Below are 143,192 nucleotides of genomic sequence, written 5' to 3' on the forward strand. Positions count from 1 at the left end.
TGATTTTCTAGGGCAGCACAAACACACATACTGTATATGATGGATTGCTTTGGGTTTTTTCACATTTTTTGCTAATAATTATCTATTATTCATCTGATCTTTTGTCCAAGGCTACGTACAATGTGGGGATTGTATACTAAGTGACTTACACTGATTTATCCGTTTATACAGTGGAGTAATTTTTACTGTATTAATTGAAGGTATGCACCTGATCAAGGTACTACAGCAGGAGCAGGATTTAAACCCAGATCATTTGACTGCAAAGCGATTGCTTTAACCACTACTCCACCTGCTGATATAACGTATGAGCTCATTTGTTTATTGCTGTTTTTGGCTACCATTAGAGCAGACAGGTTGAGTGTATACATATTTTTATTCCTGTGAAATAAACGTCCTCGATTTCCCAAGCTTCGGCTGTTGTGTCTTTTTAGTTTTTTTCCTCCCATCGTGCCTAACAAAGCATAGCATGATGTGGATTTTATCTTCGTTATTTCCTTGCAGGGCTCCTCCACCGTCCTCCGTCTCCTGACAGATTGTCACCGATGCTGCGGACACATCTGTTCCCGCAAAGATGCGACACTTTGGGTACTTCCTTCCTACGATACGCCTCCATGTGGATCCCCTGTCAGGATCCGCGAGGCCTTCGTCCCATCGGGCGTCTTTATCTCCTGCCACAGGTGTGACAAACATGGACACGTATTGCCATGGCAACAGCATACTTTCTCAGCGCCGGCTGTGACTGCTGTCCGATTCCATGTTTTTTGCAGAAAATATGACATTTAGGTTCTCAGCAGCTGCATGTGTTCTCAGTGCTGGTTTGGGTGTCGATGAAAATTTAATTTGTGGATACGGATCGTTCTGCAGCTCCAGAAAAAAAGGAAGGAAAAGGTTAATTCTATTTCCTGCCCCCCATCATCATGTGGATTTGGACTAAGATGTCAAAGAATTAGATTCGCGATCTCAGCACCCATCCATCCGTCATTATTCAATAACTGCTCATCCAGTTAGCGGCGCAGTGATTTGGAGCTAATCACAAGGAGGAGATATAAGGCAGGACGCACCCTGTACGAAACGCCAGTCCGTCTTAATGTACTCTCTCTCTCACACACACTCATACATAAATGCATACGGTTTGATTGAATAGATTGTTTTTATGAGGCGGGCCCAAATGCGAACACATAAAGTAAACTCAGATGAACACGGGGAGGACATGGGAGGCCATGGAGAGATCTACACATGTGCTAATCCTGTAGCCTGTGAAACACCCCACTGTCCCTCCTTCGTCATAACTCATATTCCAAAGGATGTAAAAAGCAACTATTACTGATTCAGTAAATAATTCATGTAATTTTAAACAGTCTTTTATTTAAAAATAAATATTTGGATAAAGTTTTATTCAGCTACTTGTATGATGTGCATTGGTTCATATGGCGGAAAGTAACTAACTGCACTTAAGAATCACGCATCTGCATCTATGTCTCTCTTTCTCCTAATGTAATGCACAAATTGTATTTTCTACGAGATTTACGTCGCTTTGGAGAAAAGCGTCTGCTAAATGAATACATGTCGACGTCACGTAAAAAATAAATAACCCACGTGTTTGCTTAAAATTTCAGTATGGCATGAAAGAGTGACAGGAAGGTTGTGTGATCATATCCCGCTGGAAGCTGATCTGCTGGGTTTGCAACAGAGCATCAGTTGCATCAGTCAGAGACGCCCTGTTTAAATTGTCTTTTCCATTATATGTAACACTATTAATTATGTATTTTTTTACATGCAACTTTTACATGGAGACCACTGCCTTGACACATAACTTTTTAATAACACTTATGAATACGTTCGCTGCTCTGTACTTCAAAGAGACTAGTAATGCGCTGTGATTTAAAGAGCAATTTCCAGTTCCTGTGTCAATCTCTAACCGATGAAAGGCTCCGATGTCAAGCAGGAGACTCGTACTGCGCGTGTCTTGTTCCATTGTGAAAAATAAATTGAATTTCCGTCTTCCTGGTGACAGAAAATCTGTCATCTGGCCTTTGAGTTAAAATAACCCAAAAACCGGGTCAGAGGAAGATAATAAGCAAATGCCTTTACCTGCATGTGTCATAAGGCTGCCTTTCAGTAAGCAGCCCTAATGCTTCAACAGCCATTTTTGTGGTTTTTTTTTATTTTTAAAAATAAACCTCCCGGAGCCCACAGATAGCTCAGGAATACATGGAAATAGTCTACAGCTGGACCTCTCGTGTCGATCCAAAGAGCCGCTTCCACTGGCATGAGCAAATATTTAATGCAGAGCAGACAGCTGTGTCCGCACAGTCAGATGATTCCAGAAGTGTGTTTTTTAACAGTTATGACTGTGGTCGTCACACCCCGACTTCAGGGAGCGGTTCAGCTTGTTTGCGGTTTTCACTTAACATTTTAACATATCATTTCATAGTTCAGTTTTTGCATCTTCTGAACTGATGGTAAGTTCAAACAGCGGGGCCATAATGAAATAGTGATGCATTCTTGGTGGATTGAGAAGAATTCTAGGAAACCAGGGACATGTGTTGTCCAGATTAGGATCCTATTGCTTGAATAAAGGACCTGCATTGCCATTCTTGAACCTTTCAAGAAGGTTCCTTCTTAAATGCTTTTACCTCCAAATCCTGAGGCTTATTCATTCAGCAGATGCTTTTCTCCAAAGCAACTTACAATTATTTACCCATTTATACTGCTGGGTGAACACCTTACTCACATATACTACAGCTAGAGGTGAGATTCAAACCTGCAACCCCTGGGTCCTTTAGGCAGTTGCTCTATCAACTATGCTACCAGCTGTCCCTTGGCTTGCTTGTTTACTTAACAATGTGAGCAGCTGTCTGGCAGATGCTTCCCACTGCTGGGTATGATCCCCAAAATGATCAACAGCCATGAGCCAAAGGACAGTCTGGGGGGTTTGGGAGATGGAGGCTCTATGACCCCGACCATGAGTGACAGCTGTGTTAATTCTCTTCTCCATCCTCTGACATCTCCAAATGACTGTGCCCTTTAAAACCATGGTCATATTACCACTCTTCACACGAAGGGTCATCTTTCATTTATTTATTTATTTAGCAGGTGTTTTGCTCCAAAGCGACTTCCAATGAACTCTATGTAGTGTTATCAGCCCACACACCTTATTCACCGCGGTGACTTACACTGCTAGATACACGACTTACAATGGGTCTCTCATCCATTCATCGGTGGAACACACTTTCTCTGTCACTCACACACACTATGGGTGAACCTGAACGACATGTCTTTAGAGTGTGGGAGGAAACAAGAGCACCCAAAGTAAACCCACACAGGAACAGGGAGAACATGCAAACTCCACACAGACTGAGCAGGGATCAAATCCACATCCTCTTGCACTATCCAGGTGCTGTGAGACAGCAGCGCTACTCACTGTACCACCGTTCCACCATTATTGTCTTAAGACAATGACCAAGGGGGCTCTTCCAGTGTGGTCTCGCCATAACAAATCTTATGGTACCATGCTGACACTTATTTAAACTTGGGAAATGAGTCATTTTGTATCTGCAGTCATGGTTGATTGATAACTTGTTGACATACAGTATATCAGTTTTGTACTCCAAACCATGGACTCCATTATCTTCCTGTCAAACATGATCCATCTCCATTCTATAAGCTCATGACGGTCAGGTTTTGTTTCAGCTTCCATTACTGGGCCAACTGTGAACACAGGAAATGACAGCTATTTATTTAGCTGCCACTTTTCCCCAAAGAAACCTGCAGAGTGAGGTTTGCACACTAAGCAATTCGCAGTGATTTACTCATTAATTCATCTGGTAAAGAACTTGACCAAGGGTGCTGCTATGGGAGAAGAGAGTCGAACCTGGGTTTTTTGCGCCCGAGGAAATGCCTCTAAGGTCCGTGCTACCTGCCGCCCCATGCGATGGGAGGAACCGTGACGGTAGTAATGGTAAAGTGTCCGACTCACTATGTCATCCAGCCGCATCACTCTGGAGTCCCAGCATCTGTATTTCATCCGACGGGGCAGTGACACCTCCACCGGTCGGAAGAGTAAGCGATGTGCCAAGGAAAGCAAGTCGTGTCCCTGCGGGGTGTCACAGTGAGCACCGTCCAACTGAGTTACTACATACTCGATCGCCCAAACTGACGCTGGGATTTTTTTAATGTTTAATTTTTATGCTGTTTTCACAAAAGGGCGGAGGGCCATTCGGAGCCGCGGCGGAGCCCGAGGTCTCGTTTTACCGTAATTCAATGTAACCCAGGGGAACAGCCAGGCCCCGTCATGAATCCGAAGCGCGAGCGAGTCAGGCGTGTGATGTGTTATTTCAGTCGGCAGCGCGAAGTCTTCCCGTCTGCCCCATTGTCCATCTGCTTGCCACAATGGCCCTTTCTCTGCGAAGGATTTAATATGGAGATTAATTCAATCAATGTCTGCGTAAAAGAGGTCAGACGCGAGTCAGGAGATTCCTCAGCCCACATGATGCCCCGTGGACATCACAAACGCACTTTTTTCTCCTCGTGCCTTTGGCCGTCCGGGGCACGTGTTGCGTGTTGAGCACCGTCCCTCGCCCGGCCTTTAGCCCCCGCATCCCGGCTCGGGGGTTTCTGGATCTGGAGCCTGGATGCGGGGGTTAAATCTGGAGTCTGCTAATTTCATCGCCCCTAGCAACAGCAGGGCATGATCATAGAAGTCATCATCAGATTATTCCTTAGTGAATACAGTTCACAGGAATGGAAATTCTCTGCTCATTTGCATATCGCCTTATTCATCCTTAAAAGGCTTTCGAAATAAATATTTGACATCCAGTCTAAAATGAAATCTCCTTTTTGGGTGGGGGGGGCTGTGTGGGGATGCTCACCCTCCTCACTGCCTTCTAGCCAGCAAACTGCACAGCTTGCAGGAGCTCGCATTAAAACCAGTGGGGGGTGGCAGCTGAATAATGAAGCGTTTTTCACAACTTTGGGCCGATCGCGATGCGCCTCCTTAAATTTCGAGCTAATCTCTCTGTGTCCCCGGCGTGTGGACGCCCGTTCTGACACTGCTCTGGTGCCTTTGTCTCACTCAGCCCTGGATCTCGTGGTCACAGGAGAGCTCAATGCTGGGGGTGAAAGGGGTGGGTGTGGGACGGGGCAGTGGGGGGCTGTTTCTGAATTCCATTCCAGGCCACTCACCGCTCCGTTCCTAGCCGGCTTCCCCACCCCAGGATCCATCGCCTTTTTCTTCTTTTGCCCGGGAGTGGAGCGCGACCCTAAACACCCCAAAGGGCGCAAAACACACAGAGCAGCGCAACCAAGTACAGGGTGAAACATGATCGCCTCAACACCGCTGGATGAACCGATTCCTTATTTTTCTGTTTAGCTGATGCTTTTCTGCAGAGCGACATATAATGTGTGCTTGTATGCAGCAAGAAAGGTGCAGTGGGTTTGACCGGATCCTGCTCGCTGGTGGGTCTGGGGTTCAAGTCCTGCTCTGGGTGCCTTGTGATGGACTGGCGTCCTGTCCTGGGTGTGTTGCCGTGTTAGGCTCCGGCTCCATAGGATGAACAGTTTCAAACCGTGTGTATATACTTAGAACTTACAATGATTTACTTATTTTTACAGCTGGGCAGTTTTTACGGTATCAGTTCAGGGGGAGTGCTTTGATCGGGGTACTACATCTGGAGGGGATATTCAAACCCGTGTCCGTCCGCGCGCCCAGCAGCAGGACCACAGCTCTAACCACTTTGCCATCTGTTGCCCCCGTGGTGTCCCGATCGGACGACATATACAGAAACCACGTAACCTGAGACTGGTTCGTTGGAGCAGAGTAGGACTGTTAGCACCCTGCGCCCTCTCAAAGGGGAGTCTTGAGCCGATACGCAAGCGGCCCCAGAGGAGGCCTGGGAGACCTGTCACCGTGAATGGATTGGGTGAGGAATCCACTCAGGCTGGACGCTACGCTGGTCCCCGAATCGATTCGCGCTTGTTTCGGCACGTTGCTGTTGCCAAGCGCTGCGCTGGAATGATTTGCGGTGCTTCTCCCGTCCCTTCCCATCCCCTCCCATCTCCTCCGCCCCCTCCCTCGACTTTGACGCTCGCTCAGCGAGCTGCTTCCTTGGCGCAGGTGCTATCCAGCAACCCAAAGACAGCGGCGAGTCCACAATGAGGGTTGCGCTAAAACTAACCGGGCCACGATTTTACCGTGTTAAACCTCGGCTCCTCCCTCGGTGGCCTGAACTTGAAAGCAGCGGTTCAGCCAATGACATACCCAGCATGCACCAGGGCTGGTGAACCATCTCACCATCTTTACCAACTCCTCATTGACTCATTCTTCTTCCACATCCTTCCAGGAGCCTCAGGACACCTGAGCGATCATCCAAAGTCTTCGGATGTAACAGATGCTATGAGAGACGCTTTTGGATGCACATCAGAGGGACGACGCTATTAAACTGCTAGCAAAACATGGCTTGTCTGTGTAAATAACTCATGTAGATAAAAGGCTTCTGCATGACTTTAATTCCCGCATTTTGATTGTTCTAACAGGTATAAAAACATACATACAGTACATCTTGTGAAAATATCGAAACGGTTTCAATCTGTAGGCCACGTGACTTTTTCTACTCCAGATACAATCGCAATTTTACTGGGAAAAAATGTTCACCTTTTTTTTCCCTGCTGCATTTTTAATGCTTCACATTTCAGTATATAAATTTTCAGTAACTATGGGGCATTATAGTGGCACAGCAAGTAGCGCTGCTGTCTCGCAGCACGTGGGTGGTGCAAGAGAATGTGGGTTCGATCCCTGTTAGTCTGTGTGGAGTTTGCATGTTCTCCCCATGTCTGTGTGGGTTTCCTACAGGTGCTCTGGTTTCCTCCCACAATCCAAAGACATGCTGTTCAGGTTCCCCCATAGTGTGTGAGACAGTGTGTGTTCCACTGACGTATGGATGAGTGACTCAGTGTAAGTAGTGTATCCAGCAGTGTAAGTTACCCTGGTGAATAAGGTATGTGGGCTGATAACACTACACAGAGTTTGTTGGAAGTTGCTTTGGAGAAAAATGTCTGCTAAATAAATAAATGTAAATATCAGCATATAAATTTCCACAGTTAAAAGTCAAGTTAAAGCACTTTGACCCAACTTCAGCTATGGTGACTACGAGTTTTCGAGGCACGGGTGCCAGATCAGATAGAACAACAACGGGCCGCCTGTATAGCCGTAGGCTATTTTTGGCCTGTAAAACACCGTGTGAGCTCTGCGTGGTCACTCCTGCGTGGAGGACGTCCAGCCTCGTCTTAAACACGTTTCCTGGAGGAGCCTGGGCCGGGAGGAGCGTGTCTCTGTGCCATAGCAGGGCAGATAATGCAGGATTCTCCTCTTTCGGTCTGAGTCCATCATCACTCTGTCCCTGTTAGGTGGCAGGTTCCTCTGGAACGTGGGGGGTTTGTTCCGGAAACTGCGAGTGATGATGTCGTGACGGGACGGCGGGATCCGAGACATGAGGTGACAGCTCGCAGAGTGGAAAAGGAAGGGGATGTTTCCCCAGGCGACGGTGGTAGGTGTTCACCCAGTCGCGTGGTCCTCAAATGTGGCGTTAAGCATCGCTGGTGGAGACCGATGTCACCAACCCAGGGGCCTGGAGAGGATTTCATCTCGGTGCGAGTGATCACGTCGAAGAAGATTTCATTTGTTAAGGGGCAGCTCAAAGTATAGTCGTTACAACTGCTGCTTTTTGCTCAAGAGGTCACCGGTTTGAACCAGGCCTACTGCTGTAGTACCTGTGATCGAGGTACTTACCCTGAATTGCTCCAGTAAAATTTCCCAGCTGTATAAATGGCTAAAGCATTGTAGGTTGCCTTGGAGATAAGCAGCTGCTAAACGGAGAGTTGGCAGTATAGCGGTTCGCGCTACTGCCTTTGGACCCAAAGATTGCAGGTTTCATTCCCACCTCCAGCTGTAGTACCTTTGAGCAAGGTACTTACCCTAAACTGCTCCAGATGGGTAAATAATTGGAAGTTGCTTTGGAGAAAAGCAACTGCTTAATTAACTAAACGTGTTTATTTCTCAAACTCACACTGTGTGAGTCAGACAACAGTGACACAAGGCGTAAGGCACATCGTTGGGGGCAAGCAACTCAAGAGTCCTGCTCTCATTAAAGGAGATGTGACACTGTGCCAGTGTTTACTCCAATCCATCCCCCTTTTCTTCATCCCTTCCTCTGCTGGATTCCTCTCGGCGTCTCACTCCCACTTTTGCCGGCGAATCAGGGTGGGGTTTTCAAACAGTGAGCTGCATTGACGGAGTTCGTGCAGCAGCTCGGAGGGCAGGCGAGAGGGAGGGAGGGATGTTGCCATGGAGACAACAACACAGTAGACCTGCCCCCCGAACGGTATATTGGAGCCTTGATTGGCCAGTGCTGTTACGACATATATACCTCATTCCACGGCTGCAGGGACCCTTTGGGATGCTGTCAGGGGCTTTTCACTCCCTCCCCAGCTCGGCTGGCTGGATAATTCATGGGAACATGTCGTTGTAAATATTTCATAGTGGTTATGTAAGAGCCCAGAGCCTGCAGTCTCTGACGAGTGCATCTAAAACCCATTGAGCCCATTCAGAAATAACCTCAGCTTCTATAAATAAAGAAGACAAAAAGCTGGAGAGGATTAATGAAGTGTACTTGTCTGGCAGTTTAATTGTTTGTAAAAACTTGTAATTTTTCGGTTGTTTTTCTGCTAAAACACTCTCAAAGCAACGGCTGAGTTTAGATCATGGGTTGTGTTTCGCTCCACTGACTTTGAAAGACTTGACTATCATTTCTAACCTGTACATTTGCCTCACGCAATCACAGTGCGATGTAAATGGAATTCCACATCATGGGCACTTGCTTTTACCCTTTTGTCAGAATTGTCGCGTTGCACACTTTTAGCCTTGGGGCCCTTTCTAGTGTGTGTCATTGCTGAGCAGTCACAAGAGGCCCACGATCAGTGATTTTTATAGACTCTTCAACTTCAGTTTACATGTGTCACTTGGGAGCTCATGAATGATGTGAGAATATACAAAAAGTAGATGAGATTATGTCCATGCTCCAGAGATGACTCTGGCCAAAACCTTACATTTACTCTAATCCTAATCCTAACATTACCCCTTTACCCTAACCCCAACCCTACCCCTACCTCTACCCCTACCATTAACCCTAATGAGACCCCAGTGATGGGCTTCTTACAGATCAGGGCTCTGATGAGTTCTTCACTGTGTCTGTAGTTCAGATTTCTTTCCTTCATCACTTGGGAATCATCACCCCGTCCATTTCCATTGAGACTCTGCTGAATCACCCATCGCCCCGACAGACACAGCTCTTTTTCCTGCTCAGCCTGCACTCATGTCTGGGGTCTAAGTGGCATCTCAGCTGCTGAGAGCTGTTTGCAGACAGTCCCCGGGGGGCAATCTGATAATGTTTCATTATATATTTGCATACTGGGCATCTTTTTCCAGATTGTTTCGCATGCGTTATGAATTTATGAGTTTATGACTTTGCTGGTAGGAAGTTTCTGGAAGCATTTCCGGTGAAGGGACCCCTTACTTACTCACTTAAATTTCCGCCAGTCATATTTTTGACAGGGCAGCATGGAGGCTGGTGTCCTGCCTAGGGTGTACCTTGCCTCACACCATATGTTTCCAGGACAGCTCTGGATCACTGCAATCCTGCATTGAACACGTGGCTATTAATAATGAGATCCAAAGATCTTCAAACATGATGGTATTTTCACTGGTTGGTTGCATACTTTATCTTTTTCAGTAGACTGTTACCTAGGGAAGAAGACGATTTTCAGCTGGCCTTGGTCAGTCCAATGTACGTACCAACTGACCAGGACCCCCAGAGGTTTATTTTTCCCAGTTAAAGTCATTCTGGACTCTTTGTTTTCCTCTCCTCCTTTGCCAGCTGACCACATCACTAATACTTAATCATTCTGTCACCTTGAAGAACATCTGTCTTAACTGTATTTCATATATTTGTTAAAAAATCTATTCTTTTTACCTCTTAAAAATGTGTGTTCATCAGTCTGTTGCCATTTGTTTTATCTGTAACCTGTGAAGGCACTCCGAGTCAGCCTTTGGGATAGAGCGCTACAGAAGAATAAATTATATTGTACAGTAAGATGGGAGGATGGATGTTCTTGATGTCTGGATCCAGTCTGTTAGGACAAGCCTTCACTGGATACAGTATGAAGCCATTAAGAGGGAGTGCGGACCCACAGTGGCGCAGCGGGTTTGGCCGTGCCCTGCTCTGGGGTGTTCGAATCCTGCTTAGAGTGCCTTGCGGCAGAGTGGTGTCCTGTCTGGGATGTGTTCCCTGTGCTGCTGGGGTAGGCTCCAGCTGGTGGCAACCCCACTTGGAACAAGTGGTTGCAGACATTATGTGTGTGCAGTGAGGTTCTGCAACACAGTTCTAACCCTGTTGAGATGTACAGTGCTGACATTACACTACTGGTGTGATTGTCATGGAAATTGACTTACTGATTGTAACCTGCAATACTGCTATTCTTCTGTTGTACAAAACTCTGAAGGGATGAGCTGTAAGCTGTTGTGTCAGTGACCACTTCAGAAGGCACAATGCCTTGGGCTTGAGCAGATTGCTTTTACCAGGGTTGGGTTTAACCCTGGAAGCCTTGTGGTTTCCTACAGACACTCTGATCCAGTGTCATTTCCTGCTTCCTATGGGGAAAGCAGCTGTTTTGCTTTCCGTTGACCCAACTCCCTGCAGACCACATGTCCACCACCCTTTTACAGGACAGGTCAAACAAGCCACAGCAGATCTACCGCCCTCACAACCGTGACCATCTGACTGGCACAGCCTCATCCCAGGCCAGGAAGATGAATCAATCTGAGGAAGGTGAATCGCTGTGTGAGCATCTCACATGTCTGCCCAAGGCTGTGGGGGGGGGGAGTGAACATTTTTCTTCCACTGATAAGCAAAGTAAATGAGAAAGATTATACTTGCACTACCAGGGGTTATATAAAGAAAGTAAGATAAGCGTTCAGCTCTTTAAACATTATGTCATTGTAAAGTACCGAAAAGAAAGAGCCCGTGGGGATTTCATTCGCAATCTCTCCAAGCAGCTGAGATCTTAACATGATAAGGTTGTAATTGTTGACAAAACGCAGACATAGATATTGCAGAACGTGTGAGGAACTTTTTCATTTCTGTGATGCACAGATTTTTAATATACAGTACATATTAACACTAGGTCAGCTGTGGTATTATGTGGACATATGAGACAGCAGGGAGGCTGCATGTTAAACAGAAAAAGAGAGGGCGATCCTTCACATTTTCGGGGCACACAACCATCAGGCACTTCGAGCTGTGGTTCCAAACCACTGGTTCATGAAGTGTACAGTCAGAGAACTGGTGGCACAAATAATGGAGCCCAAGAAATTGAAACAAAGGAGTCTGGTGCCCTCTGTTGTCTGTGGGACCACACGTTTCGGTGAAGATGATGCCGCCTTACAAGAGCCAAGAGCCTGGAACCACAGCCTCTATGTTTTACCTAAAAATCTCTGCTTCAACACTAACACGACCTCTTGGGATGTTATCCTTAAGCATATTGTTGTTAATCATATTCATATAGACAGTAATGAAGTTTCATGGCTTCTGGACTTGTTATTGCTCCCATCAAGAAGTCCTAAATGTGGATTCTACCTGCTAATAACCAAATTAAATTATGTTTGTATATATACCAAACTGTCATGATTTTCTGAGTCATAACATTTAATTCCACATTTTATGCTAAAGTTAACACATTTAGAATTTAACTCACGGTCGTGAGAACATTGCCCTGGGAAAAACCTCTATATAAGCTCATTAAGCCAGTTTATCTCTAAGGAATTATTTACAGTAAGCTTGAAAACACTGAAACACTGACGTTGAAGCAACAAGCACTGTGAATTTATATCCATGTAAAGATGCAGGGGGCTCATCCTTCCCTTCAATTATCTTTGCTGTCAGTCCAGATATGAACTAGAATTTGAACTGGTGTGGAAATAAGTGCCAAAAGCTCAGTAAAAACACAGCTGGGGAACTCTTATCATGGATCAGTCTGCTCATCCTTAGGCCAAGGACCTAGATTGGTTTCTCTAATGAGGTTTTATTGCTTTTTCATAACAGTATGACACGTAAATCGAATTTTATCCAGCAGGGGCCACTAACGCACCTTTTCTGGCTTTGTTGGGCACTTAAACCACAAGCTGATCATTTACAGGAGCGTTTAGCTTTTTTCCACGTTGTTCCCGCTTCCTCACTACTGTGCACTTATTATTTGAATGCCCAATTATTGTGAATTAGTGTCACAAGCCTAAAGTAGGGGCAATTGCTTGTACTCCTTTGCTCCTACTTGAAAATTCATTAACTAGGACAAATACACTTGGTCAACACTTATTGATTTTTTTTTTATTCCCAGGAGCAGCCATTAAATTGATTGATAGTTTCTAGGTACGAAATCTGACTCCCAATTGTTGCATTACAGCGTTTTATTAGATCACTTTGCGTCTGACACGCTAACTCAAACATGTTGCCAGCTACGCAGATGTTTCAGACTAAATGTTTCAATTTTATTAGTGATTTTCATTGCATGTCTAAACCAAAAAACTAAAGTACCGAGCAAATGGAAATAACAGTGTAAACTTTAGGTTCACCAACTTTGGACACCGCAGCATTTTAATGGGAGACATATGAGATACGTGAACCTAAGGAATATCGAGCGCGCTGTATAGATCTGCAAAAGTCTGACATATATTCACATTTTAAAAGCAATATAGCCCAACCACATATGAAATCTCATTCAATTTAGGTTCGCAAATCCCTGATTGTCGCAAGACTTCTCATATGGCAATAATGGGTGACGTCAGGCTGCCGCAAATTTGATTGGCTCAAGGACAACCAATGGCTTTTGAACAGTGTCTCATCGGCGTTGTCGCGGACTGATGATGTAATTATAATAGGCGGAGTTTCCGCTCTCGACTTCTCTTTATATTTACATAAGGGCCAGGCTTATTTTAATTTCAGTGCCAATTCTTGTACTTATCGGTTGCCAGCTTTTAATTGACTGTATCCTACAGTTCATACTTACACAATTATAAAACTATATTGAAAGTCGATAGGCTTAAAAACAGATAAAGTGTAATATAATACCAATAACAATAATTACATTTATTCAGACGCTTTTCTTCAAAGCGACGTACATCCCATAGAAAACATAACAACAACAATAATAATAATAATATATAAAAAGAGGACGTAATAGCTGCAACCAGTGCACCAGCGGTGCTGAGTTTGACAACACCAAATTACATTATTAGCACGACCAATACACGTACGTTCTCTTAATTTGCGCGACTCACTCTGTATAAACCATTACAAAAACCAAGCTGGCACAGTTTTTTTCTAGCGCTCTGATGGCCAGTTAATCCATATACACAACAAATTCCCCTGAACGTAAAACAGAAAATTTTGCTGTAAACAAACAAAGTTATTAAAAGAAATCACCCTGCTCTTCCACTAATATTCCACGTCCTCGTTTTATACGTTAGAATTGTATCGCGTTCCTCAAGGGGTAGGTCTAGAGAAGTCAAGTCGTATTTCAATTCGCTCTCACCAGTTTCAATCAACGTGCGCGGAAAGAATGCTTCTTATCTGATTGGCTGCTTCCAGCCGTCACTATGAAAATGGGCGGAGTGAGTGCGTGGTCCCGCCCACGTGGGCGTTGACGCTGTGAGGGGTGTGCGTCCTTCCGCGGCGCTGTGGCTCCGGCTCCACTGACAGCTCTAAACGGCGTCGGTCCTCGGTCCTCAAGCTGGAGGCTGAACCGGGGCTCTACCGTCTCGCACCCAGCGGAGAGCTGGTATATTCCAGGCAGCCCCCTCTGAAATCATGGCCACTGAAACGGCTTCTTCTTGCACTGGATCCAGTTTGCTGCAGCCGATCAGTGAGATAATTAATCTCCCCCTAGACCAGGTAAATGTGTGACTTTTAATATTAGAAACTATTTTCAATTTGTAGTATATTTTAAGCGATGCGTTTTACGTGAAATCGTATTGCAAATAGGGAGGTACCGTGTCTTGGCTTTAAATAGACAGATGTCACTTTCCCCAATTCTATAATATTTGCCTAGAATTTTATTGCTTGTTACAGCGCTGTAATTGCCGTACACAAAGAATATATTAATTACTTGTAAATATCCTGAGGACCTTAGTAGTGTAACATCTTTTGCGGTGATGCGGTGCGTCCGGCAAACAGAATGCAGTTCTTGCTCATTTGAATACGTCCAAAATTCAGTTGTTTTTTTTTTTTGGTAGTGAATCTGCTTGGCTTCTGCACATACATGTATTTTTCATTAAAGCACAGACTGTCGTGTCGGTCACGTGCTGTGGAGATGACGGGTCACTGGGGACAGTGAGGGTTCGAGGAGGTCCAAGCTGGTCCCCTCCCTGCAGATCCTCCTTGGATTTATTTGGGTCACTTTGGTTCCCTTCCATATTATATCTCCTTCTTATACCCCTTTCCCGTTCCTCTTCTCATTCCCCATCTATCCTTTTATTATCCCTGCTTCTGTCCTCCTTCCTTCCCCTTTCCACTCCTACTATCCCTTTTCTTACCCCGCACCTCCACCCCCCACGCCCACTCCCATCCCCGCTAAACCCTCCCTGTTCCCTTCCGTTATTCCCATTTTTTACACCTTATTCTATTCGCCTCCTTTTCAGCTCACTTGTTTGTTATTCCCCTTCCAGTGCCTATACATTCCAAGGACGGACACACACACACACACACACACACACACACACAGAGAAACTGGTGGAAGTCCAGTGTGTCTGTACTGTTTTTACCCAAGTTGTTTTTGGACACATTTTAATGGGTGCGGTGCGCACGGATCCTACAGTGTGGTCCTGTTCTGAACTTTGTTTGTGCCCATTACTCATTTACTTATTCCTATTCTTGCGCGGAACAGTATACGCTCTAGGCACGTGTGTCTATTAGTATTTATACGTGACTCATGTATAGACAGTAACTTATACATCACGCTTTTGCTTGTAGTAAAACTCAGATGCTTCTGTTCTGTGGATATTTCGCGGTTCAGCTGCTGCACTGCGAGTGATACAATCGTATTTGGAAAAGGGTGACAGACAGGCGATCTAAGTTGGGTGGCTGAAGGTGGTAAATAAGCGCGAGAGTCGCGCGAACCTCGGCGGCGTCCTTTGCTGCGTGATTAATGAGCTGTCACGCAGCCAAAAGTCACGCATTTTGCCCCGTTACGCGGCCCGTGTCATCCTTTTTGGAATCCATTAACCGATGCCCCCCCCCCGTGGCCCCCACGTCACGCTGTTTTGTTTTTGAGCGAACGGCTCGCGCGCGCACGAGCCGCGGAATGCGACCGCCGAGGGTTCTGCGTGGCGCGTAGGCGCGCGCCGGGAGTCTCGTGCGTCGCGTGCCAGATCAGATAGATGCCGGGCCTTCCCCCCCCATCGTTTAAAAGAGCAACAAACAAGGAGAGCGACCGCGAGTGTTTGTTATTGAGTCATGTTACGTGCGCGCGCGTGTGTGTGTTGTAACCCTGCCGCACTGTCGTGTCGGTTCCACTGATGTGCGTTAACCTTTTTTCTGTCAGTGTTGCTCTACGTCCCTACGAGCAGCACGTGACGACAGTGCGACATCTGCAAACCCGCGTCAACCGCGCCGACTGGAAATTATTTGTAAATTAGTTTGTTAAACTGCTTTCGCTGAATGTTAAGAGGAGCGAACATTTCCCAGTCCAGGGTCTTAGAAATAAGTTTTAGCCACTTTTTCCCCCCCTTGATGTGGCCGCCAAGTTTATTTCTGCACAGAAAATCAAGCGCGGTGGCGCAGTGGGTTGGCTCGGGTCCTCTTCTTCAGTGGGTCTGGGGTTCGAGTCCCGCTTGGGGTGCCTTGCGACGGACTGGCGTCCCGTCCTGGTTGTGTCCCCTTCTCCTCTGGTCTTATGCCCTGTGTTCCCGTGACCCTGTATGGGACAAGTGGTTCAGAAAGTGTGTGTGTGTGTGGTATGAACCAAATAAAGCTCCATCATTAGTAGTGACTCCCTAAGTTACCAGTGTTTGGTTAAGTATGGGTTCAGCCAGTAGTGTAGTGGTTAGGGTTACTGCCTTTAAGACCTAGTGGCAGTACTTACTCTAAACTGGCACACACACTGGCTGAAGCAGCTTGTCCCATGCGGGGTCATGGGGAGCCAGAGCCTAACCTGGCAACACAGGGCGTAAGGCTGGAGCGGGAGGGGACACATCCAGGACAGGATGCCAGTCCATTGCAAGGCATCCCAAACGGGGCTCAAACCCCAGACCCACCAGAGAGCAGGACTCATCCAAACCCACTGTGCCCCCTTACCCTAAGCTGCTTCAGTTAAAAAAAAATTACCCAGTTCTATAAATGGATTGTAAATACATAATGTATGCATTTTAAACACCTTAACATTGTAAGTCGCTTTGGAGAAGTGTCAGCTAAATGAATAAATGTAAACTGTAAGTACGACAGTAAAGGTGGAGGATCCTGAACGCAAAATTGGGCCGATTTTCGTCATGCGAATCAAGGTTTATGCTTCTGAGAAGCTCTCGGGTTGTAGCGTGTCGCAATGACGGCCCAACTAACTGTCGGAATCGTTCGCGCTCATCGGATCGAGCGCTCCGGAACCTGTCGCTCTGGAGAACCAAGGCTGTCTTTCGGTTCCCTTTCTTAGAGCCTGTCTGTCCAGTTTTCCCAGGGGGTGCTTTGGCTCTTTGTGGAGCAACCCCACCCCCAGAAGTCTCCTGATCTATACAAGCGATAATAACTTCATTGATATAAAACCTTTAATACAACATTTGCAGCTCTAAGCACTCAATGCTTTATCAATGAATCATAATAGTCTATATTATGATCTATAATATTCTTCATAGCATTTTTCTGAGGGTTGCCATATGGATTTTCATAAAAATGAAAGACATTAAAAACGAGATGAATAAGAAATGACTAATAAATAACATTAAATTATCAAAATTCATGTATTTGAACTCCATATGTTTAAAATTTTTCACCCTTTTATGCTAAATGTTTACTTCTGTATTTGTGTGGAAGAGTAGTAAATGTGGCGGATGATGAATTTTACCCCTGGATTGACTTACAAGTAACCATTTTCAGCCCCTGAAGCAAAGAACATTTCTGAAAATGTTGCTTTCGAAAGAACCAGCACATCTGATGTTCTCGCTCTCTCTCTGTTCCACGCCTTTCATCTTCCACTCCAGTTCCTACCAGTAAGGATATTTACTGCATTTTTCACTGTACTTTCTTGCAGAGTTGGATTTTGATCTCACCACCCAATTGTTTATGAAAAAGCTTCAGGTATTCAGGTCCAAGCAACTTATCGATCTGGATTTTTTTTTTTTTAGTTATTGTTTGCCCTTTGACAGCCATAAAATCTCTTCCAACTTCCTCAGGGTAATTTTTTCTAATTCTAAGAGTGAATTGATAATCTTCATGTGAGCACTCCATTCCAATTTGTGTTTATATCTGCAGAAAGTAATGTTGTATAAATCTCATTTTAGGATTGTTCCTACATAGATTATCTGTTTTTTTTAATGCAATAGAGCAAAGTAGTGAAGTGAACTCCTAATTTTTGAGATTGCAGGGCACAAACTGCCTTTTAGAGACTGTAGCTACCATGCCTGCCTTTTTGGCCCAGTATTTGCATTGTTCTGGCAAGAGCTTCTGTTATTTAATCAAAAGTAAGACAAACGTGTGTGAAATTGCAGGTTTTCCAGATGTTCTTCCCACTTCCCACATGCCCCCATCGCTGCGTTCCATATCTTACATCCCAGCACAGTGTTAGCACCTTTCCATTATAGCGTTGACCTTTGCTTTGTCTCTGTATTGCACATGGACTTTGAATGGGTGTCCTGCCTGTGGCCACACTCTTGCCAATGGGGTACAGAGCCAAGGATGTTATTAACTCGACTGAAATCGATAAACTCTCTCAGTAGCATCATGTTGCTGAGTGTCGGCTGCTACCTGGGAATAGAGATCAGTGCCGGGGTGCCTCCAGAACAAGGAAAGTGAGAGGAATAGCTGTTAGACTGCATTGTCTCTCCGAGCAGACATAAGAAGCTGCTGTTGGACAATGATAATGTGTCTGTTGTTTCCACGGCGATGTAGGAAGCTCCTTTTTGGACAATCGGAGCGTTTGTTCTTTTTGTCACATAGCTGTTGTTTGACGACCATACTATGTTTGTTGTTTCCATGGGAACCTAGGAAGCTGCTTTTGGACAATGAATATGTGTCTTGTTATTTCCACGGGGACAGGGGAAGCTGCTGTTGGACTATAAAAGTCTCTCTTTTGTTTCCATGGGGAAATAAGTCCTACTCTTACTAAAACAGGCCATCTGCAATCCAAGCAAACCCAGCCCGATCCCCATACCCCCACCTTTGGGGATGCCATAATGAGTGCAGAACCCATATCCTGTGTGTTCACTTTGTGCCTTGGGATCATCTATTTGTCAGTGACCCTTGGCCTTGAAAACCTGTTGAGACACAGTCCTGTATTTTCTGTTTTCTGGGGACAGTGTCTTGTTTTGTTTCATCTTCAGAGTTCTGTGATACCAAAAAAGCCTGCAGGTCAGGCCTACTGGTGAGGGGACCACCCTGTCTCTGACCACGCCACTCCCCCTCTCCATGCCCTCAAGCTGCTGGTTTGGGCTGTGATCCTCACCTGAGCTCACACTCACTGCCCTGAGGCAAGGAAGTCAGTCCTCTGAGATCCACAGTTCCATAAGCTACACAACTAGATTGTAGAATTTTAAATATATTTTTTTAAACCATGCAGCGAGTCTTCAAAGTCTGGATTTGTAGATAATAATTATAGATAATAATGGACAAATTGTATTTTCTATGAGATGTATGTTGCTTGCGGGGGCGCGGTGGCGCAGTGGGTTGGACCGCAGTCCTGCTCTCCGGTGGGTCTGGGGTTCGAGTCCCGCTTGGGGTGCCTTGCGACGGACTGGCGTCCCGTCCTGGGTGTGTCCCCTCCCCCTCCGGCCTTACGCTCTGTGTTGCCGGGTAGGCTCCGGTTCCCCGTGACCCCGTAAGGGACAAGCGGTTCTGAAAATGTGTGTGTGTGTGTGTGTGTGTGTGTGTGTGTGTGTGTGTGTGTGTTGCTTTGGAGAAAAGTGTCTGCTAAGTGAATAATTGTAAAAATCTGTACGTTTTCTGAACCGCTTGTCCCATACGGGGTTGCGGGGAACCGGAGCCTACCCGGCAACTCAGGGCGTAAGGCCGGAGGGGGAGGGGACACACCCAGGACGGGACGCCAGTCCATCGCAAGGCACCCCAAGCGGGACTCGAACCCCAGACCCACTGGAGAGCAGGACCTGGTCCAACCCACTGCGCCCCCACGTAAAAATCTATATTGAATTTAAATTAAAAAAAAATAAAAATTTCAGTACCTTCAAGTGTAAGCATCCACAACATTTACATGTACAAATTGAACATAGTACTATACGAGAGCAATAATAAAAACTCTGCAGACAGTTTATTCTAAATGTATTTACTTAATTTACTTTACTTAAGTTTACTGTTTGTGGATGATGATTAATGTCATTACCGGAAACAGGTGGATGTCTGGGCTGTAAGTACCTGGGGTGTTTTAAATTAGCTATAATTAAACGAGTCACAATTTACCTATTTATGCAGTTGGGAGTTCTACTGCAGCAGTTCCACTAAGGTCCCTTTCTCAAGGGTACTAGAGCAGAGTCACCGAAGACTTGAACCAACACCCCGCAATCTTGTTAACATCTGCACTGTATCTGCTGCCCTTTATTTTTAATTGTTGCTGATCTTCAGTATCTTATTTGATGCTGGCATTCGGCCTCCCCGTCGTATATTTTACACAAGTGTTGATGAGCAAAGTAACATTTGATCAGCACTTAAATTTTTCACGTTAGAGTTTGTTAGTAGATGCTGATGTGTAATACAGCCATGTGCTCGAAACTATAGACAGCTACTTACTCATGCTCCAAAATATTGTGTTGGCTGAGAGGAACACATTGTCTTTTGGATTAAGCTCCAGTGAGGGATTTGGAGAGCTGGCCCGGTTGCCAGGGAGAAGCTGACTAGGCCAAAGGCTGGTTTCACGCTGTGTTCCTCTGGACATGAAATACTTTGCACCCCAGCTTGGCACTCAGGAGGTCAGCTGCTGGCCTGGAGACTTCTCTGCCTTGGGGGGATGGTTAGCTGTTCTCTGCACATGGGTTAACGCTGATAGCCCAACAGTGTCATTAAGTGATTGTTGCAGATGCTCTTCTTACCACGGAATTGTTGGTCAAGCTCCTGAACGGGGCTTTAGAATACATGGTTTTACTGCCGTGACATGTTGATCTTTTCTCTGATGGAGGCTCTCATTTGAGCTGTAATGGACTTCTGTGGTTTTTCCTGGAGGAACAGGTATAATTGTAATGGGCAGCGTGGCTTCGGGAGTGTTGGGATTGAACGGTCTGTTTATATTGTTCTCCGTAAAGTAATGCCTATCACATTTAGGTCTTAAAGTCCCTTTATCCCAATTAATCTGGCCAAATAATTTGCTGGGGTTGGTTTTAAGTGAGGATAAAATGTAGTGTGAAAGTAAATGGCTCGGTCAGGATCCACACAGCCTCTCGTGACACGGCCGCTGCGGAGGTAAACCCTGAGTGAAATTTTTGGTGCTCCTTGCTAATAGCTTGAGCACAAATGCGAGATGGAGCGCATAAGCAAACACAGAGGTGGGAACTCGCATTGAAGTAGAGCAGTAGTGCTTGTTATGTGAGCCCCAAAACAAGCCACAGAAGTGTAACCCTCTAAACCACTGTTAGTTAATTCCCTACGATTCTTAACTTCTATTCCTGTGGTTCAGAAATTTAAATAGGTTTCTTTAAAAGGAAACACTTTGTCAAAAGGCTTATATTTTGTTTATAAAGATGAAGACACCCCACTGGGCATGTTAAATGATTTTGTTTCTTCATTTCAAAAGACTATTTTGTTCTCCCTACTGTTGGCTATAATATCTCATTTTGCACTATAAAAGGCTCAAAAGATGGTTGCAAAGCTGCCTCTCAGGAAGATGTTGATCTTCATTAACTTTTTCAACTTGGAACCGTAAAACTTCAGGGGCTATGAAGCACTCAGCCGAGTTCACGTCCAGATTCGAACGGCCGAAAGGGCTTCCCAGGTGTGAACCAATGAGATTTCTGCATTTTGACTCCACCCTTCACAGGGGGCGGAACTAAAAAGTGAGTAGCTATTGGAAATTTTTCCTTTCCAGCCCAGGCAAAATTTTCAAATAAAATCTTTAAACAAACAATTTTACAAGCGCAACCACGTCAAAAGGATTGTTCTGAATTTCAATAACACGTAACCGGGTCGATGAATTCTAACCGCTCCATTCCAAAGTTGTTGCACGACACTTGCAGAACAGATGGTAGTAATTGACGCGGGTGATCAATACACATCCCGTCTCTTTCTAAAAGATGTGACCTTGTTCCCTGAAGGCTGGATTTTGTAAAACAGCTGCCAGATTTGGATGCAGAGAGCATTAGGTAGTGGCGTGTGCCAAGACGCACGTGACCAATAACGGGCTGCAATAACGCGCTGAGTAGGCACCACTAAAACAAAAACCCTCAAAAATCCCACAGGGTTCAATAAAAGACATGCCACTTAATATCCAGAATGCAATTTGGGATGTCTGAGTGAGGAGTGAAGCCTGGGGTTTAGGAGGGTAAAAACAAAAAATTTAAGGCCAAATGCAGTAACACACGAGACTGTCAACGGGAAAAGAAGAAAGTTTGTCCTACCTCGGGCTCACATGCCCCACCCACCAGCCGACAAACCGTTGTAAACGCGCAATGTTTTGATGCGTTTCGCAAAGTAGCGCCTGTTTGTTATTACGAACCATTGTATATACAGTAACTTGAATTTTTAATATAATAGGCTTAATTATGAAGTTTTCATTTGTTACTTAATGGTGACAAAAAAAGTCAACGGTCAGTAAGGGGGTGGTTCGTAAGTATGGGTTGTACGTTAGTCGGATGTTCGTAACTCGGCGACTGCCTGTATTCATAAAGGGTATAGAAGCAGAACACGTTACATTGTTGTCGGCTTGTAAATAAATATAAATGTCCATAAATGTCCATGTAATCACAATTCCATTTATGGACAGGTTTTGGTTTTTCAACAGTATATTTGCGCTTGTTTTTGGACACATTTTGTTCATTTGGACAACGTGTGAAAGTCTTGTTTTGGACATAAGTATATGGAACTTCATGCTGGAGTTATAAAATGTATTATGCAATCAGAAGCATTCTTAAATTGTCTACATTTAATCCGTGTCACCTCTTTTTTTCCCTTCTTTCACGGAAATGTTATGCATTGTTTTTGGCTTAATGCTTAAAATGTTTTTAATACTCTTCCTGGCTATGTTGTGCAAAGCAGCCGCTTTAGTTGGACATCTGTAGTTTATGGTTCATTGTCCCAGGTGCTTTCCAGATTTGCATTACTGCTGACCTTATCATAATGTATACACTGTACACATGGTTGGAACATGCTTTTGGAGTGCGGTTGCTAGGATACAGTGCCGGAGGGTGGAGAATACTATGGCAGTAGTACTGCAAGATTATACTCTTACTTTAAGCTGACCCTTTTCAAGTATTTATATGCTTATTTCCTCACCTAGCCATCAGCTGGGCTTTGATTTCAGTTGATCTCTTTGGCTCTTGGCCGACATACACACGACTGTTTTGTGTAAGGGGCGGCTTGTTGAGGCTGTGAATGGTGTCCCTAACACTCGTAACGCTGCTAGCTCACTGCTTGTGATAATTCCACAGCTACTCATATTTCATATTGAAATACAGCCTTTTAAAGTGATCATCCCATCTTGTGGGCAGCTGCCACTCTAGGTTTTTCAGCTATACATCCACTTAATTTAATCTGGGCTCAGGTGTATATCAGGGAGCTCAGATCCTTGCAAATACTACAAAATCAGTCAGAGGCACTTTGACTCGGGACATTCCTACGATTCCTTCGAGTTTAGAATTTACAGACTTGGATTACGATCAACTGCAAAGGGAGCTTGTTGTTATACACCTTGGTCCTGGAGGATTAACATTTCAAGCAATATTATTCCAAGGGTGCAGTAATTCGAGATACTCAAAGTGGCAAGCTCTTGGGACTGCAGGACATAATTATACATTTACACACAAACAATCTTAAGTCTCAAATGTCAGTTACTTGACAGGCTTATTGAAGCATCTGTGGATGGTCGTGGATAACATAGTGCTTTGGGGATATTGGCTTTATTCAGAGATGTAGTCGTATTTTGTATTTTGAGCTATATATTCCTTTTAAAACCACGTTCAGGCTGCCGAGTGCTCCATGGCCTTTGATTTATATTGGACGTATTGCATCAGCTGCTTTGCTTTTACTGATGCTTGGATAAGACATTTGCGCTCTTCCATTAATCTACCTTGCCATAGCTTCCATAGTGTCTCACAAAAGTTATTTTGTTCTTTAGCGTTATTTCCAAAGCAGTTCTTCACATTTTTTGTCTTGGGATATTTTAATGAAAGAAAAATACAGGTTTAGAAGTTTTTTCAAAATAAAATTTTTGCTTTTGCCGGGGTTATGAGATTCTCACCATGGATCCACAGAAGCGTTGCTTGTATCTTCATATGGCTGAGACACTTATTATCTCCACCGTCCAGAGACATATTTACTGCAGGAGATGTCTCTCTCTCTCTCTGGCGCCTGCTCATCAAGTGGTCGATTTCCCATCTGTCACCTCATAGTCAACAAAAAGTCTCATTTTCCTCATGGACAAAAATGTCCATCAGCAGTTCCAGATTAGTCCCTGTCTACTCTCTAAGCGTTTCCAACGTCACAGTTCCTGCGGCAGATGTAAATCACAGGGCTTGCAAACAGGGTCTGACTTCAGATGCAAAAAACAAGTTGGATTTCATTTTTGTTAAGCAGGAGACGTGTAGGAAGATGGAGAAGGATGTTAGTCTTTTTGTGGGGGTTGTGACACGGATCCGAAGTTTATGTTGCGCACAGAGATTGTAAATTGTGCTCTCAGATCTATATTGTGGAGAATGATGTTGAAACTCTGGACCATGTACTTGTTCCATTACTCCTGCCATGCAGGATGTAAGGTTATTACTTCCTTCTCTGCTTCTTGGGAGTGTTTGTGGTGTTGTATGGGCATTCATCAGAAAGAACCACCTTGCTAAAAGCTTTGTTTTCATGGTTTTCACAGTTTTGTTGTCTAAATGTAAGAGGTCTGAGAGCCACTACAGCAGTAGCTGCCATTGTACCTTTTATCAGTTTCAACTTGTGTGACTGAACTTTTCTGCACACACAAAGATGACACTGCCATACCTGCATAGTCCATTTTTCCTAGAAGATTTCAAATTCGTCAATATGTTGTAAAGTAGTCTTTACAGTTTATATAGCAGAATAGATTCCATTGGATCCTTGCTGCATTTGCACGTTTTTTTCTAGGCCTGAGGTGAGAGACAAAAATGTGTTCCATAATCTCACCATAATTGTGTCATGTTTCTCGTGAGGTATCTTGTCAGAACGCAAGCGTGGAGATCGTGTGAGCAGCTGTGTTGACGGGCGCCGAGAACTGAAGCCGTTGGCAAGAGTACTGAGATGAGGCCTTGGAGAATTAACCGGGGAATGACGCTCGGTTGGCTAAGTTCGCGATCGTGGTCCGAAGAATGAAGGTTGTGAGCCGGAGATCCGTGGTTGAATTGCGAAAGTCGTAGTCCGAAGAGCGAGGGTCGTGATCCAAAAGCAACGAGCAAGGATTAAGGTGCAAAGCTGAGCACAGAGAAAGGTGAGGTTTCTCAACAAGATTCTCTGAGTACTGCCAGTAAGTCTGCTTCCTTTAAAGACCGTTTTAATGAGGCGCAGGTGTTCGTCAGGTATGTGGTATTAGCTTTGATGATCTTACTCTGTGGTCTTCTGGAGTGATCTTCCCGAGGTCGTGTCAAATTTTTAAGCAAAGCCAAGGTGATCTGGTTCTAAGAGATGGGTCTCAAAGGATGTCAAGAATGGCTCTCTGTTCTGTTTCATTTATTGTGGGGGATCTCTTGCTGCTCTGATCACTTGAGGTTAGCTATAACAGGGATTAACTGTTCTTCAAAATAAGGTCAAACTATGATTCTCTACTTCACTGATAGTCTAAGGCTGTATATGTTTTATTAGCCCCAGAGTTGCATTATTATTTTTCCCCCAAAGGCTTGACAAATCTGATATGTCATAGATTTACCGCTTCGACAAAACAGGGTACAAGAAACTGTTTTGTCCTGATGGTGCTGCATCCATCACACTCCTGAACCTTAGAAGCCTGTTAAAGCCTGACGTGAATGTCCCAGCAGATGTCATATGACCGGTAAAATCAGTTGGGAGATGACTTCGGCTGCATTTTGTCACAGCAATGCAAAACCTCTTCATTGGTTTGGGCTGAATTTACTGCAGGAGTGTCCTCTCCCGTTTTCTTATGTTGTGTTGATATGGCAGAATCTCGCAATGCGTTCAAGCTCGGCTCTTCAAAAATACAAGCTAACAAAGTAGTTTTTACTTGTGTAAATAAGTAACCGAGCGGTATACGCCTAACCCTTGGGTCTGACAGCAGGCTGCTCAGTAAAAAGAGGAAATTTATAGAAGATAGCAAGCACGGCAATGTACAAAGGAGCTGTAGAGCACACGGAGATGGTGTCTTACACAGCACATTTGTTATGTGTGTAAACACAACAGCCATTGTTTGCCACTGCTTGGGAGGAACATTGGGGTGGGAGTAAATATTACCCTCTGGGGTTGAATCTGCTGATGAGAGGCTTTTTCCCCCTCTTTTTCATTCTTCCTTTGGGTCTTCTGTGTTTCTCCATAGTGATGGAAGCACAGTTTACTCTCCACAGCCAGAAATTGGAACACAACCCAAAACAAGTGTATCTGAAGGCCGGTAATGGAATTTTTTTTTTTTTTTTTTTCTTAAGCTGAGTACCATTCTGCCCACTTCAGTGTTTTGTCATTATCAAGTGAGATTTGGTGTTTCACAGTCCACCGCTGAGTCTCTTCCAGCGTTGCTGTGTCTGAAGCTGAAGGGAAGGGTGCCAAGTAGTGATAGTATTATCCCGTATTCACTGGTGTCTTGTCTAAAAGTTTATGAACGTGTAAAAGGAGGTATGTGAGCAAGGTCAAGGCCAGGCCGCCTCCTGTGATATGAAGCATAATAAAGTTTCTCTGTAGTTACAGTGGCTCTTCTTACAAATGGCTGGCAGCATACAGAAACAGAAAGATTTGGCTTCTTCTGAAGCAAGGGATCATACAGTTTCAGGATACACAGATTTTCCTAGGATATTGTTAATACTCTGCTTAAGGGTACAACAGGAGAACCTCATATAGCACTTAAACCTGCGGCCACTTGGTAGCAAGGCCACTTGTGCAACTGTCTGCATCCAACATTTACACATAATTCATTTCGTTGTTGTATGATTGGAGAACATCATTTGTAGCAGTTTATTGCAGCTCATGGTGTCATATTCAGGATTATATTGTCGTATGAGTAAGGCGAGGATTAAGTTTTCAAAGCGAGAGCCTCTCTGGCTTGGCGGATGCCTTCTCGGAACCCAGTGAACCGTGACTTTCTTGGGAAGGTCACTGAGCTCAAAGGTAGTTTCCCTTATGGGCAGAACTGATTTGTTTGCTGGTTGTGGTGGGGGTGGGGGGGGAGGTTGTAGAGGCCTGTCTGTTTTTATTAACCAGCACTGACCCAGCCCTGAGCCGTCACTACCCTGCGCAACGTTGTTCTCCAGCTGAGAAGAAAGGGTCTAATTGGATAGGACATCAGCCTTCGGCGATGGGGGGGGGGGGGGTCGTCTGTCACACAAGGACTTTTGTTTCCAAGGAGGACAATTCGATTTCTGCTCTGTTGCTGAAATGCAGACACAATGCTCCTTTTGAAGTTATTGAAACTTAAGTAGGATCAAGTCTTGTGTGCCTTTTGGGCGTTTATATGGTGTTAGTTGTGCTAAATCTGACACAGAACAACAAAAGAGGTATTTCAGGAGTTCTTAAAGGTCATAATTAACAGTTATCTTGAAAACATATTTAGAGGCTCGTTAAGCCAGTCTTTTGTATACGATGGATAACCATCGACATCCAACAGGATTCTGCGTTTCCACGGCTTTTTTTCTGTTAGCCGTTTAGCCCTCGATGGGATTGAGTGTAAGTACGTAAAGGCCCACTTCAGAGAACTGAAATATGCACAGATGGAGCCTCTGCTGAGTTAATCTTCCAAGGGTGAGTTCCACTGACCCGAAAGTGCAGCACGCTGATGACTGGCCTGTTATTTCCCAGCATTCCCTCCTTTCTATATTATGCTTGAATGGCTAGAACCCGAAGCAAAATGCTAAAACAGAGGCAGCGCCTTACTGGCATTTTTGACACATTTCCTGAAGGACTGGCATAGCACCCTTGTGTCCCCTTCTTCAGAAATTTCATTCTTTGCCTTTTAAAACATTTTTATCACCCTTTTCCCTCCATTGTTGTGACGGTGCGACATTAGCGGTTAGCAGCATCCTTAGCGTGACAGACATTGCTACTCCCATAATGCACTGTCCGCTTTAGTGACTCCTAGCACCGGTGTTATTTATTCATCTCAGTGCGGCACAGCTAAGCTTTCTTCCCTGTTTTCCTCACTATCTCACTGAAACCCTGTGCTGGCCGCGCACCAACACCCCACACCGGCCTTCATTTAGTTGCATAGAGCTTCGCTAGCTGTTGTCTTCCTCCGTTAAGGTCTTGCTTGATATTTCCTGATTCGCCTGTCAAGTTTTCAGAGCGATTCAGCTCGCATCAGTTTTTCCAAATAATTTCTGAGTCGTGCGTCTTCATCAGTGCTGGTTGTTGTGGGAAAAATTAGTTATGAGAAGGTTCTGAAATATTAAAGACAATAGATGGGTGCTTGATGGTTCTTAAAAAACAGTATCCTAACTTATCTTCCCCTTTGAATTCTTTTCCTGGATTGATTAAAAATGCAGTAGGGTGTACTTTCTCTAACATAAGGAGAATATTGAGATGAGAGTTCTAAAAAGGTGGCATCGTTCTGCTGGACCCTGGAGTGTGCTGCATTCATCCTTCCTCATCTTCTTTGTTGATTTGTCATGCTACCGTAGGGCTTCAACTGTGCTGCCAGACCAGGGGCCCGGGGGTTCGCTGCTGACACAACGTCAGCAAAGCATCCCCGTAATGAAATTGAGTACGGTGGTTATGCCCAATTTCTTCAATCCACCTTTTTGTGTTTTTCTCTGTCCCTACACGTGAAAAGTCTCTGCCATCAGTCTGGGCCATTACCTGTGCCGCTGGGCAAATTGCCCCACAGCACCTTTCAAAGAAAGAAAAATCTCTTAAATGTTTTCGTTGGAACCTTTTGCTTAGCAGTATGACCGTTTGACCATGATGTTCTAGCCGTAATGCGGATATCAGCAGTGTTTATGTTAGGTACACACAATCAGACATCAGGGCCCGTTCTGTTCATCTCTGCTTTTTCCGCCTTCTGCATCCATGTGATGAAAGCGTGGCCTCTTCTCTTGGGCCGTGGTCATGACAGTGTCTCTGCTGCCTGCGATTCGACCTTGAGTCCGTCTGTTTGCACAACAACCGCTCATGGACATAATGGCTACATCGGAAGTTGTGGAAACTTCTGCAGTGTGGGTCTGAAGTTAAGCCAGTTGCTGTAATGAGATCAGCAGGGGAGGAATGAAAGTCGTCTGACTGTATGGTTTATTTGATTGTATTTTACCTTTTTTTTCTCAGTGTGACTTCAGACAACAATCTTCAAATGAATCCAAGAAAGAGCAAGAGGTGCTTTAGCTTGTTCATTTATTAAGCTAGTCTGAACTCTTTTCGTTGGTTTAAATTTCTTATTTTTTCCAGAGATGTCTTTGCCCCTTGGAATCCATTAGTCAAGCAGTTTCTTTTGATTGAGAACCGTTTCATTTGTTTCTCATCTCCGTAAATATTTCAGTAAGAGAGTCACGAGGGAAAGAGAAAATTCACACAAAAATGTCATATGACTAAAATAATAACAGGCAATTCCTTATGCAGTTACTGGTAATTAGAAATGATATTTTGAACATGCAAGTGTGGAAAAAATGACAAACAAGATACGACACGCAGTCACAGAAGAATTATAATCTTCCACTAGATTTTGGGCTGTGGTTAGTTGTGTAATTTTGAATCTGGCATATGACCATATGAGCTATACTTGTATGAGGTTTCCTGGTTCAGGTTCCCATTGACACCATGTTTATGGTAACAGCCTGAATCCCAAGTACACAACTTGTCCTCAGCTTGATATCAAGAGATCATCATGGAAACAGTGACAAGAGTACATTGTGGCAGCTGCCATTTGCTGGTCCAGTTCTGCAAATTGCCCTGCATTCCCAGTCCTACCTTCATGCTCAAAACCACCCATAAGCTTTCCCACCACATATCAGCTGTCACACCTTTGTGTTCTCAGCCTGCCTCACCTGTCATCTTCCAACAAACGAACACCTTTCAGCAGGTGCTTATTCCGAGCCCCTCCCCCAAGTGCAAGTGTCCACATGATGCACTGAGAACAGAGCTGACAATACATTCAGTTAGGAGCAGTAGGACAAAACCCAATGTGCCGCATGCCCCATGTTCTCATGTTTTTCTGGGAAAAGACTGAGAAGTTGTGATTCAGGGTATATTGTTGCTGTCATATTGTGGTATGATCTCCTTGACGACCCTTTTTCAGATTATCATAGCTTGCTGTAGAAGGACATCTGTGTGACATCTGGCATGTGGTTGTGGTTTAGGTTTGGACCACCAGGTTAGATTGATGGTAGTATTATGGTCTCTCACTGTGGTTCCTCTATAATGACTGAACCCAAGAAGCCTCTGTGTTTGTAAAACTGCAGCTCTGTTCACTGTCACATACTGAGAAAGTAGCAGTTTGCTTGAGGTGTCAGGTGAATGCGCCTGGGGTTATCTGTGGACATGAGCAGGAGTACAGAATGCAGAGTGGAGATGCCAGCGTTGATCCTGAGCTCTGCAAATGGCCAGAAAAATGAAAGTTCACCTTGTTTCGTAAACACGAGCGTGTTTGTTCGCCAGAGAGATGTAGTTTTCAGGCCGTTTCCTTGTGATCGTTCTTTTTCCCAGCCTGGGGGTCAAGTTGTGCCCTTGAAATGCTTGTGCTGAGTGTTCACTATGTGCATAATTGTCTCTATGGTGTGCTTGGTTACACTCTTAAATGTTCAGAGACCTTTGCAAGGATTACCATAACATGTTTTGCACAACTTCACTATGCATGAGTAATGTATGGTCCTGTTATTGCAATGCATAATTTATTTGTCTGGAACATGGGGTTTTGGCTCACAGTTTTTACAGTCACATGCAAGCCATTTATTCAGCTGCGGTTTTGTTTGCTGGAGCTAATTTGATTTGCCATCATCAAGTGTACAAGAGCACTTCCCATCACCACAACATGCTCTACCCTTGTGTGGAGAGGTGGGCTATGATGCTGGTGATGTTTTGCCAGTCCTACTCTCTGGAGGACACCTGCTTTTGAACTGTTCAGCTGATGGGCCAGAGTAGTTGCAAATGTCCAGGTGATCCAGGTATAGAAACTCTCCAAATGGAAAGTGTGTCATTTGCTTTTGGTTAGTCTGCCTACTCAACAATCAGCTCTCATGCAAATCTCAAGTAAATTTTCTCAAGTCAGTGTTTGGTAATGGGGTAGGTCCACTGAGCCTTGGAGCCAAGATGATGGTTTAATGCTGTTTATGTGCTTTATTAGCATGTCTGGACTGGACTGCCTGGGTGACCTGAGCACTGGTCCATGTATCTGGGAGATGATCTTATCATTGCTTTGCTGGAAGTGTAAGGTCAACCCAAGATCCTGGAGCACAACCCTGAGCATTTTGAAGTTAGAAACTGGGTTGGGTTTTAACTCCTTCCAAAATGCCCAGGCATCTTGGATTTTTTCCTACCACCACCCCAACCTCCTTGCTGCCCCCACCCACTTTGCTGCCATTCACCAGCAGCTTCATGCGAGCTCGTGCCACGGGAATGCGAACACAGGAGGAGTCTAATGTTTGAGAAGTTCATTCCAGAAATCCCCACAAAGACCCTCCTGTTCTAGCCTGCCCTTCACACAGAAGCTATACTGTTGAGGCCCATCGATAGGATGTCTAGCTGCTGTGCTATCTTCTCTTAGGTGTTGGGTAAGTAGGGGCTTTCATTTCAGCCACTCTGCTCACCCTTGAGGGGGCACGGTGGCGCAGTGGGTTGGACCAGGTCCTCCTCTCTGGTGGGTCTGGGGTTCGAGTCCCGCTTGGGGTGCCTTGCGGCGGACTGGCGTCCCATCCTGGGTGTGTCCCCCCCCCCTCCGGCTTTACGCCCTGTGTTACTGGGTAGGCTCCGGTTCCCTGTGACCCCGTATGGGACAAGCGGTTCTGGAAGTGTGTGTGTGTGTGTGTGTGTGTGCGCGCGCTCACCCTTGTTGACCCCAAGCTCTACGCCCTCTTAATATCTCCTTGCACCATATTGCTAATGGGAGAAAATACTGGGCTGTGCTTTTCACACCATGCTGCATGTGGTAGAGGAGAATGAATAAGCCCATAATTTTTGAAGCTCTGGAGTGGACCCTCCAAGTGAATGTATGGAAACTTCCAGGTGTGATTGGGTTTAGTGGACTGTCTAACCAATCACCTGACACCTTCTGATAAGAACTAGTTGTTTCCTCTGAACCAATGGCCGATCTCCACCGTCTTAAGAAAGGGTATAGGGCATAAGTGTCCTGTGTTCTTTTTCTACTTGGTGCTGTTGATGATGATGGACACTGAACTTCTAAAGGGTGACATAGTCATCTTCTCTGAATTTCTTCTTCTCCCACCCTTTATGTGTTTCCCATGATCCACCAGGCACAAAGTTCTGTCTTTGCTTCATCATAAGAGGCCTCAACTTGAAATGCTGTGTAACTAATTAGTCTGAAAGCCCACAGTGTGATAGCTACAAATATTTAACATCCACAGAGAACTCTTGGCATTTTATTTTTTTAATATAGTCCTTTCTTTTGTTATGAAGCACTCTACGTTCCCCTGGACCTACCTTTGTGATTCTTCTCACCCGTAATGCCGGGATGATTTTGTAATAAACTCGCACTTGTTTTCTTGGTCATTAAATGGCAGCATTAATTCAGCTAGAATAACAGGAGAGACCAGAACAACGGCAGCCAAAATGTGACACGAGAGCTGTAGCATTTCAAACTCTTGTTAGCAGCTGGTTCTGGATGATGACTCTGCCCTTAGTGGCTGGGTTGTAAGCGGTCATTCGCCATGTGAGCGGTTCGAGGTTTGCGGCAGGAGTAGTGCGACGAGCTCCAGGGGCTGTGCTACTCTTAATTAGAGGTTTCAAAAAGAGCAGTCTGACTGCGCGGCCTCCCGTGTCCTACCATCCCCCTGCCGTAGTCCTCGGCTAGGCGTACTCATCTGTGCCTGTCATCTCCGACATGAGTGATGTGAACTTGTGGTGTCAAATTTGGACCAGGCTCCTGGCAATCCCTCTGAATGGTCGCCAGCATGCAGTTACTGCTTGAGCAGCTCTGATGTGCAGTTAGTGAAGGGAATCTGGTGCGAGGCCAGCCCGTGAGACACAACCCCTCCCCCAAATTGCTCACCGAGCATGCTCGGGATAGTCGTCCTGGGCCCGTGATCAGCATGGCGTCACGTTTGATCACGTGGCCCGCAGGCCGGACCATGCCAGAACGAGCATCCAGACTTGGCTCCTCTCTAAATAGGATTAATTGGACTCAATGGCTGTTGGACTCAAATGTTCCTCACGTTTCCTGGCTGGGACGGGTGACACATCTGGGTGTCAGGGCTTAGTTGGTCCGCTGAAAGGTCTGAGCTTGTTAGCGCTGGCATCATCCAGCGACTGTAAACGCTCTGGTTTCACCTTCCAGTAAACTGATTGTTCTCAATAGCAGTCAATATTGCGGCTTCGCTGGTTTCCGGGGGATGTTTTCATACAGTTTAACAGCTGTCTTTGCTGTCTCCACTCTTTTCAGAGATGGATAGCACTCGATGAAAAGGTGTTTGACGTGAAAGCTGAGCAGAGGATATTAAAGGCTTTCTAATATAATACAGGTCCATATGGTCCTTAAGCCTATCAGCCACGGACACTTGCAGAGGTGCCAGCTGCTCTGAATCTTCTGTCAGGGGCTGATGGGGAATCCTCACTTTCTAGGATTGAGTAACCTGGTTCGCTGTGCCATCCCTTATAGTTGACCCACCTGTAGGGTTGTAAACCCCTTCAAGAGCCAGGTGTACTGTATGTCTCCATGGAGACTGTTACATGACTTAGGTGGTGAAATGTAGATGGGCACACGTATGGTGGTCTCTTTTCATGTTCTGTAAAAGTGGAGCTTTCTGGACTTTGTTGTTGTTTTTTTTTGACTGGTTTGTGCTCGAACGGACTTTTTTTTTTTTCTTGTTCTTGTTTCCTTATGCGTCCTTTGGGTCCAGTTTCTGACATTGCGTAACGATCAGTAGAAGTGGAACACGTGTGCTCCAGCTCCCTGGATCAGAGCCTCACCCTACTACCCAAGCCAGACACACCTTCTCTGTTTGTCACTGCGGAGATTTACGTGAGCTCATAAACAAGCAGTTCCCTCCTTAATGTGCGCCAGAGAAGGCCAAAGGCAGCGGGGCAGCATGCAGATGGAGGCTGACTAGAGCTCCACCATGGCTGGGGCGGCCAGCCAGAGGCGACGTGCCAGCCTGGTGGTGTGGTGGCCCAGAATAGTAACGATCCGCCGGGCTTCGTTCCCCCAAGGCACAGGGATCAGGCTTTTAAACTGCAGGAGCCAGAGGAAAGCGTCCTCAATTAGGGGTGCGCTGCACATTAGGCGATAAAAGGGGCGTAGGATCCCACAGTCTGCTCAAAACACCCGTGCGTCGGCACACGGTGATGTCAGTGATGGGAAATCGCCAGCTGTGGATGGCCTCGCAGCCTGCCCCTGGTGTTCGTAGTGTCATGTGGCCAGATCCACCCCACTCCCCTGGACAGTTGATTGCTGATCATATGTGGACAGCTACTATGGGCAGATGAAATAGAGCTCAAACCCCTTCATCAAGCCAAGCCTGTCAGGACTGCAACATGAAATTTTTTTGACTGGTCCAAGACATTTCAGGCATTCAAATCATTCAGGTTAAATGATCTTGAAGCATGTCCAAGGTGATGAATGACAGCAGTCAGCAGGCACGAGCAGAATGTTCTAGATGCTGTCTATGGATGGTGGCCAGGTGCCCTCGGCACAAGTGTCAAGGCTTTTCACCGGGGTTCTTGCGTCTTCTTCTCGGCTCCCAACAATGCCCCATTAACAAAGTGAAAATTGGCTTCATGGGTGGGGAAGCGGAGGCAAGATTTTCACTTGCTTGGACACAAACATGACTTGAGCATTAGCTGGCAGACTCAATAATCTCACCTTAGGATCAAGGTAATGACCTGGAATGTTATTTTCCAGCATCTTGTCGCCATTTATTCTGGTGTTTCCTCCCAGATCTCTTCTCATCACACCCTGTTGCTCAGTCGCGGGCTCCTGCTATAGAAAAGGAAGGCGTGGTCAATGCTGTCAGATGTATTGCTATAAATTATGAATTTACAGTGAGTACATACAGTAGGTACGTATTGCTGTCCATTACCGCTTTTCTCATTTGCAGCTGTTGTTCACTTTGTTTACACTGTTGGCCTTGAGCTCGGTGGGTTGCGCACCCCAAAAGTAAACGTATTGATTTCGAAACCCTATTAATTGATTTCGAAAGTGTGGTTGTACCCCTATAAAATGTTCGTTGCTGGGATCCATGGCACCATACTGCTTCCTCGCGGTTTGGCCGATGTCGGCGAGGAGCTTCCCCGAGCGCACAGACCTACCAGGGCAAGAACGTGAATCTAAATCTCAGCTGCTGAAACGGAGTGAGCGAGTTCTGCGTGTGATGAGTCACACCAGAGTGGGGGGAAAAAAAACGAGTTATTCTCACTGTCTGAAGAAATCAACAGTAGTAGAAAGTTATTTACATTTCTCTTTGTGGGTAAACGGGTAAAATTGTAAGTTGCTTTGATGTCGGATAAATCTGTGTATGAGTGTGAGAATATATAAAAAAACAAACTGGTTCTTTCTCTTTCTTTCCCCCACTCAGGTGAACTTTGTGGTCTGCCAGCTGTTCGCTCTGCTTACAGCCCTCTGGTTCCGGCTGTATCTCCACCCCAGTAAAACCAGTACCTTCGTCCGTCATGTGGTGGCGACCCTCCTGGGCTTCTATCTGGCATTGTTCTGCTTTGGCTGGTGAGCATCATTCCGTCCTCTGGTTCAAAGGTTTGGCACAAGAGGTTCCCTTCAATTTATCCTTTGCCTCTGTCAGTACTCTGTAGATATGAGTGGAGTTATGCTTCAAAATATAGTATCTTTTTAGCAGACTTTTCCTTTCATATGGGCACAGTTTTACGGACATTTGGGAATATTGGACATCCCTCCTCTCAGTTCTCCCTTTAAATCACATCTGGGGGCACAGCTGGTAGTGTTGTGGTGAGAGCGGCTTTAGATCAAAAGGTCACACGTTTAAGTCCCACCTCTACCTGTAGTAACTTTTCATTTATTTATTCAGCGGGTGCTTTTCTGCAAAGCGACTTCCAATGAACTCTACGTAGTGTTTTCAGCCCACACACCTTACTCACAAACCAAGGTGACTTACGCTGCTAGATACACTACTTACAATGGGTCACTCATCCATACATCAGTGGAACACACACACTCTCTCTGTCACTCACATACTATGGGTGAACCTGAACAGCATGTCTTTGGACTGTGGGAGGAAACCAGAGCACCTGGAGGAAACCCATGCAGACACGGGAAGACTATGCAAACTCCACACGGACTGAGTGGGGATCGAACCCACCTCCTCTCGCACCGCCCAGGCGCTGTGAGACAGCAGTGCTACTTTCTGTGCCCCCGTGCCAAAACTTGAGCCGGGTGCTAACTCTAAATTGCTCCAGTAAAATTACCCAGCTGTATTAATGGGTAAATAATTGTAAGTAGCTTACATTGCCGCTTCGGAGAAAAGTGTCAGCTAAATGAATAAATTTAGAATAAGGGTGTATTGTATTAACACTGTCAAGAGAGCTCACATCAATGTTCATGCATTTATCTCCGCAAACGTGAACATTGTGTTCAAATATGAAGCCCCTGTACTGGGTTGTCACATTAAGTGCTGCCGCTCTACCTAGTCTGCTGGGTTCTTTACTGGTTTTCTCTGGCCTGAATTAGTGTTTAATAACCCAGAAAATATAAGACAGAAGAATGGATCTCATTTAGTATGGCAAACGAATCAATGAATTACATTGTTCCGAGGGACGCTGCCAGCACTCTAGATTGCTGCAGTAATATCTCTGACTAATTAGATGATGCCTCCTCTGTCTATATGTGTGTGGTTTCACGTGATCTCGGAGGTCAGATTGCCGTGAATGTTCTGGTAAAGGCGGATCATCTGGCTGGAGAAGGTGTCCACCTGTCTCTCAAGTACTGAGTCAGTCGTTTTGTGTGTTCCCATGGGAGCGACAAGGCCTTACACAATACATGCCAGGACACAGGCTTGGACATGTTGACTAAGAATATTTTCTCAGTGATGGAGGCAAAAAAGCCGTGTGATGGTCAGCATTGCCCTCTATTTGTTGCTTGTTGAGTTTGGACTCTGTTGGAAGCGCTTGCCCAGGCAGCTCTGCTTTGCCCAGCATACTGTTAGTTTTTCCCAGCGGCGCTACCTGACCCCCATGAGGCTGTCGCACCAACGTGGTGGCTTAGAAGCTCAGGACGACTGGTGTACGTTTTTGGAAGAACTGCCCTTGTTGGTCAGCTGTGGCCATTGTGGTTCCAGGCGTTGAGTCGTATGTCTCGAGGAGGCTCCTTGGTGTGGTTGGCATGACAGGGCTCCGATTTTACATGGCCTTTGGACACAACTGAGGAGTCACGGGACCGGCCCTCTTTAGCGAGACCTTGGCTGCTTTCCCACTGGCAGAAGGAGAGAAGATTTTACTTGCTTCAGCAGTTAGCCCTGCTTTGACTTCTGTTTGACTCTTGTGTTTTTGGGAGCAGCCGCTTTCCTCGCTCTTGAGGTTTTTTACCTCAGACATCCAGTACCACAATAAACGTGTCAACACCGCCTGTTTTCTTTCTTCCCGTGATCCCTGGTGCAATGTTTTAACATCTTTCCTGTCCAATCCTTAGTTGGCGCAGGAAGCTCACCGCTCACCTGCTGGTGCAAGTTTGAACATGTCTACGAAGGGGACTGCGGAGAAGCCTCTGGTCGTGAGAAATTTGTCAAAATATTTATGGAGATGGCTGATCAAACTGTGGAGATCATCGGGGATCACTCAGGCTTTGGGGCCACATCATGGGTAATGAGGCTTGGAAAAAATTGAGGTTGTTAGCTTATCCCTGTTAGCATTATCTTGCAATAGCTAAAGCTAATAGTTGAAAGGCAGTTAAGTTGGCATTTATGGAAGGAACCCTTGGCAGGAGAAGACTTGATCTTGGTTTGTCAGAAAACTATGGATGAGAGTATGGTACTGTGGAAGTTGGTGGCATAGTATTTAGACCTCTTGCCTTGCAACTGAAGGACCTGGAGTCAAATCTTGCTCTTGTCGTGATGAAGGTACTTACCCCAAATTGATATAGTAAAAATTTCTCACTGTAAAAATGGGTAAATGTATGTTGCTTCGCATGCAGAATTTAACCATGTAAGTTGCCTTTGAGAAAAACGTTGGCCCTTTCGTGATTAATGTAGCCATAAGGTGATTAAAACCAATTTGAAAGCTAATTTTATAAAGTTAGAAGCGCAGTAAAAGAAAGCGAGAAGTGGAATTAAAAACAAAACCTGTTGAAACCTGAAGTTGATCATGTGCATTAAAAAAGATTGCTCATCATCTGCAAAGAGTGATCAAGCCAGATTAGGCGGTTTGGCTGCTGACATGAGCCCATGGGAAAATTGCTCGGTCTGTTCTTTTCACAGCACTGTCTGTTTTATAAAGGTGAACGTTGGCACCTTTATCTGTGCAATTTAAATAATGTGAGCATAAACGTTAAGCGCCTCATTGTCCTCTGATTTTCATACTACACACATTCTTTCAGGCCGCAGGGCTCACGTGCGATTAGAAGCTACTGGTATCATAATCGCCATTAACAAAAATCAAGCAGTCAATGACATTGTGTAGTTTTTTTGGAAATTAAATTTTCAGGAGCTCTGGGACTAATTGAACATTGTAAGAAATTGGTGGAAATCAAGAGAAAAGTGAGACCATGTACCCCAGGGAGTCCATGCTGGTCACAGCCATGCAGGCATGGCTCCAGTCCATTGATCACTCTGGACATGACCCCTGTAAATGGTCTCTGGGTATAATTTGTGAGAAGACTAAAAGGGGCTGTTCTAGGCGTGATGCCCAGGACAAAGGGGGCCTGTCTGGGCTGATTCAGAACACAACTCATGGTCGATTAAACCTTTGCAGCCAGGAAAGTTTGCAGTGATTAAATGTGGCCTTGTCATCCCCCCACAACGTATAGAGAAAGACGGAGGGGGTCACGCATTCGGGGACGACGGCGAGGGCATCCGCCGAAGGTACGCAACCGCAAACACTTGACCTCGATCAATCAGGGCTGTAATGGACACTTTCGTGAAGGAGAAGATCTAGTTTGAGCTCCGGTCAAGCTGCTCTTGGTGATGGGCGTTGGAGTCTGCCGGCGTTGTTTCGTGTCATAGATCTCGTGTTAAATATTGTTCTGCAAGTCAGTGTCAGTGCAGGGCTGAAACTGCTTCATTATGTTTGGAGTTTACTTTTACATTTATTTATTTAACAGACACTTTTCTCCAAATTGGCATTGACAAATCAAGGTTAAGAAAAATAAATTCAATAAACGAAGAGCTCTAAAAACAAGACGCATGGCTATCAAAGCACAGGTTGTCACTCTGGTAGCTGCCTATAAGAACTGGTATTCAGAAAACAAATATATATGTAGATGATGTGATTGATTTATAAATTAGTCTATTAGATTATGCTTACTGTCATGGATCCTAAGTGCCAGGCCGGTGATCGCTTGTGTGGTGACCCCTGCTGCTAAGTCACTGGAATGGATGGCGAGACTAATTTCTACCCAATATTTAGTGATGAGGTTTGATGTCTTCCTCTGACCCCAGGTGACCTACGCCACTTTCTTGGTAACATACCATGCCATCTCCCTTCCACCAGTGATAGTACAAAATACTGTATTTTTATGTAATTTCTCTGCTGCTATTACTTCCACAATTGTTTCCTCTTATTTTTTGTACTACTCAGTTGTAGCAGCAGTAGTTACTGTTAATCTGACTCAGACTGAGTGATGCTGTGATCTGACAGCCTCGTGTTCTCCTTCGTCTTCTTGTTGCAGGTATGCGTTGCACTTCCTGGTCCAGAGTGGGCTCACGTACAGCATCATGATCTTCGCTGGAGTGGAACATATGCATAAGTGAGTACCACCGAGGGGTCTCTGGTGTCTGCTTTCCCCACTATGCACTGAGGCCTGGCTGGGTGTTTGCTGAAAACCGTTTGAATATCGAAAAACCGGATAATGAAATCGCTTGTTGCACTATTTTTTATGGGTGAAAATTTCCAGTTTGTTCCAACCCCAGCCCAAACTCACTCCAAAATCACCCTAAAGGATGCCTTAAAGGAAAAGCAGTGTAATACATTAAAATTTTACTCAGTCTCAAAGTTTGGGGGTTTGCTCTGTTGATGATGCTGATGTCAGGACCCCACGTAGAACCCACTCTTTGTCTGTAGGGTAACTGCGTGCTTAATGGAAACTTAATTCACGCAGGGCCTAATGTACACAAAATAAATTATAAGGTTTCATAAAGTAAACTTAGAGTATATAAAGTAAACTTATTATGATGTTGTGCATGGACTGGCTTTGAGTAAGATAGAGGCTGAGAACGTGGGTACATGTTTCCCACAATGCATTGCATCTCAGCCTCTGTTGCATAGCTGCTTGGCACAATTTTCGAATATGGTCTCAGTTTATCGCTGTGGTCCGAACGCCCTGACTTGCACCGGATCTGACAGATCGTATAAATGACCATCTGGACCAAGGTATGATGATACGTGAAAAACCGAATGTCGCGGGAATGAATAATGGGCAACGAGTGGAGGTGAGTAATTGAGGATCTGTGTGTTTATACAAATGTCCCCTGAGGGTGACAGAGCTAAAAATAGGATTTGGCAACGACAAAAACACCCCGGTGGAAGGCAGCGTTAGTCTGTATGTGTGGACTCTCTCAGCACTTGCCGTATGCAAATGAGCGGTTGGGTCACTTCATCAGTTGATGATGTGCTTTACTACATGTACGGCAACACAGCCCTGTATGTCAACATGTAGTCAACTGATTTTCACCTGTAATCTGCATTGTGGATCGTTACTCTTCTATTTTCAGCATTAGTTATTTAAGGTATAATGGCCCGTTTTTCTATTTTATGGGATTAAAAAGGCTCCACATACCTGTCTGGTGTCCTTAGATGGACATGATTTTACGGGGGGTAGGAGCAGATTTTTATCTGAACCGGTACACTGTGTACCATGACAACATAACTCATGGTAGGAATTTGATAACCTAGCCGCAGACTTGATGGTTATCTGAAGTAATAGTGGTGTTAGGCAGAGGTCACCACTGGGATGGTCTGTTAACCCCCAACATGATGGTTACCATAGTGATGCTGGCTCACATGGTTTTATATCATTAAGATGGTCCAGTCACCCCAGGCTGTGCCTTGTTGGTGGGTTCTACATGGTTCTTCTCTGAGAAAATTTGTGGGAATTCCTGGATGTGTTTGAACACTCCCGATGAACGTCCTCTAGAGGCGGCTGTTAGACGGCTGTGGGAGGCTTAGTTAATCTCCACAGCGACAGAACAGAGCGAGGCGTGCGTGATTTCTGGGATGCCAGTAAGCAGCCTTTAGCTTGCCTTGTGATGTACTGCACTTGGGCTCTGGTGGGCTGGTAACGAGACGTGTGTGAAGAATCGCTGAGATCCTCACGGTCCTTCAGGTGTTTGTCTCATGTGGGTTTTTTTTTTTTTTAACATTTTTTTAAACAAGGCAGCCTGCTAGGCCATTGCAGAATTTACAGCATGAATGCTGAAAGGCCTCACTGGAACCATGTGGTCTGTGATACAGGAACAGCGCCACCTGCTGGTAGAGCAAAGAAAGAGGGCACTCAACCCCACATTTACAGTGATTCATTTAGCTGATGCTTTCTTCCCCACCTATTTACACATTTGGGTTATGTTACTTGAGCAATTTAGGGCAAGTACCTTGCAGAAGGGTACTATAGTAGTAGGGAGCATTTGACCCTGCAACCTTTGGGTCCGAAGGCAGCAGCTCTAACCTCCACTAGAGTCGCTTTGTTTGGGATGATCACCCAGTGCGCACATGTTCGAATGTATCTTGGCGTGTTTTGCCTGTCTCTCCTCCATCTGTTGATCCTCGTGGTTCTGACCGCTGAGAAACGAAGGAAAAGAAACACACTTGTCGTAAAGTGTCTGTTTTATGAGCCAGGCTGTCAAAGCTAGGGCGTGGTCGTCCTTCATCCCTTGCTCCCCTGCTGGAAGGCAAGTTGTTGGATGCTGTGCGGAATCAGACGCCTGCTCTCCCATCGCTCCCTGGAGGGCTCCTTTATTGTCCTAGATACACCGCTTCTTACTTACTGAACACATTGTTTTTTTTTTTTTTTCTTTCTAAAAAGCTCTGCCACCAAGAATATTGAGCAGGGAGGCTCGGCTGCCGGTTCGTTTCGGGAACGAATGGCGCTGTTTTCCAGACAGAGATTGTCCCCTCGCTTTCGTCGCCTTGACTGGCCGAGAAATTTCGAAATAATGTGAAGTTTTCCGTGTAAACATGGGCGGTTGCGCTTCAAAATATGACATCGTTTTAATGGACTTTTGCTTTCGTGCAGATGCTATTTCACGGATGTTTGTGAATATTGGACACCCCACCCCCCAGGTTAGTCTATTGATGGACAGCTGGTAGTGTAGTGGTTAGCCCTGTTTCCTGTAAACCAGAAGGACACAGGTTCAAATCCTACTTCTATTGGGGTACTTTCACCCCCCCCACATATACTGAATTGGAATAGAAAAAATACCCTACTATATGAATGGGTAAATCATGGTAAAGTTGGTTTTCTACTGTTATGTCAGCTAAGTAAATATTAATAAATACCTTGTAAAATCAGACCTTTGCCCTAGTTTTGTATGGACTTCCGACAGATGTAAACTTGAAGAAATTAGGTGATGCAAAATAAGCAAATATAATGAATTATGGTCCCAGTTTACACTAAAGAAAGAAAAAACAAGGTTGGAGTGAGAAGCAGTTCTTCAGTGAGGTGGGGCTCTGTACTTGACTGCCTCTTCGTTTATTTTCCCGAAACATTCATCCGAAGCCCCTTACTTATAGTGTTAGGTTGGTATACAAAGGTTCATTACCATGATTTACACAGCTGGGTAATTTTTACTGTGTCCGTCAGTGTATAGTAAGTACTCGCAGTCAGGAGGTTACATTTATGTGTTTAGCTGACACTTTCCTCAAAAGTGACTTTCGGTGTGAAGCTGCTTGAAATTATTTACCTACTTACACAGCTGGGTCATTTTACTGGAGTAGTACCTTGGCAAAGAGTAGTGGAACTGGGATCTGAACCAGCAACCTTTGGCTTTAAAGGCACGAGCTTTAGACTGCAGGGCACCAGTGCCGAGCGCTACGCCACCTGCTGCCCTTGGCTGTCAATTTCCCTGTAAATGGTCGTGTTGGTCTGTGTGTGTCTTGCCACCATGGATTCCGGGATCTCCTTGACAACGGAGAGGCAGACTGGTCCTCTGTTTGGCAGACACTGTGGTAAATAAAGCAAATTGTTTTCAGACAGCTCACCGTAGAGCCCCTGGAACTGGCCACTTGGCTCATTTATCATTGATTTATTTCCCGCTGCCAGGCTGCTGTGGTCCCTCCAGTCCCTGGGCACTGTAGGGCACCACCTCACTCCAGACCTGTCTGCTTGTCTTGCCCAGCAGGTGGTGTAGTGGTTGGAATCATCAATTGACCATTCATTGACAGCTGGTGCCTTAGTGGTTAGAGCTGCTGCTGCTGCCTTTGCACCCAAAGGTTATAGGTTCAAATCCCACCTCCAGCTGGGGTTCGCTTGAGCAAGGTGCTTGCCCTAAATTGCTCCAGTAAAGGTGCTCAGCTCTGTAATGGGTCGATAATATAAGTTGCTTTGGAGAGAAGCATCAGCTAAATTATTCAGTGCGGTTACATTTATTAATTTAGGTGACACTCATCTCCAAAACAACTTACAATGTTACTCCACCTACAATTATTTACCTGTCTGTACAGCTTGGTAATGTTATTGGAGCAATTTTAAGATAAGTATGTTGCTCGGGAGTGCCACTTAAAACGCCTTGGACAAAGACATCAGCTAAATAAATGATCTCACACTGGTGGCACAGTGGGTTTGACCAGAGTCCTGCTCTCTGGTGGGTCTGGGGTTTGAGTCCTGCTTGGGGTGCCTTGCGATGGACTGTTGCCCCATCCTGGGTGTGTACCCTCCCCCTCCAGCCTTGTGCCTTGTGTTGCCGGGTTTGGCTCCGGCTTGCCGCGACCCCGCTTGGGACAAGTGGTTTCAGACAATTTGTCTGTCTGTGTGTGTGTGTGTGTGTGTGTGTGTGTGATCTCACACCAAACCTGTGTTGCCTGTGCCAGCCAGCGTGTGTGTTGTGCAGCCCAGCTCTGCCTGTGTTCTGTCCCAGCAGCAGACAGAACTGTGTCAAACCCAATACGCTCTCACTGTTCCAGATGCTGACTTTCTGCTCACTCTCTTCATCCATCTCGCACCGGAGCCCAGAGAGGTGCTGATGAAGTGCAGTGTGGAATCCACAGAGGTCCAATACTGAGGTGTCATAGATGTTGTGAGCGTCGCTTGGCTGCAGGCGGCGGGTCCTGTCCGCTGGTGAGCGATGTGCGAGGGTCACGGTTATACGGCGCCTTCGTGACGCGGACGAGCTACGGGGGGAATCGGCTAGGGCTCTGCTGAATTCATGATGAGGGATGCTGGATGTTATGGCCGTTCCCGATTTATTTGCCGTTGGTGTCAAGGAACTCGCCCCGCTGAGCTCGGACCTGCCTTGGAGAGAGTCGTGATTTGCATATTTTTGACTGTCCTGTGTCTCACGCCCCTGAGCTAGCGTGGGCTCGTCCCAGCTGGGGTCTCCTCTCCGTGAGACAGCGCTTTACTCGAGGCCCAGGCCCCATCTGAGGCCCCCCGGCAGTGTGAGGAGGTCTCGGGACTCGATGGTGCCCTGCATGGGGAAAAATTGAAAAAAATCATATAATTAGGACTGATATCTACACACACACATTGTCTGAACCACTTGTCCCGTACAGGGGTCACAGGGAGCCAGAGCCTAACCTGGCAACACAGGGCATAAGGCTGGAGGGAACACAGCCAGGACAGGATGGCAGGCCGTCGCAAGGCACCCCAAGTGGGACTCAAACCCCAGACCCACTGGAGAGCAGGACCCGGTTCAACACACTGCGCCACTACGCTCCCGTGCCCCCAGACTGATATCCAATTTTTACTAATCAAAGAGGACCTGCTCTTTTGCAGAACAGGTAGTATCGCACTTAAGGTCATTAAGCAGCAGCAAGTGGTTTAGCACTCAGGTTAGAACTGAAGGACCTGGGTTTGAATCCCCACTCCTGCGGTAGTACCTTCGATCTAAGTATTTACCATGAATCGGTACAGTAAAAACTGCCCAGCTGTACAAATAGGTAAATGATTGTAAGTTACTTAATGTATAAGAAGGGCTTTGGGGGAGACTGATAGCATAGTGATTTGAGCTGCTGTCTTTGGACCCACCGGTTGCAGGTTCAAATTCTCCCTCCAGCACTAGTACCCTTGAGTGAGGTATTTATCCTATATGGCTCCAGTAAAATTACCCAGCTGTATAAATGGCTAAATAATTGTGAGTAGATTAATAGTGTAAAGTGTGAGCTAAATGAGTAAGGAACTTGGTATTAATTTTCAGGTTGGGCCTTGTGGGTGGTACATCATTTGCATGAGCTGGTCAGTTTTAAACTGGATTTGGGATAGACTGTTTGTCACGCTGAAGTGTGCGGGAATTCAGCTACGAAGTCCAATGAAATTATGACGTCCGTCTTCTACCCACGTGTCTGGTTCCCTCGCTGTCTTTCGCGCGCACGCTCACACACACACGGTCAGTCACATACGCTCACTCTTTCTCATCCTCTCGCTCCTGAGACCGAGAGCCCCGCGACTCTCGTTCCCGTGTCGGGTTCGAAAGTGCGGGCGGCGCGGAGAGTTATTTTTGAGTCGGCTCTCTCCGCGCCTCAGGGGAAGTAATTTCACGCTCGGCTGCCGAGGCGAGTCGTGGACGAGACCGTCACGCAGGAGACCTTCCTCCCCGGTTTAGGAAAGGAGCAAAAAGGCCATATTTCCGGCTTAAATCCATGATTCCCAGGAGACCGGGTTTTACCCACCCTTCTGGTCGCCCACTAAGGAATTTCCTTTAGCTCCTCGCTCAGACACCCTTCCTTTCTGCTGAGACATTAAAACGGAAGGCAATGCGAACATCCCATAATGCCACCGAGGATGAGCTTTAACTCGGCCCTGTTGCTTTTGCCCGAACGCATTTGAAACAAAGGAGTTGAAGTGGGTACCTGTAGGTGGGTACCACTCGTCCCCTTGCAAAAGCATACTTTTTCATGTTGTTTTCCTCTTCTAACACACGTTTTGCATACATCTCCGCATTATTTATGACCGCTGTCATCTCTAATTAATTTACTTGTTCAACTGAAGCTCCCATCCGAATCAGCTCGCACCTACACCGCTGGCGTTGCTTGCACGGCTGCAGATTTTACCAAATGTTTTGTGAATTCGAACCCTCCGCCCTCTGGGCTCCTTTGTAACTCCCCAGAAGGCGGAGGAACGGCAATGCCGGGGGCAGCACCGTCTCCTAGGCTGTCGGTCAGGGATACCCTGAATGCAGCCGTATTTGTTACCCCAAGGAAGGGGCCTCTACCCCGCAGCGCAGAGGGTCATCTGGACACGTGGAGGTGCCTGCAGGGGCTGTGGGTGGAGAAACGCGTGCGATTTCCCGCCCCTGCCCGCTCCGAAATTTGCGCACGGCTGAAGGTAGAAGTTATTTTGTTCGTGCGCAACTTAGTCTGAGGTGCTGATGACGCGTGATATCAGAAATTCCTGTATCGGCAGTATAACTGGTCCATGAGTCGAGCACCTGCATTTTCCCTAAAAGTAATAAAAGACAAAAAAGCCTTCACGTTTGTTATTCACGTTTCGGTGATAAAAATTCATAAAGCTTCTGCTCGACCAAAGAAAAAATGGATTTCTTATCGTGCTGTTTTCACAATGGGCATCGGCTCCATGCTGTCCTTGGCGACGGTGGCTTTCTGTGACATTCTGTGAATTAAATCTCGTAAACGCTCGAGTGTCACCTCTTGTGCACTTTACTCTGATTTACTAAATTAAATATTATTCTTAATATTTAACCTTGTAATCGGAAGGTCCTGAGTTCAAATCCCTGCCCCTGCTCTAGTACTTTCATCCAGGCACTTAAGCTGAGTTGATGTAGTAAAAATAGTGTTGTGTAAATTACTACATTTACATATCTGTTTATGATTAATTTAATAATTAATTTAATGAGCTGTTTATCTAAACTCTTAATATGTAATGTATGTGCTTTCATTTTCACAAACTGCGTGTCCGGTGCAGGGTCTCGGTGGTCTCCGACCTATCCCGGAAGCAGAGGGTGTGAGGCAGGGTACACCCTGGACAGTACGCCAGTCCATCACAGGGCAGTCACACACTCGTTCACTCACACACTATTGGCAATTTAGTGTGATCAGTTGGCATGGAACACATGTCTATAGTCTGTGGGAGGAAAGCAGAGCATCCAGAGGACCCCCACACAGATGACCTCACTCAAAAATACGAACACCTTCGTGCCTCCAGGTTCAACTTGCTGCCCGTATTACCGCAATGTGCTCCAGCCGCATGGCAGTGGAAAGAGCTGGAAGCCTGAGTGACGCAGCAGGGAATCTAAATTTGATCTGATGTTCCAGCAGGGAGACGGAAGCTCAAACCCAGTCTGGAGATCCGAATCGGAACGCAATGGAAACCAAACAGTCTGCAGCTGGGGCGTTGTGGGTCGCTGGAATGAGTGAGGACTTGACCTCATTTGAGTCAAAACTGGAGGAACAAATATAAACAAAAAAGAAACACCAGTTGGGTTTGGGTATCAGTGAGTCCACTTTTCTCTCTCCTTCACTGTCGTCAGTTTTTGTCTCTCCGGCAGTAAAAGGGCCTGTTGGGGGGAAGAAAAAAAGGTTGACAACGAAGGACATACTGATGTCTTCAGAGAGGTGTGGAAGAGGACGGTTTTGTCCTTTCCCGACACGGTTCTGTCAAGTCTTGCTGCTGCTGCCAGCCTTTAATTTCATTCCACTGGGGAACCCGAACTGATGCCTCCTCCGTTACCAGCTTAGCACATCTCCTCTTTACCCACAATGCACTTGGGTACAGAAGGTCATTGTGCCATCTCCCTGCGGTTCCCAGTCACTAAGCTCATTCATTCTGCCCCGATTTTACTTGTTGTGTCTTGTTTGAGCTGCTGAATGCTTGCAGGCCACATATGCAGCACCCCTGTGGATGTATACATATGTGTATCTTTTTTGCAAAGGTGCTGGTTTGTCATTTATATTCTCATCTGCCTTCTCAGGTACTGCTTCGTGGTGGCCCTGGGGTACCTCACCTTTTGCCAGATCACGCGGGTCTACGTCTTCGACTATGGCATGTACTCGGCCGACTTCACTGGGTAAGACTGCCGTCACCTCTGTGTGCCAAGCGTCACGGCTCAAAGGGACTCGATGGACCACGTTTGGGCATTCGGTCCGGGACTGAACCAGAGGGGTGCAGTGAACCAAAGAGGAGTTTAGAGGTGGGCCCTGGGGGGACTGGATGAAGGCCCAAGGGCTCTATGGGATCTCAGGTGAACTGACCGGCACTGCAGCCTAACTGAGGGGATAACTTGTTGCTAGGCAACGAGAGGCTTTGCCGATATACTTAGTATGCCTTTTAAATTTGAGCTGGACTTCCCCGGGGAGAACCGGTGAGGTTAATACCATAAAGGAGAACAGCACATGCTCACCTGCTGATGTGTGATAGGATTTCTCTCCAACTCTTTCTTTCATAAATGTGACATCTGCCTGAAAAGCCTGTTGTTCCTGGAGTGATTTAGGCTCTCAGGGATGCCCTGGAGGCTCTGGTTTATCAAAATCTGCAGCGTTATAGCATTGCAGTGATTTAATCTCTTTCTTTCTTAGGAATGACTGCTAAAATAGCATAGTTGTCTACCTTGTGACAGTGCAGCATTTGCCCCCAATTTTTGACCATTTTTACATTTACTTGTTTAGCCACCACTTTTCTCCAAAGCAGCTCACAGTTATTTTCCAATTTATACATCTGGGTAATTTAATGGACCAATTATGACTAAGTACCTTGCTCAAGGGTAGTATAGCTAGAGGTGAGATTTGAACCAGCACTCTTTGGGGCAAAAGGCTGCCACTTGAACCACTACACTACCAGCTAACCAGCAGTATTAGCTGGTATAGTGGTTGGAGCTGCTTCCTTGCAATAGGAGGGGCCCAGCTGGAATACCACCACCTGTCATACTATACTTGATCAAGGCACTTACCCTGAATTGATGCCATAATAATTACCCTGCAATATAAATGGATAAATAATTTAAGTTTAGTTAACAAATCTCACACTGTGTCAGTTTGGAGAACTGGGTTGGTGTTCTCACCTTCTCAGAATCTCAGGTTTGAAGGCTTGATATTCTTCTGGCGACGAAGGACCTTGAAGAGTTACTCACGGGATGTCATCGCGTGATAGCTGCGATGATCACTGATGGAGCTCGCAAGAAATTATTAGCATTTTTAGACAGAAGTGCCATCCGCGGCCTCCGTGCCAATCCGACTGCGTTAAACACCACTGTTAGTGTAAAACTTGCTGCTTCCAGAAACGTGACGTTTCCCACATCCCCTGATGCTCTTAGAACTAATTAAGGAAATCTTACAGCAAACCCCTATTTGCTTGGGACATTCGCGTCTACGCTTAACAGTTATTCGTGTAGCAGATGCCTTTCTCCAAAGCGACGTACATCTCCAATACAAAGAGTGTATGACATCATCAGAAGGAGAGATTTGGATGCAGGCACGTGATTCTAGAGTGCAGTTAACCTGACACATTTTGCTACACGAACCAGTATACATCACACAAGTAGCCGTATACAGGATTTTCCATTATAAAACAAATTGTTACTTAAGAAACTATATTAAACATAAACATGTACATGTTTATTATGCACTTGCGAGGCATAGAGTCCGAAAGGGGTGAGTTTTGAGACCGTCTTAAATGTAGGGAGGGATTCAGCAGTTCTGAGTGAGAGGGGGAAGTCATTCCACCACATCAGAGGCAGAAAAGAAAACTTTTGTGCCAAGTGGGCAGAGGTAGAGGAGGGTCACGGTTTGTTGGGGTGTAGCGAGTGATCAGATCTTTTATAGTACTGTGCAAAATTTTTAGGCACTTGGATGTTTCACGAAAATATTTGTTTTAGATGGTAATTTAATGTCTTCTGCATTAGTGTCAATAGGAAAGAGCATATTTTAGATTTATAAGCATTCCTTTTGCAAAAACTTACAGTATTACAGTAAGGGTTTTGTATGTCGTTAAAGAAATTATATATTTATATATATATATATATATATATATATATATATATATATATATATATATATACACACACACACACGCTGTCTGAAACCGCTTGTCCCAAGCAGGATCTCAGCAAACCGGAGCCTAACCCGGCAACACAGGGCGCAAGGCTGGAGGGTGAGGGGACACACTCAGGACGGGATGCCGGTCCATCGCAAGGCACCCCAAGCAGGACTCGAACCCCAAACCCGCCAGAGAGCAGGACACGACTGAGCCCACCGCTCAGGACAAGCGGTTGTTGATGATGGATGGTTGCATTTTCACGTTACAGCTTTTTTCCCCAACCAAGTGCCTAAAACTTTTTTGCACAGTACTGTAGACACCACAGAACAGATCCATTGATTGTTGATGGACATTCCATCATACATCTTTGTGCAGGACTGGATAAGTAATTATTTGTCTAATGTTGTTTTTGAGTCTGAAGCTTGTCCTTCTTAGGATCACAGAGAAGTACAGTATTTACAGTGGTACTTGACAGAGATAACAGCCCTCCAGCTTGCTGGACCAGGTCTCATCACAGCAGCCCTGTATTCCTTTGCAGGCCCATGATGGTCATCACACAGAAGATCACCAGCCTGGCGTTTGAGATCCATGACGGTAAGCAAGACCTCCTGATCACTTTAAGGAGTACCTAGTCGCCGTCCATTATCTCTGTGTTTTGTTGTATGAACGTCACTTCCACGGTCGTGTCAGACAAACAGGGTGCGCTTCGATCTCCCTCCATCTGTGCTCTTTGTCTCTTGTTGAGTACAATAGTGTTTCCCGAGTCGAATGTCACCTTGGAGATGAACATCTGACAAATAAACAGTGTGCTGTGGTGGTCTTTGTGTCAGGGTCGGTGACTCCCCAACCGGGGGAGAATGCAGACGGTGTCGCAGTGCCGTCCAGCTTCCTCATTTTTACGGTTATCGGGGAAAAAAAAGAGAAAGCCCTTCCGGATATGATGGTCCGCCAGCTTGCAGAAATGGCAAATGATGAAAAGGAGCAACGAGGCCGTTCTTGCATTTCGAAACGTCGTGGAGACTTCCCGACAACGTATCCACTGGGGGCGGCCCGGAACGCCGGTGGCTGAAATAGAGTTTGCTCCCTCGTCGTTCTCCCCCAGCACCGAGCGGATCTATTGGCGCCGCGTCCGCAGGGGTGACGCCGCTCAAATCTCGGCGAAAGAGCGGAGGGTCTCCAGGAAGGACCGTGATGCGGACCGTAGCTGCACATCGCCGGCGGGTGGGGGGCGTAAAGTGGCCGACGCCAATGTAAAAATGCGAATGGTGCTGACGCGGGGATAAAAAAAGCAGCCGAGGTGATTTCTTTATGACTCATTTATGACTCACGCAGAGTCTCCGCAGAAGAGGAGATGAGGGTGACCGGGTCCCCCACAGCTTTTCTAAACATCCCTCTTCCTGCCCTCTGTCTTCAAGCTGTGGGACGCGTTCTCGGCCGAAGCTCGGCTGCGCACTGGTGGCCGCGTGCCTCGTGTCAAGCGAAGAGCCTTCATCGGTCGTCGCACTTGAATTGTTTTATTGTCTGGTGTAGCGGCAGTTTTCGAACGTGGATCGTTATTTATTTGATTTATTTGTTCTCGATTTATTTTTTTGTCGGTATAACTGTGCACCGTGTGGTTATGCGTCGTGTTGAGCTGCTGGGTGTCAGATTCCCTGCAGGGATTGATGAAGTACCATCCCATACTGTGCTATTCTACCCTGGTAAAGCCTTTCAATAACCTTCTGTACTGTTGTGCTTCCTTTGTATGTTTTTTTTTTTTTAATTATCAGTTTACTCCACGGGGTAGTAAAAATGTAACCAGAGAGCAGAATTGCGCAGTAATGACCGACGAGCCGTTGACGATTATGAGAACGGTGGTTCTAAAATCCTGAATGAGTTCAGACACGTGTAGACTGGTGTCTGGGGTAATGGGAGCTTGAAGCGCGGTGAGGTGTTCACGCACCGGAGGAAATTAACGGGGAGGTGGGGGGGGGGGATGCGATGCCAGAATGAACATCTGGCTGAGTCGCACGCCGCCCTGCAGACAGCAGCTGGGGGAGGTTCGATTATTTCTGCTGATCACGTTACGCGATGAGCGCCCGCGGACTGAATTGCGGCGCACACGTGTCTGCGCTGTCCTCGAGTGACCGGCTCCTCTGCGCGGGGCTGCGTCTCCCGCTCGCCGCGCGCTTTTCCGTTGATGCCGAAGATACCCGATGAGCCTGACGTCAAGGCTCCGTCGCGCCCCAAAGAACGCGGGCCTTTGCAGGAGATAATCGCATCGCTTCCATAAGGATCAGGACCAGCTGGAAACCCAAAAAACGGGTCCACAAGGATGTGGAGCTCATGCTGGGATTCGAACCCCATCACCTTCCGCTCACTTTAATGATCGGTGCGCTTGGTGTCATCCGTGTCGGGGACGTGCGATGGAAGCATACGGCCGTCCGGCTTAATCCAGGACGGAAACGAGCTCGGCGCTTTAAAACCATGACAACGCTATGCGTTGCTGTCAATTTAGGGAGTCACTTCCCCAGGGGGGGCTGCATGGGACCGACTCCCTCCATCCTGGTCCGAGGTGCTCGGCGGCGCGGTCACCCCGCGGTCATGTGACAAGGCTGCTCCCTATCTCTGTGTTCGCAGGGATGGCCCGCAAAGAGGAGCTGCTCACCTCCAGCCAGAAATGCCTAGCTGTAAGGTATGTTCCAAAGGTATGTTTGTCTGAGCTTCAGCGCCAGGTGTGGGCCGCAGCAGCCCACAGGTCCTCAATGCAGCCTTTTAAGGGTGGGAGTGCGCGTGTGTGTGTGTGTGTGTGTGTGTGTGTGTGTGTGTGTGTGTGTGTGTGTGTGTGTGTGTGTGTGTGTGTGTGCGCGCGCGCATCAGCGAGGGGGAGGACGCGCTCCCGAAAACGAGGCGCTGGCATCTCCCAGAACAGCTGCTGGAGTCCATTCCTTAACTTGCTGCACGAGCTGACAGTGTCTCAACAGACAGCGTTCGCCTCGGGCACAAATCCATCACAAATCGCTGACCAACATTAATATATTTCACAGAAACTGCAACACTAATAACACTGACGACAGGAAATCTGTTTATTTTTTTCTTTTTTTTTTAAATCTCAACCTGTCAAAAGCGTTATCATCCTCCCTGCTCCGGCGGATTGAGCAGCTGGAGCGAAACCTTTAAAGGGGTGCCGATTTACGCTGGAAAGAAGAGGTTTTAATTTTTTTTTTGCAGAGCACCATTTATGTATTTTGATTAACTAATACACACACACACACACACACACACACACACACACACATTTTCAGAACCGCTTGTCCCATACGGGGTCACGGGGAACCGGAGCCTACCCGGCAACACAGGGCGTAAGGCCGGAGGGGGAGGGGACACACCCAGGACGGGACGCCAGTCCGTCGCAAGGCACCCCAAGCGGGACTCGAACCCCAGACCCACTGGAGAACAGGACTGTGGTCCAACCCATTGCGCCACCGCACCCCCCCTTAACTAATACATTTCTTATAAATTTAATCCGCTGTGAAAAATTATGAGTCTGTAGTCAGCAGGCTGCGTGACGATAGACTGCCAGGTGGAGGGAAGCTACTGTCAGACAGAAGCCGTAGTTAATATTTCATGCAGTTATTACTCCGAGTGCTACTTACTATCTGTATTCATGGGCTATTAGCATAAAGATAACACAGTGCTTGAATTGGGGGGGGGGCGGCTACAGGGGAGGTCAATCCCGCACCGAAGGATTCCCTGCGGTTGCCAAGGCAACAGCTCGTTCACACGGCAACGTGGGATTGGCGTCTGTGCAGGAAGCCGTCCGGAGGGAGGGAGGGACGGGCGTGCAGTGAAATGCAGCATCGCTGGAATCAGTCGGAAGAAGTTCTCCATGAGAAGAGATGAAAATGATGGCGTCCTGCTAAATGAAAAACTGGAACTGGATTTCGTGCCCTGCGTGCGATGTGTGAGAACGCGCGATGATTATTGCGGGCAGTCGTCTGGGGTTCGCGCTCGAAGACGATATTTCTCGCGGAACGTTGCGTGCGAAACTGCTGTTTCCCTGGAGGGGTCGTGAAGGTCACCGGAGGGGTTCGGAGCAAGAGCGGCAAAGTCCTTTGAAAAGTGCGTTACTCGCTGTTCAATGTGGGCGAGCGTACAAATACATCCGCAGTCAGTGCGTAATATATGTTTATTTCCTTTGATGCGGTTAAACTCCTCGGTAACGCAGGAGCAAAGAGACGTTCATCCCACAGCTCCCATGATTAACCGGGAAACAGGATCTCCCGGAAAGACGGAACAGCGCAGCTCAGCGGGTTTAATGGGTAAACACCTACACAGTAAATGAAACAAAAACTGGGTGGCAAATTCATACAGCTGCCCTACTTGTGGAATTAATGATGCGCGAATACTGAATTATATTAATTTTCATATCGAGATCTTCTCGGCCGAGCGGCTCGCGTGCGGCTCACGCAAGTGACCTGAAGTTGAAGAGGAAAATAAGTGCAGATGGTAGTTTGCAGATACAATGATCTGAAATAAGCCATGTGGCAACTGAGGAAAGGAAAACAAAAACTCCCAGGCCAAGGTGTTAGAAGGAAAATAAAGCTCTGGGGGTCCAAGTGACTCCCTACCCCTCTAATATATTGTATTATTTTCATTTTAATACACACTTTAGTATGTTGTAGGGAGCCTGTGTTGGGACGTTCCGTAGTTAGGAAGTTCAGCTCTGTTGGAGGATGCACAACTGGCACAGAATTCCTGTGAAAATGTTTTGTGTTTCTAAGTGTGTGCCATCACCAAGGGACAGGTGTGTCCCCGGTCGACCCCGTGGGTGATGGCCATCTCTGGCGTGGCTCTCGCCATCCAGGAGGATGCCGAGTCTGCTGGAGTACCTGAGCTACAACTGCAACTTCATGGGCATCCTGGCGGGACCCACGTGCTCCTACAACGACTACATCGCCTTCATCGAGGGCACCGCCTACCGGCTGAAGCACCTCGAGTCCAACGGCAAGGAGAACGGGAAGTGCAAGCAGTTGGACCCCTCGCCCAAGGTAGCGCACGCCGGGCCTGCTGGTGGTCTGAACGCACTTTAGCTGTAGCGACAAGGTAAAAACATGTGCTGTGTTGGTGAAGGCTTCCATTGCTCTGTGACCCTATGGACGCAATGTCTCTTGCCTGATCACCTGGTACTTGGGGCCAACTCTGCACTTCAGATCTAAACGTAGTCGCTCCCGGGTGGGTCCGGATCCCACTTTACTTCGAGGCCCCCTAAACGGGCCCGGATCGGGGACGAGCGTTTCCCCTGCCAAGGGGGTGGAGCAGCACAGCCGATCAAATCGAGAGGCCGTTCTCTCTCGCCTCCCATTGCGTCACGGATGTCATGTCATATAAACGCTTCCAAGAAGATGGGCATCTGGGGGGGCGGCTGTTCTTTTCCCGCATTCCTCCAGTAACAGCTGAGCTCTGGCGTTCGCGTTTTTTAACGCCGCTTTACGCTGCATGGCCAGGTCCTACGGGGCAGAACGTCCCGACCTCTTCCGGTCCAGGTCTTTGTATCTCCAGCTCCTCAGACTGGCCCTCCTCAGCCGAGATCCTCCCGCAGCACGGTAAAACACGGGCGCCACGGCTCCTCCGTCTCTCCTCACGCTCTCCGCAGCGGACGGTCTCTCCTTCTGTCCCGCAGTGTCTCGCAGCTCCCTAATTAGAACCGTGTCCCTCACCTGAACTGACCGCTACCTGGGGACAACGCTAATTAAACCGCGCGTTCCACGTTCCGCCACGCTGTCGGTTCAGGTTCCGGACAGTCGTTCGGTTCCTCCTGTCGTTTCTTAACAATCTAAGCGAGAACCTCGGTCTTCGGCACAAAAATAAAGTTGAAGGTGAAGTGGGGCGCTGACCCGATCGCCAATACGTTTGCTTTATCCGAATATAGAAGGAACGGCAAAGTCTTTATCTTAAAGGTCTCAGTCGACTTAAAGAAAGTGGTTCAAACTGGTCTCCGGTGCTTTTGGGACCTCTTGTGGGGTGAGAAACAAGAAAGCCAACTGTGGCGCTACTTCACTTAGACCAAATGTGGGACTTTTCATTCTATGAAACTCATTATTACTAGGAGTACAGCATAGTACAGTACACACACACACACACACACACACACACACACACACGCCGCTTGTCCCAAGCAGGGTTGCGGCGAGCCAGAGCCCCTAACCCAGCAACACATGGCGTGAGGGGACACACCCAGGACAGGACGCCTCTCCGTCACAAGGCACCCCAAGCAGGACTCGAACCCCAGACCCACCAAACCTGCTGCGCCACTGCGCCTCCCAGTACAGTACACTTGTGTACCGTAAGTAGGCATAGACTTATCTACCTATAGGGGGATGGTTCTATAATGGTTTAAGCCATTGCAGCCTGAAGGTTATTGGTCTGAAACCCACTCATGCTTTAATACTCGTGATGAAGATACTTATCGTGAATTTTTATAGCAGAAATTACCCAATGCTATAAATGCGTCAATCACTGTAAAGGTTGAGATAATATTTTATTACAGTTAGACTGTAATTTAGTCATTTATTTTCAATTTAGAAATAATATTGATTTATTTTATTAACCTCTGCTGAGGTTAATAAAAGGCAGTTGGAAAAATGTGTTTTTAAAGTAGTTGTTTTTTTTTAGGTGCATGAAAATGAATTGTCGTATGCGAGACATCACTGTAACCCTATTGAAAGAGTGTTTATTTATTGGGTGTTTTAAGGGAGAGTAACTGAGAGGGGGCTTCTCCTCCACCCTGCAGAAGGACGTGATCCACAAGCTGTGCACGTGTGCCGTCTCTCTGCTCGTCTACCTGTCCGTGTTCAGGACGTGCCCCGTGGAGCGCAGCATCGAGGACGGCTTCATCGCCACCACGCCCTTCCACCTGCAGGTAGCCTACCTGTATCTGTCCATGCTGGCCACTAGACCAAAGTACTACTTCGTCTGGACTCTGGGTGAGCATACCGCCGGCAGCGCCCCCTCCTTCCCAGGAAAGCACAGCTTTTACACGAGGTCCGACAGTTGGCCAATTCAGAAACGCGGGTTTGAGTACTTTTGGACCGGAGAAGTCGCCGGTCACTTTTGGCCCTCGTGGTGCCATGGCTACGCTTTGTGTTTAGCGGCTCTGCTAAAGCTCTTTTTTGTGTTGCATCGCCCCCCGGAGGCCGGAAGGGGAACTTCGCAAAGCATCCCTAAAACACACTTGAGGCACATCTGTCAGGACAGCTGGTTTTGTCGGAAGTGCTTTTTCTAATTTTATTTTTTCCGATTAATGGAATCTAAGACCAGCTGATTTTTTTTTTTGTAAATTTAATTGCTTCTAAAATCAAAACACGTTTGTTGTTTGTACATAAATATTTTACGGAATGTGCGTTTTTTTTTTTTTCTTTTTTCATTGTCGTAATGTTGTCTGCGAATGGACTGTGATGTAAAATTGTGCCACCGCAGTGACTTACGCAAGTCGTCGTTATTGTTTCGCAGCTGATGCCATCAACAATGCCGCCGGCTTCGGTTTTAATGGATACAACAAAGACGGGACACCTAGATGGGACTTGATTTCAAACCTGAGAATTCTGGACATAGAGGTTCACATCCCTCGTGCAGTTCACTGACCCACGACTGTTTCCCGCTTTGCTGCTGGAGACTAACAGACTGCTTTCCTTGTTGATTTCAGTTTGCCACCAGCTTTAAGATGTTCCTGGACAACTGGAACATCCAGACGGCGCTTTGGCTCAAGAGGTAAATCGGTGTAGTGGTGGTGATGTAATGACCGTGGTTAGTACTGTATTGCTGTGCGAGTGAGTGCGTGACGCACTCTGCTCCAGCAGTCGGCCCTGCGTCTGTGCTCTAACTCGTTGCGTCGGGGGTGGGTTTGGATCCGCTGCACGCAGGGTTTGCTACGAGCGCTGCCCCTACAACCCCACGGCGGCCACCTTCCTGCTGTCGGCCATATGGCACGGTGTCTACCCAGGGTACTACCTGACCTTCTTCACCGGAATCCTGATGACCATGGCGGCACGAGCGGTAAGTAGCCCCTCCCTTTGTGGACTCCCTGCCCCTTTAACACACACACACACACACACACACACACACACACACACACACACACTCTGAAAGAATGGGTCCTCACGTCACTGGTTTATATGGGTTCACGCCTTTTCATTGCATGTACATTTATTCATTTTCACTCCAATGATAGATATGACATCTCACATTGATTTACCCATTTATACAGCTGGCTGAGTTTTACCATATCAATTCAGAGTCGGTACCATGCTCAAGGGTACTACAGCAGGAGTATTATTTACTCTGACTGTTTGTAATCACTTAGACACGTTCCGATTTGGCCGTATTTAATAGCAGTACCATATGCTGAAAGGTCCTTTTCTTCTTGGGTTTTCTTGTTTATTGAGTACTTTAATGGTACTGAAAAGCACATTTTAAATTCAGCGGAACTCTTTGCGGCAGTATGGGCAGCACGGTGGTGCACTGGGGAGCACTGGTGCCTCACAGCTCTTGGGCTGTTCGTTGGACACGACTTCAAATCCACCTGTGTGTGGAGTCTGCGTGTTCACGTGGGTTTTCTCCAGGTGCTCAGGTTTCCTCTCACAGCCCAAAGACATGTGTTTTGGGCTTAACCTGTGACCCTAAATTGCCTGTAGTGTGTATATGTAGGTGTGTGTGTGTGTGTGTGTGTGTGTGTGTGTGTGTGTGTGTGAGATCGCCTTGCAGTGGACTGGCATTCCATCCGGAGTGTACCCAGCCTCACACATGTTTCTGGGATAGACTCTGGACCGAGTGATGGACGAATGGATTCTGCAGCAGCTCCCTTGTTTATCTCCCTTCCTCCTGTGTCACGAAGGGCTGGAACAGGAGATGCCTGTACATGTCAGCGCTCTGTAATGAATACTGCAATTCGAAGGGTACACGGTGCAGTCTATTTGTACACAGATTGCCCATTTCGGCAACTTCCTGAGGGCTTCTGTCCTACTTCTTGCCTGCTCTAATTTTTATTTTCCGCTTGACTTGATTAGATGGTTTGCCGTTGGCTTTCTTTTAGGCACAAATCAAACGTTTCAAAGAAGCACGAAAGTTTCCGAGCAGCGTTCGGAGACGGCTGCTGGCCTAGATTGTCTGTCCGGGTCCGCCGCAAGCCGAAGGGTCCGGGATATTGGGTCTCGTTCAGAAACGATGATGGTAATGAATGTTGTTCTTCGAGACGTACCTGAAAGCGCTCACCCCGCTGTGCCCCCCCGTCCCGTCTCCAGATCAGACACAACGTGAGGCCGCACTTCCTGGGCTCGGCCGCGCTCGAGCTGCTCTACGACGTGGTCACGTGGGCCGGGACGCAGATCGCCATCTGCTACACCGTGGTGCCATTTGTCCTGCTGGCCGTTGGTCCTTCGCTGAAGTTCTACAGGTGAGGTTCCTGTCCAGGCCTCATTGGAGGTCTGATAGCCCGGCTGCAGACACTTGTATTTATGGTCTGCTGTGTGCGTGAACACATTTTCACAGTTTAAATCCTGAAAGGCTGAAATTGCATTTGATGGGGCGCCATTCAGGAGCTCTGTTCGCTTCAACCTCAAGCCTCTAATAAAGTATTTTACTGCAGGATGTTATTTTTTTAAGCAAACGTAAAAATTGGTCTTGAATAAACAGCAGTTCCAGAAATTAAATGCATCATTTTTCTATGTAATTTTAAAGAGTTCAGGTTAAATTCTTCTACCTGCAAAGCATGAAAAGTAAAGTGCACTGTGCTATTAAACATATTGGTTTATAGTTTTAAAAAAAAAAAAAACTCACATTGTTAGTATTATTATTATAACATCAGCATTTTGCTTGCACTAATTTAAACATGTAACTAAACTGCATCTGAGAAAGTAATTGAAATTGTAATTGTAATTGCTTTAAATATTCCTTTGTTCTGCCATTGTGTGAACTCTCCGCTTTTCCCCGGGCAGATCGTGGTATTTCTGCATCCACATCGTTTGCGTCCTGCTCATGGTCTTCCTACCCGTGAAGCCCAGGCACCTGAGGGCGAAAGAGGTGTCCAGCGACCCAGCTGCCCTGCAGGCCCCCAGCAGCCCCCCTGACACGGAAAGCAACTGCAGTCAGAAACGGAAAGCCTCGTGAGGCCCTCCCGGGGGGGGGGGCGGGCAGCCAGGATTCGGGGGCCGGGAGCCTTCCGACTGGTGCGCGAACCACTCGGACCCTGGGACGCGAATGCGAAGGGTTCTCCTCCTTTCTAAACAGAGAAATGTAACGCGGACGAGCAAACAAAACAAACAAACCAACACGGACCTTCCAGTAGCGGCGGCGGGAGCGACGAGTGTGCTGCGTTTACGCCGACAGGGCGGACCTCACGCGGTACCGGGACGCCACGAATCAAGATGGCGTGAATTTAACAAGTAATAATAACACTAAACTATAAAAGGGAAGTGTGTGACCCAAATGTCAGTTTGCTAAAGATCGCCAAGTGACTTTTCCTTTGTTTAAAGTGTAAAAGGTTGCCTTAAACCCTCTATCTACGTGGACTTGGGTTCTTGGAGAGATGGTAAGGTGAGCACGGGCAGTGTGCTCATTCAATGGCGAAAATCTCAGAGTTCCCCATCGTCCAAGAGCACTTTGCTTCTCAGAGTTGTGTGTGGGTATGAGAAGGGATGGGTCATAGTAGTGCTGGGTGGAGCAATGTGAGGTTGGGTGGAGCCTGGTGGAGCTGGGGGGGGGGGCATATGAGGTTGGGTGGAGCTGAGTAGGGAGCCATATGAGGATAGGTGGAGTCGGGTGGGGCTTGGTGGGGCAATATGAGATTGGGTGGAGCTTAGCGGAGCTGGGTGGGGCAATATGAGGTTGGGTGGAGCCTGCAGAGCTGGGTGGGGCAATATGAGGTTGGGTGGAGCCTGCAGAGCTGGGTGGGGCAATATGAGGTTGGGTGGAGCCTGCAGAGCTGGGTGGGGCAATATGAGGTTGGGTGGGGTAACGGAGGGTTGAACTGAGACGGGAGATTCTGGACTTTCTACAGATCGCAGTATTTAGAGGGTTTTTGTCTCGAAAAGACACCATAGCCTCCATTTGAGAAAGAACTGCAGAAGAACTTGAACACAATGTTGGATGCCAATCTGTTCAGACAGGCCTTAGGATCTTCTCTTAGCCCTTGTTGGGTTTCTTTTCTTAGCTCTTTTTACCATTGATGTTTATTTTCAGAGGAGTTTGCATCTGCACTTTGGCAGCAGAACTGTGTCTACGCAACACACAGCAGCCGTTGCTTTGAAAACGTCCTGTTGCAAACCCATCGGACTCTCAAAGTCGTAAACATGTTTTGCAGCCGTTTTGCTTGAGTTTTGGCACTAAATGAATCTGAGTTTAGCATCTGTGAAAAGAATAGTTGTAAATGTAAATGACGACCCTCTGGGAAGACACGGGTTTCTCCAGGGCTCAAAGTCTTGCCAACCTTTCCCTATCAGCTACCCAGGATGCTTTGCACACTACTCTCCCTTTTCGACTGTGTCCCTTTGCTTCTTCAATGATATGTTTAGAAACTAAAAGAAAAAAAATTATATTTAATGTGCAGGTGACTAGAGATGATCTGCTATAGACCACCTTTACCATTTGACATCTGTCCACCGCTACCTCCCTTCTCGTAAAACATAAATGTAGGTAAATGTACTGTAGTGTAATGTTTGGCTTGTTTGAACAAACGATTATTTGAGCTTAAATAAGGGTACACTAATGTTTTACACTTTTTACACTTAGTGGCTTATATTTCAGTCAGTAGTATTTGTATTAATATATGAACAACATAGTGAAAATTTCATATACATGTGTTTGATTAAATACTATGCATAATTACTGCATAAAATTTCCCTGGCAGTGTGCAATAACATTTGGTTTAAGGTGATTTTTACACAAAAAAGGTGACAAACTGTTTCATTTTCCAAAATTTCATGTTTATGTCCTTTTTAAACAATAAAGCAGCTAAATCACAGCTGTGTTTGGATAAAACCACTGCATATAGAGTATGGATTTAAAGGGCCAGTGTCACTTTTCCTCATGTAAATATTGCTAACGGTACATCTTATAAGGTAAAACTCATACTTTGGAAGTGGTTTTTACAGCGCAACGGTCCAGAGTTTTTCAGCTTCCCATTTTTAGAACACACACAACAGACACAAAAGTGAGGCACGATTGTGCCTTTTTTTTTTTTTTTTAAAGCTTTTTTTGCACTGAAGACATAGATACCAAACTGAAGTGCTCTATAAAACGGGTCATGGATGAGCAAACACACAAGGTATTGTGGGACAGCTGCGCGTTGTGGGTCGCCTTTGCTGGGTCCTTTCGGAAAGGTTGTGCAACGCTTGCCTGCCCTGAGCAAACTTAAAACACTGTTTCCCATGATGTGTATGCAGGGTTTTCCGCACCTCTACACACTGGAGCCCAAGGGTTCTGCCTTATCAATCTCTAACAGATTTTTTTTACTGTAGATAAAATATTCTGAGAAAGCTTTGTGGATGTGGAACAGCGGCAGGAGACGACAGTGACCCCGGCGTCAAGAAAACGACAAATTCCTTTTGTTTGAGTCTTTATTCAGATGCTTGGTCCTGCCATGAAAGAGTGCAGCGCACTGTATGCTGCAAACCGTATGTGACCAAAGTATCCTAGTAGCTCAAGTGTGTCTTAGCGTTCAGAGATGGATGGTTTGAGTTCCGCAGCGTAGGCCTGGGTGTCCTCAGTGGTCTTGCTGCTCGGTGCCGTTCCATAGATGGACAAGTTGTTTCTCGTGTCACGTACAGGTACGCTGTAGGCTCCCCAGGTTTCTAAGCACACATGGGAAAACGGTGTTAAATCTACTCGGAGAGAGTGAAATATCGCCTGAGGGGTGTTTCTTGAACATGCGCATACCAACTTTGCCAGAGTTGATTTAACTGCAGGTTTTACTTTAGGCTAAGTGTTATGCAGAAATTTAATGTTTGTTAGAAATATAGTCCCAGTGAAAAATATGAGTACACCTGGGCAATGTCAGAATATTGTATATTACAATAATATGTATGTATAAAAACATTGCTACTGTGGGACACAATGGACATAAGAGGAAAGAAAAGTAACCCACAAGTGTCCTACATTTCTGGGAACTGCTGCAGAAGAGCTGGGGAGACATGGCAGCTCATTTCCTCATCAAAACTGAATTGCTAACCAAATGCCAAAAGTGAGAAAAAAGTAGTTTCCAACAAGTGTACTCAGACATTTTACTGGTACTCTATATATAATATAAAATATTCTACAACTTTGGCTAAAACCAAAAGCTTTCAGCAGAGGTCAGCATGTGGGGCGCAAGCCGTACCATATGGGTGTAATACGTAGAGCGCGAGGTCAAACTTGAGGTTTCTCCATGAAAACTGTCGTACCTTCATCCCCCTCGTCTCCTACCTTTTTCTGTAATGTATTTCCTTTCTCTCGTTTGAGTGTGTTGTCTCAAGAAGGAAACTCATTTTGCATATGAACAGGATGTTGTGTTGCGCGACCACGGAAACCAGCCCATCGATACAAGACGCCTTTCGGTACGAAGTGCCAAATTGCGCATGTCCTGCAAGTGTCTTACGTTGGCGATGAGGACGGACTTTGCTACTGGTCGGGCTTGAGCGAAAGACGAGTATCACTTTGGAAATTAGCTCAATGCTTTTGTTTAAAAAAAAAAAAACCGGAAAAACTCCAAACCATATAAAGAGGCTGAATAATGTTCAACTCCTCTTTGCACTTTTGACAATAGAAAGATTATGAAGTATTACCTAAATGAACTGAACCCTGCAAAACCTTTGAGCTTCTAGAAATGTCCTGTGATGTCAGTCTGTATGTAGCTGTGTATGTAATACGCTGATATGTATTAATTTAGTTTATCTGTGTGTCTCTTCATACTTGGCATTAATCCATGTGGTTTGTCGCATTGGGACGTCATGTTCGCACCGAAATGGTCTCTGCGGTGGACGGTATCAGCTTGGCTTATCTGAGAACTCGCTATTGCTTCGGAAAAATTCCCACGCTGTCTGGGTGGTGGCCTTATCCCTATTAAGACACGCCATTAGATATCCTGCTGTGAAACAGGTGGGTGGGTTTGGGGATGGGGGTTATTCCCTCCTGTCAAGCTCTCTCCATCGGTCCAGCTCTTTCTCAACCCGTTGACCCGCTTGGATTCGCCCTGTTTCCGAGACCCAGACTCAGAAAAAATGGTGTTGGTCATCTAGCGATGTGTGCCGTGCTGTCCCGTGGCGCGTGTGTGGGTGCGTGTTTGTCTTGGGGGGATTTTCCAATTCTGAAGACCCCACTCATTAGGTGTCTGTATTTGCTGTATGTACGAACCGTTGTCTCTCGCTCTACACCCATATCTCTCTCTCCTCCTCTGAGGAAATGTGCTGTTGCTATGGTGACCGTTAAAACCACACTGTCCCTCTTCCCACACCTGAGTAATCAGCCATGCAAGACTGCAGTAGGGCATCCCTGGGCACTCTCACTTTAGCCTTGACATCTTCACGTGTCAATTACGATCTGTCTGGAAGAAAAGTGAGGACTTTCCGTTTCCTTTTGTTTTCGCTTGAGTAAATATTAATCAATATTTTGATCATTTTGACTGGAATGAATGAAAGCCGGCGAAAGGATGGTCACGTAACCGTCCGTTACTCTAACGGTTCATGATTTAATGGAAGCCAAAGGAGATTCTGACAAATTTCAATACTGAGGAAAGAGGGATATTTAGCGACAGCCCCAGTGTTTATTTGGGAAATGGGTCTTCATTTGCTAAGATTGTCAGCATCATCCTACAGATCTACCATGCCCGCTTTACCTGACTCTCTTAAAACATTTTTTATGTTGAGTTCTGGAACACATTTATTTTTCAAGTATTATGAAATAATCATCTTTTGATATTACTGACAGAATTGACAGCGGTGATGGTGTGTGGGCCGGACAGTATATTTTTGTGAACACTGTGATGCATTAATTACTATTTTATAATGCTTTGTTTATAACGTTCTAAGTAGCTGTTTTATGGGACATTTGTACCTTTTTTGTCTAAATGCTTCATTTATATACTGGATGTTTTCGGTGTGTGCTCCTTGGCTGTAGTGATTAAACCAGCTGCCACAAAAATGTACTTCTTGGTATCTTTTCTGGAATAATCAAACATTAGGCATGTTTTACAGATTAGATGGATAGATGGATAGACGGATAGATAATTGATATCTGAGGAAACTGCAAAATTACAAATATGCAAAGTGTGTATGTATTCCACTGATGTATGGATGAGTGACCCAGTGTAAGCACTGTATCTAGCAGTGTAAGTCACCGCGGTGAATAAGGTGTGTGGGCTCATAACACTACATAGAGCTCACTGGAAGTCGCTTTGGAGAAAAGCGTCTGCTAAGTGAATAATATAAATGTAAATGTAGAGCTTTAAATAAAGTTTTTTTTTTTTTTTTTAGGCTGACACCTCTGAGGAAGGTCAGTATGTTAAATGATCAGCTTTGCAATGATTTACCCTTTTATATAGAAGACTATTTTTACCGTATCAATTCAGAGTAAGTACCCTGATCAAGGGTACTACCGCAGGAGGGGCCTTTAAACCTTAAGGTGACAAAGCAAGAGCTCTACCGACTAATCTGCCAACATAATACATAGGAATCTCATAGAACTGGAGGTTATAATGTAAGCGAATCAATTACATTTATCTTATTCAGCAGGGTAACTTACACCGCTAGATACACTACTCGCAATGGGGCACTCATTCATACATCAGTGGAACACACTCTCTCTTTTACTCACACAATGGGTTAACCTGAAGAGCATGTCTTTGGACTGTGGGAAGCAACCAGAGCACCTGGAGGAAACCCACGCAGACACGCAAACTCCGCATAGACTAAGCAGGGACCAAACCCACATTCTTCTGCACCACCCAGGTGCTGTGAGACAGCAGCACTACTTGCTGTGCCATCATGCCACCCACTACTGGTGTACTGAACACCTGAAATGTCTAAATGGATAAATACCTGAAGCTCTGCAAACTCGCTACTAACATACCAGCTGAGACTCAGGCCATTCTGCCTTTTCTGTCTCTTATATCTCCATTCTTTACCTTGGCTGCTGAATCCCTTTCATTATGAATACATGAAGGTCAATCAGCCCGCTGAAAACCAAAAGCATGCTTATTTCCGTTTTAAAATGACCGTGCCCCACGTAAACGTAGGGTTTGTGGGGAGAAAAATGTCGAAAAGCAAACTCAATTTGTTTTCATAAAGGGAGGACCTTGAATGTTTCTGTTGCATTATGGTCAGTGCACTTCCGAGTATGGTTAGGCAACGATCTTCTTGAAAGCAGCTCCTTCTCTTGACCCAGCACAGACGCAATGAGAAATTGTAGAGATGAAGATAGAGAGGGAAGAATGGTCAATGCCCATGTTTTGAAGAAATTTTGAAATTGGTGTTACCCTACTTAATGACACTGAACCACATATTAACACTAGAGTAAAATGGAAAAAAAAGATCAATGTCCATACACTTAGCAGGCAGTGTAAATACAAGCCGAGATGAAAGAACGATCAGAGTCCATAGGGTAAGAACGAAGTGATCAGTACCACTGATGAAGAGGATTCAGTTGTAAGGATTACTTCACGGTAGCGTGACAACCGTTTCTAGAGCTGTGCCGTAAAATTTTTACGTGACCATGACTCATCAAGCTTCAAAAACTTAAAATGTACTATATTTTTCTTGGAATTAATGTGTGGTTCACGTGGCGAAATAAATATACAGCGTTTCCAGGGATCTGAATAGAATTTCAACGGGTGTTGAGTGTGGAGCAGAAAAAACAACACCTTCTTCTGTTCTCCTCATCTTTTACCAAGGGTGTGACCACTCCCGCTACGAAGCGTCTGTCTCGAACCTCAGGCCCACCCTGCCCCGCTTTGCTGCAGACAAGGCAAACGAAATGAGTTTGATACCAACACTTGTGACATCCAGTCTTAAAAAAAAAGAAGAAACATGAAACTTATTTAGTTTAGCCTGTTTCTCGGCCAGCAGTACCAGACCTTGAGAGTTTTTCCAGGAAGGGATAAGGATTTACAGAGGATCAGTGAGGGTAACGAAAGGCTCATTATTACTATTTATTTTCGGAGTTCTCATGGAAGGTCATCGGTTCTTCTATGAAGGTGTATCTTATTCCCTTTATCATGTCCAAAATGTTCTCATGTTCTGTTTATCGTGTGTCTGAGTCACAAAGTCCATGACCTAAAATTACACACTGCAAGGGAACCATGGTTTTCAAGGTACAAACAGAGAGACTCGAGTTGTGTTTTACCATGATAGAGCTGCAATTGCGACTTGTGGGTAATAATGGATCCAGAACAGGAATCACCACAGAAATCCCAAGGAGATACTCCGTATTTCGGTATAAACTGTACTTATATTGTTGAAAATGAACTGTATGAGGAGTCTGTAAACACTTGAAACCGGTTTGCATCATGCTGACTAGATGTTTACTTGGACTGACCTGTTGGAAATTAACCATATTTGCTGAGCAGACCAGGTGTATGCAAATATTAATCACTAACTACCAATACTAACTACTACAGATACAGACACGGCTACAAATACATGATTCTTCTATACAAGAAAAATGAAATAACTATTTAAAAAAAAAATCTTACTCATCCCTGGCGTAGTATTTATCATTTTTTAAAAACATAAATTTGAAGTTCCTTATAAGGCATGTATGAAAAGACTTCAACTGCTGAAATTAAATTACCTCTTTTTAAAAGTGTTTCTCGCTTTAAAATAACACAGCATATGACTGACTGTGTATCTTTTAAAGACCTAAGGAAAGCGCAGTGAAGGAACAGTCCGACCGGCTCGGTGGGTGGGTGTGTTCAACTGTGTGTGTAACTGTCTGTGTGTATAAGTTTACTGGACACGGGGACGGGAGGCTGGACTCGGGTCCGATTATAAACTGCGCTGAACGCCCAGCCCCCTCCCCCGACCCCCACCCTCCCGGGACAAAATGGACTGGAATGAAAGTGCAATAAAAGGAGAATAAGAGGCAGAAGGAGCCGCTTCCCGCAGCCACGGCCGGGTGTTCCCTGAAGGTGAGCTTTTTCTGTGTGTGTATGTGTTACTTCTGAGGACGTCTGTTTCTGTGCATTTCTACATGAGTTAACTTTTCCCACTTGTCTGGGGGTCCGAACTAAGTTTCTGCCGCGGTATACGAGGTACAAGCGGGCGGCTCGCGCGCTATATTTAGCGCTATTTAGGGCGCTGAGTGAAGCGCTCAGATTGAGCTCAGCGAGTGCGGCGAAGCGGCGGCGGCGGCGGCGGCTGGGAGCGAAGAGAGAAGAGCGAGCGGCTCCAGGAGCTCGTGGTGCTGGACTCAAGGAGAACTACAGGTGCTGGCTATGTGGACGAGCAGGGGAGCGGCGAAACATAGTAAATGCGGCCGTGGGAGACACTGGACAAATGCAGAATGTCGGGGAATGTGGGCATGCTTTGGGGAAATTGGCAGTATTTGGGAAAAAATGTGGAAAAATATTGGGCAACTGTGGAAGAAAGAATGGTGAAATATAGTAAATACAGGTGTGGGAAACACAGAAGTATTTGGGAAATGTGGGCATACACACACACACACATCGTCTGAAACTGCTTGTCCTATATGGAGTCGTGGGGAGCCGGAGCCTAACCCAGCAACACAGGGCGAAGGGCTGGGGACACACCCAGGAGGGGATGCCAGCCTGTCTCAAGACACCTCAAGCAGGACTCGAACCCCAGGCCCATTGGAATGCAGGACCCAGTCCAGCCCACTGGGCCACCGCACCCCCCGTCCCAGCGGGGGTATGCTTTGGGAAATATGGACGAACTGGGGAATGGCGAAACATAGTAAATACGGGTGTGGGAAACACTGGGGAAATGTGCGCATGCTTTGGGGAAATTGAAAGTGTTTGGGAAAAATGTGAAAACATTTCAGAAACATATGAGGAAATGTAGAAATATTTGGTAAATGTGACAATATTTTTAGAAACATGCAGAAGTACTGAGGAAACTCACAAGAGCATTTGGGGAAATGTGGAAACATATCAGGAAACTGAGGGAAGAGAGACGAAAGGCTTTGGGGAAAGATGAAGCCGTACAGTAGAGGCCTTCCATCTAGTCACTGCACTGCCCTGCAGCAAGTTACTACTGTGATCACGTAACATGAAATTTACACTGTGACGCTGTAACACTCGGTGGACTCAACACTAACACCGTGACACATGGTTGGTTGTTTACCATTACAGTTTCAGCAGCTTTACATTTGGTAATTCCATGTCCATCGCTGTGTTTATTGTGCATTTTACAGACTTTGTGTGTCGGTCTGCGTTGAGCACAGCAAAATATTACACTACAAGCAGAAATCACATTGTATTATGTGATCATGTTAATAACAGATATTTCCGCAGACTTCAGCGCCCATTCACGGATCCCGTTTAGTCCCCAAAACTTTGTCGCGGCAAAACTGGTGGGACGGAAAATGACTCGAACCACCTCACACCCGCATGACTGTTAGGAATGAGCTGACGTGTATATTTAGATACCCTCCCCCCGTCTGTTCTAAAATTGTCAGGCTCATCATCTTTCTATCTCAAAGATGGCTAATCATTTTCAAGGGTTATATTTACAAAACACCCTAGAGTTTTTAAAGTGTTGTTTACAGATCACAGTTTCTGGCGCCATCAAATATATTTTTCTCATTAAATGTAAAGACAGGAAGCAACAGGTTGGTTTCCAAATATGAGAAGGTAAGAGAGGTCTCTTGGTAAAAAGAAATTATCACGTTTCAATTATGATTCCTTAGTATCTTTTGAGTGCTTTTAATTGTCTGAACTCATCTTAATGTCTCTTTGAGTCTCGTCCTCCTTAAGTCACACTGAGCAGTCGGAGGTATAATAGGACAGCTGCGTGTTATGCAGCGACCTGTTTTTCTGTTGGACCATAAGAGGTTGGGCTTGCAGTCGATACATCATCTTGAGCAGCAAGCTATGGTCAGCAGACTTACTTGTTGACTTTTAGTGGTAAAAATCAAGTAAGTGGTAAAAAGGAGCTAGTACAGATTGCATGGTGGTATAGCAAGTAGCGCTGATGTCTTACGTCACTGGGATGGTGCATGAGAACATGGGTTAGATCCCTACTCACTCTGTGGAGTTTGCATGTTTTCCCTGTATCTGTGTGGGTTTCCTCTGAGTGCTCTGGTTACCTCCCACAGTCCAAAGACATGCTGTTCAGGTTCACCAGTAGTGTGTGAGTGAGAGAGAGAGGGAGTGTGTTCCACTGATGTATGGATAAGTGACCCAGTGTAAGTAGTTTATCTAGCAGTGTAAGTCACCGTGGTGAATAAGGTGTGTGGGCTGGTAACACTACATAGAGTTCATTGGAAGTCGCTTTGGAGCAAAACACCTGCTAAATAAATTTAATATCCTCTCAACAATAAATACAGCTGATGGTGTCTTGAAACAAGTTGATATCTTGTTTAACCAAATAGACCTGCGACTGTATTCTTTCTTTCGTGGTGTGTTTTAGTGTTTATTTTTGGTTTTTTATTTATTTATTTTTTTTGCAATACCACTGTGGATAATTTGCCATTTGCTGATGGAAATGAGTGTTGACCGAGAGCTTATGGACTTGGCAAATTCACGTTGCCTTTCAGAAAGAGATGATTGTGTCAGCCTGGCGTCAGCTGCCCTGGTGTTTTTCCATCAAAAGGGACACTGGTTCATATGTTTAATGTGTTTCTTCTAGAAGGTGGCTTGAGAAAGATTCGGGATTAAGGTGTGGGGTAAATCTATTTGGGAGGTGCAGTGGTGCAGTGGGTTTGGCTGGGTTCTGCTCTCTGGTGGGGCTAGGGTTCAAGTCCTGCTTGGGGTGCCTTGCAATGGACTGGCGTACTATCCTGGGTGTGTCCCCTCCCCTTCTAGCCTTACACCCTGTATTGCTGGGTTAGGCTCTCTCTTGCTGCAACCTCCACTTGGGGCAAGTGGTTTCAATATATGGTTGATATTTTGTATGTATGCTATGCATTAATTTCAAGCAGTCCCTGTGGTTCCCCTTTAGGAACCAGTCAATCAATTTTTGAACTTGTTGACTCTGGGAGGAGAATATGTGCACCCCCAGGTATAGTCTTCTGCACAGCATGGTGGCACAGTGAGTAGCACTGCTGTCTCACAGTGTCTGAGTGGTGTGAACGGATATGGGTTTGATCCCCTCGCAGTCTGTGTAGTGTTTGCATGTTCTGCATGGGTTTCCTCTGGGTGCTCTGGTTTCCTCCCACAGTCTAAAGACATGCTCTTCAGGTTCCCCCATAATGTGTGAGTGACACAGAGAGAGTGTGTGTGTTCCACTGATCTATGGATGAGTGACCCAGTGTAAGTAGTGTATCTAGCAGTGTAAGTCACCGTGGTGAATAAGGTATGTGGGCTGATAGCACTACACAGAGTTTATTGGAAGTTGCTTTGGAGAAAAGTGTCTGCTAAATAAATAAATGTAAAGCATGACTGATAGGCAGTTTCTATGGCTTTCTGAAAGGCAGTGATTAGATGAAATTATTAACATCAGGGAACTGTAGTGTTTTTGTAAGTGAGGGTTTTTACCTCAGTCATCCTTAAATTTCTTTACCAGTAGTTGTGACTGAAGTTAGAATGGCCTGTTCTACACTGTAAACTGATATTGTAGCAATGAGCCATTTTAGTTTTCAGTTTCTTGTGTTTTAGGGTTAACGCTGTGTTGTAAACACGGTAAAGACTTGCTTCGCAGTTTACTCCAGTCTTTCCATTTTTAGCTAAATCCTCTGTTTTAATCAAAGCAACATGAATGATGTTACTCTTTTGTGACCGCAGTACAATTGCTATGTTGTGCCCAGAATCCAGTAATCAGACCGGAAACCGATGGCCACGAAACACCGCTGCCAGCCTGCGGTCTGGTCGGCAGCACTGAGCACAGCTAAAACATATGACTGGAATGTAAACCTGCGACGTCAAATGGATTTGTTAAACTTCAATAATGGGCTGTTTGAATGTAGTCGAGTCTCATAGCCCCAATTAAATAAACCACACTCCAGTGGTTCATCGGTCTGTCCTTGAGCGCAATGGCAATATTAATCCCATCATATCAATTTTATGTGACAGAGAGGTGTGACATGATAGGACAGTGAGTAGCACTGCTCTCTCACAGTATCTGGGGGGTGTGAGAGGATGTGGGTTTGATCCCCACTCAGTCTGTGTGGAGTTTGCATGTTTTCTCTGGGTGCTCTGGTTTCCTCCCACAGTCCAAAGACATGCTGTTCAGGTTCCCCTGTAGCGTGTGAGTGACAGAGAAAGTGTGTTCCACTGATGTATGGATGAGTGACCCAGTGTAAGTCAATGTGGTGAATAAGGTGTGTGGGCTGATAAGATGACACACACACACACACACACACACACACACACACACACACACACACACACACACACACACACACACACACACACATTTTCAGAACCGCTTGGCCCTTACGGGGTCACGGGGAACCGGAGCCTACCCGGCAACACAGGGCGTAAGGCCAGAGGGGGAAGGGGACACACCCAGGACAGGACGCCAGTCCGCCGCAAGGCACCCCAAGCGGGACTTGAACCCCAGACCCACCGGAGAGCAGGACTGCGGTCCAACCCACTGCGCCACCGCACCCCCAAGATGACATACAGTTCATTGGAATTTGCTTTGGAGGAAAGTGTCTGCTAAATAAATGTAGTTTTTCTTGTAATATGAGGTCCTTAAAACATCCTTTAGTCCATATGTCTCATTGCTCTGAGTGGTGGAGAAAGTGGTCTGTTTTTTATTAACTTTTTATTTTTCTTTTCATTTTCCCTTTTAGATGTGATGCATTTAATGAGTTCTAAAAACATAAAAATATCCGCTTCTGCAGATTCTGAATCATTCATAATTGCAGCTATTTCGTTCAAAAAGCTTTGTTTTGACTGATGTGTCTGGTTTAAAGCTGGACGGGATGGTACTTCTTAGACGCTAATTGGATTTTTTTTAAACCAGCCTGCCTCCACCCTGAGGAGAAGAAGTGTGACAGAAAATAATGGCCATGGACACAACCTCCTCCTTGAAGATGACCACTCTGGCCATGCAGAGCTTCTTCAGCTACGTAGAGGAGGAGAACTTGCCAGCCATCAGGGCGCACCTGGACAAGTTCAAGGAGGTGGACAGCAGAAGTGACGTGAGTGACCCCAGTCCGTGCCCAGCAGGTAGCCCTGTCCCAGAAACACCTCAGCGAGCTGTTAAGAGTTGTTACAGTTGGCTGTCTTTATCGTGATTCTCTGATGGATGGGTGTGGTTGCCGGAGCTTCTCCTGCTCAGCAAGTGTTGGGATTTTTCTTTGTTTTTCTCTTTGTTTTCCTTCTCACCCCAGACGGGATTGACGGCTCTGATGCTGGCGGCAGAACAGGGCAGCGTGGAGATCGTGCAGGAGCTCGTCCGGAGGGGGGCCAACGTCAACCTGGATGATGTTGTATGTGCAAGCGTGCTTTGTCCTTCAAAACTTCTTACCATGACAGCTCTCAGCCTGTCTTAATGTAACCATGAAGGCCTAATATTTTTTTTCACCTGGAAAGGTGTCTGATGGCAGTCAAGGAATTCGCACTTTGGATCCCAAAACACAGGATCCCAAATGGAACGGTGTGCTCAAGTACAACAAACACCCTGAGATGTTAGTCTGCTGACATCACCTTGCTGACGATAAGCAGAGCGCTCTCTAATGAGCACCCAGTAGGCAAACCATGTCTGTATTTAAGTAAATTATGGGGCGTTCATATATCTTGGCCGCAAACACACCATCACAGCCAGTGTACGGCGTCGGGCCATTCAGAGGAGAACTCGCCAGCTCAGGATTGACTGACAACACGCCGATTTTAACACGCACCTATGAGCACCTGGTACGATCAGCCGGTACGTAGGGAGCAGCAGCCCAGCGGGGGTCCGAGCTGGCCACGTTGCGATTGGCGTTCCCACGGAAACTTAGTGTTGATGCTGGTGCGGACGCCCCTTTTTCCTCCAGGATGGCTGGACGGCGCTGATCTCCGCTGCCAAGGAGGGGCACGTGGAGGTGGTACGAGAGCTCTTGGCCAACAACGCCAACCTGGAGCACAGGGACATGGTGAGGCGAGATTCTGGGGGTTTATGGGGGAACGTGGGGCCCTCTCGGGCTTATTGCGACTGAAGTCCCCTCGGATCAAACCATGGATCGTTTTATTTTGGTTGAAATTAAAGATCGTTATTTTAGGTGGTCAGTCATAAAGTGGTACGTGGAGTTCTTACTGAAGGCAGTACTTCGCTTCGTAAGTATTCGCGCATCTGAAGAACCACAATCCAGGTTGAAGCAGCGGTCGAAGGTGTCTTGGCTGGTTTCTCGAATCGTTCCTTCGGCAGAGAGAGCCCTTTTCCGGGTGATTGCATTCACTACGTTTTTACCCATCCGCTCAGCCGCTTGTGACTCATTGTCACTATTAGTGCTAATTACACCAACCCCGCCGGTGACAACGCACACATTTATAATTTGTTAATCAGAGGGCTTTAAAATAATAGCGAGCCACTTGTTTTTATAACGACGGCGCGCGCTGTGTTGACTCTTATGAACCGTAAGGCAGGGTCGCTATTTCTCAAAAGTGACGAAAACTCTGTTGTTCAAGCCGACGATTCTTTAAAAAAAAAAAAAAAAAATCCTAGATGCTTGTGCTGAGCAGCGAAGGTCTTGCAGGATTTTCAGCGATGACGCGTTAAGCCGCTCTGGGGCCTTCCTGTCTGCGGCGCCACGGGGGTAACGCCGCGCCGGGAAGGCCTTGGGCAGCGATTTTGCTTGACCGGCAAGGTTACCTGCAGTGACAAACATTCCCTGACGTCTCCATTGCGGAACCGTGCTAAACGATGCACCGTAAGAAATCAATGAGTTGTTTAACTTTGTGTTAATGCCGATTGGGACCGGGGGTTAGAAAGCGATATGCTGTTAGCGAGCGGTGAGCACAGCATGAACACATGTAGGCAGCCCGCTGTCTGACTTCTTTTCCCTTCCCCTGCACTAGTAAAAAGCAAAATGCAGCTAAAATGCTGGAGTCCTGGATGGATTCTGTCGTACGGCCAGTATGTAAACGCAAATCCTCACACAAAACACTCCTAACACTTATTGCAATGCAGGAGTTTAATGCAGGAGGTCCAGCCTGTAGTTAATTATTTTTGGATTTAGGTTTTTAATGTATTAAATAGATTCGAAAGCTTAATGTATAATGGGGACTTTTGTTATGCTTTAGTGGAAGGCTTCTCGGACTGAACAAAAGGAGGGGCAGATTTGGATTGGGTTGCTTAAACTGCCTCTGTGTGTGTGTGTGTGTGTGTGTGTGTGGGGCTGTGCAGGGCGGCTGGAGCGCTCTCATGTGGGCTGCTTACAAGGGGCGCGTCGAGGTGGCCCGTCTGCTACTGGAGAAAGGAGCGAACCCCAACATCACTGGACAGGTGCGCAGGACCAAATCCCGCCACGTTCCCATCACTTTGTTGCAGTTGTGCTCAGTGGTGCTTCAACACACTCAGTGTACAGTTACTTCCAGGTGTAGTGAGTTGCTGAACGTACGTGAAGGTCATTCAAAGAGAAACTATGATGATGCAGTGGCTCGGGTGGAGCCTCTATTTTCCCACACCTTACGTGTTCCCTGCCCTCAGCAGTACAGCGTGTACCCCATCATCTGGGCGGCTGGCCGGGGACATGCTGACATCGTCCATCTTCTGCTCCAGCATGGGGGCAAAGTCAACTGTTCTGACAAGGTGAGCGTCCACAGTGCGGTCTGGTGTAAAGAGCTTAGGCTGGGGTAACAGAGTTATGGTTGAGGTAACAGAGGCCCAGCTGGGCTCAGGATGTGCTGTTCTGCACCAGTGATGTGAGATGAGGGTGGATGGTGGACAGCGTGAGGTGAAGCGGGATGGGGCAGGAGTTGGCAGTCAGTGTTTTCATTTCGGGAAGTCCATTAATGAGTCACGTCCCTGTGAGTCCTAACCAGGTTCTTCTGTCCTGTCAATGTCAGTATGGCACAACGCCGCTCATCTGGGCTGCCAGAAAGGGCCACATCGACTGCGTGATGCACCTGCTGGAGAATGGGGCCGATGTGGACCAAGAGGGAGCGGTACGTGGGCTGACCGTTCTCACCTCAGGCCGTGACCATCTCAGGATCCGCTTTGAGTTTGTGTTTTTACCACCTATACATGGGCAGATAGGAGCAGACAGTCCAGCAGTTACGGAATGGACCTTTGACCAAAAGGCATTTTGTTTACAGCATAATACTTAACCTCTGTTGTTTCTGGGCGATTCCACTTTAAATCAGTCACCCATGCATCTTACCTTCCTTAGATGTTGAGACAAGGGACATATGTACAGACTGATATGTTACATTTTTTTATCAGACACTTTTCTCCAAAGTGACTTTCAATGAACTCTATGTAGTGTTATCAGCCCACACACCTTATTTATCACAGTGAATTGCACTGCTAGATACATTACTTACACTGGGTCACTCATCCATACATCAGTGGAACACACTCTCTGTCACTCATACACTATGGGGAACCTGGATATCATGTCTTTGAACTGTGGGAGGAAACCAGAGCACCCAAAGGAAACCCACACAGACTGAGCAGGGACCAAACCCATGTCCTCTTACACTGCCAAGGCACCATGAGACAGCAGCACTACTCACTGTGCCATCATGCCACCCATAACAAACAAACAACCCTTCAGGAGACAAAAGTTCTCTGTGCAGTTTGATTCAGAACACACTGACGCTCTTACATGTTGGTCCCTGTTACTTTAACATTTTAAACCGCATATACGGGAGATTTAAATTATGGCACGACTTCTTAAATGGAACAAATCTGTCCACCTTTATCTCCTGACAGCTTGGTTACCTCAGTCCAACAATCGTGGTATCTCTGACTTTCCACCATAAGACAAACACCGAGGAGCCTCTTTGGAGTCACAAGGTGTAAGGTCCACTAGTGATTTCAAAGAATCATTAAATGACTCTTCGGTCGCATATCCAGCTTTGTTAAAATGGTTTGGATGAAGTCATATTCTGGGCAGTTTAAAAATACACATCCCCTGTTAACTGGTCATAACTGCTACCTGCAAATTTACTGAATACCAGAAAACCAGATAATGAACTGACTTCCTCCATTATTTCCTATTGGGACAAATTGACAAGTTCCCATTTTTTCAAGCCTATCCCGTGTTCACCCCAAAGTCACCTTGAAGGGTACCCGATGTCCATTAACTAATTGTGTTGTCCGTGATTTGCCAGAACTCCATGACGGCGCTCATCGTGGCTGTGAGAGGTGGCTACACTGAGGTGGTGAAGGAGCTGCTGAAGAGGAACCCCAACGTGAACATGAAGGACAAGGACGGTAACACAGCCCTGATGATTGCTGCCAAAGAGGGCCACACGGAGATCGTACAGGACCTGCTAGACGCTGGTGCCTACGTCAACATCCCTGACCGGGTGAGTGTCTCCAGAGACTACAGGCTACAGCACCCACCGTATCAGCTGCCCATAGACTTGACAGTGACTCTGGTCTTTGATTACACCGATACTATGTGGCCTCAGTGAACTGGTTTTTTGACTTAAAGACGTCCCCTGTGCAGGCCCGCTGTAGCACACCAGAATGACAAGGAGGGTTGGACATTCATCGGTCCTTGGACCCTCAGAGACATATTTTTCTCCCAATTCCTTGGCTTACTTTTCTTTTGTTTTCCTCTCCTCAAGTGCCAGTTACAGGTTTATGCACATAAACCATCATCTTTGTCTTTTAGATTCCTCCTATCACTCCTGTGTCACTAGTACTCGGTCGTTCAGCATCACTGTTTAGAAGATCACTTTATAAACATAAATTGAAAAGGAGAGTTGTCACACTGACACAACTAGGAGTCCAAATTTCTTACGAAAGAAACATTTGCAGATTTGCAGACATTCAACAGCTAAGCTCAGGACTTAAGTGTAGTCATCACTGACTGCGTGAGTCTGTGCTGTGTGGGTTTTTACCTCTGCATACAAGTACTGACCCTACAGCGCCTGGTGACACCGTACACCATGTGTGTATTTCAGAGTGGCGACACCGTGCTCATCGGAGCAGTTCGGGGGGGTCACATAGAGATTGTGAGGGCTCTCCTGCACAAGTATGCCGACATCGACGTCCAGGGACAGGTAGGGGTCGTCAGCGTTCCCTTTCCTTGGTAGGGGGGCCCCATCGGCCTGGCAGGGGCTCCAGCTATTGCTTCTTATGTGTATTCACTCAATCTTGATGTTCCTTTCCCTTGGTCATGCAGGTTTTTATGCTGTAGAACTTTAAAAAATTCCGATGAAATCCGGTGCCGGCTGGAAAGTGGGCCAGTTGTGAGATTAGGTGCACCTGCAAAACCCGGATGATGTTTTCTATTAAAAACAATGACTTTATTAATCACTGCAGTTCTGGGGTGCCGCAGAAATGCGCTGGTCCTGCAGCTCACCCTTGGGATGGATTATCCTCTAATGATGTTAATAAATGCATTTAGAAGTCGGTTTCCTTTGGATGTAGGACAATAAGACAGCCCTGTACTGGGCGGTGGAGAAAGGAAATGCCACCATGGTGAGGGACATCCTGCAGTGCAACCCGGACACAGAGACCTGCACCAAGGTGAGCGTCTCACATCGCCTGCACACGAACCACATGCACAGCCCTGGATGGGACAAGCAGACCTCAGGCCGTTGATCCCTAATCGCTGCACAACATCGCTGTACCTCACAATTCCTCGCTACACACCTGGTATATCGGGGCAGTAGGTGGCGGAGTGGCTTGAGCCTTTTGTCTTGAACTTGAAAGACCCAGTTTCAATTCCCACTTCTTGCTGTAGTATCCTTAACGAAGGTACTTACCCTGAATTACTCCAGTAAGAAACTACCGAGGCATATAAATGCGTAAGTCTATAAACCTATAATTGTACGTCATTTTGGAGAAAAGTGTCAGCTTAATGAAAAACAATAATGAGGTTAAACGTGGTAAATGGACAGTCTGAAGCATTCGCCCGTAAAGATGTGACTCAGATAGTTCCCGTCTCTTCGGGTCACCTTCAGGACCTGGAGACCCCGCTGATTAAGGCCACGAAGATGAGGAACTTGGAGATTGTCGAGCTCCTCCTGGATAAGGGGGCCAAGGTGTCGGCTGTGGACAAGGTACATCCCCAGCTATGTTACACGGCAGCTCGCTGTATATTTTTTGCTAGATAGGATTGCAGAGACGATGCTGCTGTTGGCAGTAACTTCAGAAGATAACAGAATCAAATCTGTCAAAATAATAATGAGTTAAACCTGTATATGCTATACTGGCCAGTCTCTGGTATTTGGGGTCGTACTGTATATGGTATACAGACCATGTATTGTATACTTTCATTTTGGTTCATGCATAATAAAGGCTCCTTTGATTCCGATATACAGAAAGGAGACACAGCTCTTCACATTGCCATCAGGGGCCGCAGCCGCAAGCTGGCCGAGCTCCTGCTGAGGAACCCCAAGGATGGTCGTCTGCTGTACCGACCCAACAAGGCGGGAGAGACGCCTTACAACATCGACTGTACCCACCAGAAAAGCATCCTCACGCAGATCTTTGGAGCCAGTGAGCCCTTCCTGTTTGGCCTCCTCAGGGTCACCTTTAGCCAGTTTCATTTCCAGATCAGCAGGTCTTTGTGCTTTCTTGGGCTCCATTGATGTGACCAACTGGATGTATAAGAGGAGGAGCCATAACTGTTAGGGGAGCACAATGACACAGCGAATAGTGCTGCTGTCTCACAGCGCATGGGTGGTGCGAGAGGACGTGGGTTCGATCCCCTCTTAGTCTGTGTGGAGTTTGCAAGTTCTCCTTGTGTCTACATAGGTTTCCTCCGGGTGCTCTGGTTTCTTCCCACAGTCCAAAGACATGCTGTTCAGGTTCCCCCATAGTGTGTGAGTGACAGAGAGAAAGAGTGTGTGTGTGTTCCACTGATGTATGGATGAGTGACCCAGGGTAAGTAGTGTATCTAGCAGTGTAAGTCACCGCGGTGAATAAGGTATGTGGGCTCATAACACTACATAGAGTTAATTGGAAATCGCTTTGGAGAAAAGCATCTGCTAAATAAATAAATGTAAATGTTACTGAAAACGAGTCCACATGACCAAAATGTCAAAGGCAGCCACGGTGCCCGATGCTGCCCCGCACTTTGTTGACTACTTTGTTGTGAGGTTGCCATAACGTCGTCCTGTGTTTCGATCCAGTGTTTCTCTTGTCTCCCTCCTGCCCCTCACGTCCCCCTCCCCTCCCCAGAGCACCTGTCCCCCACCGAGTCGGACGGCGACATGCTGGGCTACGACCTGTACAGCAGCGCGTTGGCTGACATCCTCAGTGAGCCCACCATGCAGCCCCCCATCTGTGTAGGACTGTACGCCCAGTGGGGCAGCGGCAAGTCCTTCCTGCTCAAGAAGCTGGAGGGTACGGCGACCCTGCCTCTCCCCGTCATGTCACGGAAGCTCTCTGTCCGTAAAGACTAACACGCCCCCCCGCTGTTGCCTCCCACCTCCCGCTCCCCGATGCAGACGAGATGAAGACGTTTGCCGGCCAGCAGGTGGAGTCGCTCTTCCAGTTCTCCTGGCTGGTGGTCTTCCTCACACTGCTGCTCTGCGGCTCCCTGGCCCTGGTGCTGGGCTTCACCGTGGACCCCCGGCTGGCCGTGGCCGTGTCTCTCAGCCTGCTCGCTCTGCTCTACCTCTTCTTCGGTGAGAGCCCCCCAGGACCTCGGTCCTCCTCATGCTGTAGGATTTAAAGGTCACCCTCATCTGACAGCCACTTAATGTAGCCACATAATTAAAAATCAAATCACACTGAAATGTAATTGATTTAAAAAAAAAAAAAAAAGAACTCGCTCTGCTCCAACTTAGACTTGGATTCATATATTTTTTAAACGCATTATATTTAAAGAATAAATGTCTAGCTGGCAATTAAATGTTCTTATTTTTTATATGAGGGGGTGCGGTGGCGCAGTGGGTTGGACCGCAGTCCCGCTCTCCGGTGGGTCTGGGGTTCGAGTCCTGCTTGGGGTGCCTTGTGACGGACTGGCGTCCCGTCCTGGGTGTGTCCCCTGCCCCTCCGGCCTTACGCCCTCTGTTACCAGGTAGGCTCTGGTTCCCCCGTGACCCCGTATGGGATGAGCGGTTCTGAAAATGTGTGTGTGTGTGTGTGTGTGTGTGTATTTTTTATATTTCTTCCGTTGTATGTTTTTTATCACTAGAGGGTAGTCTTGCACTAGTAAAAAAAAATCTATTAAATCCCTAGTATTTTGCAATATATAAAAGGCTAAACAAGGATTTAAAATAATTTTAAATGGTAATTGTTGTACTTTTTATTGAGCCGCTTTAGTATTGATTTAGTTTATCCTCTGGCAACATTACAACTCTTATTTCATTGCTTCAAAGTTGCTTTTATGTAAATTAACAAAAGGTGTTTATGTGTTCTTTATACTATTTCATACATTTATTGATTATACTTGCTCAGATTTGCCCCTCTGGAGAACTGATCACAGATTTTACTGCTTAACCATTAACCCAGCCTGCAATCCCAGCCTAATGCTATTATTTGCATGTATTGTTTTTTCATTTAAAGTCCTTGTTAAACTTTCTGGGTCAAAATGTTACTCAAGTGAAAAAGTGTAAATGTAAGAGTTTTTTATACACTTTGACTGCTGACCTATTGCCATCTTATCCAGGTCCTTCTTCTGAAAAATTGGGATCTTTTTTGCCCCCTAGTGATGATTCTACGGTGTAACCTCTGTCTCTTTTCACCACGTTCCCCTAGTGGTCATTTACTTTGGAGGCCGTAGGGACAGTGACAGCTGGACCTGGGCCTGGGCACTGAGCACCCGCCTGGCCCGCCACGTGGGCTACCTGGAGCTGCTACTCAAACTGATGTTCGTCAACGCCCCCGAGCTGCCTGAGCAGACCACCCGCGCTCTACCTGTCAGGTACTCACCTCAAGCCATCCAGACCTGGGTTGTTGGGTACCCCCCCAAAATCAGACACCTTCTGCCTGTCTTGGAATTCCCAATTTATACAGTAGGGGAGTTTTTATGGTATTACAGCAGGGTAAATACCTTGATCAAGGACACTACAGCAGGAACATCTACTGTATATTTGTTTATTTAGGTGATGCTTTTCTTCAAAGGAAGTTCCATTTTTTTTTTTTTTTTCCCCCCCAGACTACTTACAATTTTTTTACCTATTTATACAGCTGGAGAATTTTTTTTCCATGGTAGTGTTACAGTAAGTACCTTGCTCAAGGGTATTACAGCTGGGATGTGAACCTATAACCTTTGTATCCAAAGGCAGCAGTGCTAACCACTACACTACAAGCAGGATTTGAACTGGTACCCAGAGAATGCAGGGCAGCAGCCTCGACTTGCCGAAAGTGGAACAGTGCTGTTACTTTCCCATTAAACTGTGCATGTCGGTAATTATTTCTACACTTTTCGAACTGTGACTCTGACTGGCAGTTTGGGGCTGGCTGTACCATTGAACCTACCCCCCCAACTCGGTCTCACTGCCTGTCCGCCCTCCTGACCCCCCTGAACCCCTACAGGTTCCTGTTCACCGACTACAACCGTCTGTCCAGCGTGGGCGGCGAGACCTCCATGGCCGAGATGATCGCTACGCTGTCCGACGCCTGCGAGCACGAGTTCGGCTTCATGGCCACGCGGCTCTTCCGCGTCTTCAAGACGGAGGAGACCCAAGGTAGCGCGGGGGAGGCGATTAAGTGCACTTGTCTTCATTTACATATATTATGACAAACTGTAAAGGGGGTGCGGTGGCGCAGTGGGTTGAACCGGGTCCTGCTCTCCGGTGGGTCTGGGGTTTGAGTCCCGCTTGGGGTGCTTTGTGATGGACTGGCGTCCCGTCCCGTCCTGGGTATGTCCCCTCCCCCCCTGTGTTGCCAGGTTAGGCTCTGGCTCCCCGTGACCCTGTATGGGACAAACTGTTTCAGGGTTTATACAGGACACTTGTGTACAGTATGTGTAATATTAGCATGTCAGAAAGATGCTCTTTTCCTGCTTGGAAGGGATGAAGTGGAAGAAGACGTGCTGCGTCCCATCCTTTGTCATCTACGCCTTCGTATTGGGCTGCCTCATCGCAGGGCTCACGCTCCTGGCCATCTTCAAGGTGGACGGGCAGAACCTGACGGTGAACGCGGTGTTGATCGCCATGGCCAGCGCTGTGGGCCTGGCGCTGGTGCTCAACTGCCGCACCTGGTGGCAGGTGCTCGACTCTGTGCTCAACTCCCAGAGGAAGCGGCTCCACAGCGCCGCCAACAGGATGCATGAGCTCAAGAGCGAGGGCTTCATGAAGGTCTGCACGCGCTCGTTCAAAGCTCCAGCACATGGGTTCTTCTACACGGTTGTGGGTCTTGAATCTAATTCAGCCCAGGAGGACTTTAAGTTAAAACGTTTATTCATAGAACAGTGTTCTCCCAGGCTTCTTGCAAACAAAAGACACACAAAAACTTTCTGCTGCCTCTTCTTTTAAAGCCCTGATGTTCCGAATTGGTCTCACCTGGTGCTCATTTCCTCCCGATGAGCTCCCACCAGGTGTGGCTGTGAGTCGAGGCAGTGAGTGGGCATGGGCAGGCATGGGCAAATTGTCTGTGACTGACAGATTGCCATGTTCATCCTGTGCTGTGACAGGTGCTGAAATGTGAGGTTGAGCTGATGGCCAGGATGGCAAAGACCATCGATGGCTTCACGCAGAACCAGACGCGACTGGCCGTCATCATTGACGGGTTGGACTCGTGCGAACAAGACAAAGTCCTGCAGATGTTGGACACCGTGAGTGCGGATGTCCTCCACAGCGTGGATTTTGACACACGGGTCCCACATATACTGTAGGGCACTGGTGTTTGTAATCTATTTCACTGTTTTTCCTCATAAAAGTCGACATTACAATGCGGTATTTATTTGACGCCGTATCTCCAATGCTTGTATACTAAGCTGCTTACAGTGATTTACTTATGTATGCAGTTGGGCAATTTTTAATCTATTTTTTTAGGTTAAGTACCTTGATTAAGGGCACTACAGGTGGGGATTACACTACAGCGGTTCAAACCCAGGTCCTTGGATTACAAGTCCCAATACCTTATGAATACTGTATGAAAGCTTTCATACCGCAGCTCCGCTCAGAGAGCTAATCTCATTCCAATGCATTTTTCTTCAGATTTGTACTGCGCTCGCTTTTATTCCTGCTCAGATTTTTCTCTATTGACTCGCTTCTGTGATTTTTCAATAGCAGTTAGCTAGTTTGGAGTTGGCTGGACCGTTAGCTGTATATTCTGAAAGGATCAGAGGTGACTTCTGGCCTCGGGTTCATTAATAAACCTTTCGGCACTGAACTGGAGTATTTTCTTGAGCTCTAACTCATTAGCATTAAAGTAGTTGCTCACAATATGACTTCAATGTACCCAAAGATTCAGACATTGCTTCCTGAAAAGGGTCATTCTACCCAGGACAAAACCGTATGATATGTGCGTTTTGCGAGTTCGGACACCGGTTTGATTCTTTTTTCCTAGTGAGTGCAACAAAATGTCCTTCAATCAGAAGCTGTTATTTAGAGGAAATGATCCCTTTGAATTAGCGGAGCGTTCTGAGCCTGGTGAAATCTCGAGTCGGTAGGGCCGGAGAGCAGCTCCCTTGTTAGCGCACTTTAGCGCGCCACCTTACCACTTTTAAACTTTTTGTCTTGGATTTTGATAGCGCTGGCTAAATTGAATTTTGCGGAAAGCTAAAAAATTTTCGAACGGAACGACGTTCATAGGGAGTCGGTTAAAGGAAGGAGTTACGGGGAAATGACGGAAGAGCGCTGAGCGCATCGCAGCGGCTGCTCCGCTGTTAGCATGTGTTTGGCTGTGGACTGTCGTTGCTCCGTGATGGGTAAGGGGCTATAAATCTAGCACTAATCAGAATCCTGTGACACATGGAGAAGCTCAGCGTTTCTTGGAGCTTAGGAAAGTCCCCATCCTTCCCTTTCCATCCCTTTCCACGGAGTCACGCTTTCATCAAGTGCAGCACATGTTAGTCATCCACGCGTGTTCTGTTGCCCTTGTTTGTAAAAAAATAATGTCAGGCTTTGCTCAACCGATGAGAAACGTGAAGACATTTAAAAAGTGGTTACAACTGTTGTGCAATCAAAGCACCTGGTTTCGAATCCCACCTTCTGCTGTAGTACCCTTGATCATGGTCCTTACCCTGAACTGATACACTGAAAATTACTCAGCTGTATAAATAAGTCATTGTAAGTAACTTAACACTAAAGGTCACTTTGGAGTGTCAACTAGATGAATAAATAAGAAATAATAACAATCACAACGATAAAGGACACAATGGAATAGGAGACCTTTGAGGATAAGGGTGGTAGACACACCTGGTGTTGCAGTTCTCACCTGGAAGAGCTGTTTGCGCCCTCCAGGTGCGGGTCCTGTTCTCCAAGGGCCCCTTCATCGCCATCTTTGCTAGCGACCCGCACATCATCATCAAGGCCATCAACCAGAACCTGAACAGCGTGCTGCGCGACTCCAACATCAACGGGCACGACTACATGCGCAACATTGTCCACCTGCCCGTCTTCCTCAACAGCCGGGGCCTCAGCAGCACCCGCAAGCTGTGCATGGCGGCGCCAGCCAATGGCGAGGTGTCCAGCCCCGACGGTAAGTCCTCACAGTCTGCAGTCAACCTCATCTCACCAATACAAAAATGTTGTTAAACAAGGACTGCTAGAACATCCCCCTCCTACTGGGTTTTGTTAATATGACAGGCCTCTTTTCTCCCCATTTTCATGAACCACTTTTCCAGTGCAGGGCCATGGGGGTCTGGAGCCCATTGCAGAAGCATAGGGCACGATACAGGGTGCACCTTGGACGGGACGCCAGTCCATTGCACAACATAGCATTTCTGTAATGTAGTATTGTCTCAAAGAGCAGATGTCTTACCACCAGTAGGTGTTTGGCTTAAACAGAAGGGCCTGGGGCTGCATGGTTCTATCCCTGATCAGTGACAAGCTATTCTTTACCTCCAGGTTGGCATGAGGAGGTGGACAGGAAAATCTCCCAGACCAGCCTCAGGGAACAGACCCGCGTGGGCAGTGGGATGGCGTTGAACCGGAGGGTGGGTCCGCAAATGCCGATCCAGCTTGCAAACTTGCATCGCATGTGGCGACACCTGTACCACACTACCCACCCAGCTGCTTTCTGACACCCCTGGTTGGATCAGTAAACCAACACTGGAGTGTGATCCAGTGCCAGATTTTTTTCTTGTATAGAAGGCATCCTGGAGATGCGGCACGCTGGAGAGGGGTCAGCCGGGGACGGGCTGCGCGGAGCACGTGGGCCCAGGAGTGGCTGTCATTGATTTAATATGTGTTTATGTTTCCTGCTGGGTTGCCTTTGCCTAATGACAGGGTGGAGCCGCAGCGAGACCCGGTGACAAAACGCTGGCACTGGAGATGTTTGTGGGGGGCTAAGTGGCCGGGCCCCGCTTCACTAGTGCTGTTTGTTTGCTGGCGTGATTTACTCCTATCCTCTCTTCGTCTCTCTCAAACACTCATCCTATCCTTTCTTTCCCAGTCCACCATTCCCAATGTTCCCCTTATGATGTTTACAGAGCCTTGCAGCTGCCTCCTCCCCACCGGCCTCAATTAAAAAAAAAAAAAGAATTGAGGCTTGTACAAACAAAAAACAACAGCCCTTGCTTCTCGCCCCGTCCTGTTAATTGTAGGTCCACAAATCTTGCCGGAACACTCTTCTATATTTACAAGAACGGGTGTGGGGGATTTAAAAAAAAAAAAAAAAAAAAATAGAAACCCGTTGAGTGGATAAGGAAGGCTGGAGTTACAGCCCGATGCGAACCGTACCGAAATGTTTATTTACGCACGGTGTAAATCCCTGTTCGCACCGGATGTTTCTGCCGCAGGGGGCGGAATGGGGCCGAATGCAGCGCTGGTGAGTCGGCCGAGCTGCGTGATTTCGAACACGAGAAGGAACGCCTTACCGTACGAAGGGAAACGCTTGTTGGACGGGGGTGAGGGTTAGTGGGCAGGGTGGGAGTAATGACCCCAGTCTCTGTGGGGATCAAACAGACCGCCTTCATTCTTGACGCCGTATTAATTTATTGGTGGCCTCATGTCTGCATTAATAGCAAGTCACAAGTCGGGCATTAAAACTTCAATAAGGCCGCCGTGTCCTGCTCCTCTCAGCACTCATGACTGGAGCCCGACTCTCGCCATCGTATCGCCGTCCCGCTTTTTGGTGCCTTCGGAGCAGCAGAGGAGAGACCCCAGCCTTTCAGCGCAGGATCTAATACATGGACATTTTGAGGGCTCTTATATGGGGAGCCAGGCCTCCGATTTACTAAAATTTACTATACCTACTGCTGTCGATGAGCGTAAAGTTCAACTTCTAGTCACTGACCCCAGACCCAGTTTCAGGTTTGAGCCTGAGCTTCAAGTTGTCGGGGAAAATGAGGGTGCGTAGTGCTCCTCTTGTCCCCTTGTGTCCCTGAGATTTACCTTTTACCTTCCTTAAAAGGTTCAAAACCTAAAGCCCAAAAGTTCTCAGTTCTGACTTAAATGCTGTGGAATGATCTCCCTCTCTCACTCAGAACTGCTGGACCCTTCCTCACGTTCACCAAGTGTCTCAAAACGCATCTCTTTCACACTCACTTCTCTCCGGATCTCCTGTATGCTCCTTAAATTGACATTGTCATTTGTCACAAATACCTTTATATTCCCTGTCAACTCTATACGCTACAACTCATGCATCGTCTGCTGGTTTAAACTGTGACGAACTGACTGTACTTGAATAATCGCGTGTTTGTATCTGTGTCTGTCCATATACTTGTCCCTGTGACTTTTGTTTTCTCTTAGCTGTACATTGCTTTGTATAAAAGCATCTGCTAAATGAATAAATGTAAATGTAACACACTTCTTTGCTCACCACTTCCTTACCCAAAAGCTCTAAACCAAAGCCCTTCTCGCCCTAGGACACGTACCGCAGGAGGCAGATGCACCGAACCCTCACGCGCCAGATGTCCTTCGACCTGACCAAGTTGCTGCTCACCGAGGACTGGTTCAGCGACATCAGCCCCCAGTCCATGCGGAGGCTGGTCAACATCGTGTCCGTCACTGGTACTTCCAGCTCTCTGGTGGATCACATACCAGCTCTGTTGCACAGTTTTGGTTGAAAAACTGAGGATCGCTTGTTGGGTTTGACCGTGTCCCACACCTGTAGGTCGGCTGCTGAGGGCCAACCAGATCACCTTCAGCTGGGACCGCCTGGCCTCCTGGATCAATCTGACGGAGGAGTGGCCCTACAGGACCTCCTGGCTCATTCTGTTCCTGGAGGAGACTGACGGAGTCTCCGACCAGATGACGCTCAAGAGCATCTATGAGAGGTTGGTGGGAACCGAGCATGGGATGGGAACCACTGCAGTTGTTACATGCATCCTTAACTGATGCCACTTCGAAAACTTAGACTTCCCCCATTTATGCAATGGGATGTTAAACTGGAGTAACTCAGAACGTGTGTGATGGTGCTCAGAGTTACAACAACACGTGCCCTAGAGCCTGATCCTGGCTGGCAATTTCACCTCCTTCAGCCATCAGTGCTGCATCTCATTTATTGATTTAGCTCCAAAGCAGCTTACAGCGATTCACCCATTTCTACAGCTGAGTAATTTTTTCTGGATCGATTTAAGGTAAGTATCCTGCTCAAGGTTTATTCAAACCTGGGACCTCTGAGTCCAGAAGTGGCAGCATTAACCACTACACCACCTGCTGCCCCTGGTGTAAATAATACCATAGACAATAGTAGCTACTGTAAAGAGCTGTATGTCTTCAAGACCCCAATAGGGGGCAGTGGGTGATTTCCTCAGAAATGTATGCATTGAACGTGGACCAAACAGCTTTGGGGGAAATTGCCCCGAGCTTATGTGAACATTAAATTAGCGAAGACTGTGGACTTTGTTTACTTGGCAATTTCAATTGTACAGCTGTATGAAGCAGCGAATGGAGCGTGTTAAATTTAACATTATCATCATGGATAAAAGGGAGGCGATGGGAACGGTGTTTTAAACTGTCCCAGAGCCTGTTGACGGAGTCGAGAGTCAGGAAGTGTGTTGTCGAACTGTTAGCGGCGCGACCGTTGAGCGTCAGACTGGCCTTTTAAAGGTTGCGCCCTGTTGCCGTGCGGCGGCTTGGCCGTTGCTTGGGGGCCGTGGACGTCAGATGCGCTCAGTGTCACAGTCTGAGTCTGAGTTGTGTGCACTTCGTGTCGATGCGGGCGGGGGATGTCGAACGCTTCGACCGCCAAAGGGGCTCAACCGATGCTGTTTTACCGCCGCATTCGACCGCCGCTTTGAGTAAATCCCAAGAGGGAGACAACAAAGTGGGGGAGGTCTTGATGTTGGGCAAGATGCACAGCCAGGGGTCCCCGCTTGGTAGCTCAGTTCGGTTTGAACATTTTCGTTGGTCGGGATGTTGGACATGTGCAGGTGATCAAAGCTCTCCAGATAAGGGCTGCGTCCTCCTTGCCGCGCTGCTCTTTTCTCCATGCGGCCGAGGATCTGTGAATCACACATCTCGCCTGCTCTTTTTATAGAGGCGTGAGTCAGAGCACCTCGCCTTTCTACGGCAGCAGACCTCCAGCAGGGCTCACGGGTTGTCGAAGGAGTGGCTCTGAGAAGGGACGGCCGTTTCAAGGCTGCTGGCGACCACTTGCGTGGTTTTCTATACCGGGGAGAACGGAAGAGGTTTGCTAGGGCTTTATTCTTCGCACCTCTGTAGGGTGTGAACACGGGGAGGAACGCAGAAATGCCACGCACTCTGAGCTGTACTCGAACCCCATGCCCCCCAAGCGGCTCATGAGCTGAGAGACACCCACCTTACCTGCTGTGTCACCTGCGGCGCATATTTGCATACAACTAGAAGACACGTGGTGCTCAAGTTATGTGCGACTTATAACCACGTGGACTTACAACACTCATTAATCTTATTATTATTATTATTATTATTTCATCTGATTTTTAAGTAAGATCTAATGCTAACAACTCCATCTGCAGTACAGTAACATCAACTGGCCGCGCTGCTGCGAAACACCATATTTCCTATTGTTTTACATCTCAGCCAGTGTTTTGGTGTCCAGCGGCGACTGCGTAGTGTTGACAAAACGTTTCGTTTGTGATTCCCGTCAAGTGACTTTTTATTTAACGCTGCCAGCAAGTGAAAAAGCGAACGTTCATTCATTAGTGACTGCTGTATAGTATTGACTGTAGTAGTCACATGTAATTTCCTGTGCTCTATTTAATTTTATAATTACTCTATTGTATGGTATTATTTCTCTATGTTAGTATGATGTTTAATGTAAATGATGGGTGGAATTAATCAAAAAATACAGCGCACCCCATTATATGATGTACCACTCATACATGCTGACTGTTTGTATGATAAGGTATATAGTGGGTTTTTAGACTAAGATCATTGGGACGGAACCCCCGCATCAACGGGATGACTGTGAAGACGTATCGCGGTGATGGTGTCACGATATGACTGTGATGACTCTATTTGCACCGACGACGTTTGGTCCATCGGACCGCAGCGACAGCCCTACTGCGACCGCGGGAGGTGGCGAAAGTCCCGTTCGGTAGCGCTCGCCATCCAGGCTGTCCCCTGACTTTCGAGGCCACGAACGGTTAGAAGGCGGTCGTCGCTGAACCAGAGCGCTGTGTTTCCCCAGGAGTCGAGAGCTACGGCCGCTGAGGCGGCGGCGAAGGCGCCGGTTAGCCCAAGTGTGAGTCAGCCCCTCGCAGGTCAACTGTCGTTCCACATTTCAGTCACGAGGCCGAACATGTAGGCCGAGAGGAGCTTTCCGCGAAGCGGGTCGCACTGAACGTTTGCATATGCGAGCGAGGGTGAGGTTTTTTTTTTTCTTTTTAAATACGTGTGCCTGCTTTTTCTTTCCATCTCATGCAAAAAAAAGAAGCAGAAGTGGACTCCCCTCCGCCATGCTAATTGGAATATTATTACTGTGGCTTTTCACGGTGTTCCTCAACTCCCCAAAACGCCGAGGCCTGTTTGGTTTAAAAATGACCGGTTTCTCCAAATAGACTTCTCGTGTCCTCGCCTTCTTTTTCCGGACCAACGAGATAGCCGTTTCGATATTTTTAAGTCGCCGAGAGTGCTCCGAGAACTCGCTGTACCAATTGCCCGAAGTCCCAAACGCGGCAAATCATTTAATCTGCTGCAGAATGTGTGTAATCTGTTAATAGCATCATCTTTTTTAACGATTAGCGGTGCAAAAAAAGACGAACAGCCAAGTAATCCTGGTACAAAAGAGGTGGAGAGCGTGGAAAACAAAGCTCGCTGTGTGGCTCGCCGAGTCGGGAGACACGCACGCCGCTTAACGCGTTCGCCTCGCCTTTTCTGCTGAGCAAACTGCAAATTACACCTCGGCTCCGGAGCCAGCAGAGCCCAGTCAGAGCCGTCTTATCATGGCACTGTGAGGACCGCGTGCTTGACGTCTGAGACACAACCGTTCCTGTCTGCGAATGCGGGCTTTACCGAACGTCAGCCGGGTATATAGAATGTGGGCCGGCACAGCTGGTAGCGCTGGTGCTTTACAGATCCTGGGCTGTGGTTTCAGGTTGGAATATCCCTTAGTGTGGTTCTTAGTTTCCTCCAGGTGCTCTGGTTTCCTCCCACACTACAAAGACATGTGTTTTGGGTGGACTGGTGACTAATTTGTGTGTGTGTGTGTGTGTGTGTGTGTGAGAGAGAGAGAGAGAGAGAGAGAGAGAAGGAGTGTCTGTGACTGCCCTGTAATGGACTGGTGTCCCACTAGGGTGTACCCTGCTTTGTACCGTATGCTTCCAGCATAGGCTCCAGACCTCTGCGACCCTCCATTAGGGCAAGCAGTTACCGAATATGAATGTTAAGCAGAATGCTATGTGGATTGTTACGGATATACAGTACTTTCATCATAATTTCTACGTGTCTCTTTCATACTGCGGTCTTCAGCAATGAAGAGATTCCGTCCAAATGGATCTGACCTCAACATGTGTTTTGTGGGGATGAATAGTACCGATTTTATTTATAGACATGCCTTGCTTAACCACAGGGATACGTTCTGAGAGATGCGTTGTTAGGAGATTTTGTTGTCGTTTGAACATCATAGAGTACTTGTACAAACCTAAATGGTATAGCCTCGATCATAGAGTGTATTTATACAAACCTAGATGGTGTAGCCTCGATCATAGTGTACTTGTACAAATCTAGATGGTATAGCCTCGATGCAGTCAAGAGACACGATAAACATGAGATTTACGACGCTGCTGCCGGCGTAACACAACATACTGTTTTACAGTAAACTTTTTATAAGTAGAAAGAATACACTGTGTAAAATAACGATAAAAAGTACAGTAAATGCATAAACCAGTAACATGTAATATGTGTTATCATTATCAAGTATTATGTACTGTACATAATTGTATGTGCTGTACTTTTGTACGACTGGCAGCTCAGTAGGTTTCCATACAGCATCACCGCCACGAACATCTGAAAAAAAAATTATCGACTAGCGACGTCGTTGCCGTCGTAACGTCGTAGCGCAACGTGTATGTGGACGTTACGACGGCAACGACGTCGCTGATCGATGAGAATTTTTCAGCTCCATTATAACCTTATGGGACCACCGTCATATATGCGGTCAGTCGTTAAGCAAAACGTCGTTAAGCGGCGCATGACTATTTATTTACATAACTGATTTTTGTGATTTCCAGCCGCACATACTTGAAGCATTAACTAAACCAGCAAAAGTATGACGGACAAATGGAAACAATTTCAGACAATAGTGTTTTTTTCTATAAAAAAAAAAAAAAAAAAATATCAGTTTCCGAATAAGAAAGGCTCCTAACCTTGGGCACGGCTGGGTTGAGTTTATTTATGGAGCTCAACTCCAATCTGGGCAGGAAGTGCAGCCCGTTCACACGGTTCTGGTCCCGCATCTGGTGCCACGTCCCGGCTGGAATCGGCCAGGGTTAGAGGCAGGACCTTCTACCTGGACGCGTAGATACCTTGGCACCCCTGCGTGGCTTCATGGAACACGCGACCCGTTAAAAACGCATTAACCTCAGACAGTCTCCCACTCAGACATGCCCCCTTTGTCGAAGTCAGAGCACTGCAATTTGCGTAAAGAGCAGGATTTCGATCCATGTGATGCAGGTGTCTTCCCCATTGCTGTCCTGCTCTATTTCGGTCTCCTATTCTCTGACAGTGTCCTGCCACTCCGCTGTTTCTGGCGGCAGGGAACAATTAACCGCCGATGTTCCCTTTTCATTGCGAGGCCCCCCTTCACAATGGCTTCTGTCAGAGTCTTCAAGTCACGCATTCATTTCCGAACAATCGCTTCTCAGTGATCTACTCAGACGTGGGTTGCGAAGCCACTCTCCGAACTGCTAAAACTTTTAACTGATGACATTTGAAATGAACACATGGAAAGCAATTTTGGCTAATTAGAAAGGCTCTTCTCCCGAGTACTGAAACATTAAGATGACATACTGTTCATTCAGGATTACTTTAATTGGTACAATTATTGTAATTTGGTCGCAATTACGTGTTGAGATAAAAGCATTTTGTAACGCACGTTTGTTCGACTTCTTTTATGTTAAATCCTAATAAGCGGCTAAATACTACTTTTGAAGAAAGAGCAGCTTTTAAAAAAATACTTTCGAACTTTTTACTTATGAATGATGAGTCTTTGCTTTTCCGGAGCGCACTATTGTTAATATCGATATGTGTTCATGTTGTGAGATTTATATACCCAAAGTCCTCTGTTAAAGATTTTTCTTAGTTCTTTGCCGCAGATTCAAGTGCTTCTACTGCTAGTTGGTGACCGAAGTAGACTTAATGCTGAAAAAACTGTATATGTGGGTGTAGTGGTCCAAGGTGTAGACTACTAACCCAAAAGGTCACTGGTTCAAGTCCCAGGAGAGTCGCTGTTATTACTTTCCTTCAATTGCCTTGTTAAATACCCAGCTGTACAAATATATGAGCAGTCAAAAATAAGCTGGGTTATGCTGTTATTGGTGGAAAAAAAAAGCATGTGCTGAGAATAGAAATCCTTTCTCTATAGTAAACCTCGCTCTGATGAGAAAGCATAGTAAATCTGAGTGCTGCTTTTTAATCACCAGGGACAGCTGGTAGCATAGTGGTTCGCTCTGCTACCTTTTGTCCCGCAGGTCACAGGTTTGGATCCCACTTCCAGCTGTAGTACCCTTGTGCAAGGTAAATTGCTGTAAATTGCTCCAATAAAGCTACTCAGCTGTGTAAGTGGGTGAATAATTGTAGAGAGATTAACATTGTAAGTCACTTCAGAGGAAAGTGTCAGCTACGTGAGTAAATGTACCGCACAACCGTAAGCTGAGACTGAGGAGCAGCCGTCTGACTGGAAGGATGTTTATCGCATCGTGGTTTTGGTGTTTTACGAAACAGAAGAAATCATCCCCCAGAAGACTGTGGTGCCAGTTGCTTGAGTATTTACACAAACACAAGGTCTGTTAGCAGAATGATTTTTATTGTGTATTTTTACATTTGTGCTTTTCACCAAAGAAGCTTACACTGTCAAGTTACTTACAATTAGTTTGTACAGCAGAGTAATTTTTACTGCACCAGTTCAGGGAAAGTGTCTTGATCAAGGGTACTGCAGCAGGAGTGGGAGTGGAACCTGGGTCTTTTGGGTCCAAAGAGAGTGTCTCTAGTTACTGCGCCACCATCTGCCCCGATGTAAAATTTTTTTTCACATGTACTAGACATTGTTTTAGTATAGCTGGTCAAGCACCTTAAACAAAGGTATTAATCAGTGCCTTCTGGAAATTTGAACCGACAGCCCTCAGTGCTGGTGGTCCAGTTGTTAAAAAGCAATCAAGCTCTAGGAGTTCAGACTTCTGACTGGTTTTGCCCTCCACCACTGTGGTTCAGGAATTGGACACACCGAGATCCTTAAAACCTTTTTTTTGTGTCTCTCCTTTTTGACAAGCGGAGGTGTTCTGAAGCAAGGGGGCAAAAAAAAGCAGTTTTCAAGTCTGGAAAAAGTGCCGAAGACTAATTTGGAAAGAACCAATTTCCCAACAGTCGTTTTCTTAGTGAGAAATCAAAGCTGACCTACTTGTGACCTTCAGGTGACCCTAGTGCAGTCACAGACTGACAGTTGCTGATGAAAATTTAAAAAAATTCAAAGTGTTGGTGCTGATGTGATCTGAACCAACAGCAAGGCTGTGGGAACGTCTTGAAACGGTCCAGATGATGGAAGTGTGCACAGCCCTTCAGTGAGTCATTTCTTGAGTAAAATCAGGTCACTGAGTTGCTCGATGCAGATTCACTGGCCGTGACACCGAGGTGTTTTTGGATATGTGTTTTTTAGGACTAAAGTGTATGACATCACTGAACCTGAAAAGGTGTTTGGCTCCACAAAGAGCATTTAGGCCTGCAAGGGTCTGCAATCTATGACATTAAATCTATGACCTTTAAATGTACAGCGTGGCTCAAGTTCTTATCCTGCTCCTCTTCCTCACCTCCAACCCCTGGTGTGTGTTGTGCAGGATTGGGAAGGGACCGGGCCAGAGTGGTGCACCTTAGGAAGAGAGGTATGAATGAGGTGTTCCCAAGCAGGTTCCAGAAAGGCAAAAAAAGGACGAAAACTGGGAATTATTCCATGTGGATAATACCAGATTTCTTCGGCTGCTGTCTGGCTATAGTACTGAACATAGTTTACCGCTGTGGCAGTGAACGTAACCTAATTTCCGTATGTGCCACAGTGATGCGAGAAAAAGAGAAAAATTTATTACACGTCTATAAGACACACCTGACTGTGGCCATTCTTTGTTCCGTTCTTCCTTCTGATTGGTGTCCTTTAACTCTTGATGTAGCATGAGGCCTTTCAGATTAAGACTATAGCAACTGAGGGCTTGGTTCAAAATTTAAGGGTCTCTCCATCCCTGATACAAACCCTTGTCTGTATGTGATTAAGCTCACTGTACCCATCCATCCATCCATCCATCCATCCATCCATCCATCCATCCATCTATCCATCCATAACCACTTCTCCAGTGCAGGGTGGCGGTGGTCTAGAGCCTATCCCAGAAGCACAGGGTATGCCGTGGACAGGACACCAGTCCGTTGAAGAGCTGCACTGTTTTATGTGCATGTTGAGCATTCCTACCTCATTGTTCTTCCTGAGAATAATAACTTTAATTCCCTTCCAAAGCCCACCCTTCCTTGAAGGTCACAGATGATGGTTGATTTGGCTCTGAGCATTGAGTGACACTCATTGGGTCCTCTATTTGTTGACTTGCATAAGGATGTGCTTTGACCTCCTGATCATTCCGTGCCAAAATGCCTCAAGATTAAGTAAAAAAAAAAAAAATAGAATTTAGCAGAGGTTAATGATGCAGAAAACACCCTTCCCAGAATTCTGTCTTCACCTTCATGTCTATGGTTTCTCTATGTATCATCTCTCAGGCCCTGCATTTATACTCTGTGATGGGAGGTTTGAGTTCATTCAAGGTCAGGGGATTTTTACGGCCTGGAGAGAGGTGGTTTGCCTACACATGAGTTCAATCATAAAAAAGACATTTCAGATCTCCCCAAATATGAGTCGATTTATTAGGGTCACCCATACAGCTGGTCTTCTTTATAAGCATAGCATGGTTCAGATTATTACACTCTTCTTTCCCTCTTTTTTTCTCCCCCTGTTTAGACAGATAACTTAGGGAAGAAAACACTGGCTCCATCCATCTGAAAAAGCAATTATGGGTTTAAACTTTGGCCTAAAGCATGTATACAGACATTTGAAAAGAAAACAGATTTCTAAAGTCGGTCCAAAGTTGAACTCCAAAGTTTTTGGTCAACAGAAGTAGGTTATCGGGACTCCTTAGTTCATGTTTTGTGATATTTACCAACAACGTTTAAACACGTACAAGAAAGGAAGCCTTATGTGAAAGCGTATTTGTCCAGCTTGGCAGCACGGGCAGGATTATCCCCTGGAGGTGATATCTGAAGTGCAGGCCTCAGACTGGGTTTTGGGGAATGCCTACATCATCATTTGGGACTGCAGTCGCCATTGTAGTCCTTGTTCTTCTCATCTAGAACATTGATCCTCTTTATTGGCTTCAGAAGATTAAAAGCACAATGGCATTTGTATGTTTATTTCATCTTTTTGGGCGGCGGGGGCGGGGCTCCGTTATGGAAATGCGCCGCTAAGGATCCCAGCCACGTTCGGAGAGCTCGCAACCGGGCCGCAGAGCATGGTGGCCGCGCGCCGAGTCAAGTGCCACATTCGGCGCTCGTGATGGGTGAAGAGAGGGAGGATTGTGCCCCTGTCGTGGTCAGCTGTGAGGCGTGGGAGTTTCGACAAATGAGGAGAAAAGGAGCTGGGCTTTTCGGGGCTGGAGAACCGGGGCCTGACCTGGAGAGCAGCCCGAGCCAAGCGCCCTCCCAAGCCTCTTCCAGACAGTTTACTGGCCGCCGTGGCGACAGGGCTGATCAATGGTGGTATTGTGTAAGAGGGTTGCCACATTCCTTGCATACTTCTTGCCCTCACTGTCCCCGATTTAAAAAGTCATTTCTGTCAAATTTAACTCAGATAAATTAGATTCCCTTTCCAGTCAATATTATTCAAGATAATCTGCTCTGAATCGCTTTGTTCATTTGTCCGCCGGCTTCCTGAAAAAAGATGGTCAAACGTAATATATCTTATGACTAGATATATGGACTGACAGTATTTTGATGGACACCAAAGCTGTCTTTTTGTGGCACATTAATCATTCTGTCAAAAGCTGTGGTGTTTTTTTTAAGCTTTTCCAATACCAAATGCCAGTGGTTAAATAGCCTTTACAGTTTGACAGAACGCAGTTAAAAAAAAAGGACTGAAACGGGAGCCTGCAATGGCCAAGCAACAACGGGAACTCGTTTGTTTGTTTAGATTTGTTTTTGGTCTGAGCTGCAGGCTTCGTTTCTAAGCAAACGTTGAAGGGGGGGCCAGCGGGGGGACCAAACGGTTCCAGTCGCCGGAGATTGTAGAAATCCCTTTTGGCGGTCCAGATCGCCAGCAGACATGTCTGACGGAGCGGTCTGTCGTGAATCTGGAGGGCAGAGCCGACGGCACCGTCTCCCCGGTTCCACGGACGCCCGCCGCCAGTCTCGAGAGCAGATTTAATGTTTTCGTTGGAGGAGCCGTGTTTGCAGGAGCGGCGCAGCGGCCAGGCCAAACAGAACGCTCGATGGCGCTGTCCTTTCGGCGAACACTGGACAAAGCCGGGAACGCGGCTGGCCCCGCGCGTCCGAATAAACATCTCGCCGCACGGCGTTCCTGCCGAAGCCGCGGCGGGGTGTTGCGAGGCCCAGCGTGAGCCGGCAGCGAGTGCCAAAAGCGACTCCTTGGCACCGAAAGTGCCGCAAATGTTACGGGTTCCTAAAAAGGAGATGGCCGTTGTTGCAAAAAAGCCAGCGGTGAAGTGAGCCATGTGTGAACTTCCTGTGGCGGGTGAGGAGGAGGAGGAAGTTCCCTCGCTCACGCAGCTTGTGGCTGGCCCCCGCGAGCCTGCGTTCGCGGGCGGTAATGAAGGACGCCTCTGCTCCGAGGATCAGAACTCAATGTGAGTTGTAAGGCAGGGAGGCCTCGTGCCCCACAAAACCCCTCTTCTTCCCCTGACCTCAGGCACTGGGAGGAAGGGTAAGTGACCGCCGCTGGCTGAATGAGCCCCGTCCTGCTCGGCACAAAAGAAGCAATGTGTGGCCTCCTACACAGAGGTCAGTGACCGCCACCTAATTTCCCCCATGTGAGAGATCAGCTGGACCATTCATTCCGTCGGCCCTCCCGGCATTCCACACGGACCCGTGGACTCGGTAGCCAGGGAGGGGATGGAGAAGCAGATGGCAACGGTGAAGTTCAGGCCTGACTCTGGGTCTCCAGGTTGTCAGTTTTCTGCTTTGGCTCAGTTTATATGCTGAGGGGCTGAACTGAAATATAACCCTAACCCTCACTGTTTCCCTAACACTAACCCTAAGGTAGCGGTTTGGGTTACGGTTAGGATCACGGTTAGTCAGTATACTGCATGTGGCAACCAGTGTATAATTAGTTTGTTAGGACCATTCAGTTTTTTAAAAAATTTAGTGTGAAAAACTACAGCATGTGCATATTTGAAAACGGGGGGGGGGGGCGTGGTGATGCGGCGGGTTTGACCAGTGCCCACCGTATGCCAGGTCTGGGGTTCGAGCCCTGCTTGGGGTGCCCTGCGGCAGACTGACATCCTGATCGGGGTGTGTCTCCTCCCCCCTCGGCCTTGCTCCCGGCGTTGCCGGGTGGGCTCTCCTTGGGCGCACCCCCGCTCGGGACAGGGCGGTTGTAGACGTTGGTTAATCAAAAACATAGCTGCCAGCCCTGTGGTGTTGGTTTTGGTTGGCATTAGATAACGCTCTGTATGTGGTAACCAGTGCCTTACCGGGATGTTAGGACTGTTCATTCTGTTCACCGTACCATTCAGTGTAAATATGTGTATACATTTTTCACATATGACATGGCATGAGTAGTCTATTCAAATTTTAAGAGGCAAAAGTGCTTTATCTGTATGGATATATATTGGAAATTTGAAACCAAATGTTTCATTTAAAGGACACTGAGAAGTCCAAGGATTTTTGTTTTTAGAGAGCAGGGGTGGCACAGCCTTATAAACTGAGGAGAACCAGAAGGCCTTGAATGACAGGTAGCCTAGTGGTTAAGGAGCTGCGTTTAGAGAGATCCTGTGTCCCCCCACTGCCTGCACGCCCAAGTTACTTTACCTTGGAGATGTACCTTAGGTGCGCATGGGCAGCTTGGAGTGTCGCTGAGGTCAGATTCCCGTCTCCAAGCTGAGCGAGCTTCACGGGGCCCCAATCGGATTAGAGTGCCAGAGCTCCGGGTCAGGGCCACGTAGAGGGCTGGGCTCCCAAAACATCGAGCTCGTGGAACTAATCATCTCTGGAAAAAGGGCGGCAGTGTCTGGGATGAAGTAGCCGCCGGCACGCGTTCGTTACCATGGTATGTGAGAACACACGTCGCCAAAGCTGCGCTGCAGGCCAAGATCTATAGTCATCATTTGGCGCAACTCTTCTTTCGTAGTCATCGTTATTACTGCACACGTCCCACTGAACCAAATGGATTTTACCTCCCCAAGGAGCAGCGCTTACTCAGCACAAATTATTTTTGGATGGTAGAAATGATAATTGTGTGAGTAATATCACCAGTGTTCCAAGTCCATGATTTCTCAAACACATGAAGTGATGTCACCAAAATTCTGCACAATTGTGTTCACTCATTAACCTCTGCTTGCGAGAGTCTGCTCATTTCTAGGTTACGGGGAGTTGAGAGCCTGATGTTTGGAAATCAAAAGATTAGTATAACTTTTTTTTTTTTTTTGTTTATTGGCCTTTGATGTGAATTGCATTTACTGCAGACTGAAAAACGTGGCCAGGTATTTAATACTTGGTGTAATTGTACTGTTCTTTATTCTGTTATACCTGAATTGACACAGTAAAAATTACCCAGCTCTCTTCACACTGTAAGTCACCTTGGAGAAAAGTGGTTAGAGCTGCTGGCTTTGGGCCAAAAGGTAGTAGGTTCAAATCCCACCTCCAGCTGTAATATCCTTGAGCAGAGTACTTACCCTAAATTGCTCCAGTAAAGTTACCCAGCTGCATTAATGGGTAAATGACGGTAAGTACTGTAACATAATAAGTTGCTTTGGAGAAAAGTGTCAGCAAAATGAATAAATGTAAAAGCATGAACTAAATATTGGCTGAAGGCAATTTATATATAAGGGGAGAAAGTGTTGTGGAATTTGGATGATGGCGCAAATGCGATTGTTTATGTTGCTCTTTGACGTCTACCAGGATTTCCGTGAACATCCCCACCACCAAAGATGTGGAGCCCCTGCTGGAGATCGACGGCGACGTCCGCAGTTTCGAGGTCTTCCTGTCCTCCCGGACCCCCGTTCTGACCGCGCACGATGTCGAGACCTTCCTGCCCTGCACGGTCAACCTGGACCCCAAACTGCGGGAGATCATTGCCGGTGAGTGCAGCCCCCACCCCCCGTTCTGGGACGAGAAGAAATCCGTTGAGGAAATTTCCAATACAAACCACACAACTGCGAGGGAGAACTTGCATCTGAAGAAAGAAGGGGGCTCTCGTTTCAAGGGCTGCAGCCGGACGTCATTTCGGTGATCCAAGCTTGTTTTTTGAAAGGTTGTATGCGGTTGACCTGCCTGTCATGGACGGAAAGGTGACCAGCGTCCGCAGCCGGCACCTCCCCGCTCAGGACGCCTCCGGCCAGGCGATGCGCCGAACACCTTGGCACCTGCGCATGCCCTGTGAATGCCGGTACCCACAATGCCCTCTTTGTGCTGTGGCGGGGTCATTTTTCCCCAGCTGAGACGGCGCCGGGCGGTCACTGCACTGTCCTGTTTGCATGGCACCCACCCAGCCCCCCGGCACCCAACCCCCCCCCCGCCCACACCAGACAATGCCCATCTGTGGAAGAGAAGTGGAATATTTTCCCACAACAGGTCCAGCCGCCCACACGAAGACACACACACACACGGAGACGTACACACGTACGCACACACGCGTGTGTCTTTGTGTTGCTGTGTGTGTGTGTGTGTGTGTGTGTGTGTGTGTGTGTATATATATATATATATATATATATAAATGTAAAGCCAGTGCTGTGTGGCCCGGTTCGGTTTTTTATTTCACTGATTTCCTTCTTTCTTTCCTTCTCTCTCACCTTTGGGGCCCTGTGGTCTCACTTCTGCATTTTACTTCACTAAATGTGTGTGTTGCAGCATATTTTTGGGTGTCTTTATCTCTTCGACCAGAGAAACAGTCGTCGGTTGTACCATTTATTGATCCTCCTGGCGGCGCAGCGGTGTTGAGACGAGGAAAGCGCAGTTTTCATTTGGTGCTCTGCTCTTCCTCTCCTCCCTCCGTAGATGTACGGGCCGCCAGGGAGCAGATGCACATGGGAGGTGTGACGTATCCCACGCTGCCCTTGCAGGACCCTCCGTCTCGCGCCCCATCACTCTTCAGCCAGCACTCCCCGGCCTGCTCGCCCGCTTCCCAGTGTCCCGGACCTTTTCCGCCCACCGGGGTGCCACCCCCCCAGCCCCACAGCAGCTACTACAGTGGGCTAACGGGACCCCAGCACCCCTTCTACAACAGGGTGAGCCGTCGCCCTGCAGCCCCACTGCCCTCTCTCCTACTCGCCCTTATCTTTAGTGCTCCTGTTTCCAAAGAGCAGATGATTTATACTTTTCTTAATTAGTATAATGTGTCCTTGGCCTTATAGAACTTACTTCACAGAAACGACAAAAAAGTAAAAGTAAAAAAAAAAAAAAAAAAAAAAAAACACCGGAGGTGTAAAGACAAAATATCGTTTTGCATTCTGGTATAAATTCATATGCCCCTGGCCTTATGTAAATTCATACATTAATAGGGAATGGGTAAATATGAGAGCAGTTAAAATACTTTATTTTAGCAGCAGGCATATAATATACTTGGGAGCAGCAGGTAGCACAGTGGACTCAGAGGACACAGGTTCGAATCCCATCTCCTGCTGTAGTACCCTTGAGCAAGGTCCTGCATTGCTGCAGTAAAAATGACCCAGCTGGATACATAGGTTAATAATTATAAGTTGCTCTAGGGAAAAATATCAGCTGAATGAATAAACGCACACATTAAACAGTTTCATCTGCAGTCAGCATAACAGCGGTGGTCTGTAGGGTCCATCAGCCGGGTGCTTGGTTAGTTACAGCATACGTCTAACTTCTTACTTTGTACATGCGAACACTGTTTAAAGCAGTGCGTTCTGCTCAGTACCGCAATTTGGTGTTTGCGGTTGCATTGCATCGCGCTGAAATGTCCCACTTCACTCTCTTATTTATATATGTGAAATGTAATGCTGTGTCAGTTTGTGTCTGAGTGTCATTTAATCTCCTTTTCCCCGGATTCCCTTATAGCCATATTTTCCCCACCATGTGTATCACCTGCCAAGGCAGTTTGCTGGCAGTTCCCATCATGCCTTCCCACGCCCATCCATTAAACCTGGGTTTCCCAGGGATCCCAGCAATGGACTTGTAAGTACAGGACGGTCTAACGCAAGTGCTTCCGTTCCACCGTCAGCAGCAGCACGCCATGCATATCTGCACATTTTGTGTTATGAAATGTATATGTGAATATGTATATTACTGTTTTGCACAAAATCAAATTTTCGAATATACTGATATTTCCTTACACTCTGATCTCAGTATGATTTCAGTGACTTGCAGCACAATAGTTTCTCATTTTTAAAACGGTCCGAAGGACTGCTTTGGAGTGAGTAGATCATATTCACTTGAATACACCTGACCAGACTGAAAAAACCCTCCAAGTGTCTGTCGCGATTTTATATTCTAACAGCCTGTGGGCACAAGCAGGTAACAAAAGTATTTGCTTTTACGTCTATTTTCAAAATACCATCGCTTCCCGTCGTCTTCCATAACTTTCCTTGTATTACCTGCTGTCCTCTCCCACATGGCTTTGATTGGCTCCGCCCTGTCCTATTAAGTCCTGCCCCCTTGTCTTTACCACCAGGACGTTATTGAGGAGGATGCCAGGGAGGGCCTCTCGTCCCCTGCTGCGCCCTCCGTGGTAACCCAGTAGAGCCAGCATGCCGTGTGGTGCACAGCGACGCTTGGTGTGACAGTCCCCCTGAGTGTGTTCAGAGACACACACACACACACATACCTAACATACCTAACCCTACTGGTCAAGAGACTGTGGAAAGAGGCATCCATATAGTGAGGTGGCACTGACGGCGGCAGATCATCTGACCGGTTTTGTGCCACCCACTTCGCCGGCACTGATGGCTTAAGGTGGAGCTAATTTAGCATCAACGGAGTGTAGCGTTTCCTTGACCGGCACACATCCCCTTTGACCGACTCGGCATGCAGACGCGCGGGAATCGCACTAATCCGAACGGACCTCTTTTTCATTTAAATCTGACCAAAAGGGGCAAATTGACATTTTCTGTGACAATGAATGAATTGATGTCTCATGTACAAGGTAATGAGTCATTTCCCCAGTTGAAATGACAAATCGACTCCAGTCGTTTCCTGCGCGCTGCCTACGGGCGTGTCTCACCACGCGGTCACTGATCTTCCTCCCTTGTGCTCTTGTCCCTGTGGATCGCTGCACGCCAGCTGTGGCTTGCGCTCACGAGGACGCGCGGCGTGCTTGGCGGTGGCGGTGGCTGCGGACGTGTGCCGGTGCAGGCGCACGCGGCAGACACTCGCCGCCCACCCCTACCGGATCGGCACGGGGGAGCCTTGCCAGCACCGTCCTCTCGGATCACAGCCGGTTTTCCTTGTTCGTCTGTCGCATTGAGAACATTTTCTGCCTTGCCTGTCTATCATAGCCCCAGCTGTAGCGTTGGCATTCGCCAGCATCGCCGCACCTGTTAACTCCAACGCCACTATCATCAGTGCAGTTTGGCGCTTCCGGACGCGTTGTGCCTCTCGGTTTGCAGCGATGTCAAGATGCTTTTACCATTTATCTGCACGGCTGGACTCTCCGTTTCTTTCCGTGTCAAATGACGCTGCGTGTGGTCCACCGCACCGAGTCCCAGAGAGCCTTGCTCGGTCACACGTGGGTCCCAGTGAAACACCTGGTTGCCAGGAAGCCCAAGCTCCATCCGTTGTCCTTTGCGTTCTGAGGGGGCGTGGCCAATGGCCTGTAAACCGGGTCGGGGATCCGGTGTCTCGGGATCGAGGATCTGGCTCATTACGGTATAAAAAGACTCTTCCTTCTGAAGGCTCTTCCGCTCCCTGTCCCGTCTGCCTGCTCGCGCACAGTAATTACTGCCTTATCACAGGATAATTATTTTTGCACCCCCCCATCCCAAATTTCTGTGTGATGTAACAGTAATTGTAGTCTTTCTCATCTATTTTTCAATGTCAGGGACGCCTGTTCCTTTTTATCTTAGCCCTGATGATTGCACTGTCAGAAAAGGGTCTCTATATTAAGCTGACAAGACCAAGTTGTATTCAAATTATTTTGCTCCACTCCTAAAAAAACAGTAACCTGTTTCACTTGCTCAAAGGTAAATAGCAGTAACTTTTTAGTATCTGTGCAACTACTACTTTTGGTGGTGGCAAACGTGTCTTCTTTCGGTGTTTGTAAGTCATACACATGTTAGAAGACTCTGATTCCTCTGTCTGATCTGGGATGTTGGTACTTTTTCTGCTCGCCCTTATGCCGCTGTGTTTCAGACCTGCTGTTTTCCTTCCCTGTTTTTCTGTGTTTTCTTTTCTTTTCCCAAACAATTCAAGCTCAGTTCTCTGTCTCAGACCAAACAGAACCCTGAACTGAAAATGTCACTCAAACTCTCGAGACAAAAGACCAAGGTGTTCAATGCAAGTTCGCTCCCCAGTGCAGTCGTCTATCCATCCGTTATCAATAACCATTTGCCCAGTAGAGGGTCACGGTGGTCCGGAGCCTATCCTGGAAACGTAGGGCGTGAGGCAGGGTACACCCTGGATGGGCTGTCCATTGCAGAGCAATCACGCACACACACACAAAGACATGCAGCACGGACAATCCACCTGTAGCATCTCTTTGGATACCAATACGAACATGGGGAAGAACATGTAATCGCAGATTGAACTCGGTTCAGCCCTACGTCCGAACCCACAGCCCAGGAGCTGTGCGACACCGGTCAGCCTACTTTTTTTTTTTAATCTTATTTTAGCCTGCTTATTTTAGGTGTAGATTGAAAAGAAGAATACATTTTTGTTGGTACCTGGGTTTACCGTCAACCTTTGGTTGCTTTTCAGGCTAAGGCTCTCTGGTATGGGGACAAAAAAAACAACAGTTTTCTTTGGGTTTAAGAGGAATGGATGATCTTGATCATGTCAAAGTAGCACCTGTATACCCTGTGAGACATTTAAATGTCAGGGAATGTGAAGGAGTGGGAGTAAAACCTGCCTGCCCTGTTTACCATGTTGAATTTGTACACTAAGCTCTTCTTTTGTCTCAACTCGCAGGTTTGAGCGGTCTCACGGTGTTGCCGGCCTTCAGCCGTATTGCAAAACGGAGCATCTGGTTTTTCCCCCACATCTATCCGAGAATCAATTAAACGCAACGTCGCCGCGCCGGAACGTTTTAATAACCCATTTCGCGAAGCAGTGTTTTGAGCGCGACTTTAAATGTTTGCGCTGTAGTTTCATATTAACCCCAAGCCATTTGTATATGAAATATGAATCGTTTCAGCTGTCACCGTTTAATGGAAAATGAAAAGGGTAATTATCTTCTCCGGAGCTTTGAAGCCGACGTGCCGGGCTGCTCCAGGCACAGCTAATTAAGTCGATATTTGGGAGGGCCTGCAGTGGGCCAGCCCTTGGCTGGGACACGCCAATGTCACGCCTGGCCCGTCGTTCCTCTGCGCTTGGGTTCCGAGGCACAGGAAGGAAGTTGCTAACAAGCTGCTGGTGGGATCTCACCAGGGGCTCCTAAACCTCATTGCTCCCACCACTGCAGCACTGTCCCTCCAGCTGCTGTCGTTTCTGAGAAAGCGTCCCTGGTTTTTAATGAAGCCCCCTCCCCCCCCAGACACAACCCCAGACACATTTTACGTGGTCACGTGGCGGACGTTTTAATTTCCCTAAAACACTTATCTAACGGATTTTTTTTTTTTTTTTTTTTGCGATCTTCCCGATTTTCAAACTTATCGAGGTCACCGTTGCTAAATGGAGCATGAAAAAAACAGCGAGCTAGAAACCCTCCTGTGAATGTGCACGTTCACTCCCGCCATCAAGATAAGGATTCCTGTCGTGTTGCTTAAGAATGGAGAAGCGTGGCTGTTATTGAGAGATAAGTCCTGAGAAGTGCAGCAGGGTGACTTTACATTTCGGGAATGGGGAAGGAGGCGGACTCTAAGGTTAGGGGTCGGACTACTGCCTGCCATCACCGTGGGCTCACCTTGACCAGATCGTGTATGGGGTGTGCAGCGTCTGATCTGACCAAGTCCTCAAGTTATGGGACCCATGTAGTCTTTATACACTGATGAATGTTGAGATAGAGGTGATGTGTCTTGTTGTTCAGCACTAACTGTACTATGGTGTGCCTTGGCTTTGTTTGACTGCACTAATGGCAAACAGCTTCAGGCAAAAGAGGAGCAGTTCTCAGGCCAAAGGGAAGCTTTTCTCATTCAAACAAACCTAAAAGATGGAGATCAAATCCCTTTTCCACAGACATCTTCTCTGAGACGTCTAGAAGAGCTACTCCATGTGCCATGCTGCTAGAGAGGTCGAGGGTCGGTTGCTAACGGGTTTGCTCTGGTTCTGATTCTGGGCTTTGGCGCCTTCGAACAGGGCTTTGCCGTGGCTGCATCCACCAACTCTGCCGTCCTGCTCAGCTCCCTGGACACGGAAGGTGTGTGTGAGCAGCTCAAGCAGATTGACGGCGTGGACCCGAGCTTGCTGGCCCGGTACTCCGCTACCATCAAGAAGGTGGGAGCTCATCCCGTTGACCCACTGGGACACGCGACTTGTGCAGTACACTCTTTGCACACAAACAATGAGAAAGCAAATCTTTGATGTAGCTAAATGCCGACCTGTGTGGGCTGAAGGAGTTCTCTTCCCTCGTCTGTCCGGCGGAAAGGCTGAGAGTTTTTTGTTTACCATGTGGAGTTGATTCTTTTTTTAAAACACAGTTTGTTTCTGACCCTTGACTCTGTTTACCTACTAAGTACATTGATAATGGCACCATTTGCTACCATCCTACGGCAAAGGCCCTGGAGGAGGGTATAGCTGTTGCTGAAATCTATACAACTACACTTGTAAGGACCCTCCCGTGTCCTGACCACCATTCTGTGTCCCAGGCCAATGCGAACGGCAGAGTGCTCTCCCAGTGCAACCTCGATGAGCTCAAGAAGGAGATGAACATGAATTTTGGCGACTGGCACCTCTTTAAGTCAATGGTAAGCTGTCTCTTCCCAATTTGTCTTATTTGTCCCGAGAAGCCTAGAATAGATGTAGCCTGTTTCTTTGTGCCTAGAGGAGATGCACGCTAGTTTCTGTTTGGGTTTTATTACTCCAAGTATTCTGCAGCGCATCATGAAGCGTGTTTGCGTTCGTGTGCCTTTTCCTGATATTTCATCTTTTTTTTTTTTTTTTCGTAATCCGTGTCTTTGGAGAGCGCAGGCTGTTCGAGGTCGAAATCAGTAACACATGTAGCTGTGTTGATCAGATTTCCATTTGAGCTTATACAAACGAATGTTGTGTTGCCAAACGCAGTCGGCCATCTGGTCCAAAATGGCTGGTGTTGGGATGAAGGAAAGTTATTGTCTGAACAAGCACAGTCGAGGGTCTCAACAGCCCGGCTTCTTGCTGCCAATGGCAGGAAATGCAACGGGTTTGAAAACAAGTCAAACTGTCATGACCTCTTTGACCTTTTTTAAATTCTGACTCAGTGCTGCGCATTTCATTGGGATACTAACGTCACCGTCAAGGTTCGTGTAGAATGTATTTTGTTATAAACTTTTCACGGATGATTTCTGATTGTAACAAACTAACATGCGTTTAGGACATATTCCACTAAATTATTTTCATGCTTTTTTCTTCAGTACGAACCGGACTTCACGCAGCTTTCAAATTCCCAGGTCTCGTTTTCCTGAAGTGACAAATTATTTACCCTGCGAATTATTATCCTCTTTTGGTTTTATAAAGAGCCTTCTCCTCCTTCATAAAGGTGATGGAGCTACGCAGTTTGGAGAACCAGATGCTGTGTGAAACCCAGCAAGGGGCTAGAGAGCAGAGCAGCCAGGCAGCGGGGGCTGATGCCTTTGCTGAGCCTGAGCCCCCCCTCAGGTACAAGCTGGACTTGAGCTTCGAGGAGCTGAACAACGTGGGCCTGGATGAGACACAGAGACAAAGCAACCCAAATTGGACGGTGCGTCCCCATCTCCCACACCAAGCATCCGGATCCCAGGAGCACCACTTTCCCTTAGTCTTTTAAGCAAATCCTGCTAATTATCAAAAATTCTCTTACATACCAGAGTGACAACAACCATTTCTAATACTTAATAGTACACATTTATTGTTGTTATTGTTAATTTAACCGCCTCTTCTCAAAAAGCAACCTACAATGTTAGGATTGTACACTGAGCTGCTTACATTTACCCGTTACCCTGATTTACCCATTTATACAGCAGGGTAATTTTTACTGGAGCAATTCAGGGTAAGTACCTTGATCATCAAGTGTACTGCAGCATCCTTTGATTGCAAGGCAATGGCTCTAACCACTGCGCTGCTCTTTTGTACAGCACCATCACAGCTGTGTCTGTTTGCTCATATGACTCTGTAGGTAACACGGTAGAAGAGCGTTTTTTTTCCTTTTTTGTGATGGCACTCACACACACAAACACACACACACACACGAGCTACGGAGGTTTCTCTGGAGCGTCTGCCACCTTGCCAACAAAGTACCTCGTTCTGCTTCGTGCTGGCCTCAGCCGGGCAGATTTAGCGCGTGGTTTGGGGCGAGAAACGGAACGCAGAGATGTTGAACCCGCTCCCCCCATCCCCGGCAAAGGCAGTTAATGGAGCTCCCTGTGAAGGCTGGTCTGACACCCACACACCGGGACCATCCTGCCCACACAGGGCGGCAGCTGCCTAGGGGGTGGGGGGGTGTGTCAGCATGCTTCACAGGCCAAACAGGGGTGTTATTTCTGTCTGTGCTCTCACCCAGTAGGGCCTCAGCACGCGTGCACTCTCACACACACACACACTGCAGTATTAATGCTGAAACTGAGCTTCTCTTTGACCGTTTGTGTAATAATCCGAGCTCTCAGCACTCACTTGTAGACTCTGCTGGACCTCAGAGGATCGGCGAGCCCTTTGCAGGAATGCATGGGGCGAGCATGTCTTTCGGCACGGGCCTTTTGTCAGTGGCTGCTAATGATGTGTCGCACACATTAATCTTGTACCCCGCCAGGCCACTGCACACAGGACCCCCAGCATGTCCAGCCTCAACTCCCAGGAGTCAGCCAACGACATCTGCAAACTGACAGACAAGCAGCAGGCCGAGTACCGCGACGCCTACAGGGAGTACATCGCGCAGATGGCCCAGCTGGAGGGGTCGGCCGGTGGCGGCGGTGGCGGCGGTGTGGGGGGGGACAAAACCGGGCCGTTGGTCTCAGAGGACAAAGGCAAGGAGGCGGGGCAGGAGGACGGTAAGCCCGCTACCAGGAGAGGCGGAAAGGTCGACGATGCAGCGGACCTCGGCTTCGCAGCCGACGCCCCACCGCTTGATCCCATCACAGAGGAAGAGAGGCGGTCCAATCGGAGTGGCTCCAGGCCCCCGCTGGGCCACAGGCTGTCTGCTGAGAGGGGGGGCCTCTTCCCTCCAGCAGAGCTCAAGCTGAAGGGGACTGGCCTGCGGTACCAGAAGCTGAACAGCGATGAGGATGAGTCGAGCACGGAGGATTTGGACAGCACCCCGCTCCTCCGTGGCGAGAAGAAGCCCCGCCCCAAGGGGGCTGAGAGCGTCTGCTTGTCCGACACCACGCTGGACAAGAAGGAGTCGTCCGACTCGGGGGTGCGGTCCAGCGACAGCTCGGCCGAACACTCCCTCCGAGACGAGGAGGTGGGCCTGCCCCAGTCCGAAGGGGGTGATCTGATCGAGCTGGAGCAGGAGAGCCCAGTGAGAATGAGGGCCGCACCCCGCAACCCGAGCGGCCCGCAGGAGCCCCCCGCGGCCCGCATGTCAATCTGCTCCGAGGCTCCTTCCGAGGGCAGCGTCACCGCCGGCAGCCCGGGTGACGGATGGCCTTCCAACAGGGCTTACGGTCTGAACCGCGCACCCAGCGACACAACACTGAATAACAACAACGCTAACACCCAGATGACCAACCGTCGCCTGCTCGCACACAGCCCCGCAAGCGCCCCCATCGCCCCTCGCACGATCATCATCACCCCTGGCTCCAGCACCGACCCCACCACGCGGAACAAGAACCTGCGCGCCGTCCTACTGAAGAAGGGCCTGAGCCCAGGCGACGGCCCGGAGGTGCTAACCTCCTCCACCGACACAACAGCGTTTGGCGAGGAGCGAGAGAGCATCCTGTGAGGGCAGTGCAGTCTGAGAGCAGCCGCTGCCGCACAGCCAGAGCTGGGAGTTGTCTGCAGCGCAACGCAACAGATAAAATCATAAAAAGCTGCACGTACCATGTTATGCTCGAGAGCGAAAACTTCAGATTACGTAACTCCAATAAAACCGTCTAGAAAGTGAATAACACAGGAAACAATCAGCTGTCATTTGTTGTGCAGTTAAATAAGGTACCAGTAGGATGATTACGTCTAGTTTATATAAGACAGTGTTAGAATACACAAGGAAAATGTTTCCGCGGGTTATGTAAGAAAAAACCGAACAACGATTACTCTCTTTAGGTTATGAGATTCTGTGGTGTGTCTCCTGAGCTTGTGAAATAGTGAGCTGCTCAGTGGCCTGTTTCATTTGAAAGGCCTTTTTGTAACCAGAGTGGAGAGAGTGTCTTTTGCATGCTTCCTGACGTGTGTGTCTGTAACTGTCGAGTTTTCAACGTCACGCAGCTCACCTACGCTGGTGGACCTCACTCTGGACGTCCGAAAGGCAAATGCCGAGACCCCTCGCCATGCACCAATAGCAAAGCATCTAATCCTCTTTAGGCCTTCATCCGCTCACACTGTACAAGTAGAAGCCATATGTCCTTTTTTAAATCTCTTGATATTAGCAAGAAATCGGAATATGTTCACGACTTCAGTGTTTTTAAGTAATGCATGTTGCATGAGCTCTGCAGTAACTCCGCCGTAGTTGCTCCACCACACTGTGCCGTGCTGCCACAATTCCTACGGTCTGTTAAATAAAGTTTTCGCTTACTTGTATTGCTGAGAGAATTATTTCCTCGACGAAACTGAATATGAGACATTGAAATTGTTGCAGGTTCTGTTAATTATCTTCGTGAATTGTGTCTGTCGAGAACTTCCTGGTTAATTTTCAGGGGAATTGACAGAGCTTAAATTTAATTAGTGTTGATACCGTGTTCCCACACTGATATGGTGCAACACTTATTTCATACTAGACAACTTTGTTGCTTTCTCCGGAATTAAATGCAGGACTTTGGTTTTTTTTGGCCAGACAGCCCTTGAAGTTTCTGTCAGTCGATAACCTTTACATTTTCGTGGAGGGACCCATTCAGATGCTGAGCAAACTTACCACAGGCCCTACATCTCTCCCTAACATTTTCAAAGGCTACACAGATATGCATGCTGTTTTGTTATAAATATACTCTTTTTTCATACCCTGGAAATGATTTTGCAATCCACTTTGTTAGAGTTATGACATCTTTGCTTCGACATGCTGTTGAGACAGTATTTATTCATAACATACAACTGTTTATTTAACGTGCTGAGGGCATGGGGATACACGGTCTCTTGTGAAATAATTGCAGCGCTGGGCTGTCCTCCCAGTAATGGGGCTCTTGTTTCAGTAGCTCAGGTTGAGCAGCCGGCAGATGGAGCGCTCACTATGCAAACCCATCACAATCCACCTAAAGAGGAACTGAAATTCTACACAGCCCTGGTGCACACTTACCAAGCACCAAAAAACTTGGTGCAGAAGTTATCTGCTATTTTAGCTTAGAATTAAATTAGTTATCTACTACAGTAGCTTAGAATTAAAGTAACTCCTCTAGAGCATGAGCCATGTAAAAAATCAGCACGCTCATCAGTAGCGTTGTGCTTCTGTTTATATAGCCGCTTGAATACTCCATCACACACCTTTTGCATTTCTCCAGCTAGAAACACACACACACTTTCTGAACCGCTTGTCCCATACGGGGTCGCGGGGAACCGGAGCCAACCCGGTAACACAGGGCGTAAGGCCGGCGGGGGAGGGGACACACCCAGGACGGGACGCCAGTCCGTCGCAAGGCACCCCAAGTGGGACTCGAACCCCAGAGCAACCGGAGAGCAGGACCCGGTCCAACCCACTGCGCCCCCCCCTTCAGCTAGAAACAAAAACATTTAATTTCATTTACTGCATTTAATTCTGAGAAAAACATTTATTTGGACTTTGGTATTGAAACTATGTACCACTTGTTTTACGTGTGAATATGTGTTTACATGTAAGCAGAAAAACTTCCTAAATAATTGGGTTATAAACGACAATAACGAAGATGTAACGCAGACAGTAGAATTATTGAGTGGCGACAGGGGGCGCACTTCACCCATATTCATTAAACAGGCGAACTCCGGACTTCTTGGATCCTGTTTTACGATAGATTACAGTACAAGGCGGTGGAATCCGTAAAGAGGTCAAACGGAAGGGTGGGGGGGAGAAAAAAAAAAAAAAAAAACGAAGGTTCATGACTCTGGTTTATTATATTGAGTATATTTTCCTGGTGCCGTTAATCGGTGAACTCTTCGAGATCAGTTTCCTTTTCCCTTCACCTGAATCGAACACACGCGGCTTAACTTTATGAATTTGCTAATTATAGAGCTTTGTCCATACATGCAATGATGCAGAAGAAAATTTGACTTATTTATACAGCAGGGTATTTTTTTTTTTTTATTATTCATTTCAGGCCACCTTGACTAAGGCTACTTAGTACAGCAATTGCGGGATTCGAACTAATAACCTGCCGAATACCGTCCCAGCCAGTACACTACCAGGCGCTGCTACATGACGAATGATAACGATAATTACTGCAGTGTTACCAGATGGGTGGTATTCTATCCTCTCCGGGGAGGGCGGCTGGGCACCTGTTTACCCGGGTCATTTCGGACCCCTGGTTTAATCCTCATCTGGAATGCGCTTTCCCTGCACTGCACGACCCGACGCTGTCGCAGAGTAAGAACAGATGTATCCCAAGTCTTTGCTTACGTATCTCGGACTCTCTGTGAACTCGTCACGTAGCGGCGGAGCGCGAACAGAACGCGCACATGTCAGAGAGACGCAAACTTTTGCACTAAATGCGCACCGCTGCCCTGCAGCTTCAGATCGTTTTACATCAAAAGCGGAATCCGTCCGCTTGGCTACAGTGTAGCGCTTCCACCTGATTAAACGAGCCGACGCCGTCCGCGCGCACATGCGGAACAAGGCAAACGCAGGGAAGTTGAGTTAACAGTGAAAACGACCCCATTGCAATAACCCGCGACAAATTTAATATTTACCATTAATTTCTGTCCCCCCGCCCCCCGCCCAAGACAGACATGTTCAAATAAAGTATTTGATTTATTTTTGTATAAAAAGGTACAATTTACAATTACTTTTATAAAAAGTTTCAGCATAATTATGTACAGCATTACATATTGTGCAGAAATTTGCAATCTCTGCATCTATAACAAGTTAAAACTCCCATTGCAAAGTTCATTTCACAAGGTCGTTCAATTAAAAATTTTTTTTTTTCCTCCTTTTTTTATGACGTCCAGTCCTTCATGTGCCAAAAAAGTAACAACTCTGACAAGACAGACTAAACTTTGTACAGTAACTAACCAGCTTGTCTTCTAGTCACTCCACCTTCGCAAAAAAAGCAAAGACTTGTCTTGGGGAAAGGGAGAGGGTCTTCACAATAATCTTCTTTTTTTTTTTCTCTTCTTTTTTTACTCCCACTGTCGGGAATATATCAAGCCTTCCGTTTGAAGAAAGGACAGAAACAAAAGTCTATAGATAAATAACTATAAATTGTCCGAACTCTTAACATATTACATAGATTGTCCGTTTAAAGTCTCTTGATTGAATTACAGAAGAAATCCAGACCGAGAACAAAAATAAGAGGGGGGGAGGGGGGGTGTCAGTTCCCAGGTCCTGGTTTTTTTCCTTTCCTTTTCTGTTTTTTTGTGCCTAAACCAAACACCTGCAAGAGATTGAGAAAGAGAGGCGTGTGTTGAACATGCAAACAGGGCAGAGATCCGGACAGACTGGCGCCACAGAGGAAGCCGCAGTTTGAACATTGAACCAAACGCTGAAACCTCGGCTAAACCGGGAGCAAACCGTGAGCATCTGGGACAGGGTGCACTTTTACTGCACATCTGCTCGTGCAGTTATTAATGAGCAGTCATTCATGCCAGCAGCACTGACATCTCACTTTCTGCAGAACTGCACGAGGCGTCAAGGTTCCGTCATGTCATGTCATTTCATTTTATTTTAATGAAAACGAGCATCACCATGACTTTAACGTACCGCAGTGGTGAGGGCACGTAGTTGAGTAATATAAATTTTCCTTAACATATACCTACATCTCTTTGCCCCTCACCTTACTTGCAGCATCGTCTAGGGTAAATAAATTGCATCCTTTAGAACTGGTACATTACTCCAGTGGTGAGTTCTTACATTGTAACAGTTTACAGTGTATTCACGTGCCGATGAAATAATGTAACACAGCGGTGGAAATTCTTACCAGTTTAGCGGTAGAGCGTCTTGCTGTCATCTGTGCTCCTTTCTGTTGGAAACTCGGCAGACTGGAAACAAACAAAAAGACGTTTTTATGTTAGAATCAGCGTCCGATGCACTGACTAATTCGTGCTACGCTGCTGCCTATTAGGTATGATCGTAGTAAATCACATAGTGAATACGACTGTCAAAAACAATCTCGCGTAGCCGTCTAGATACTCGGGAGAACTTAAGCCCTTTGTTGTGTTATTTTTAACGACCGCTGCGTTTTAAGGCTATAATGTGGTGTTACATTAAGTTTGATCGGCCTCGTTTCGCTGAATACGACACACACTTGACTTCACGAGCGGCGGGGATCCGGACGCAATCGCTCCACCACGTTTACCTGTAGTGAGAGGATGCTGATGTCCGTGTTGAGGGTGGTCAGGGGGGTCCTGCTGGACGTCTTCTGCCCCTGCCGCTGGTGGTGCAGGCTACTGATGGCGGGGTGCGAGTCGAGCGCGAGCTGCAGGTCCAGGATATAGTCGATGACGTGCTGCAGGATTTCCATCTTGCTCACGCTCTTGTCCTGCGGGATGCTGGGCACGAGCTCCTTCAGCTTCGAGTAGCAGTCGTTCATGTTGTAGAGCAGGCTCAGGGGGTCGTCCACGGGCGTCTTGCTCCGGGAGATGCCCAGGCTGTGCTCCGACAGGCTCGCGCTGCTTTTCCTGAAAGACCTCACGGGGCTTATTGCTTTCATGTTTGACAGCGATGTGATCGGGCGCCTTCGCGTTGCGACTTGCTGACTCCTGTACTCGTCCTGCGATCCGTCCGATGGCTGGGTGAAGCGAGCGGACTGAGTCTTCCGAGCTGTCATTGCAGTTTATATACCCCCGCGAGCCGGCTCCGCCTCGCAGATGTTTAGCCGATCGGGATTGGAGGGACGGCACACGTCGATCACCGATGCATTCCTAGCGGATTGGCTAGCAGCAGCTCACGCGCAGGTCACGCCCACATCTTCCGCGTTCTTAACCAGTGAAAGCTCAGGTCGAAACTGGTGGTTACAGCGGGCAAGTGGCTGCGCTCGGTAATTTGGAAAATCGAGCCTTATAACGTACATGCTTTTGATGAAGGGGAATTAATTACTTTGCTAGAGAAGACTGTCAGGGCTAATAACATAATTAGAAACCGCAATGAATAATAAACAAGAGCACATGTTGTTTTTTATGTACTGGAAATTGCCAGCTCTAAGCAGTTATAGGCCTTAAATATCAAAATGGACAATGCAACGAATGGGGTGATGCAGTTATTTTCTGACCAAAAGCAGCTGACATTTTAGTTCCCTTTTGCACTCAGAAACTGAACATCGGAACATGAAGAAAATGCATCAGCGTGGACCCAGTCCTGATGTTCAATGTTTATGTTAACAAATAATCTCGATTTCACCGATTTAACAATTCTCATGCCAGTCTTAAAATACAGGCAAGTAAAACTGGTAACTTCACAAACAGCGGTAGGCTCTTGTTTTCACTTTAAAATACCATGGTATGGTGGTTAGGTTTGCTTACACTGGCGCACTATTTGGATTCCTTCACTGCTTTCTGTGGGGGCAAAACAAATGCAAAATTGGCACAAGGGCCCATAAACATTTTTCATACTGGGCTAATTCAGGGTTTCTTAGGTTTAAGAGCTGTATACCATAATAACAGCAAAACGGTCATTTACTGAGATGAAATTTGCTAACAGTAGCTCTAAATAATACACTTTTATTAGACGTCTCATCTAATCATTTGCATGCATATTGAGGACAAAATTTACACCAAATGTTTCCTTTAATTGCAAGGAATGCCAGGTGTAAATAAAGGCTTTTGCGAAACCTTTGATAATGCAAAATGGTTTGAAACTTTATAACAATGCGTGATTTGTGGTTATCCAGTGAGGGATAACTCAGCAAATGCTTATGATCATGAACATTTTTGGCAGAATCTGGGAAGCATGTGTAAGAGGAAAGCGCCTATAAATCCTCTTAGACAAAACATCTGATGAATGCATGTATTTGGGGGGGGGGGGGGAGGAGGGGGCACGCACTCATACCATCATCATCATTATCACTGAGGGACGATGTACAACACAGTACTTGCACATAAATCAGCCTGCACAACATCACAGCCAGAAAAGCCAATAATTATGTAACAAATGGGATAAATCAGTGCAAACATTGTGCATTTTTGTGTCGATTACACGCCGCATTCCTTAACTGGTGCAGTGGATTAAGGTTTCGCCACGCGTGGAGTAATGCGGCACAGCCTAATTGCCCCGGGGGCTCTTGTGGGCTGTGGTGGCTTTCAGAGCTGTTCTCCTCCCGGCTTCATGTCGCTTTGTGTCCAAAACCGGGCTGGAAAACAACAGAACGCGCGTTTCTGCAACACGGGGGGGATGAGAATGGAAAACGAAACCGAATTTTTCTGCGCGCGCGCACACACACACGCAAATGCAACATGAAATCAATGAGAGTACCAAAGGGAAACGTGTCAAAAACACAAACACGTGACACAAAAATATGTACGTTTTATGTATGACCTGCACTCAGAAATCCTTCATTTTTATTTTACTGTAGTCTATAGTCAGCCTTTTTCTATGCTTATAAACATTGTCCTCGGAATCTCCAATCTGTTCTATGAATTTAAAGATTTATTATGATCTTAACCCAGCCATCTACGTCAAAAAATGTCTTGTGATTTCTGTGGGGTCTTATTAATACCGTCACGGGGGTGGGTTCTATCCGATCTGGACAGCTTAAACTCAGCATTTCCTAAAGCCAGTTAAACAAAGTAATCGATAGTAAGTTACTTACATGAGAAACATGTAAGGGAGCCCCCCCCCATACACATACAAGACTGTAATGTATAATCATGCAGGAGAATTAAAGGCGGAATCTCTCTTGGATTACGCTGCTTTTGCCCCTTTTTAAAGAACACATCATGTGTGCATTTGCACGGCGACTCGTGGACACGCGGGATTCTCTCAGTTCTGTCCACATCTGGTGCAATTTTGAATCCTCCCCCCCCCCCCCGTTTTCCTTCCTTTTTGTTCCCGCAGCTGTGCGCATTTCGCGCGACACCCTGACTGAACTGACCGAGCCCTGACAGGTGATGAATTGGCACCGGAGCGCGCGCCGCGCGGCAACAGCGCAGTAGCGCCGCGAGCAGCAGAGCAGCCACGAGCTCGCGCTCTCGCAGACTCTCTGGCGCCGGCCGCGTGACGTCACCCCCCATTCACGGCGGGGGCCCCCTCGAGCCAGTCCTCGCGGCGCCGCTCAGGCGGCTGCCATGGCGACCGGAGCCGTCCGTCAGTCAGTGGAAGTTCTCAGCTGATCAATGGGGGCAGTGAGAGAGCGCGCGCCCAGAGGTGGGAGTTAAATCCATCACCTCGTTCCTGCGCTGCTCCGGGCGCACACCTGCACTCATTTGCATTTCTTAAGTTATTTATTTGGAAAAAAAAAAGGGTCTTTTTTTTTTTTTTTTACGATGGTTGCGTAAGAATGGACGCCCGGCTGTATCTAATTAAATTCAGATGTTAGGTCAAAAATAATAATTTGCTGGAAACAAAAAAGGTTTAGGGGGAAACATTTATCCAAGCAAATAAGCTCAGGAGTAAGTTGCCAAAATTTACCATTTTTTTCAGTTAAAAAACAATGTAAGTGCATAAATGTGGTAGCTGTGAACTCCCAAAACCTGCGAGAAAACGCACGATCTTAAAAAGAAGTGCTACAGCACTATATTTGTCGTTTCTTTTTTTAAAGTTAAGTTTACATTCTGAGTCATTTGCGCTGGAACAGAGCAAAAGTTTTTTCTTTTTTTTTGTCCTTGTTGTTGTTTTCGCTGGGGTGAAAGTCAGGTCTTGAAACTGAATATGCCACATCTTGCAGTCACCATTTAATAGCTGCGTTCCCTCTCCAAAAGCACTGATGTGGAACGACATTCTGCATTCACAAAGGATTTCCCTGAGTGTGTGTGTGTGTGTGTGTGTGTGTGTGTGTGTGTGTGTGAGAGAGAGAGAGAGAGAGAGAGAGAGAGAGAGAGAGAGAGAGAGAGAGAGCCGGGAGATTAGGGCTCCAAAACAAACTGAGAGTTAGTCTTAGTGTATGTGTGTATGATTTGCTCTTCACAAGCCGGCGTCGGGCTGTCTCCACCTCCCTCCCTCTTGAACCGTGGATCCAGCTCGTCAAAACAACGAGCCCCACGCTGCAGTGACGATCCACGCCACGCACGGGCTCTCTAACTCACTGACTCGGACCCTTGACTCTGACTCGCTGTCACTATGACTGATGTGACCGCCGACATCCAGCGCGGATGTCACAAGACTGAGCCTCGCGACTCCCTCCTTCTCCACGATCCGCTCACTCTTCGGTCCATCAGTGAGAAATGATGCCCGTCGGTCTCGCGAACTGAGCCGAGCGCACGCGCACGAGAACACACACACACGATCCTCCTGCCGCATCAAAAGGATGAAACATAGAAAAAGCGGATCGTGTAACGACGGCACGTATAAAACCCCGCGGCTGATGACGTCCCAAATTAACTGAAATAACCGTAAGCCGCACTTTTCCCACGTGCACCCTTGTTTTCTGCTAGTACTGATACTAGGTGCCCTTTTTTGCTACCTGACTTTTTAGAAGTAAATTAAAAAATAGCATTCATTCGCTCAGAAAGGGGGTCTTCCACGCAGATAATAAATATATCGGATCCATTTCCACGCCAGATACATTCTGAGAATATTGAATATGATCGCGCTTCCATTTTGCCCTCCTCTGTGACGAGCATCCAGTCCACGCAGACGTCGCCTTCTCTTCTGCTCGGTTCCGCGCGCGCGCGCGCGCCCGTCCCCCCCCTCCTCCAGGCCCCAAGGCAGCGCGAAAGGCCACCACGCGCCCGTCGCGTGCGGAAGTGCACGCGAGGCTGCGGCGCGCGACTCTTTGTAGAAGCGGCGGCGGCGGCGACCCATCGAGGGGCGTGGTCTTCGTGTTTAGCGATCGTTTTACTGCAGTGAAGGACGTGAATTTTTAAAAAATTTGAATTGTTGTCATTATTGCTCTTATTTGGCTGTCATAATATTTCGTGGAAAATAAGTTTAATCGTGTGAATTTTGACGAGATCCTCACAAAGCCTAGAGCGTGATACTACGGGGTAAAAAAGTGGTGGATTTTTTTTTTGTAGTTTGTTATATTACTAGTCAGTAAGTTTGCAGCTGCGTTTCTGAAATTGTTTCAGTGAAAACTTCTTTACACCCCCCCCCCCCCCCTCCGTGCAGGAGTTTGAAATACTGTTTATACAGGTTCAGTTCCAACCTCCAGTTGTAGTACCCTTGAGCAAAGTGCTTACCCTAAAATTACCAGTAAAATTACCCAGCTGTAAGTGGGTAAATATTTCTAAGTAGCCTACCATTGTAAGTTGCTTTGGAGGAAAGTGTCAGCTAAATGAATAAATATAAATGCACTGAGTCTGAGACAGAGGTCGGAATGAAAGCCTAAACTGTAAATAAAGGCCAATCTGCTCAGACTATGAATTGTTACAGTGGAGAGCTGCTGTACAGAATCCAGTGATAAGGCGTAACATGGAATGTGTTGTTCATCAAAGGCTTTCAAGTTAGAAATGAATAAATGGGGAAAAAAAAATCAAACAACCGAAAACTTGGTTTAGGGTTAAAAATTTTGAGCAGTTAATTATTTTTTTAAATTAATTTTTTTCTTAATTATTAGCCTTCAATCATCACTCAACACCCCATGCATACTCACAGACAAATTACCTTCATTGTGTGCAATTAATTAAGATTAATTAAGATTCCTTATAATCACCATAAGTGGTATGCAGAAAGGAATGTACTGAAGGCCCTGTGCCCCCCACCCCACAACACTCTCCTTTAGATGGCAGCAGGCATTTCACCTCCTGCTATACTACCCTTGAGTGAGGTACTCACTGTAAATTAGTCTAGTAAAAAAAAAACAGCTGCATAAGTGGGTAAATCAGTGCAAGCAACTTTACATTTATTAATTTAGCTGATGCTTTTCTCCAAAACAACTTGCAATGTCAGTCTATCTACAATTATTTACCTATTTCTACAGCTGGGAAAATTTACTGAAGTAATTTAGGATATGTACCTCGCTCAAGGGTACTATAGCAAGAGGTGGTATGCAATCCGGCAATCTTTGGGTCCAAAGGAAGCAGCTCTAACCGCTGTGCTACCAGCTGGCATAACAGTGTAAGTCATTTTGGAGTAAAGTGCCAACTAAATAAATGTAATTGGCCATACATGGCTTGGTGGCTGAATGAGGTCAGTTGTTGCGGAATTGAATTGAACGGCTGCATTGGAATGGCCAACCTGCGTTGTGTCACCCTAATGGGAGCTGAGTCGGCCACCCAGTTTGGGTGGGGGGGCACTGGCTCTGCTGCTGTCTTGTAACTTGAGAGCACTTTAACAGTATACATGGAGAGTCTGGCACCAGGAGGTGCAGTCAGGTTGGAGGAAATACAAAGGCTGGGCAACTCCCTTCCAGGAGAGATTTTCAAGCTGCTTATGTTTATTTTTTAATTTTTAAATTGTTTTATTTCATAAATCAAGCTCCAGTTGGTGGAACTGTAGCCTCACAACCCTTCAAACTGTTGTTTAAGGCAGATTCTTCTGCTATTTCTTATTGTTGTCTCTTTTAGTTTGGTCTGACAACAAGGTTTTTTTTTTTTTTACTAGAAGCCATGGAAGTTTCTATTCTACAGCGATAACGGTTACTTTGATTCTGTAAGATGCTTTTGTTGTTTATTTGGTTTTTCCGGAAACTTCTTTAGCTGCTGGCAGTCCTGGGGGGCGGTTTCGAGTTCCGAATTGCTCTGACCTCCGTGTAATTTTTCGTTAAGCAGAACTACTTCCGAGTCGGATGCAAACTTTGCAGGTTTCTTTCCAAGCTTCCAAACCACTTTATAGAAAGAATAACTGCTAAATAGAAGACTGGAAACATACAAGGCCTGGAATTTTTAATGTTTTTCATACGATTTTGATTTGTAACCACTGTGTGTTGTATTTATGCCCTTACACCTGCTTATCTCACCATATTAAGTACTACTGGGCCCAACGACGGCACTCATTCGCCTCTTTTTCTACCATTCTATTTTAGTAACACCCTGCCATAGTCCCCCCCCCCCCTCCGTACAGGGAAAGGTAAAGGTTAAAAACTATCTGCTGAGCTCACTGATGAATTGCTTTGTTTTGTGTCATTGCTTACCTACCATGGCTAGTGCTGTTATTCCAAGCGGAGTAATTTATGCCTGTTGGTGTTTGAAATGGCGGACAAGGCCCTGACGCTGAACACCCCGGTCTTGTCATAACACTGTAGGTCTGAAGTTTGGAAAGTCGCTCCTCTGTGGATGGAACTGTGTGAAACAGGAGGATTGCTAGTGGGTTGCCTCATACTGCCAGCTCATGTAAACGTTTGGCATGGACCAGAGATGCTACCCAGAGAACCATGGCTCCTTTTGAACAGATTCTGTTGACGCAATCGGCCTGTTGAGAGGAATGAGCAGAACCTGACATCGACTGGCCGCAGTCATGCCACTGCATTTTGGTTGCTGGACTGACTATATGTTGCAGTTCTTTCAGCTGTCTTTGTTGTGCAGGTGCTTTCTGAATTTTCTTTAAAAAAATAGATTACGTTGGTAACAGTGAAACTGCCTTATACATGCAAATATGTGTGAACGCGTTTGCATCACAGGTGTCCTAGGAAAACAAATACAGGTCTAGTTTTGATGTTACGGGCGCGAATGGTGTCTAGCTACATGCAAAAGAGGATCAACACAGCGTAGGCGCCAGTATCCACAAAGAACAGTGTAGAGTTTGAGGACTTTTTGTGCTGAGAATGGAGAGATGTTTTGAAGCAATTTCCTCTACTTATGATGTTGCTGCTGCAAAACTTAACAGAAGCATCAATGCATGTCCAGGTGAAAATGAAGCTAAAATATAGCCCAATTGATGAGAACCCATTAGGCTTCTGTAAAACTTTTTGATTTTTATCACAACTGGTACTTTTTGTAGTTTGATGTATTGAAGGGTTTCCTTTATTCGTGCATGTAGAATTGTTCTTTGAATCCTCAAGAAATAAATCACATGAGCAGTGATCAAAAACAAAAGCAGTCACTGCTATTTCTGAAGTTCCTCAAAATGGAAAAAAAAATCCCTAGAAACCTCTTTATATAGCAAGAGAACTGAGTTAAATTTTTAGACTTAATTGAAATGTGCCCCATCTTCGAACACACTCGTATTGCTTGTTTGCTGCACCGATGGATGACATTGTCTCCTCATCCTCTTGTCTCATCTGAGTTTTTTTTTTTCTTGAATCCTTTTGGTTGAAAAATAAAGTTAACTGTTGGCTGCACTTGACCAATCAGGTGGGTAATTGTAGGGCGGCGCTCTTAAGCGATCATCACAACAAAGGTTTCGTCGCCCTAATCCTCTTACGCTCTTATCCTTCATATCCCCCTCCTCATCCTTGGGCTCTGAGCAGATTGCACTTGGAATGAGAGGCTGGTCATTTCTCATGTTTGGACCATATCCACCCCCACCCCCCCCCCCCCCCCCCCCCCCCACACACACACACACACACACACACAACCAACTTCTTAGTGTTTAAGACACAAAGGTACAACACTAAGCTAACGATAATTCTTCCAGCTCTGTTAGCTTCAGAACCTCAGTAGAAAATTATTGGTTCTGGTTCCATTGAGTAGCAAATGTCTTTAGTGGGAAAACTATCAATGTTTCTGTAGGTGACCTTGAAAAGGCCTGTATGTCTGCTGTGTATTACTGACCCAGTGGTCCAACAGACTTAAGTGGATTTAGGGACCTAAATTCCCACTCATCATTAAGCATTAACAATGAAAAGTGCAGATTGATTAAAACACAGGTGAGTGTTCACTGTGACCATTTTATTTATGCACAGTAGTTTAAAGATCTTATGGGCTTTAATTGTAAAGAACTCTGATCCAACAGCCTGTGAATAATCCTCACGGCGCTCCTCACTGATCTCCTTTAAGCACCTTGGGGAGAGGAGCCGGCTGACTGTGCTCACCACTTTCATGCTCTGTGGGTTTGTGTGTGTGTGTCTGAGTGCACGAAAACACTCCGTATATCTTCTGCTCTCTAGTTCTTTCTCTGCAGGACAGGGAAAAGAACATCATTGCGTGTTTTTCATGAAACATTATGCTTCCATGTATAAAGTTGTGTAAAACAGAGCTGCAAATAGTATAGTGTTTTTGGCGCTGCCGCCTCTAGACTTGGATTTTGTAGGTTCGAATCCCATCTCCTGCTGTAGTACTTCTGAGTAGGGTACTTTTACTGGAACTTCTCCAGTAAAAATGACCCAGCTCAATAGTCACTTCTGAGGGTCAGCTGAATGAATAAATATAAATGGGCTGTTTGGGAGGAATAGGCTAAATTTGTGTATATTGGTTAATTAAAAGTTATTTCCTATAGTTAATTCCCTGAACATTTAACCTAATTTTTTTTTACCTACTTTAAAGAAGTATTTAAGCTGGTGATGCATGGCATTCTTTACCCTGATACACCAGCTGTTTGCATATAATCAAAGTAATCAGAGAAAAGTAACAGCTGTGTATGAATCGTTTGTGGTAGATTCAAAATGTTTTTACTCTATACTGGTCGGGTTGTTTTTTTAAGCCTCCTTGGCATTATCTCATACGCCTTCTGGCTCCAAAGGTTGGAATACAACAGATGTTATGGGAGAGGACAAAGTGGATCCCCTACCACCTCAATCTGGCCAGATCGCTGACTTGGAACTTCACTCATTTGCGCTAAAACTTTTCTGGTCTTAGTCATATAAGCAAATCGATCCGTTTTTCACATGCCCCACTCTCTGCTGTTGTCAGCAATCTGTTAGGAAAGGTGGGCATGCACACCAGGGGAAGTGGTTCTTCTTAAACGTCTGAGTTTGCAAATTTCTTCCCACAAGGTATCCAGCATGTAAAATTCATAAGATGGTAATCAGAAACATTGGAATTCGTTTATCATACTGATCCATCAGCAGGGGCAATTGATTTGACAAGAACGGTGGCTTATACAGAGGGTCTGTCAGGGTGGGTTGGTATGCAGGAGAAACGTTGCTTTCTTGTTTCCTCTCTCTCTGCTGCTTGGTAAAACCCACCTATGGTGAAAAAGGTCTAACAGAAATTATATACACATGTTAGGTTTTCTCGTTTGCTTTACAAAAAGCAGATATGAAATTGTGATGGTGTGTGTGTGTCTCAGACATCATCAAATGGAAAGATTCCTTAAGGGGCAGCTTGACGCAGACCCTCAGTGAATGTTTTCAGCATGGATAATCCTTTGTACGAGTTTGTAGGTCTTTGGATGCTTCCGATGCCGTTGAAGAGCCTTTTAATTTAGTTTGTTGGTTGAGCGAACAAACCTGAGCACGTGCGTGACTGCGAGCAAAGTCCTTCTGGACACATTTCCTCTTTGAGACACTCCACAGCTGCCAAGAAGTGGATGTGGAGCCATACGTTTTGAGAAGAAGTGGAAGGCAGTTTCCTCTTTCCTCTGTGACATTAAGTGCAGGCAAGTTTGCTGCACTTGTTTTAACGACTTGAGAAGTGGCGGGTGAGTTGGGGTGACGGGGTGGGTCGGGGGGGGGGGGCTCTGGAGTGGGATGTTGCAGCAAAACATGCCAAATACTAAAGAGCGAATTGGCCCTTCACAGATGTGATACGATAATGAGATAATTTGGGTGGTCGAGATAAGTGAAAGGGCTCGGCTTGATGCTGTGTAAAGAGGAAGGTGGGAGGGGTCAAGGGGCGGTGCCTGTGCCCTCCTCCTTTCTGTGCAAGACTTCATTATCATGTCAATCTGGGAAGGGGAGAAAAAACCAGCAGCAATGGAGTAGCCCCATATGGAGCAGCAGGACCCTGGGATGAATAGTGAATGCAATGGCTTCTGGAATGTGCCTGCAGCTTTTGTGCACAGGGTGACCAAAGACAAGTGGGGGTTGGGGTTGGGGTGGGGGGGTTGCAGATGGCCATGCTATAAATAGGCGGCCAGTCCATCTTCACGCTGTCAGTCTGTCTATCTGTCTGCTCCCCGGCTGGCCCGGGCTCCATAAGGCTCTGTGAACAGGGGGCCCTCGAGCAGCAAGAAAAGACAAATCACATGCTATAATGTGGCTCCGGGCCTTGGAGCGTGACCCAGCTCCTCATTCAGACACTTATGACTCAGATTGACTTACTGCTGACCCTGTAAGCATACACTCTGGAAATGCTGAAATCCTTAACCATCATATGTTCAGGTGATGTCTTTTGAGTGCTGTTAAGATTTCAAGGTCATGTCCTTGCATTTCAGTGAAAAACATCTTGCAGGAACACTTAAGATAATAGACGAATGGCAGTACCTCTCTGTGAAATGGATCAAAGGTTCTGCAGCATCATGTGAAAGCCCAGGAATAGTGGGCCCATCTGGTAGGAAACGTGTGCTCGGCAAAGTGTAATGCGCTTCCTCGGTAAGGTGCTCAAAGTGCAGCGCTTCCTTTTAAAGCTATGCTTGGTGTGAGTCTGTGTTGGCGGGTGGCTCCATCTCTTGACCTCTCTTGAAGGTAAACACCAAATCTGGTTGTGATTCATCCGAGCCAGAGCCCCCACCGAGATGCTGGGAAATAACACTGAGAGATAATCGTTGGGAAAGATGGGCATCGCTGGGGCTGAGCCGTAAACACGGGGCTGAGAGGGCAGCTGCTGCTGAAGGTTTAAGTCTGGACCACACAGGGGGAAGGGGTCCTTCTGCCAGCTCTGAGAACAACAAGTAGTGGGTAGATAAGAGAGCACCTGGCTTGGCACAAGGTGTGCACTGGTGTTCGAGTTCAGCCCTGTCTCCAAGATTTAAGGGCTTCCAAAGAGAATCTAGAAGAACTTAGGGAAAGAGATGAACAAAATCCGAAGCCACACACTGGCTGTTGCTATTTTGACATTTTATCGGCTTCGAGACAGATTTTATTTAATAGGACCTGTATTGTTTCAAGATACGGTGCAGAACAGCATGAAGCTATATTCACGAATTCTTTTTCAACGGTTGCTGATTGTTTATTGCTCAGTTTTTCTGTAGCGTGGGCATTTGCTGTCATTTCAGGGGTGATTTAAACATCCAGAAGGAGACTATGGACACACACTGTCTGAAACCACTTGTCCCAAGCGGGGTCACGGTGAACCGGAGCCTAACCTGGGAGGGGACACACCCAGGACGGCACACCAGTCCACTGCAAGGCACCCCAAGCAGGACTCAAACCCCAGACCCGCTATACAGCGGGACCCGGCCAAGCCCGCTGCACCACCGGGCCCCCCAGGAAGAGCCTACGTTAAGGCTTTTTCACACCGGCCTTTTTAAATTATCCACCCAGTCTCCATTTGTATTTTCCTTACCATACTGGTCTAATGTTGACATTGGCAAAGACTGTTACAGTATGAAAATGTATTTTCAGTTCTGTTACGTGGTTTTATGCAGAGTCTAAGAGCCAACACAACATTTGCATGTTTTCCTTGCTCTGTCAGGATATTTCCACAATGCCTTCGTGTATTTTAAGCTACGCATTACGACTTGAAGAACTCACAAACCGGTGATTACAATGCAAAGCACTAGTGATGGTATTCAAATCAAGGCGTGTTTTGTATATGGAACAAAGTCTGTTTGACTGTGTCATCCTGATTCTGTAATGGTGCTGTCAATTTCTTCAATAGCCACTGGAGTGGAATTATTACAATTTTATTGTATGCTTGCATGAAAAACGTCGAGTATCGGTAAAAATTCGGTTCTTTTGCTTTCGAATGTTTATTTGTCCTCAGAGGTGCAGCATTAGCAAAGTATAGAGAACTTGAATGTGAACAAGGTATGAGCAAGGTTCCAACCAATACAGCAAATGAAGCTGCATGGGGGGTGGTACAGAATAAATGCAGTGCATACCCATCGCCCTGCCAGCATCCTGTCCCATCTTCCTAAAAATTCTGCACGTAAACAACTGTGACTGGGGAAGGGGAAGATTTCAGCTAACAATATCACACCCAGAATAGTCTTGATTGTGATGTTAGACAATGGGGAAAAAAAGAGGTAGTTTACTTTCTGTGTGGGTTTTGCTTGAGACTAGCAAAACATTTGGGCTCAGCTGGTCAGTTTGGGCAGAGTTCAGCTGTGATTGGATGTCTTTAAAGGCTCAAACAAGTCTAAAGGGAAGTTCAAATGGCAAAGATGTTATGAGCAGTTAATCTATGTACTTGGCGTGTATAACAATGGAGAAGATTCTTTAGAATGGTGCAAATAAGGACCTAAATCCAGTAAAGAGCAAAAACCTGGAGGGGAGGATGGATATGGTTTGAAAAGCCTCTATTTACTCGTTTCACTGTATTCCCATGAAAACTGTGGTTGGAGGGTTAAGAAACTTTGGAGAAATAATGCTGAAAGCTCTTGTTTCGCCATTCTACGTTTAGCATTTTAAGAGGCTGTTGTCATAAAAAATGAATATTGCTACTCTGCCGTAAACATATAAAACAGCCTTTGATCAATGGAGTTCGTAGTTTTAGGAAAAATATCTGGAGTTCGTTGAATGAAGATGTTCACTGTTGAAGAAACTCGTTGAAAATGAACTAGTCCCGTCTATATCTTTTATCCCTGCACCCCCCCTTATCTTTTATCCCCCCTTTCTCCCATTGTGGAGCAATCATCAGTGGTGTCATTACAGTAAATCAAAAGCCTCCTTGGCATTATCTCGCACCCCTTCTGGCTCCAAAGGTTGGAATACAACAGATGTTATGGGAGAGGACAAAGTGGATCCCCCAGCACCCCAATCTGGCAAGATCTCGGTTTGCCCTTATTAAGGGAAGCCTCCTTGAAATGCAAATGAGCACCAGCCAGTATGACCCAGGCCTACACAAGGATGGTGGGAAAACAGGTCTGATCTCCTCAAGCAGGCCAGTCTGCCCTTCTCTCCCTCAAAAAACACAATCACTTTTCATGGACATCTGAATCTGAACAGTCAGCAGGGGAGAGGTAGGAAGGGGTTTTAAGTGGAAAATCGAGTGCAAACATGGTACACGTTTGTCTGTCTTTGACTGTCCCTTCATATATCCATCAGTGTGATTCAATTCTTTAAATTCCAGCTGTGGAGCAATATTGAAGTTTTTGGTGTATTATCTGAATCTTCCATTTTGCATTTGTGCTCTGTACACCTAACAGTTGTCTCACTGTAGGTTAACAGAATTCAACAGTTACAAACAGACCCGCCAGGTGTGTGTCAGTTCTCAAGCTTTCATTTTATCCGTTTACAGAGTTGCAGAGAACTGTTGTCATTTATGGACTGCTATTAAATATTCTTTTCATAACAGGCTGTCTGTGAATTTGGAGACATTTGGCAGACCTGCCTTTTGTATAACCTGGAATCACCTTTTCAGATTTTTCAAAATTTTTTTTTGCCGTTTCTTTTTTTCTGTCTTTGCTCTTTAGCAGCATGAGATGTTCTTTCCAAAGAAATGGAGGGGTAATTCCTTTAAGAAAGACGGGCCTTGTTAATTCAGTGGACGTAAAGAATGCAGCTGTTTTCCTTTAGAATGATGCAAACTCATTTATCCTATTAAAACTGGTTATCTGTTCACCGTGGTCTTTGAATGGCCCACACCTTGTATGCCGTACAAATACAGAAGACTGTATTTCTGGGATTTAGGCAATAAGCCTCCACAGGCCTTATTGTCCTTCTTACCTTCTCTGAACAAAGATCTCTTCCTTATACCAAGGTTGCTTCCAACACTGTTATTGCTAACAGATGAGGTGGCAGGGAGCGTAGTCACTGTTGCTTTGCAATGCGAAGATCTGAGCTCCCTGCCCTGCTGTAGTACTACTCGGTGAGATACTTACCCTCACTTTTACCCTGCTCTACGAAAGGATAGATCATTGTTAAGCTGCCATCAGTATAAGTTGCCAGGACAAAAGCTTAAACAAGGTAATAAGGATAATGACTATTAATACAAATTATTTCTGCATATGACATTCCGTTTTCTTTTACCTGTAGACCTGTGCTCTGTGTCTGTGTGTATGCTTACAATCATTTTCAGATATAGTATTGAATAGGATAGAATTGTTGTCACGCCTTCCACCTCAGCAATGAGGAACACCTGCGGCTGATCAGGGTCCAGATGCATAAAAGAACAGCCCGGAGCTCAGAACGTTGCGGAACCACGTTCAGCCTTACTGCTTACCAGCGATTCTCGCAGCGCCCAGGTTACCTTTCCTGACTTCCCTGTCCTAGCGCCCGTTCCTCGACCCCCTTCCTCCTGACTCTCCGCGTCTTCCTTGTTTCCCTCGACCCTTTGCCTGATCTTCGACTCACGGTTTTCGGATTCTCCTCGTAACGACGTCTGCTCTTCGGTGCCCCTTGTTAGTTTCCTGACCCCGACCTTCGGATCCTCCCATCACCTTGTGCGCCTCTCCGCTGGTTGGTTCTGATAACCCACTTTCTGGACCGAAATATGACAGTTGTATTTTATTAATTGCAGCAGGGAAATGCACAGACAACATCTTAGCACATATTAGGTAACAGTATGCAGTTAAATAACCATCCATCCATCCATCCATCCATCCATCCATCCATCCATCGTCAACAAGCGCTTTGTCCTGAGTGGGGTTGCGGTGAACCGGAGCCTTACCCGGCAACACAGGGCGCAAGGCTGAGGGGGTAGGGAACACACCCAGGACGGGATGCCAGTCCATCGCAAGGCACCCCCAGGAGGGCTTGGGCCCCAGACCCACCACGCCGTGGGCACCGGTTGAGCCCACTGCGCCACCACACCCCCCTCAGTTATATAACCAATAATGGCAAATAACAATTGACGACACTGACGTACAAATTAGTGTTATAGTAGACAATAGCATGCATGTAGTAAAACCCTGAGTTTACATGACACTTCCCTGCTTCTAAGTGTTGATGAGCTAACAGGCCAGCGAGTGGGATTATGGAGATGTGTGGTAATATGTGTGCTTGGCTTCTGATCTGATATACAAATGTCACTCAGTGCTAACCGGCACTGGGGGCGGAAGAGGTCTGATTTTCCTTTCATTATGTGACTCGGTGTGTGGCTGGGGAATAACCTTAGCTCCCCCTACACCTGCCCAGGGTCTTCAGTTATTGTTTTCGCTTGAAGATAAAGATTGAGCACCCACCCTCCCACTCTTAAATACAACTTTCTCCGAGAGCTTGCAACTTGGCAAGGAAAGCCACCCCCACTGCGTTACTGTCTTACTTTCAGAGGTCTGTTTCCATAGTGAGCTTCAGGAATCTCAGAAAAGGATAGAGCACCCCCCCCCCCCCAAACATACACACACTTCTCGTAGATTTATTACTCTGTGCTGTCACTGTCAGCTGGCCAAATTTGCAGTGCGGGGCAGAGGAGAGCTTCTTCGAAACCTGCCGTAGACAGAGTGTGGAAAATTTCCTGGTCCTGCTTCATATCTAACTGTTTAGATATCCTTCCTAAATGTGAAGGAAGTAAGGAGGAGGGATTCTTCTGGCAGGAGGGGAGGAAACTCAGAGTTGTTCCCTGGTCATACACATTCTGTCATCTTTTTGTTTTGCGGTGTGTAACATGATGATTAATCACCCGGACTCGGGACTTGGGCTGGATTTTCGTATCCCGCGAGAGGGCCTGACATTCTATTTATGAGCACGGTAATCAGCGTGAACCGCTGTAATAATTGCTCTCTTTTATAGACGGTCGTAGCTGTATGCTGTCTTTTGCCCCTTTTGAGTCGAAGTCTGGCAAGCAAAGAGTGTAATGTGCTCTGTTCAAATCAGTGTAAATGGCAGGTGCCAAATGAGAAAGGACACCAAATGAAAAGGTCAGTTTCTTTTCTTGAGCGCTTAAAGAAGAGATGAAAATATCTGAATGGTCACTCCTGTGGCAAGCTGCCGTTTAGAAGACGGGGCCACAGTGGCTCTGGTGCCACAGTCTCTGACCACTTCCAAATCCCCTCAAGTATTTCTGAGCAGCGCGGTTGTTGGACAGCAGTCGCAGCCCCCAGCCACACCCCTCGTTCGCTGGTGCCGTCCACACAGCTACCGGCTTCCATCGCTTTTGCGTTTTACGCATATTTATCGCTCAGCTGTTGCTGTGAAGAGGGTCTCATCAACATCCACCCCCCACCAGGCCAAGGCTGGTTCAGGCAACACGGTGCGTAAAATTTTCCGAATCGGCACACTTTCCTTACCAGTTTGTGATCGCCGAATGGAACGGTATTCCTGGATAGATAATAATTAGCAGTGTAAATCATTGTACACTGGAGTTACGGGGGCTGAAGACTGAAGATGCAATCAAGGGTCATGGGACTAACTGCACCAGGAAATGTTCTTTTTTGATGGTGCTGCTGGGTTAGGCACTGTTGGAAAGACTAGAAGAGTCTATTACTAGCAATACTTTTAGAGTGGCTGAGCGGTGCCGGGTCCCTGCACGAGTTTTACTCGCATTAATTTGGAAATTATGCATAATTCCCACTCTTTTTCACAGAGAAGTGGCACTTTATGTGGACAGACATTCCGCTTGTTGAACAAATATTTGTTACCCTTCAATATTTTATTCAGATTCTAAATATTCACTCTAAAGGATCAGTTTAGTGCTAGCGGTAACCCTGACTCTAAAGCAATTAATTTCATTAATTCTATTTTGACAGAATAGCCTATGAGTTACTTTTGTACTCAATGAACGATAGAATATAAAATGGTTAGTTCCCTGTCTATTTTATACTGCTTTTCAGCACTGAATTATTACCGGAAACATTGATAACTGCGGCACAGTTTTGCCTGCACCGCTGCACAAATTCCCATAGACAGACGGTGTGTTTCAAACACTCCCAAAATTGGAAAAGCTGTTAAAAGTCTTTGTGTAATCTCATGATCTGTCTCTCAGGGCATCAGCCCTACCTTTATTACTATGCTGAGAAGACATTTCTGTGGCACCCTGTAGGGTGATGGGTTGGCGAAGAGGGAAACTTTGGAGGAACCTAGAAGCACGTCAGGAGGGTGCTGGCGTATGCCAAACCACCACGCTCCTCTCAAGAACCCCCATCGGCCAGTAGCTGACGTTGACACTAGAGCATCTGCCCCGTGATGTCCTGGCATAAGCCAGATCCGGCGGTGTTCCGGAGTCGGGTGTGAGGAGGGTGTTGCCCTACCTGTCAGAATTCACACGTGTCGCACTTAGTTTTTTTTCCCTTTTCTCCTCCCCCAAGTCACTGGCAAGAGGCTGTAGCTCTGCGTCACACAACAATCCCCATCTCACAATTTGTCTTCTTCCGGGCTTCTGCTTCCTGCCCCATTGGTTTCAGTTACACTGCATCCGTGGAAGTTCGCTACAGGGGTGTCTTTCGCAGACGTCTTCAGCCGCACAGGGATGGATTCCAGTGAAAGTAATATTTTTGTGAAGCGTTTTAAAAAAAGAAAAGGGGGTATCACTTTATTCGAATCATTAGTAATTCTTCTCAGGTGTAATTGTCACGATTAAACTGGACATTTTTTAAAAACAGGGTTTTTTTTCTACACATCAGAACAGACAACAGACCTCTGACTGAATGTCTTACCAATTATCCTTTTAACTGTTTGCTATGACAGAAAAGGCCCCAGAAGAGCCCATCTCAGAACCTTCAGGGACCCTCAGATGGAAGGGCTCACCAGGAGAAGCTTGGTGGATTCAGGCCTTAAGCAAAAGTTATTTTTGCAGCAGAAATGTCTGCAGCAGATGGGAAGCTAAGCTGAGATATGGTGGAGAATGGCTAATGGAACTGCTGACATTTGGTCAGATGGGGCAGATTACCCTGTCTGGTGAACCCTTAAAGCCCAGACAAAATATTTCATCGTATTGGGATCTGGATTGGTCAAAGCACTGATCGTTCTCCTTCCACCGCTGAGCAGGATAGATTTTCCTGAACCCGAAGATGAGCAACTCGCTGAGCAGATTGAATTTGGAGGCTGGGATGTCACCGGCGTAAACATTCTATTCTTGTGTAAGACATTGACTTTTTTGTTCCTCCAACATTGCAAGGATTGCTGATCGTTTAAATGCGGAGCATGTGGCGATCAAAGTGCTTCTTGAATTTCCAGCATTGCTACCGGGGTTTGCGTTGCACAACTTCGGTACTTAACTCAAACATGAAGGCAGTAGCTAAAAGCACAATGCGCAGCAATGGTAAGACGGCATCTTCCATTGTCTCCGGTTGCCGGTGCACATTTTATGCTCGCGTGGCTTTCGTCCAGGTGACGACAGCAGGATGACTTGTGCTATTCGGCTCAACACCTCCAACGTTGCCCAACAGGATTTGAAAAAAAGCACGCGATAATAAAGGAACAACTAGGCTCTAAAGGTTGGAAATTGACCTGTATTTGCATTTATCAATCATTACCTCTTTAGAATACCGAATGAGATTTAAAGAAGAAAACTAATATCATTAGGATATTTCTTGGCACGGTGGTCAAAAAAAAAAAAAAGAACACCACGGGATTTGTCAGATGCAGGTAGCATAATGGGCACTAATAACTTATAAATGATTGTAACGACCATCTGTTCACTAACGCAATGTACAGAGATGGAGCTAATTGGGCAAGAACGCAAACCCCACAACTGTGCTTATACGCTTGTATTAGATTCGATCGTTTCTCTCCTTTATTAGCCTCCACACGCAGCGCTTCGGCAGCATGACAGCCGCTCATACTACTGCCGGGTACTAGGCTTTTAAAGCTCCACGCTGAACTGCCTTTCTTGTGTCCCTTTCCTTGCGGGTTTTGGCTCTTGTGGTTGTGACAGGGCTTGCGGCTCTGCATTAAAGCCTCGTCACCTCACCTGTCCGATAGGATCTTAACCTCTGGAAGGCAGCTTGTGACCTCATGAGAAGGCTCAGATCCTCTGAACGGGAAATTCGGGTCAAGCCTTCTCAGGAAGCATGACTGGGATCCCCCCCCCAGCTTGCCTTCGCTCCCTTCCCACTTCTCTCCCTCCATTTATTTACTTGTCTTTCCCATCCATCTCTCCTTCACTCCATTGTTCGCAAACTAGCACTTTGTCTTCATCTCCCTGCCGTCCTGCATGGCTGCTCCGTCGACAGCCGTCCTCCTCCTCTGGTGTACGGCTGCTTCCCATTTACATCTGTTAGCTTGTTAGAGGGAATCAGACACAATGGTGCACTAATAATGACTAATTATCCATCCAAATCGGGATGGTGCCACGCAAAGGCTGAGGGCGGGGTGAATTGGTGCTGAGGGGGTAGTGAGCATTTGAACGCAACTCTTTATTTATTTATTTATTTCTAAGGGATTTGGGGGGGATGGTGTGAATGTGACGGACTCACCGAATAGCGTGGTGTCCTGAAGCACAGGCTTGCCGTGCCGCCACGCTGCGGCGCGCACAACTGCCGCGATGTTCGAAGCGGCTCAGTGACCCAACGATAGTTGCTAAGTGACATCATATTCTGACAAAAAGTGGATCAAGATGCCAGGGAAATATGGCTTTGTTGCCCCGCTGTGGCTTTGTATTTATTGTCTGCTCGGTGAACCGGTTTGTGGTGAAGGTGGGCTCTGACTGTGAGAAACTCTCGACGTCTGGAAGGAGCATCATTTCGGCATTTCTGTTGCTGGATTAGGGGACGGTGCTGGATCCCAGCCAAAGCCTCGAATTTGCCATTTTACGTTGCTCCTCTTTAGAATCCAGTGCAGATGAAGGGGGTGGGGATGGAACCCACACTCAGCAGCTTGTGCCCATGTAACACTAGGGTTAGGGTTACTTTAAACTCTCTGGATGTCACCTCTCAGTTCTACGCACAAACCTTCTTTCCATTCCGCTGCTGATTTGTGTTTTCCTTCATTTTCAATCAGTCCTTTAAGCTATTGCCCCCCGGAGAAGAATGAGGTTTCAAATATCACACACACATACACGAACGGGGTTGCGGCGAGCCGGAGTCTACCCCAGTAACAAAGGGTGCAAGGCTGGAGGGGTAGGGGACACGCCCCGGATGGGACGCCAGTAAGTTGCAAGGCACCCTAAGCAGGACTCAAACCCCAGACCCACCGGAGAGCGGGACCCGGCTAAACCCTCTGAACTGGATCCCCCTTGGTTTCATATATGAACCTGATTATTTTTGTGCAGCCGTGTCCCTGAAATAATCCAGAAAAAAAGCTCCCGTACTTTTTTTACTTTTCTTACTGATTTTATTCATCAACTTATCACTTGTGCCTCTTAGAAATTATTGCTGGTGTAACTGTTTAGAATTTAACTCCTCAAAGTAAGAACTCGATAATAAAACTATCCCTGTGAAATGTTAGGAAGAAACATATTGCCTTGTGAGTCGCTATGTTCTGGCTGCAAGATTAGTGGTGCGCTGTGTTTCTGATACGATGCTGTTGCTGAACTTTGCCTGCGCTCTGCTGTTCGCATCAGCAGACGGGCCTTTCAGCTCATGCCCAGCGCATGTGACGGTGTCTTTCATGTGAAAGTTGTCTTTCTTTGCCCACGAAGGAGATTTGGCACGGGCTTTGTAAGTCGGTCGGCTGACCAGCTTAGCTGGTGCCTGCATGACTTCAGCGTTGTTGTTCGTAGGCCTGGCCAAGATCAGGCAGAAGGATTATAAACAATGGGCTCTGAGCAAGCTGAGCGCAACCTGCCATTTGCCATTCGAGGAGTGCTGGTGGTGATGAGTAGTCTGCGTATGCATAGCAGGTGGCCTGCTACGTGGGGACATTGTGATGGCATCATGGGAGGAATGAAGGGTTTCCCACTGGCACTGGTCACATGGCCAGGCTGTGTGTTGGAACCTCCTGGGGGATCAGAGTACACTTAAACCTATTAGCCACACTGGGGAAGGCAGCCGTGTGCACAAGGGCAGATTAGTGGGGTTGCGCACGTTGTGTACCCCCTGACTACCCTGTGTTGTTGGTACAATTAGTGAACTCGACCCCTCGCTGATCTGGCGACCTCATGGCTTTCTCAGACTTGGCTCGGTGGAGCCGCGGTGGGGGCGTAGCGGTCTGTTTAGGTGCTTGGGCTTGGCTAGAATGTGAACGTTCACCTCCAGCATGCCCAGGTGCGGGGTGACCGGGACACTCGGCCAACTGCGGACTGGCCCATCTCGTAGGCCAGAGCGGAAAGGAGAGGGCTGGAGAGACCTTGACCCGTAGGCAACTAGATGGGCCTTGGTGGAATCGTCAGAAAAACACCACACAAGCGCACCCTTGCCCTCTGCCCAAGAGGGGGGAAGCAGGACCAAGGGGTGTTGGCCTTTTAAAGTAATACACAGCATCGCCATAGAGACGGAACAAGCAGGTGCACCACGCAGCCTAACCCGAAGACCTGTAAACACCAAAACAACCTTCCTCCCACTAACATACTCAAAGCAGACACAAAGTCACTGGGTGAACGGTATCAAAACGATCGCAACAGCCTCTTTCAGTGAAATTCACCATCGGATTTGGTGTCTTTATGTTGCCGTCATCAGGCCACCTTTTCCAGAAGATTACACACTGCGGTTGGACTGGGCAACGAAGCACCACTTTTGAACGGAAGTGTAAAGACTGTAGGTGTGTAGTGTTTCTAGTTTGATATGAGTCATTTTCTGCTCTTTCCTTAAAATTTTATAAATGAATTCCGGAGGATGGAGGAATTCATTTTTACAGATTACGGGAAAACAAAACTTGGACTTAGACACCTTGAGGCCAGCGATATGGTGAACGTCCACAACGGATAGGAAAATGCAGTCGTACATCTACATGTGTTACTGTCTAACGCCAAAGTTGAGCAAGTGGGCTGCAGGATAAGGACACTAATGCGGACACGTTTGGTTCATTTAACGGAGCAGGAAAAAATGCACCGAACTGCTGGTTACTGTCAGCGTTCTGACCGTCTCCTTTAAGGTAGGGGCCCCTTTTGCTAACAGTTGCAGATTCCCTTTAAGAAACCAGTCAGATGCCCTTTCATTTTCAGTATCATTTATAAAAAGGATTAAATTAACCATTTTAAGCTGACTGTCTGGGGGCTTTTCCCCGGGGAACGCTCCTGAATTCTTTGGCATATGGAGCACTATACCTTAATCACAATGAGGGGGCTGTGTGGCCAGTTGGTGTACTCACTTATATTAAAATGATTTGAGCGATTAGGTGAGGGGTTATTAAAAACGCGCACGGGAGGCTGTTGTTCGTGACGGGGTGCAGAGAAGCAGATGTCTGATGGTCTGGATCTCCTTGCCAGCACTGGGGGTGATGGGAACCCAGGATGCAAGTGCTCCCTGTGTGCGGTGCCCTGTGGACCCGGAGGCTCTATGATGTGGCATTTTTAAAATGTTTGCGTGCCTCGGAAACTGTCACGTTGTGTTAAAAAGGAAGTGTGTGTGTGTGTGTGTGTGTATGAGAGACAGAGAGAAAGATACGGATATTAAAAAAATCTTCTGTTCGGTACGTTCCGTAAAACTCGCATCCTCACTGATTCCGTTTTCTGGGGATGAACATTTAAAGTTCATTTTAGTTATAAGTTGTGCAGCCAAGCTGTTAAGTAGCATCGGTTTAAAAAAGTGTCTAAATTGCTCAGAGAAATCTGTTGTTTCTGAGTCATCGCAACTAATGGAATCTTGACCTATTGGCTGATGTGCTCATCTTAACACCGCGGGCATTTAGTTAGTCGTTCGGCTTTTCGTCTGATCCGGTGCCAGCGGGTGTCGTCATGGATGAGGAGCGGAAGGTCGCAGGTTCAAGTCTCGGGAGGAAGGCCCAGTGGCGATGTGCTCTTGGACAAGGCACATAACCAAAATTGTTGAAGTAAGCATCTGTATGAATAATCAGACAGCTGTTCAATGGACCTCCGCTGAAGTTGTGTAAAACTGAAATATTTGTGCGTTTGATAATACTTACCGTCTGGTTCTACCTTATCTATTTAACTCTGTCACTTTTTATTGAAGTGTAGGGATACATCGTGAACACACAACGCCAGATCGTAGTTATCTTGCCGCTTCTACCTAACAGGGGTTGGACTTTTGGACTTATAGAAACGGACAATTTCTATGTACTTCCCTTTTAAGTGCGTGCCGCTGCACTCCATATGGTGGATGTCCTCATCATGACACACCGAGCGGCAGATTGTGGTCGGACGGAGGGCAACACCGCTCTGCGCTGCTGTTAGCGTTGCTTGGTTTTGCATGGTGCTCTAGAAAGGGCAGCTGGGACCCATCTTGGTATACGCTCCTGTTGGTTTTTTGGCCCTGCCGCGATACCGAAAGCCGAGATCTGTGTTTTTCGTCAACTCTACGGGACTGCAACGAGTGTTTTTTTTGCGCGTAACACTGATCGCTACGCTGCTTGAGATGCTGAGCATGAATAAGATAAAACAGATGGTGAACGTTTACATTTTTTGATCGATTTGGGGAAGACGAGGATGGGGGCTGACGGGGCTGAAGTTGTGATGGATCGTCTTTTTTCGCATCGCGAAAACTCGACGAGCATTTCGTTTTGCGTCACGCTTTCCGTGTCGCCGCGCAAATGAGAGAACTGATGGCCAATCGTGTTTCAGCATCGGACCCGGGTGCAGCGCAGGAGAAGCGACGCATTTTCTGATTTATGTAATACAGTAATGGACCGAGCATCTGCGGCGTGCCAGGAACAATAGCTATAGACAGACGGGACATCAGAGGGGTCCTGAAAGCAGCCCACCTGCCGTCTCTTTCCGGCTCAATCCTGGATTCGCTCGGTCGAAACGCAACCTGTCACCCGCCCACCCCACACATTTGAAATCCGCTCCTATGGCTTTCCGCTGGCCCGCTTCACGGGTGGCCCTCTGAGAGGCGTGGGACCACGAGGATCCAGCAGCCGACTTCGGAGACGCCTCCTCGTTCCTCCGGCTAATTGAGAGCCCCGTTGAATCCCTCGCGTCACTGTGACGTCATCTGTGTCGCCCACCGGGCCTAACCCTCACGTGTAGAAGACGTCAGCTCACGGCAGTCATCCGCATTACATCAAGGATCATCGACGACTTGTCACGCTCCCCCTTTCCAGGCTCTGAAGGCTTTTCCGCTCCGGGCCATCCCAGAAATCTGCGCCTTGCACTTTGAAAATTCCATAATTGAGGTGTTACTACGCTGTAATTGCGGAGTCGAGGTTCGTGACGTGCGAGAATGCTGACGCGTAGTTCGGGCGCTTAAATTGCTGCCTTGTGCCGCGAGGATTCCAAAGTGCGCCGAGCGTTAGGGATTCCAGGCGGGACGCTCATCCAATGAAAACAGTAAACACTTAGCGAAGAGCACTTCAAGGGCTTTGAGTCGGCACGCAGAAAGATAAACAGCAGAATAAAATGATTGGTTTCGGTTCAGTCTGATCATCTCCCTCACAAGCGTTCACTGGAGCGGTCTCTGTCGCTCCATCTGCTTTTTTCACCTGCTAATAGCAGTTTACTTAAGGCCTGTTTACGCTTCTGCTTCTTACATTCGTCTCTGCATTTTATTGGACTGTAAAGGTGAGAGTGCGCCAACCGTTTCTTCGTCACGTTCTTTGGAGAGTGGAGAACGCCGGTTCGTAAAGTCGTTTCCGGTAACTCGGGATGTCTTGGAATAGGATAAAGATCACTGTTTTATGGCATGCTCCTGACCCTTTGCTTACGCTGACCTGTGGAAGCAGTGGGAAGTGAAGAATCCTGCCCACTTTAAAGGGAGATGTTCTCAGCAATATTTATTATTGTGTGCGGTATCTGGTTTCCGAACATCCCACACCTTACTGGCTCAGAGCAAATAAACACTGTAATGTTTATTTTGGTGGACACTGACAATTAGAATAAAATGACTGGTTTTGGCACAATTGGGTGGCATGGTGGTACAGCGAGCAGTGCTGCTGTCTCACAGCATGTGAGTGGTGTGAAAGGAATGGGTTCTATTCCCACTCAGTCTGTGTGGGGTTTCCATGTTCTCCCTGTATCTGCGTGGGTGCTCTGGTTTCCTCCCACAGTCCAAAGACATGCTGTTCAGCTTCACCCATAGTGTGTAAGTGTCAGAAAGAGTGTGTTCCACTGATGTATGGATGAGTGACCCAGTGTAAGCAGTGTATCTAGCAGTGTAAGTCACCTTGGTTTGTGTGGGCTGGTAACACTACATAGAGTTCATTGGAAGTCACCTTGAAGAGAAACATCTGCTAAGTAAGTAAATGTATTGTGTATGGTATCTGGTTTCCAAACATCCCACACCTTACTGGTTCACAATAAATACTGTAATGTTGTTATTTTAGGGACACTGACAATGAGGTGCCCCCCCCCCCATACGTAGACTCAGTAGAGCACCATTGCTAAATGTTTGGCCAAGTCATGTTTAAGATAAGTATAGAACATGTGGTGCCCCTAATCTCCTTTCCTACCTCATTCTACTGCCTTCACTGAAGATCTAAAACTTACAAAACACTTTCTATTTTTTTCAGTCTATAACTCCCATTTGGTGTACTTTAAAGACAAATATTATTGGCATCTGTGGTTACAGAGCCAGTTGCCCTGCAGCTCCAGTGGGGTGTGGGAGATTCTCTGCTGAAGGTGCCGAGGACAGATATTCTGTAGAGGGGAACTCCGGAGGATGCCGTGGAAAAGCCTATTATCCACAGCATGGACGCTGCCACATGGACGCCTCGGCCGCACTGGCCAACATACTATCCCATGTGCCTTGGCGATGCTCCTTGCAGCTCTTCTCTGGAGCAGATTAGGTTAATGGCAATGCTTGGCAGCACCTGTGTGGCCTCTCAATTCCTGGCTAAGGAAAGACGCACAAACACGCGCTGCAACCTCGTGACAAAGCATTTTACAGATTACCGGCTATGAGACCTGAAGCCTGCTCACTGACTCAAATTTCCTTTAAGGAGCTTGAGCTTAGCAGTTTTTTCTTTTTTTTTACTGTTAGCAGTAAAGATTTTAATGCTGTTTATTCCTACCTGTTGTGCTGACTCTGTGTTGACTCCTTCGACAAGGTGACTGTTTTGCTACTTCATGCTCCAGAATGGGATTCAATCCTTTATATGAAATCACACACACATTGTCTGAAACCGCTTGTCCCAAATGGGGTCGCGGCGAGCCAGAGCCTAACCCAGCAACACAGGGCACGAGGCTGGAGGGGGAGGGGACACGCAGGACGGGACACCAGTCCGTCGCAAGGCACCCCATGCGGGACTCGAACCTCAGACCCACCAGAGAGCAGGCACAGGTCAAACCCACTGCGCTACCGCAACCCCTATATGAAATCACCTACATGTAATTATATATTAAGGACGTTTGCCTAGCAGTATATTAAAAAGTATGGTAGAGGTGATGATAAAAAATATATACTGTAGAATAACACACACACATTTTCAGAACCGCTTGTCCCATACGGGGTCACGGGGAACCGGAGCCTAACCCGGCAACGCAGGGCGTAAGGCCGGAGGGGGAGGGGACACACCCAGGACGGGAC

At 46.7% G+C, this 143,192-nt stretch overlaps 3 protein-coding genes and 1 long non-coding RNA gene across 13 annotated transcripts; 3 read left to right on the top strand and 1 right to left on the bottom strand.

Annotated features, from left to right (window-relative positions):
* The first annotated feature begins 13,753 nt into the window (after positions 1–13,753).
* mboat2a (membrane bound O-acyltransferase domain containing 2a) lies at positions 13,754–60,773 on the top strand. Of its 3 annotated transcripts, none has more exons than XM_018733278.2 (13): positions 13,754–13,997; positions 35,300–35,445; positions 39,574–39,651; positions 47,981–48,076; positions 50,579–50,634; positions 52,660–52,727; positions 54,887–55,070; positions 56,813–56,941; positions 57,532–57,635; positions 57,725–57,789; positions 57,942–58,074; positions 59,319–59,470; positions 60,012–60,773. In XM_018733278.2, the coding sequence occupies exons 1-13, from the start codon at positions 13,914–13,916 to the stop codon at positions 60,181–60,183; spliced, it is 1,467 nt and encodes a 488-aa protein (XP_018588794.2). In that variant the 5' UTR covers positions 13,754–13,913; the 3' UTR covers positions 60,184–60,773. The 3 variants fall into 3 exon arrangements, with proteins under 3 accessions (XP_018588794.2, XP_018588786.1, XP_018588802.1); XM_018733270.2 differs by having other exon boundaries at positions 52,660–52,714; positions 56,813–57,005; XM_018733286.2 differs by lacking the exon at positions 13,754–13,997 and adding an exon at positions 38,713–38,767 and having other exon boundaries at positions 35,322–35,445; positions 52,660–52,714; positions 56,813–57,005.
* Positions 60,774–60,777: 4 nt separating this feature from the next.
* LOC114912296 (uncharacterized) lies at positions 60,778–63,732 on the top strand. The gene is made up of 2 exons (XR_003798193.1): positions 60,778–60,977; positions 61,017–63,732. It is a non-coding gene; the product is annotated as an uncharacterized LOC114912296 (long non-coding RNA).
* A 4,295-nt stretch (positions 63,733–68,027) lies between these two features.
* On the top strand, positions 68,028–112,182 carry kidins220a (kinase D-interacting substrate 220a). 7 transcript variants are annotated; one of them, XM_018732342.2, is made up of 30 exons: positions 68,028–68,170; positions 73,131–73,308; positions 73,501–73,599; positions 74,146–74,244; positions 75,495–75,593; positions 75,798–75,899; positions 76,157–76,255; positions 77,426–77,623; positions 78,227–78,325; positions 78,696–78,794; positions 79,232–79,330; positions 79,592–79,769; positions 80,454–80,618; positions 80,723–80,902; positions 81,978–82,143; positions 82,758–82,909; positions 83,235–83,521; positions 83,857–83,997; positions 85,631–85,868; positions 86,237–86,325; positions 88,198–88,342; positions 88,446–88,608; positions 101,132–101,310; positions 102,227–102,456; positions 103,253–103,369; positions 103,866–103,922; positions 107,642–107,779; positions 108,151–108,249; positions 109,020–109,220; positions 110,265–112,182. In XM_018732342.2, exons 2-30 carry the CDS (start codon positions 73,171–73,173, stop codon positions 111,393–111,395), a joined length of 5,187 nt encoding a protein of 1,728 aa, XP_018587858.1. In that variant the 5' UTR covers positions 68,028–68,170; positions 73,131–73,170; the 3' UTR covers positions 111,396–112,182. The 7 variants fall into 7 exon arrangements, with proteins under 7 accessions (XP_018587858.1, XP_018587874.1, XP_029114180.1 ...); XM_018732358.2 differs by having other exon boundaries at positions 68,029–68,170; positions 75,801–75,899; XM_029258345.1 differs by lacking the exon at positions 68,028–68,170 and adding an exon at positions 109,480–109,508 and having other exon boundaries at positions 73,171–73,308; positions 110,265–110,424.
* A 2,344-nt stretch (positions 112,183–114,526) lies between these two features.
* Positions 114,527–116,520, bottom strand: id2a (inhibitor of DNA binding 2a). 2 transcript variants are annotated; one of them, XM_018730219.2, is made up of 3 exons: positions 116,083–116,520; positions 115,705–115,765; positions 114,527–115,161 (listed from the first exon to the last, which is right to left on the bottom strand). In XM_018730219.2, exons 1-2 carry the CDS (start codon positions 116,434–116,436, stop codon positions 115,709–115,711), a joined length of 411 nt encoding a protein of 136 aa, XP_018585735.1. In that variant the 5' UTR covers positions 116,437–116,520; the 3' UTR covers positions 114,527–115,161; positions 115,705–115,708. The 2 variants fall into 2 exon arrangements, with proteins under 2 accessions (XP_018585735.1, XP_018585757.1); XM_018730241.2 differs by having other exon boundaries at positions 114,527–115,577.
* Between the last annotated feature and the right edge of the window lie 26,672 nt (positions 116,521–143,192).

This window comes from Scleropages formosus, chromosome 15, assembly GCF_900964775.1.
Source record: "Scleropages formosus chromosome 15, fSclFor1.1, whole genome shotgun sequence".
NCBI lineage: Eukaryota > Metazoa > Chordata > Actinopteri > Osteoglossiformes > Osteoglossidae > Scleropages > Scleropages formosus.

Excerpts from the sequence above, each read along its gene's own strand:
- mboat2a (XM_018733270.2), top strand. The coding sequence starts at position 13,914 with ATGGCCACTGAAACGGCTTCTTCTTGCACTGGATCCAGTTTGCTGCAG. Across the intron at positions 35,446-39,573 it reads GCATTGTTCTGCTTTGGCTG|GTATGCGTTGCACTTCCTGG; the intron begins GTGAGCATCATT and ends TTCTTGTTGCAG. Across the intron at positions 55,071-56,812 it reads AGTTGGACCCCTCGCCCAAG|AAGGACGTGATCCACAAGCT; the intron begins GTAGCGCACGCC and ends TCCACCCTGCAG.
- kidins220a (XM_018732342.2), top strand. The coding sequence starts at position 73,171 with ATGGCCATGGACACAACCTCCTCCTTGAAGATGACCACTCTGGCCATG. Across the intron at positions 80,903-81,977 it reads TCTGCTCTACCTCTTCTTCG|TGGTCATTTACTTTGGAGGC; the intron begins GTGAGAGCCCCC and ends ACGTTCCCCTAG. Across the intron at positions 82,144-82,757 it reads ACCCGCGCTCTACCTGTCAG|GTTCCTGTTCACCGACTACA; the intron begins GTACTCACCTCA and ends GAACCCCTACAG.
- id2a (XM_018730219.2), bottom strand. The coding sequence starts at position 116,436 with ATGAAAGCAATAAGCCCCGTGAGGTCTTTCAGGAAAAGCAGCGCGAGC. Across the intron at positions 115,766-116,082 it reads TCAGCATCCTCTCACTACAG|TCTGCCGAGTTTCCAACAGA; the intron begins GTAAACGTGGTG and ends GTTTGTTTCCAG.